The 144,179-nt window shown below is 36.0% G+C and overlaps 1 protein-coding gene and 2 long non-coding RNA genes across 3 annotated transcripts; all 3 read left to right on the top strand.

The window, feature by feature from the left end:
• The first annotated feature begins 7,402 nt into the window (after nucleotides 1-7,402).
• LOC140617503 (uncharacterized) lies at nucleotides 7,403-52,728 on the top strand. The gene is made up of 8 exons (XR_012017734.1): nucleotides 7,403-7,539; nucleotides 7,716-7,811; nucleotides 24,169-24,314; nucleotides 26,017-26,153; nucleotides 46,585-46,638; nucleotides 47,169-47,320; nucleotides 50,913-50,992; nucleotides 52,411-52,728. It is a non-coding gene; the product is annotated as an uncharacterized lncRNA (long non-coding RNA).
• A 4,019-nt stretch (nucleotides 52,729-56,747) lies between these two features.
• LOC140616709 (uncharacterized) lies at nucleotides 56,748-106,660 on the top strand. Its single transcript, XM_072797429.1, has 13 exons — nucleotides 56,748-56,896; nucleotides 56,928-57,130; nucleotides 57,336-57,466; nucleotides 62,180-62,224; nucleotides 66,446-66,546; nucleotides 66,780-66,880; nucleotides 86,632-86,703; nucleotides 89,129-89,206; nucleotides 89,691-89,744; nucleotides 90,262-90,413; nucleotides 90,858-90,911; nucleotides 103,960-104,063; nucleotides 104,302-106,660. Exons 1-13 carry the CDS (start codon nucleotides 56,748-56,750, stop codon nucleotides 104,426-104,428), a joined length of 1,371 nt encoding a protein of 456 aa, XP_072653530.1. The 3' UTR covers nucleotides 104,429-106,660.
• Nucleotides 106,661-135,183: 28,523 nt separating this feature from the next.
• On the top strand, nucleotides 135,184-140,552 carry LOC140616889 (uncharacterized). The gene is made up of 2 exons (XR_012017210.1): nucleotides 135,184-136,726; nucleotides 136,992-140,552. It is a non-coding gene; the product is annotated as an uncharacterized lncRNA (long non-coding RNA).
• The last annotated feature ends 3,627 nt before the right edge of the window (nucleotides 140,553-144,179 follow it).

The raw sequence follows: 144,179 nt of genomic DNA on the forward strand, positions 1-144,179 counted from the left end.
TGAAGGCAGCGCCAAAACGCTGAGCCACCCCAGCTGCCCACAGTCTTCCTTTTGAGTATGTGATGAAGCTAAGAATTGTCTCTAAACACTACTTAGCTTCCTTCTAAAATTTTTTATATATTCTCAGTTTATTATTATCCAGTACAAGGTAATTTCTATCATTTGGTACAATGTATTTTCAAAGCTTTCATCTTTGAACTGTCAATTTTTCAGAAATATGTCACTTTCCACATGCTTAGTAATTCCTTAAATTTCTTTCTGTTGTTGTTTCTAATTTATTCCTGTGTCTTCAGAGAATATACTTACAAAATTTCCATCCTTCGAATGTTGGATTCCTATTTATGAACTGGAGGAATACTTTTTACATATGTCAGTTGTGTCAAGCTGGTGCTTTGAGAGACTTCCATAGGCTTCCTGATTCTGTGACTAGTTGCTATCATTTACTGATGAAAAAACTTTTAAATCCCCAACTATACTCATTGAATTGTTTATTTAACCTTCTAAATATATCATTGCCTATTTCATGTATTTGAGGGTTCTGAGTTAGGTGAATAATATATGTTTATAACTGCTTTATCTTCCTCTTATAGCTATATTCTTTTTTAAAAAATATTTTATTTATTTGTTCATGAAAGACACAGGTAGAGAAAGAGGCAGAGACACAGGCAGAGTGAGAAGCAGGCTCCATATAGCTATATCCTTAAGTCATTTTCTTAGTAGGAGCTGTAAGTATTACAAATATATCCTTTGCTGTTTGTTATTGAGATGTAATTGACATGTAACTTTATATAAATTTAAGGCATACTGTGTGTTCATTTAATACATTTATGTCTCTTTTTCTGACCTGAAATAATTTTATTTAGCATTTTTATAGGGCATGTCTAAGTTAAAATTTCTTCTGACACATGGCCTTAACAGACCACCAGTGGAGTCATTGGTGGTCTTTTCTCACTTCCATTTGGGGAAATACTTGGAACTCTGACACACCATCCCCTGGGATGCTGAGAAAGTCTCTCTCCTTCATTTCTGAATGACAACTTTGCTGAGTGAGATATTCTTGGTTGACAGGTCATTTTCCCTTTGATCACATTAAAAATATCATCCCACTCTCTTCTGTCTTGTCCATGAATAGAAGTTCTTGCTGAGAGAATCTTTTTTGGTGTTTGGTATGCCACGCTGACCTTGGATCACCCTCAAAGCAGTATTGGAGCTGTCATTCAGGAGCTGTCATCCAGGATTAGGCATAGATGGACCCACACATAGTGTGTATTGCTGCACAGATTCACTTGTGTGGTTGTGGCACTGGTGTCTAGGGAAGAGACATGTGCACATATTCCCTAGAAACTGTACTTGGGTCTCAGGGGCTCACCATTGTGACTCTGGCTGGCTAAGGAATGTAGCAGTAACACAGGCTCTGGGATGACAAAGTTCAGTGGGGGCTTAGGCCCCAGGTGGTAGGGTATAGTAGTAGCATCACCTGAGGCCTAAGTCAAAGTTTCAACTCTGTCCCAAGTAGCAGTCAAAAGATAGCAGCAGCATGATCCAGTGGTGGCTTGTTCAAGGCATATGGTAGGACCCTGGGAGCTGGGCATAGAACTCTAGCCATTTAGCCCCCAATGACAGTTCAAGCTGTGACCTGGGAGCTGAAAGTGTATCTTGGGATATAGCAGTACAGTAACAGCAATGAGGACTCAATTCTGTTATGGGACATAGGAGGTGGGGCTCAAGGAGTGGGAGCTTGACCTTAGCAATGATGAGTCAGAGCCTTGAGCTTCCATAGGTGGAGGAAGGGGTTCAGGCAGCAGCAGTTAGGTGTTAGCAATGGCAATTCAGAGTCCAAGCCCAGTATGGGGGTTGTGGTTCAGAGCAGCAGAGGCACCCTTAAAAATGAAGACCCAGAGTCATGACCTGGATCCCACTCAGTGGGGCACAGGGAAACAGCGGCATGCGCCACTAGAAGCAACCAAAGCATATCTTCTGACGTGAGGGTGGGGTTCAGGGCAGCAGAGGTGACCCGGGTAATGATAAGACAGAGCCCCAACCTGGGAACAGGAGTGGGCAAAAATAGAGGCAGCTCTAATCTTGTATGTGGGGAGATGCATTGATACCTAATCCCTAAGAGCAGCAACTGGAGCCCCTGAAAGCAAGTCTCTCCATAGCAATAGCTCCAGCCTCTGGGAGTAGATGTGGGGGAAGGGGGGCACTCTGTGCTGCTCCATCATGTGGGATCACCATCAGTTGCAAAACCTGCAGATGTCCACAAAGGTGAAGCTAACCTGCTTCTCCTGTTCCTCTTCTCTCCATGTGGTGACTGCCCCTTTGGGTATTCCTCCAGATGTGAACCAGTTCTTAACTGGAGGGTTGGGTCATACAGGTAAAATATTCTCTTTACTTGCTTTGCAGCAATCTTGGATTTTTGAGCTCCCTCCAGGTTTTTGATGATTCTTGGTTATCTAATGCATTCCTTGAGACATTTTTAGTTTAAGATTGTTTAGTGATTATTATTGTTTTTTGTGGGGCTCATGACCATTGGAACTCCCTAGCCCTCCATCTTGCTGATGGAAATCTTCACACATATATGATTAATAGTTCACCATCTACTTCAAATTAATTCTGACTAAATTCCGATGAAATATATTAAAATAGCACTAGTATAGCTCTTTTCCTCCCCTATTACAGGTATGCCTCAACTTTTCCAAAATTTGCATCATATCACTATGCTTTGATGAAAGGCCTACGTTAGTACCAATTTTTGCTGAACAACAGAGACCCGAAGGGGATTTTTGCTTTTTTGAAAAAAAGAAGAGTGAAAATTGTATTCACTTAGTTTTGCTGTTGTAGAGGCAGCACATGCCCCAAGCAGCAGGAGTGACCTTGTCAAATTTCTCCTCAGAAACTATACTCAGCATCTGAGTATCAGGCATAGCTTTCAACTATGTTTGAGGGTCTGTGCTTCATCTCAATTTATTTTGTGCATCCATTAGCATGATGTGTCTTAAGGGATCAGGAAAGCCCAGGAGAGGTTATTTTTTGGATCAGGGAATGTTCAACAACTTTTTCATATATATTAATGGTAATTGCTTCTTCACTTTATACCTTTTCAGCTTAGGAAAAGTTTCATAGGAACATTCTACTTTCAGATAGAATGAATAATCTGTACTTCTAACAATGTTGTACTGAAGTCAGCTCGTACAGATTTCTGAACACCAGTTAGGCTTATATTTTCCTACACTGCATTCATGATTTCACTTTGGCAACATGAAATGAAGCATTCCTGGTGAAATTGCATCTGAAAAATTAACAAATACTAAAAAAATAAAATATTTTATTTCCCCTCCATGTGCCATATACCAGCACAAGTTTGCGTCCACATATAGTATAAGTCCAACCATATAGCATCATATTGGTGGCTTTAAATAGTCTTATCTTTAAAAGCAATTCTGAGGGGAAAATGCACATAGATTTTAAGATTTACTGACATATGTACTATTTCTTCTATTCTTTATTCATTCTTGTAGATTTGTGTTACAGTCTAGCATCCTCTACTCTTAGCTTAAAGAGTATTTTTGGAGGGGAGGTCTACTAAGGAGAAATTCTGTTAGGGTTTGTGTATGTCAAGGGGTTCTTATGCACCTTCTTTTTTGACAGACTGTTTTACCAAGTTTATAATTCTTGCTTGACAGGACATTTTGCTTATTTTGTTTTGTTTTAGATTTGTTTTATGTGGGGAGTAGGTTTGGTTGCTTTCTTTTTCAGTACTTCCAGCTTTGAATTTGACCCTCCCAGTCTTTCATTCTTCATTGTTACTGGTGAAAATTCATCTATTACCAATATTATTATTTTTCTAAATGTAATGATAAGTTTTTCTCTCACTGTTGTCAAGATTATCTCATTTTGTTTGTTTGCCTTTTTATTTTGTTATTTAAGTTCTGGGGACCAATCCACATAACATTACAGCAAGACTCAGACAAAGCACAGAGATTTCCTGTACTCTACTGTCTATATCTATGCATGTGTAGCACACAGATTCTCTTACTTTTAATATCCCTCAGTGGAATGTTTCATTTGATATAACTGATGTTTATTAATGTAGGTTTCTATCTTGACACATCTTTATCAAACAAAGACAATAATGTACTTTTTAAGGTTCACTCTTGATATTGTATATTTTATGAGTTTGGAGAAATATGTAGTGACATGTATCAACATTTATGGAGTTATACAGAATAGTTTCACTGCCTAAAAAAATCCTCTCTGCTCCACCTATCCATCTTTCCTTCCCTACCAAACCTTGTCAACCACTGATCTTTTCACTGTCTCTATAGTTTTGTTTTCTACAGACTGTCATATGGTGGGGACCATACATTATCTCACATCTTACATTTAACTATATTGTGTATATTCATAACTTCAAGCATGCAGTTTAGAGTACTAACTATATTCACATGGTTTCCCAACAGATCTCTAGAACTTTTTCACTATATAAAACTGGAACTTGATGCTCATTGAACAGTAATTCCCCTACTTAACTTCCTCTCAACCTTTAGGAATCACCATTCTGCTTCTGGATCTATCAGTTTCACTATTTTAGATACTTCATACAAATGGGATCATACACTTTGTGTGTGTGTGTTTGTGTGTCTTATTTCTATTAGCATAATGCCCTGGCGTTTCATCCATTTCGTAGCATGTGACAGGATTTCCTTCCTTTTCAAGGCTGAATAATATTGAATTGTTATGTATACTATGTTTTCTTGATCCATTCATCTATCAGGGGGCATTTGGGCTGCTTCTACCACTTGACTCTTGTGAATAATGCTGCAATGAGCATGAGTGTATAGTTATCTCTTTGAAATCTTGTTTTCAATTATTTTATGTATTTTCCTACATGTGGGATTGCTGATTCATAATGCTATTCTATTTTTAGTTTTTGAAGAAGCTCCATACTGTTTTTCATAATGGCAGCCAAATTTACATTTCCATTAGTAGTATAAAGGATCCTCTTTTTCCACCTCTTCACTGACACTTTTTTTTCATAATATCCACCCTGAAGCATATGAAGAAATATTTCATTGAAGTTTTGATTTGTATTTCTCTGATCATTGATCATAATGAGCATCTTTTCGTATGGTTTTCGATTATTTATAAATTCCCTTTGGAAAAAATGTCTAAGTCCTGTGCCCATTTTTTAAACAGGTTATTTGGTTTTTATTGTTGTTATTAACTAATTCATGGGATTCCTTATATATTTTGGATATGAATCCTTTGTCTGATATATGATTTGCAAGTGTTTTTTTCCCACTTTGTCTTTTCATTCTATTGATCAATCCCTTTGATGCACAGAAATATTTTAATTTGATGTTAGCCCATTTGTCTAGAGTTTACTTTTTGTTTGTGATCTGTACTTTTGGTGTCATATCCATGAATTCATTGCCAAATACGATGTTGTTTTTTTTTCCCTCACGTTCTTTTCAAGGAATTTCAGGTTTTACATCTTATGTTTAGATTTTCAGTCCATGTGGATTTAATCTTAGTATACGGTGTAAATGTAAGCATCCAACTTCACTTTTTGCAAGTGAATGGTCAGTTTCCCATCAACATTTGTAAAAGATACTCTCTTTACTGAGTGGTCTTGGCAACCTTATAAAAAATGATTAAATGGAATATACAGGGATTTGGGTCTGGATGTATCTTTAAATTATTGTTTCTATGGGGATTTAGAGCTTGGGGTTTTCTATTGTTATGTCTTGCTGATGTCACCTCTTCTTCAGTCTGAAATAGTGTCTAGGGCAGATGCAGATTCTGTGGTACATAATGTGTTCTAAAGCTGATGGAAGTGGAAGATGTATCACCATTCCCTGATTTTCATACTGATTTAAGTCACCTCTTAATCTCTCCTGTTCCCTCAAGAATATTTCTGTGAGGACAGCCTGGGTGGCTCAGCGGTTTAGCACCGCCTTCAGCTCAGGGCTTGATCCTGGAACCCGGGATTGAGTCCCGGGTCGGGCTCCCTGGTGGAGTCTGCTTCTCCCTCTGTCTGGGTCTCTGCCTCTCTCTCTCTCTCTCTCTCTCTCTTTCTCTCTCTCTCTTTCTCTGTCTCTCATGAATGAATAAATAAAATCTTTAAAAAAAAAGAATATTTCTTTGTGTTCTCAAGTGATGTTCAGTCATTTCAGTATGATATCCTGAGATGTGAATTTCTATGTGCACATTCTCTTAGTTTGCTAAACGGCTGGGGTCTATAAATATTTGTATTTATTTTATTTATTTCTTTAAAGATTTTATTTATTTTTCTATAAATATTTTTAAATGATATTTAGAAGTTGTCTTGCATTGTCACTTAAGATTGATTTTCTGTTTTTTTTTTTTTTTTGTCTACTTCTCTTGTCCTTCTCATGTTGTACTTAGAACTATGCTAGCTTTACTGATATTGTTTTGAAGGTTTCTGAACTCTGTTAATTTTTCTCCCTCATCCTATGGGATGAATAATACTCTTACTCCTTCTTTAATTTCATCAGTTTTTTTCTCTGCATCTCAAATTTTCTGTAGGTACAATTTATTGGGTTTTTAATTTCAGGTATTTATTTTACAAAGCAAGAATTTTTCTGTGGCCTATTCATATAGTTTTATTTGTCTATTGACAAATCCTACCTGCTATACTGCGGCCATCATATTTTCATTTATTTGAACTCAGATTTTTAAAGTTTACATATATATTTTATTTCTAATAAAATTTGTTTTCTCATAGTATTTGTTGAACTTCTTCATTCATTCTACATGGATTAGAGTCTCCCAGAGAATCAGTAGTAATTCATCTGTGTTGTCAAAGAGCTTAACTTCCTTTTTCTAAGTGTTAAGTTTCTTGAGAACATTTATATTTTATAACTTAAAAAAATTAATCTTACTAGGAAAAACGTTAATATGTGAACAATTAGATAAACACAAATGCTACACAGTTTTCATAGAAAAATGACATGGGAATTATTTAGATTTTGATATACAACTATTAGTCCAAATAAATTATTTGTTCATTTATATTCATTTATATATTACTAAGATTAATGAGATGTAATTCTCTGTATTTCAGATCACCAATATCTTCAGAGATTGAAGACAATTGTCCATATTTCAACCTTGACATTAACAAAGTTTCTCATGACCCCTGCTTAGAATTAAAATCATATGTTTGTAAGCACCAGGTATTAATTACCTAATTTTGGTATATTGCTATCTCATCATCTAAAGAACATTATCTCTCATTTCTTCAAAAGCCACACAATTTAAAACAATTGTGTTTTAAATTTAAATCAGAATATTTTAAAGATATTATTTTTAGAGCAATTTTAGGTCACATCGAAATTAAGAAGAAGGTACAGAGATTTCCTCTATTGCCCCTGTTCACACATGTGATGTGTTATTATCATGACTCACTAGAATGGACCATTTGTTACCAAGGATGAATATGCAGTGATACATCATAATCACCCAAAGTCCAAAGTGTACTTGAGGTTTCACCCTTGGTCTTGGCATCATATTAATGTAAGAATATATACACTCAAGTACATATTATACATTTCTTAAACTTAGAAAATTTTCTATTTATTAAAGTGAATGATATTTAAATTACAAAGCATAATATCAAGCACTGTTTTTGTAAATTCCTCAATAAGATGAACAATTCTACTAATATTTCCAAATTAATTAATTTTTCCTAGGCCTTAAAGGGGCTGTAAATGAGGATTAAACAGCCCCGGGTGGCAAGGTTATTGATCAGAATTGAATCAGAAGACAGAAACCAAGGGAAGTTTGAGGTAAGCAATTATTATTTATTTGTAAGGGGAAGCACATTAAGAGGAAAGGCTACTAAAATAAAATTATAAAAATACTTTAGGATGAGGGCACCTGGTGGCTCAGTCATTTAAGCGTCTGCCTTTTCCTCAGGCCATGATTTTAGGGTCCTGAGGTCCAGCCTGGCATCAGCTTCCCTGCTTAAGGGAGAGCCTGCTTCTCCCCCAGCTTGTGCACTTTCTCTTTGTCAAATAAATAAACTCTAAAAAAGAAAGAAGAAAGAAAGAAGAAAGAAAGAAAGAAAGAAAGAAAGGAAAGAAAGAAAGGAAAGAAAAAGAAAGAAAGAAAGAAAAAGAAAGAAAGAAAGAAAGAAAGAAAGAAAGAAAAAAGAAAGAAAGAAAAAGAAAGAAGAAAGAAAGAAAGAAAGAAAGAAAGAAAGAAAGAAAGAAAGAAAGAAGAAAGAAAAGAAAGAAAGAGAGAAAGAAAGAAAGTACCTTAGTGTGAAAGAGGAGTACCTACAAGACTGATCCTCGGAAGCCAGTTCTACTCTCTGAAGATGGGATTTAGATGTCATTGAAGACAGTGTGGCTACATGGTAGACATGCTCACAAGATTGGCTTGGGACACTGTAGCTTCACAGTCCACAGGCTAAACTTGGTGAGAATGAATCTGAGGCTCTGACTGGCAAGCAGGAAGAATTCCCTGTTAGAGTTGTAGGAGCCACAGATCAGGGGGCAGAAAACTATGACAGGTACTGGCCACAGAAACTGGCTGGAGGCTGAATATACTGGAATTCCTGCCTGCATGCAGCTGGCAACCAAGTCATAGTGGAAATGAGGAAGAAGAGACCTTTGTGCTGCAGTGTCTCTCCGTTGCCTTATACTGACAACACTCAACTTCATGTGAACTGACAAGGGAGAGAAGTTTATCTCACCTAGCTTCATTATCTGAAAATGGCACAGAGGGATTGATTGGAGCTGAGAGTACTCAATTGTTAACAGGCACTCAGGGTGACCATGCAGTCATCACAAGCTTCCTATGTAAGTGCCATTCACATCTGTTCCACTTCCTCAGAGGATGGAACCATGTACCTTCAGAATCTGTTTTAGGGCAGCACTATGAAAGGTTAGGTTCATTATCTGGTAAAGACAGGTTTTCATTGAATAAGAACCAGTGCCCTTTGATACTCTTTCTTGTGTGTTGTTTCCCTCACCTGGATTTCATATATATTGGAAGAGATCTTGTTTTATTAAATTCTCCACATCACCACCTCTGTTGTTCTTTACTACTATGCTAAAAAATACTTTGAAGTGAAAAATAAATGTTTAATAGTGAAAAAACAAGAATTAAAAGTATAAGGATATTAAGTATAATTAAAAGTATAAGGTAGAGCACATAGCTCGTTATTGCCAGAATTCAGGACAAACTTTTGTACTTTGATAATGATTCAGATATATTTTTACCCTATTCAATTACAGCAGGGAAAGAGATTAAACTCAATAATTATCTGCAAAATAATTATACATTTATCACTTTGAAGATACATTCTTTACATTGTCTGTACTTATTCCTTCTGATCATATAGGGAAAGTATTTGAATATTCAAAATCAATTTCACATAACAGTTAAATGGTAGCTGTAACTAACTGTTAAAGTTGTGTCATAAACAACCCAAGATTCCATTGGCATTTAAAAATAAGCATTTGGGGATCCCTGGGTTGCTCAGCAGTTTGGTGCCTGCCTTCAGCCCGGGGTGTGATCCTGGAGACCTGGGATCGAGTCCCACGTCGGGCTCCCTGCATGGAGCCTGCTTCTTCCTCTGCCTGTGTCTCTGCCTCTCTCTCTCTCTCTCTCCCTTTCTGTGTCTCTCATGAATAAATAAATAAAACCTTTTAAAAAATTAAAAAATAAAAATAAGAATTTATCTCTCATTTGCCAATCTGTGGTTTGGCTATTTTTTAGTTGATAGAAGTTGGACATGTATAGATTTGGCTTGAGACTACAGATTCAGCTTGGATCTTTTTTACATATTTCATTCTTAGAATACTGGGCAGCCTTGTATATTCACTAGATCTCGGTCATTTTGACTTAAGAACTTGATCTTTCTGTGTGATCACCTGTGTGATCACCTGTGACATGATGTCCCTAATTATAGCTACCTTATGGTAGTTATTGATCTGAGGAATCAATAACATAATGCTTAAGGATCCTTAAAATACAGCCTAACCACATGACATTCTGGCTATATATGATCTCTTCATATTTTGCTTTACCAATAAATCAATAAAGGCTGTTTTCCAAGAAAATCCATGCCTTATAACTGTGTTTTTCCTTTCACCCAATGAAATAGCCAGGTATCAGAAATATAATTTGACTCAACCACTTTGATTATACACATCAAAGATATGTGCATTTTAAAACAAGGTTTTGAGGAAGTCAATACATGTCATGTATGGACAGTAAACATGAGTAATTTTTTTTCTGGGGATGCATTTCCATTTTGGAAATCATGTTGCAATTCCTTTTCTTTTTTTTTCAAGAACCCAGTCTTCACTCAATAACATATTTGAATGAATGCAAGCACTGTCTCTTTGAAATTGAAGACATTTTTAAAAAGATTTTATTTGTTTATTCATATGAGACACAGAGAGAGGCAGAGGCATAGACAGAGGGAGAGAAAGGTAGGCTTCTTGTAGGGAGCCCGATGTGGGACTCAGTCCTGGGCCAAGGATCACGCCCTGAGCCAAAGGCAGACGCTTAACAGCTGAGCCACCCAGGCATACCGAGATTGAAGAAATTTGAAAGGAATTGTCAAGGTTTGACAAGGTAGCCTATGTGGTTCTTAGATTTGAAGAACCTCCATGGCCCTAGGAGAAGAAAACACTGAAATGCCTCTTTCCTTCCAATTTCGGAGCATCCCATCCACACATATGTATCTCTTGATATGGAAAATGGAGAAAAATGAGAGGCTACTTGCTACATTCTAATGTGGGAAACCTCCTAGTTTTCTTCCAAACTATTTTTTTACATATATAAACACATTCATAAAAGATGCCTAAAGTCTTCCATGTAGAGTTATTTGATAGAATGAGCTTGATTTAGGATATCCATCAAAAGCACTAGTGATATACAAATATGGAACAATATTAAGAGAGTAATAAAACCAAGAGTGAATTCAGAATACAAAGAGCCATGCAGAAGTCAGGGATATAAATATCAAAATGGCATTTTTCTCTGTCTCTAACTTTCTGAGGTTATACATTAGGTGTTGAACATAAAGGGCTTGTTATTCTAGATCCCAAGTTAACAGTACTCATTTCAGTACTAAATTCAGAGGAAGATGGTGCCCTTTAAAAATTTACTGTTGTTAAAACAGACCAGAAGGTGTATTCTTTGCAGGCAGCCAGTTCCAAGGAGAATGAAGGAAGGACTGAGCTGTGTTGGTCCAATCTTTTTTTTTTTTTTTTTTAAGATTTTATTTCATTTAATCATGAGAGACACAGAGAGAGAGAGACAGAGACAGAGACACAGGCAGAGGGAGAAGCAAGCTCCATGCGGGGAGCCCGATGTGGGACTCAATCCTGGGACTCCAGGATCACCCCTGGGCTGAAGGTAGGTGCTAAACCGCTGAGCCACCCAAGCGTCCCAATGTTTTGGTCTAGTCTTGTGTACCAAATATACTAATGTAAACATTTTGTTTCTGGGTAATTAATGAGTATAAACGTATGGATAAAATAACTCATTAGCATTTAAAAAAGTGTTGCTCTGCCCCACATTTATGAGGTTCTTCCCTTAATACAACCATTATTACTTTGTTGTTCCTCCTAAGGCGACATGTAAAAATTTAGCTTGTGAACTCCTAAACACTCTGGATTGGAGAAGAATAATCATCCAATCTGAGAGAGGAGCAAAAATATTTTTTAAAAGAGATCAGTATGATGACCCACGTAATTGGGATCTTACAAGGAAAAAAGAACATTTGGCAGAAAAAATATTTGAAGAAATAATGGCTGAAAAAATTTCAAATTTGTTGAAAGATGCCAAGTTAAATTCAGGAAGTTCAGCAAAACCAAAATAAGATAAACAAAATCCAATAAGATAAACAGAAGCTAAATCATATTGTCATCATGCTTCTGAAACAGATAAAAAGAAAATCTTGACAGCTTTAACTTAAACACTTCATAGCCCAGAAATTCACTACAAACAATAAAATTTAGAAGATTAAAGAATATTCATTTCAAGAAGAGAAACCTGCCAACCCAAAATTCTCTGTCATTAAAAGCCTTCCAGAATAAAAGTAAATTAATACATTTTCAAACAACTACTCAGGACATCTACCACCAGCAGGCCTGCATTGCAAAAGGTGCCACGGGAAGAGAATTTCAGGCTTAAAGGTAATAGAACAAGATGGAAAACTGGGTATTTGGGAAGATGAAAAGAGCATGAAAAGTTATAAATATCTGGGTAAATATGAAAAACAATCTTTTGTTAATTTCTTTACAGTATGCATGACGGGATCCCTGGGTGGCGCAGCGGTTTGGCGCCTGCCTTTGGCCCAGGGCGCGATCCTGGAGACCCGGGATCGAATCCCACGTCGGGCTCTCGGTGCATCGAGCCTGCTTCTCCCTCTGCCTGTGTCTCTGCCTCTCTCTCTCTCTGTATGACTATCATAAGTAAATAAAATTAAAAAAAAAAAACAAAATACAGTATGCATGACTACTCACAGCAAAGTTTGCAACATGTCTTCCGATGTTTACAATATGTATAGGATGTAATATATACAACAACTATACCATAATGGCTAGGGGAGGTGATCAAAATTTTTTAAGTGTCATTATTCATTACTGTTGCCATCTGAGCTGAGTGGAATGTTTTTGTAAGAAGGTTTATATCATGAACTCATTTCTTTAATATGTGGGAGGTTTGCACACGTTTCTTTTTGTTGTATTCCATTTTGGTAATTTGCATTTCTAGGAATTTTCTATTACATATAGATTTTTAAATATATTTATAATCTACCTTTACTACTTTTTATTTTTTTAAAGATTTACTTATTTATTTATTTATTTATTTATTTATTTATTTATTTATTTATTTATTTATGATAGACACAGAGAGAGAGAGAGGCAGAGACACAGGATGAGGGAGAAGCAGGCTCCACACTGGGAGCCCGCCTCAGGACTCGATCCCGGTACCCCAGGACCATGCCCTGGGCCAAAGGCAGGAGCCAAACCACTGAGCCACCCAGGGATCCCCCCTTTATTACCTTTTAATGTTGTTTTAATTTAAAACAATAATGTATTCCCAAATTTAATCTGGATATAAATGGTTTCTGTCTTTATTTTTTGATAGCCTTATCTATTTTATTATGTCTTTTCAAAGAGACTATATTTGATTTTCTTGATCCTCTCTATTGCAGTTTTGCTCTTTGTCATGATTTTGTACTATCATTTTCTCTTATCTTCTTTGTTTGGATTTAATTTTACCTAATTTTGCTCTCATATTTTTAATGTTTATTTTTTAATTATCTAAAAGTTTTATTTTCTAAAAAGTATGACAGTATGTAAACTGTGACAGCATCTTTGTATTCTACTGGTAACTTCTTTTTTTTTTTTTTTTTTTTCAAATTTTTATTAAAATTCTAGTTAGGGGGCAGTCTGAGTGGATCAGCGGTTTAGCGCCGCCTTCAGCCCAGGGTGTGATCCTGGAGACTCAGGATCGAGTTCCGCATCAGGCTCCCCCTGCATGGAGCCTGCTTCTCCCTCTGCTTGTATCTCTGCCTCTCCCACTCTCTGTGTGTCTCTATGAATAAATAAATAAAAATAAAGTAAAATAAAATAAAATAATAAAATAAAATATAAAATTCTAGTTAGGTAACCTATAGTTGGATTCAAGAGTAGAATTTAGTGATGTATCACTTACATACAACACCCGTGCTCAACACTACAAGTGCCCTCCTCAATATCTGTCACATATTTTGCCCATCCCCTGCCCAATTACCCATCAAACATCAGTTTGTTCTCTATACTTAAGGATCTCTTATGGTTTGCTTCCCTCCCTCTTTTTTCTTCCCTTCTCCTATGTTCATCTGTTCTGTTTCTTAAATTCCACATATGAGTGAAATCATATCGTATTTGTCTTTCTCTGACTGATATATTTTGCTTAGCATAATACTCTCTAGCTCCATCCATGTTACTTCAAATGGCAAGATTTAAATTTTTTGAGGGATGAGTAATATTCCATTATGTAAATATCATCTTTCTTTATCCATTCATCGGTCAATGGACACTTGAGTTCTTTCCATAGTTTGGCTATTGTTGATAATGCTGCTATAAACATTGGCATGCATGTGCCCCTTCAAATCAGTGTTTTTGTACCCTTTGGATAAAAACCTAGTAGTAGTGCAATTGCTAGGTCATAGGGTACTCCTCTTTTTAACTTTTTGAGGAACTTCAGTACTGTTTTCCACAGTGGTTGCGCCAATTTGCATTCCCGCCAACAGTGTAAGGGGGTTCCCCTTTCTCCACATCCATGCCAACATCTATTGTTTCCAGGTTTGTTATTTTTAGCCTTCTGACTGGTGTGAGGAAGTATCTCATTGTAGTCTTAATGTGTATTTCTCTGATGATGAGTGATGTTGAGCATCTTTTTTATGTGTCTTTTAACCATCTGTATGTTTTCTTTGGAAAAATGTCTATTCATGTCTTCTGCCCATTTCTTAATTGGATTATTTGTCTTTTGGGGTATTGGTTAGGTAAGTTCTTTATAGATTTTGAATACTAACCTTTTATTCAATACATCATTTGATCTTCTTCCATTCTGAAGGCTGCCTTCTAGTTTTGTTGATTGTTTCCTTTGCTGAGCAGAAGCTTTTTATCTTGATGAAGTACCAATAGCTCATTTTTACTTTTGTTTCCCTTGCCTCTAGGGATGTGTCTTGTTAGAAATTGCTATGGCCAAGGTCAAAGAGGTTACTGCCTGTGTTCTCTAGGATTTTGATGGTTTCCTATCTCATATTTAGTTCTTTCATTCACTTTGAATTTATTTTGTGTATGGTATAAGAAAGGAAGAATATTCAATGCTTTCATGTTTTTAGTTTCATGTGGTGTATGGTCAGATTTCTGCTCTGTTTTGTAATAGGTGTACTTAAGGTAATTATTATTTCATAGAACAAAATTTTGCTGTTATATTTCCCTTATAATTCATGTAAAAAAAGTCAACATTCATTGTAATCATATGTTTAGCTCATATGTTAATTAGAAATATATTAGTGAGTTAAAACCATACAAGGGGACCACCTGGGTGACTCAGTTGGTTAAGCGTCTGCCTTTGGCTACGGTCATGATCCCAGGGTCCTGAAATCAAGCCCTACATTGGGCTCTATGCTCAGTGGAGAGCCTGCTTCTCCCCCTCCCTTTCCTTCTGCCTGTTGCTCTGCCTACTTGTGCTCTTTCTCTCTCTCTCTCTGTCAAATAAATAAAATCTTAAAAAAAAATAACACCATACAAGGATTTTAAAATTGATGTTTACTGACCGCTATTTTAGGTGAACTATATTTAGAGAATTTTCTATGAAGCTGGATGTGGCCTACATTTGTGTTAACATGGCTAGTATAACTATGGAATTAATATTATTTATTTTTAATTATGAAAAGTTAATTGCAAATATTCATATACATTTTTCCAATTGCCAACTTGCCTACTGGCTAATGCAGTGACATCACAGTTCTATATGTTTTATATTAATTAATATACTTGGAAATGTGAGTATATAGTGTATTTTTGAAAGTTTTGGAAAATTTTCATATGAATTTAAAAGTATGAGTATTTTGTAAAAGGCGAAAGATTTATGTGATCTGAAGAGAAACCAGAGCCTAAAAAAATGAGTATTTTTGGAGGGAGGGGCAAGATGGCGGAAGAGTAGGGTCTCCAAATCACCTGTCTCCACCAAATTACCTAGAAAACCTTCAAATTATCCTGAAAATCTATGAATTCGGCCTGAGAATTAAAGAGAGAACACCTGGAATGCAACAGTGAGAAGAGTTCGCGCTTCTATCAAGGTAGGAAGACGGGGAAAAAGAAATAAAGAAACAAAGACCTCCAAGGGGGAGGGGCCCCGCGAGGAGCCGGGCTGAGGCCGGGGCGAGTGTCCCCAGGACAGGAGAGCCCCGTCCCGGAGGAGCAGGAGCTGCACCGACCTTCCCGGGGGAAAGGGGCTCGTGGGGAGGTGGAGCAGGAACCAGGAGGGCGGGGATGCCCTCGGGCTCCGGGGACACTAACAGGCACCTGCGCCCCGGGAGAGTGCGCCGAGCTCCCTAAGGGCTGCAGCGCGCACGGCGGGACCCGGAGCAGCTCTGGGGGCTTAGGGGCGGCTCCGTGGAGGGGGCTGCGGGGTGGGGGCAGCTCGTGGGGCTCGGGGGCGGCTCTGCGGAGGGGGTTCGGGGCGGGAGCAGCTCGGGGGGGCTCGGGGGCGGCTCCGCGGAGGGGGCTGCGGGGCGGGAGCAGCTCGGGGGGGCTCGGGGGCGGCTCCGCGGAGGGGGTTCGGGGCGGGAGCAGCTCGGGGGGGCTCGGGGGCGGCTCCATGGAGGGGGCTGCAGGGCGGGGGCAGCTCGTGGGACTCGGGGGTGGCTCTGCGGAGGGGGTTCGGGGCGGGAGCAGCTCGGGGGGGCTTGGGGGCGGCTCCGCGGAGGGGGCTGCGGGGCGGGAGCAGCTCGGGGGTGGGGGATCGGGGGCGGCTCCGCGGAGGGGGCTGCAGAGCGGGAGCTCGAATCCACCAGCGCAGGCTCCGGAGCACAGGGCGCCGGGACACAGCCCAGGATCTGGCCTCCCCCCGGGACAGGCAGAGGCCCGGAGGGCCCAGGACAGCGAGGACGCTCCTGCCCCAGCTGAGCAGATCAGCGGCCCCGCCCCGGAGCCTCCAGGCCCTGCAGACGGAGAGCTCTGGACCTACTGCAGGGGCTGACTCTAGGGCTCCAGAGCTGGCCGCCGCCACTGGGGTTGTTCCTCCTGGGGCCTCACGGGGTAAACAACCCCCACTGAGCCCTGCACCAGGCAGGGGCAGAGCAGCTCCCCCAACTGCTAACACCTGAAAATCAGCACAGCAGGCCCCTCCCCCAGAAGACCAGCTAGACTGACAGCTTCCAGGGGAAGCCAAGGGACTTAAAGTACACAGAATCAGAAGATACTCCCCCGTGGTTCTTTTTTTTTCTTTTTTCTTTTTTCTTTCTTTTTTTTTTTTTTTTTTTTTTTTTGGCTTTTTGATTTGTTTCCTTCCCCCACCCCCCTTTTTTTCTCCTTTCTTTTTCTTTCTCTTTTTCTTCTTTTTTTTTCGTTTTTTTCTCTTCCATTTTTTTCTCTTTCTCTTTTCTTTCCTTCTTTCTCTACTCTCTTTTCCTCCTTTTCCCAGTACAACTTGCATTTGGCCACTCTGCACTGAGCAAAATGACTAGAAGGAAAACCTCACCTCAAAAGAAAGAATCAGAAACAGTCCTCTCTCCCACAGAGTTACAAAATCTGGATTACAATTCAATGTCAGAAAGCCAATTCAGAAGCACTATTATACAGCTACTGGTGGCCCTAGAAAAACGCATAAAGGACTCAAGAGACTTCATGACTGCAGAATTTAGAGCTAATCAGGCAGAAATTAAAACTCAATTGAATGAGATGCAATCCAAACTAGAAGTCCTAACGACGAGGGTTAACGAGGTGGAAGAACGAGTGAGTGACATAGAAGACAAGTTGCTAGCAAAGAAGGAAACTGAGGAAAAAAGAGACAAACAATTAAAAGACCATGAAGATAGAATAAGGGAAATAAACGACAGCTTGAGGAAGAAAAACCTACGTTTAATTGGTGTTCCCGAGGGCGCCGAAAGGGACAGAGGGCCAGAATATATATTTGAACAAATTCTAGCTGAAAACTTTCCTAATCTGGGAAGGGAAACAGGCATTCAGATCCAGGAAATAGAGAGATCACGCCTATAATCAATAAAAACTGTTCAACACCTCGACATTTAATAGTGATGCTTGCAAATTCCAAAGATAAAGAGAAGATCCTTAAAGCAGCAAGACACAAGAAATCCCTGACTTTTATGGGGTGGAGTATTAGGGTAACAGCAGACCTCTCCACAGAGACCTGGCAGGCCAGAAAGGGCTGGCAGGATATATGCAGGGTCCTAAATGAGAAGAACATGCAACCAAGAATCCTTTATCCAGCAAGGCTCTCATTCAAAATGGAAGGAGAGATAAAAAGCTTCCAAGACAGGCAGCAACTAAAAGAATATGTGACCTCCAAACCAGCTCTGCAAGAAATTTTAAGGGGGACTCTTAAAATTCCCCTTTAAGAAGAAGTTCAGTGGAACATTCCACAAAAACAAGGACTGAATAGTTATCATGATGACACTAAATTCATATCTCTCAATAGTAACTCTGAATGTGAACGGGCTTAATGACCCCATCAAAAGGCGCAGGGTTTCAGACTGGATAAAAAAGCAGGACCCATCTATTTGCTGTCTACAAGAGACTCATTTTAGACAGAAGGACACCTACAGCCTGAAAATAAAAGGTTGGAGAACCATTTACCATTCGAATGGTCCTCAAAAGAAAGCAGGGGTAGCCATCCTTACATCAGATAAACTAAAATTTACCCCGAAGACTGTAGTGAGAGATGAAGAGGGACACTATATCATACTTAAAGGATCTATTCAACAAGAGGACTGAACAATCCTCAATATATATGCCCCGAATGTGGGAGCTGCCAAATATATAAATCAATTATTAACCACAGTGAAGAAATACTTAGACAATAATGCACTTATACTTGGTGACTTCAATCTAGCTCTTTCTATACTCGATAGGTCTTCTAAGCACAACATCTCCAAAGAAACAAGAGCTTTAAATGATACACTGGACCAGATGGATTTCACAGATATCTACAGAACTTTACATCCAAACTCAACTGAATACACATTCTTCTCAAGTGCACATGGAACTTTCTCCAGAATAGACCACATATTGGGTCACAAATTGGGTCTGAACCGATACCAAAAGATTGGGATCGTCCCCTGCATATTCTCAGACCATAATGCCTTGAAATTACAACTAAATCACAACAAGAATTTTGGAAGGACCTCAAACACGTGGAGGTTAAGGACCATCTTGCTAAAAGATGAAAGGGTCAACCAGGAAATTAAGGAAGAATTAAAAACATTCATGGAAACTAATGAGAATGAAGATACAACCATCCAAAATCTTTGGGATGCAGCAAAAGCAGTCCTAAGGGGGAAATACATCGCAATACAAGCATCCATTCAAAAACTGGAAAGAACTCAAATACAAAAGCTAACCTTACACATAAAGGAGCTAGAGAAAAAACAGCAAATAGATCCTACACCCAAGAGAAGAAGGGAGTTAATAAAGATTCGAGCAGAACTCAATGAAATCGAGACCAGAAGAACTGTGGAACAGATCAACAGAACCAGGAGTTGGTTCTTTGACAGAATTAATAAGATAGATAAACCATTAGCCAGCCTTATTAAAAAGAAGAGAGAGAAGACTCAAATTAATAAAATCATGAATGAGAAAGGAGAATCACTACCAACACCAAGGAAATACAAACGATTTTAAAAACATATTATGAACAGCTATACGCCAATAAATTAGGCAATCTAGGAGAAATGGACGCATTCCTGGAAAGCCACAACTACCAAAACTGGAACAGGAAGAAATAGAAAACCTGAACAGGCCAATAACCAGGGAGGAAATTGAAGCAGTCATCAAAAACCTCCCAAGACACAAGAGTCTAGGGCCAGATGGCTTCCCAGGGGAATTTTATCAAACATTTAAAGAAGAAACCATACCTATTCTCCTAAAGCTGTTTGGAAAGATAGAAAGAGATGGAGTACTTCCAAATTCGTTCTATGAGGCCAGCATCACCTTAATTCCAAAACCAAAGACCCCACCAAAAAGGAGAATTACAGACCAATATCCCTGATGAACATGGATGCAAAAATTCTCAACAAGATACTGGCCAATAGGATCCAACAGTACATTAAGAAAATTATTCACCATGACCAAGTAGGATTTATCCCTGGGACACAAGGCTGGTTCAACACCCATAAAACAATCAATGCGATTCATCATATCAGCAAGAGAAAAACCAAGAACCATACGATCCTCTCATTAGATGCAGAGAAAGCATTTGACAAAATACAGCATCCATTCCTGATCAAAACTCTTCAGAGTGTAGGGATAGAGGGAACATTCCTCGACATCTTAAAAGCCATCTATGAAAAGCCCACAGCAAATATCATTCTCAATGGGGAAGCACTGGGAGCCTTTCCCCTAAGATCAGGAACAAGACAGGGATGTCCACTCTCACCACTGCTGTTCAACATAGTACTGGAAGTCCTAGCCTCAGCAATCAGACAAAAAAAAGACATTAAAGGCATTCAAATTGGCAAAGAAGAAGTCAAACTCTCCCTCTTCGCCGATGACATGATACTCTACATAGAAAACCCAAAAGTCTCCACCCCAAGATTGCTAGAACTCATACAGCAATTCGGTAGCGTGGCAGGATACAAAATCAATGCCCAGAAATCAATGGCATTTCTATACACTAACAATGAGACTGAAGAAAGAGAAATTAAGGAGTCAATCCCATTTACAATTGCACCCAAAAGCATAAGATACCTAGGAATAAACCTCACCAAAGATGTAAAGGATCTATACCCTCAAAACTATAGAACACTTCTGAAAGAAATTGAGGAAGACACAAAGAGATGGAAAAATATTCCATGCTCATGGATTGGCAGAATTAATATTGTGAAAATGTCAATGTTACCCAGGGCAATTTACACGTTTAATGCAATCCCTATCAAAATACCATGGACTTTCTTCAGAGAGTTAGAACAAATTATTTTAAGATTTGTGTGGAATCAGAAAAGACCCCGAATAGCCAGGGGAATTTTAAAAAAGAAAACCATGTCTGGGGGCATCACAATGCCAGATTTCAGGTTGTACTACAAAGCTGTGGTCCTCAAGACAGTGTGGTACTGGCACAAAAACAGACACATAGATCAGTGGAACTGAATAGAGAATCCAGAAGTGGACACTGAACTTTATGGTCAACTAATATTCGATAAAGGAGGAAAGAGTATCCATTGGAAGAAAGACAGTCTCTTCAATAAATGGTGCTGGGAAAATTGGACATCCACATGCAGAAGAATGAAACTAGACCACTCTCTTTCACCATACACAAAGGTAAACTCAAAATGGATGAAAGATCTAAATGTGAGACAAGAGTCCATCAAAATCCTAGAGAAGAACACAGGCAACACCCTTTTTGAACTCGGCCACAGTAGCTTCTTGCAAGATACATCCACGAAGGCAAAAGAAAGAAAAGCAAAAATGAACTATTGGGACTTCATCAAGATAAGAAGCTTTTGCACAGCAAAGGATACAGTCAACAAAACTCAAAGACAACCTACAGAATGGGAGAAGATATTTGCAAATGACGTATCAGATAAAGGGCTAGTTTCCAAGATCTATAAAGAACTTATTAAACTCAACACCAAAGAAACAAACAATCCAATCATGAAATGGGCAAAAAACATGAACAGAAATCTCACAGAGGAAGACATAGACATGGCCAACATGCATATGAGAAAATGCTCTGCATCACTTGCCATCAGGGAAATACAAATCAAAACCACAATGAGATACCACCTCACACCAGTGAGAATGGGGCAAATTAACAAGGCAGGAAACCACAAATGTTGGAGAGGATGCGGAGAAAAGGGAACCCTCTTACACTGTTGGTGGGAATGTGAACTGGTGCAGCCACTCTGGAAAACTGTGTGGAGGTTCCTCAAAGAGTTAAAAATAGACCTGCCCTACGATCCAGCAATTGCACTGTTGGGGATTTACCCCAAAGATACAAATGCAATGAAACGCCGGGACACCTGCACCCCGATGTTTCTAGCAGCAATGGCCACGATAGCCAAACTGTGGAAGGAGCCTCGGTGTCCAACGAAAGATGAATGGATAAAGAAGATGTGGTTTATGTATACAATGGAATATTACTCAGCTATTAGAAATGACAAATACCCACCATTTGCTTCAACGTGGATGGAACTTGAGGGTATTATGCTGAGTGAAATAAGTCAGTCGGAGAAGGACAAACATTATATGTTCTCATTCATTTGGGGAATATAAATAATAGTGAAAGGGAATATAAGGGAAGGGCGAATAAATGTGTGGGAAATATCAGAAAGGGAGACAGAACGTAAAGACTGCTAATCTGGGAAACGAACTAGGGGTGGTAGAATGGGAGGAGGGCGGGGGGTGGGAGAGAATGGGTGACGGGCACTGGGGGTTATTCTGTATGTTAGTAAATTGAACACCAATAAAAAATAAATTAAAAAAAAGAAAAAAAAGAAAAGACTATTTTTATTACTTTATAGTGTGTGTATATATGTGCATATATATATTTGTGAATTGTCTAGTTTAAGACTTTCTAGCCTTACTTATATATATCTGCTTGTTTGATAAGTAGGGAGATGGAGCTGTTTGAATCTCCATTTATGATTGTTTCCTCCTTCCCTTTATTTCACATCTATGTTCAACTCATATTATTAAGTACGTACAGATTTTATGAAACATTGTTAATGGTTTGGATAATCAATTCATTATTATGAAATGTAAAATGTGCTTCATGATGTCCAACAATGTCTTGCCTTATACTGTGACAGTGCTTTAGCAAAAGTTTTCTCCTGGCTTGTATTGCATATCTTTACATCTTTATACTTTCATTTTTCTGTTTGCTTCTGTTGAAGGAGTATCTCATTAAAGCAGCAAACAGTTATCTAAATATAAACACTATTGGAATTGAAATAAAAATCCTATTTATATTAACATAATTTGTAAGTGTATTCTTACTGATATAATTTATCTCCATATGTAAGTACATAGATATGATTAGTTGCTAACTATAAAATATTTATCATTTAATTTGGGGTAAACACTACCATTTCTTTGAATTCTACTTTTTCTTTGTTTTCTTGTCCTTCACAATAAAAATTTTAAATTTGTTCTATAAGAATGTGTTAATTTAATAAGCTTTAATATCCTTTGGCTAAGCACTACATTTTATAGCATACATTCTTTACTCTTTACTTTGTTACAATATAACAAATTAGCACTTCTACCCCTTCTTAAATGGTGAAAAGACCTAACAGCCCTCATTTCTATTTACTGAAAATACTGTATTTGCTTGCATAAATACTAAAACAAACATGTATTTATTTATTTATTGTTAAATTGTATATTTTATTTTTTATTGAGTCTAGTTAGAATACAATATTATATTAGTAAAATGTAAAACATAGTTATTTAACATGTATATACATTACAAAGTGATCACCATGATAACTCTAGCTACTGTCACCATACAGTTGTTACTTATTATTAACTATATTCCTTATTCAGTACAAATATGTATTTATAATTTGAAACATTACCATCAGTATTTTATCCACTCAATAACCATTTAGATAACTTATTTTCTTCAGGTCTTCTTTCCTCCATTTGAGCTTTCATCTGAAATAAATCTTTCAACATGAGAATATCCTTAAGTATTTTCTTTTTCTTTTTTAAGTATTTTCTTTCATTAGAGTTAGTAACTAAATCTCTCTACTTAAAAATAATCCTTGAAAAGAAATTCACTTTACCTTCATATTATAAATATATTTTTACCTTCTATTGACTTCCAATTTATCCATCTCTCTTAGGTCACTAGGTATCACCGTTGTTAGAAATAGTTAAATATATACATACATTTATATCATAAAAAGTAAATTCAAACTATCCTTATTATTCTAGTAATTTTTACTGTGACTTTATGCTGCCTGGCATAGATTTCATTAAAGTTAAATGCCAAAAGGGTGAATTCATCTTTCTACATGTAATAAATAAAATATGATACAAAAGTATAATTATTTTATTGAAAACAGTAATGTGTATAACCATAGTACAATAGATATAAGTACTTTAAATTTCAAAAAAGAACATTAGTGTATTTTACTAATTTACGGGTTAGGGCTAGTAAATGCATTAATTGTTATAATCCTATTATATGACTAATAGAGAAAATAGATTGCTAGTTTGTAAAAATATAATAAAATGTAATTCATTGAAATTCTCATATAGCTCGTCAGCTTTAGCCATTGTTTAAAAGTCTCAAATATTAGTCCAAATCTCAACTGACATAAATATGATTTTAAATTAGAAAGCTAAAGATTGCACAAAGTCGGTCTCTTAGAGATTAGAGTGAAAGTGAATATGCTTAAGAATGATACATAAATATCCCCCCTTTCTTTGGTACAAGATGAAACTGATGAGAAGAATTCTGAGGTGAATACCAAGATGGTGCAATAGGAGGATCTTGAGCTGACCTCCTAGGCACACAGCAGATCTACAATTACATATGGGAAATTACCTAAGAATTAGAAGAACAGCTCTATGCAGCTAAAGGTATGAAGAAAAAGTCAAATCAAAAAGGGTATAAAGGGAAAGACATGGCCTGATTTGACCCACAACCTCAGTATGGTGACCCACAACTGGCAGAGATCTCACAGGCACTGAGAACCTCTGTGAAAAGTGAGGGGATCAAGTTCCACATTGGGCATCCTCCTGCCCTGAGGATCTGCACTGGGATGATGAGCTCCCATTGCATCTGGCTTTTAAATTTAGCTGGATTAATCTCCTGGAACGTTGACCTGCCTGCCTATGTATTCTGGCTGATGCCCCTAAAAGAGACTCTTGCCCTGCCATACCCCATGGGCAGTCTACCCTGGGACCAGTGACCTACAATGGGGTGTCTGCCCCACCATACCTGGAAGAAGGCCTTGAATAGGACAGGACCACTGCCAAAGTGGCTCCCACACTTCCATATCCACCAGGCTGGCTTGGCTAGTCTGGCACACATGCAAAATACCTTCTGCATCACCAGTGGACCATCTCAGCTGGGACCAATACCCTCCAAATAGCTCCCATCCTGCCACTCCTAGTGAGTGGTCTTACTAGGACTAAACCATTCCAAAGCAACTCCTATGATGGTTGCCCTTGCCCACCAGTATGCCTGTAACATTTGTGGCCAAACTGCACCACCAGCCACACTGGGTATTTATCCTGTCCAACAACATGCCCTTAATATTTCTACCCAGGCTTCCCAGCTAGCTATATCAGGGGCCAGCTGTAGCTGCTGATGTGTTCACAGCAGTTGCCATAGAATATCACAGCCAGAAGGATGGGGACTAGCCTCTGTCTCCCCACCAACATACTCACAGTAGTTGTGGATAAGCCACAATAGAAGGGTGCATTTGGCCCACACAAGGGACACCCCTGAAGTATCTACCTGATGTTGATGACTAGGAGGAATTTCACTTTTGTGCCCCCCAAAACAAGGCCATTCCTTCGATACCAGGAGACTTGCTGACATACCTATACCTATACCTATACCTATACCTATTCATTCTATGAATGAAACAAGGAGAGTCAGGCAAAATGAGACAAATGAGGAGCTAGAGGATATGTTCCAAATGAAAGAATAGGATAAAATCTCATTAAAAGATAAGAGTAAAGTGAAGATAAGAAATCTACTTGATCATCAGTTTAAAGTAATGATCACAGAGATGTTTACCAAACTCAAGAAAAGGATGGGTGGACACAGTGAGAACTTCAGCAAAGAAATGGAAAATACAAAAATGAATCAATCAGACTTGAAGAGTATAGTGCCTGACAAAAATATATTTTAAAATACACTGAAGAAATTAATAACAGATTAGGTGATGCAGAAAGGATCAGTGATCCAGATGACAGGTTTGTGGAAATCATACATATATAACAGCAAAGACAAAGAAGTATTTTTATTTTATTTTTTAAGTTTTTATTTAACTTCTAGACAACATACAGTGTAATATCAATTTCAAGCGTACAATTTAGTGATTCAACACTTACATATAAGACCATATGCTCATCACAGCTGTGCAGTCCCCATCGCTTATTTAATGAAACCCCCCACAACTCTTCTCTGATAACCATCAGTTTATTCTCTATAGTTAACAGTCTGTTTCTTTGTTTGCTTCTCTCTATTTTTACTTTATGCATTTTTAAAAATTAGGATAGCTTAGGGGAACTCTGGACAATATTGAATGTATTAACATCTCCATTACAGGAATCCCAGGAGGAGAAAATGGAAAAGACAGAAAACTTATTTGAAGAAATAATAGCCAATAACATTTCTACCCTGGGAAAGAAAACATGCATCCACGTCCAGGAAGCACAGACAGCTCTAAGCAAGATGAACCCAAGGTGATCCAAGATGCATAATTAAAATGGAAAATATTAAAGATAAATAGTCTTAAAAACTGTAAGATATAATCAACTAGTTATGTAGAAGGAGAACTGAATTTTTAGCAGAAACTTTGCAGGCTGGAAGGATGTTGTATGATATATTTAAAGTGCTGAAAGGAAAAAGCCTACAACCAAGAATATTCTAACTGGCAAAGTTATCATTCAAATTTGAAGGAGAGATAAAGAGCTTCACAAACAAACAAACAAACAAACATTAATTCATCACCATTATACTGGCCTACAAGAAATGCTAAAAGGATTTCTTTAAGTTAAAAAAAGAAAAAAACATAAATAAAAGTAAAATAGTTATAAAAGAAAAATCTCACTGGCATAAAACTAACATTTATAGTGAATCAAGAATTTATAAACCTACTATGAAATTTAAAAGACAAAATTAGCAATGTCAACTATAACTACATAATTAGTAAAATAATATACAGAGTAAAAAGAAGTTATGCGTCTTCAATAACATAAAGCATAGAGAGCATATTAGAAATGCAAAGTTTCTAGAATATATTTAAAATTAACTGTCAACTTAAAATAGATAATATATATATTTATATTTGTATATTTTATGTATGAACCTCATGAAAGGCATAAACTAAAAATTTATTAGAGACAAAATCATAAAGAATAAAAATTTAGACCACCATCCTAGGGAAGCTTATCAAATCGCAAGGGAAGAAAAACAAAGAAAGGTAAAGGAACAGAAGAAAACTACAAAAGCAGCCAGAAAATAATTTCACTAAATGGCAGCATTACATACCTATTAGCAATTATTTAAAATGTAAGGGAACAAAATGTTCCATCAAAGGAATGTATAGTGGCTAAATGGATAAAAAATAAAAAATAAGACCCATCTTTATCCTGCCTATAAGAAACTCACTTCAGGCCTACAGAGACACTGTCTGACAGTGAAAAGATGGGAAAAGATATTCAGTAAGTATGAAAATAAAAAGAAAGCTGAGGCAACAATTCTTACATTAGACAACATAGACTTTGAAACAGACAGTAACAAGAAACAATAGGATAGGAGTCAATCCAACAAAAAGATGTAATGATGGTAAATTTGCAGCAAACATAGACATGTAAAAAAATATTAACAGGCCTAAAGCAATAAATTGAGAGTAATACATTAATAGTAGGAGAATTTAACACTCACTTAAATCAATGGATATATCATCAAGACAGAATATCAACAAACAGCAGTTTGGGAAAAGATATTCAGTGAATATGGAAATAAAAAGAAAGCTGGGGCAACAACTCTTACATTAGACAATATACACTTTGAAACAGACAGTAACAAGAAACAATAAAGGAGTTTGGGAAAGGAGTCAACCCAACAAAAGAATGTAATGATAGTAAATATCTATGTAGCACCTAAACATGTAAAAGAAATATTAACAGTTATAAAACAATAAATTGACAGTAATACATTAATAGTAGGAGAATTGGGGGGGAGGAGCAAGATGGCGGAAGAGTAGGGTCTCCAAATCACCTGTCTCCACCAAACTACCTAGAAAACCTTCAAATTATCCTGAAAATCTATGAATTCGGCCTGAGATTTAAAGAGAGACCAGCTGGAATGCGACAGTGAGAAGAGTTCGCGCATCTATCAAGGTAGGAAGACGGGGAAAAAGAAATAAAGGAACAAAGGCCTCCAAGGGGGAGGGGCCCCGCGAGGAGCCGGGCTGAGGCCGGGGCGAGTGTCCCCAGGACAGGAGAGCCCCGTCCCGGAGGAGCAGGAGCTGCACCGACCTTCCCGGGAGAAAGGGGCTCGCGGGGAGTTGGAGCAGGACCCAGGAGGGCGAGGATGCCCTCGGGCTCCCGGGGACAGTAACAGCAACTGCGCGCCCAGGAGAGTGCGCTGAGCTCCCTAAGGGCTGCAGCGCGCACGGCGGGACCCGGCGGGACCCGGAGCAGCTGGAGGGGCTCGGGCGGCGGCTCCGCGGAGGGGGCTGCGCGGCCCCGGGAGCAGCTCGGAGGGGCTCGGGCAGAGGAAGAGGCTCCGTGCAGAGGGGCCTGCGCGGTTCCAGGAGCAGCTCGGAGGGGCTCGGGCGGCGGCTCCACGGAGGGGGCTGCGCGGCCCGGGAGCGCGAATCCAACAGCGCAGGCTCCGAAGCACAGGGCGCCGGGACACAGCCCAGGATCTGGCCTCCCCCGGGACAGGCAGAGGCTGGGAGGGCCCAGGACAGCAAGGACGCTCCTGCCCCAGCTGAGCACATCAGCGGCCCCGCCCCGGAGCCTCCAGGCCCTGCAGACGGAGTTCCTGCCGGAGCTGAATCCAGGTTTCCAGAGCTGCCCCGCCACTGGGGCTGTTCCTCCTGCGGCCTCACGGGGTAAACAACCCCCACCGAGCCCTGCACCAGGCAGGGGCACAGCAGCTCCCCCAACTGCTAACACCTGAAAATCAGCACAACAGGCCCCTCCCCCAGAACACCAGCTAGACGGACAACTTCCAGGAGAAGCCAAGGGACTTAAAGAACACAGAATCAGAAGATACTCCCCGGTGGTTCTTTTTTTGTTTGTTTGTTTTTGTTTTTGTTTTTGTTTTGTTTTGCTTTTTGATTTGTTTCCTTCCCCCACCCCCTTTTTTTCTCCTTTCTTTTTCTTTCTCTTTTTCTTCCCTTTTTTTTTCTTTTCGTTTTTTTTTTCTTTTTCTTCCCTTTTTTTTCCTCTTTCTCTTTTCTTTCCGTCTTTCTCTCCTCTCTTTTTCTCTTTTTCCCAATACAACTTGCTTTTGGCCACTCTGCACTGAGCAAAATGACTAGAAGGAAAACCTCACCTCAAAAGAAAGAATCAGAAACAGTCCTCTCTCCCACAGAGTTACAAAATCTGGATTACAATTCAATGTCAGAAAGCCAATTCAGAAGCACTATTATACAGCTACTGGTGGCTCTAGAAAAAAGTATAAAGGACTCAAGAGACTTCATGACTGCAGAATTTAGAGCTAATCAGGCAGAAATTAAAAATCAATTGAATGAGATGCAATCCAAACTAGAAGTCCTAACGACGAGGGTTAACGAGGTGGAAGAACGAGTGAGTGACCTAGAAGACAAGTTGATAGCAAAGAGGGAAACTGAGGAAAAAAGAGACAAACAATTAAAAGACCATGAAGATAGATTAAGGGAAATAAACGACAGCCTGAGGAAGAAAAACCTACGTTTAATTGGGGTTCCCGAGGGCGCCGAAAGGGACAGAGGGCCAGAATATGTATTTGAACAAATTCTAGCTGAAAACTTTCCTAATCTGGGAAGGGAAACAGGCATTCAGATCCAGGAAATAGAGAGATCCCCCCCTAAAATCAATAAAAACCGTTCAACACCTCGACATTTAATTGTGAAGCTTGCAAATTCCAAAGATAAAGAGAAGATCCTTAAAGCAGCAAGAGACAAGAAATCCCTGACTTTTATGGGGAGGAGTATTAGGGTAACAGCAGACCTCTCCACAGAGACCTGGCAGGCCAGAAAGGGCTGGCAGGATATATTCAGGGTCCTAAATGAGAAGAACATGCAACCAAGAATACTTTATCCAGCAAGGCTCTCATTCAAAATGGAAGGAGAGATAAAGAGCTTCCAAGACAGGCAGCAACTGAAAGAATATGTGACCTCCAAGCCAGCTCTGCAAGAAATTTTAAGGGGGCCTCTTAAAATTCCCCTTTAAGAAGAAGTTCAGTGGAACAGTCCACAAAAACAAAGACTGAATAGATATCATGATGACACTAAACTCATATCTCTCAATAGTAACTCTGAATGTGAACGGGCTTAATGACCCCATCAAAAGGCGCAGGGTTTCAGACTGGATAAAAAAGCAGGACCCATCTATTTGCTGTCTACAAGAGACTCATTTTAGACAGAAGGACACCTACAGCCTGAAAATAAAAGGTTGGAGAACCATTTACCATTCGAATGGTCCTCAAAAGAAAGCAGGGGTAGCCATCCTTATATCAGATAAACTAAAATTTACCCCAAAGACTGTAGTGAGAGATGAAGAGGGACACTATATCATACTTAAAGGATCTATTCAACAAGAGGACTTAACAATCCTCAATATATATGCTCCGAATGTGGGAGCTGCCAAATATATAAATCAATTATTAACCAAAGTGAAGAAATACTTAGATAATAATACACTTATACTTGGTGACTTCAATCTAGCTCTTTCTATACTCGATAGGTCTTCTAAGCAAAACATCTCCAAAGAAACGAGAGCTTTAAATGATACACTGGACCAGATGGATTTCACAGATATCTACAGAACTTTACATCCAAACTCAACTGAATACACATTCTTCTCAAGCGCACATGGAACTTTCTCCAGAATAGACCACATATTGGGTCACAAATCGGGTCTGAACCGATACCAAAAGATTGGGATTGTCCCCTGCATATTCTCGGACCATAATGCCTTGAAATTAGAACTAAATCACAACAAGAAGTTTGGAAGGACCTCAAACACATGGAGGTTAAGGACCATCCTGCTAAAAGATAAAAGGGTCAACCAGGAAATTAAGGAAGAATTAAAAAGATTCATGGAAACTAATGAGAATGAAGATACAACCGTTCAAAATCTTTGGGATGCAGCAAAAGCAGTCCTAAGGGGGAAATACATCGCAATACAAGCATCCATTCAAAAACTGGAAAGAACTCAAATACAAAAGCTAACCTTACACATAAAGGAGCTAGAGAAAAAACAGCAAATAGATCCTACACCCAAGAGAAGAAGGGAGTTAATAAAGATTCGAGCAGAACTCAACGAAATCGAAACCAGAAGAACTGTGGAACAGATCAACAGAACCAGGAGTTGGTTCTTTGAAAGAATTAATAAGATAGATAAACCATTAGCCAGCCTTATTAAAAAGAAGAGAGAGAAGACTCAAATTAATAAAATCATGAATGAGAAAGGAGAATCACTACCAACACCAAGGAAATACAAACGATTTTAAAAACATATTATGAACAGCTATACGCCAATAAATTAGGCAATCTAGAAGAAATGGACGCATTCTGGAAAGCCACAAACTACCAAAACTGGAACAGGAAGAAATAGAAAACCTGAACAGGCCAATAACCAGGGAGGAAATTGAAGCAGTCATCAAAAACCTCCCAAAACACAAGAGTCCAGGGCCAGATGGCTTCCCAGGAGAATTTTATCAAACGTTTAAAGAAGAAATCATACCTATTCTCCTAAAGCTGTTTGGAAAGATAGAAAGAGATGGAGTACTTCCAAATTCGTTCTATGAAGCCAGCATCACCTTAATTCCAAAGCCAGACAAAGACCCCGCCAAAAAGGAGAATTACAGACCAATATCCCTGATGAACATGGATGCAAAAATTCTCAACAAGATACTGGCCAATAGGATCCAACAGTACATTAAGAAAATTATTCACCATGACCAAGTAGGATTTATCCCTGGGACACAAGGCTGGTTCAACACCCGTAAAACAATCAATGTGATTCATCATATCAGCAAGAGAAAAACCGAGAACCATATGATCCTCTCATTGGATGCAGAGAAAGCATTTGACAAAATACAGCATCCATTCCTGATCAAAACTCTTCAGAGTGTAGGGATAGAGGGAACATTCCTCGACATCTTAAAAGCCATCTATGAAAAGCCCACAGCAAATATCATTCTCAATGGGGAAGCACTGGGAGCCTTTCCCCTAAGATCAGGAACAAGACAGGGATGTCCACTCTCACCACTGCTATTCAACATAGTACTGGAAGTCCTAGCCTCAGCAATCAGACAACAAAAAGACATTAAAGGCATTCAAATTGGCAAAGAAGAAGTCAAACTCTCCCTCTTCGCCGATGACATGATACTCTACATAGAAAACCCAAAAGTCTCCACCCCAAGATTGCTAGAACTCATACAGCAATTCGGTAGCGTGGCAGGATACAAAATCAATGCCCAGAAGTCAGTGGCATTTCTATACACTAACAATGAGACTGAAGAAAGAGAAATTAAGGAGTCAATCCCATTTACAATTGCACCCAAAAGCATAAGATACCTAGGAATAAACCTCACCAAAGATGTAAAGGATCTATACCCTCAAAACTATAGAACACTTCTGAAAGAAATTGAGGAAGACACAAAGAGATGGAAAAATATTCCATGCTCATGGATTGGCAGAATTAATATTGTAAAAATGTCAATGTTACCCAGGGCAATATACACGTTTAATGCAATCCCTATCAAAATACCATGGACTTTCTTCAGAGAGTTAGAACACATTATTTTAAGATTTGTGTGGAATCAGAAAAGACCCCGAATAGCCAGGGGAATTTTAAAAAAGAAAACCATATCTGGGGGCATCACAATGCCAGATTTCAGGTTGTACTACAAAGCTGTGGTCATCAAGACAGTGTGGTACTGGCACAAAAACAGACACATAGATCAGTGGAACAGAATAGAGAATCCAGAAGTGGACCCTGAACTTTATGGGTAACTAATATTCGATAAAGGAGGAAAGACTATCCATTGGAAGAAAGACAGTCTCTTCAATAAATGGTGCTGGGAAATTTGGACATCCACATGCAGAAGAATGAAACTAGACCACTCTCTTTCACCATACACAAAGATAAACTCAAAATGGATGAAAGATCTAAATGTGAGACAAGATTCCATCAAAATCCTAGAGAAGAACACAGGCAACACCCTTTTTGAACTCGGCCATAGTAACTTCTTGCAAGATACATCCACGAAGGCAAAAGAAACAAAAGCAAAAATGAACTATTGGGACTTCATCAAGATAAGAAGCTTTTGCACAGCAAAGGATACAGTCAACAAAACTCAAAGACAACCTACAGAATGGGAGAAGATATTTGCAAATGACATATCAGATAAAGGGCTAGTTTCCAAGATCTATAAAGAACTTATTCAACTCAACACCAAAGAAACAAACAATCCAATCATGAAATGGGCAAAAGACATGAACAGAAATCTCACAGAGGAAGACATAGACATGGCCAACATGCATATGAGAAAATGCTCTGCATCACTTGCCATCAGGGAAATACAAATCAAAACCACAATGAGATACCACCTCACACCAGTGAGAATGGGGAAAATTAACAAGGCAGGAAACCACAAATGTTGGAGAGGATGCGGAGAAAAGGGAACCCTCTTACACTGTTGGTGGGAATGTGAACTGGTGCAGCCACTCTGGAAAACTGTGTGGAGGTTCCTCAAAGAGTTAAAAATAGACCTGCCCTACGACCCAGCAATTGCACTGTTGGGGATTTACCCCAAAGATACAAATGCAATGAAACGCCGGGACACCTGCACCCCGATGTTTCTAGCAGCAATGGCCACGATAGCCAAACTGTGGAAGGAGCCTCGGTGTCCAACGAAAGATGAATGGATAAAGAAGATGTGGTTTATGTATACAATGGAATATTACTCAGCTATTAGAAATGACAAATACCCACCATTTGCTTCAACGTGGATGGAACTGGAGGGTATTATGCTGAGTGAAGTAAGTCAGTCGGAGAAGGACAAACATTATATGTTCTCATTCATTTGGGGAATATAAATAATAGTGAAAGGGAAAATAAGGGAAGGGAGAAGAAATGTGTGGGAAATATCAGAAAGGGAGACAGAACGTAAAGACTGCTGACTCTGGGAAATGAACTAGGGGTGGTAGAAGGGGAGGAGGGCGGGGGGTGGGAGTGAATGGGTGACGGGCACTGGGTGTTATTCTGTATGTTAGTAAATTGAACACCAATAAAATATAAAAAAAAAAATAGTAGGAGAATTTAACCAATGGATAAATCTTCAAGACTGAATATCAACAAACAGCAATACTTTGTACTGGGTGAATTTAATAGATAGTATGGAACATTACATCTAAAACCAAAAGAATATGTATTCTTTTTAAGTCCACATAGAATGTTTTCCAGAATAGATTACATGGAAGGCCACAGAACAAATGTCATTAAATTTAAGGAGGTTGAAATAATAATATGCATCTTTCCTAATCACAATTGTATATTTATCTAGAAATCAATCACAAGAAAAAATGGATGAAAAACAAAAATATGGAGGCCAAGCTACATGCTACTAAGCAACCAATAAAGGTATCTACAAGAAAATCTAAAATCCCTGGAGAAAAATGAAAAGGAAATCCCAATGTTTCAAAATCTATGGGACACAGCAAAATCATTTCAAAGAGGAAAGTGTCTAGAGATACATACAGGTTTACTCAATAAACAAGAAATATCTCAAACAATTTATCCTTATACCTAAAGGAACTAGAAAAAGAAAAAAAACACAAATCTGTAAAAGGAGGAAATAATAAAGAATGGAAATAATTGAAAATGAGATTAAAAAACAATAGAAAAGATCAATGAAATGAAGAGTTACTTCCTTGAAAAAATACAGAAAATTGATAAGATTTTAACCAGAATTATCAGGAAAAAAGAGGACCCAAATAAATACATTCAGAAATGAAGTTAAGACATATGCCTTAGAAATACAGATGATCATAAGATACATACTGTGACCAATTATATGCCAACAAACTAGACAATCTAGGAGGAATAGACCAATTCCCAAATATACAAATTTTCAAGATTAAATCAGGAATAAACAGAAAATCCAATCAGACTAATTAATAATAAAGAAATTGAATCAGTAATCAAAATTCTCCCAACAAACATGTATCCAGGACCAGATGGCTTCATAGATGAATTCTACTGAACTTTTAAATAAGAGATAATGCCTCTTTTTAGATCAGTTCCATATTGAAGACAAAGGAAAGCTTCCAACTCCATTCTATGTGTACAGCAATACCCTGATATCAAAACAAAACAAGGATCACACACACACACACACACACACACAGATTAGTATAGGCCAAAATCCCTGATGATTATGCAAAAATTTTCACTACAGTTTTAGCAAACTGAAGTCCACAATACAATAAAAGTTTCATACACCGTGTTCAAGAGGGATTTATTCTATATATGCAAGGATGGTTCAATATCTGCAAATCAATCAACTTGACATACCACATTAAAAAAAGATCAAAATCATATGGCAATCTCAATAAATGCAGAAAAAGCACTGACAAAATTCAACACCCAATTATGATAAAAATAAAAAGTGTGCAGAGAGGGACTATACCTCCATATAATAAAAGTCATATATTACAAACCACAAGTAACATCATTCTCAACAGTGAAAAGCCAAAAGCTTTTCCTTTATGATCAGGATCAAGATAAGGGTATCCACTCTTACCACTTTTATTCAAAATGGTACTGGAGGTTCTAGCCACAGTAATCTGAAAATAAAAAGAAATAAAAAATATCCACATTTATGAGGAAATTACAAAACTATCACTATTTTCTGGTGACATTATTTTCTAGTTAATTAACCTAGAGACTCCACCAGAAAAGCTGTTACAACTAATAAATGAAATCAGTTAATATGAGGATGCAAAATTAATATGCAGAAATATGTTTCATTTCTATGCACTAGAAAAAAACTAGGAGAAATAGAAATAAGAAGACAATTCCATTTATAAGAATAAATTCCACAAAAACAAATATAACCAAAGAGGTGTTAATCCTATACTCTGAAAACCGTATCTTTGATAAAAGAAATTTTAAGATGATGTAAATAAAAAAAATGAGAAGATATACCATTCTTACAGACCGGAAGAGTTCATATTGTGAAAATATCCATATTTTGCAAAATGTCATAGAAATTCAATGTAATCCCTATGAAAATACAATTAATATATGACAAGAAGGCAAGAATAGAGAATGAGGAAAAGAGAGTCCTCAGTAAATGGTGTTTAAAAAACTGAAAAACTAAGTGCTAAAGAATAAAACTGAACCTCTTTTCTACACTATAAGCAAACATAAACCTAAAATGAATTAAAGATGTAGCTGTAAGAATTAAAGATGTAGGTGTAAGACCAGAAACCATAAAACTCCTAAAGAAAGCATAGGCTATAATCTCTTGGAGATAAGGGCTTGATTTTATTCTTTTGAGTCTGTTTCCTTAAGGAAGGAAAAATAATGAAAAATGAAAACATCAAACTACAAGACTTTTGCCCAACCAAGGACACCATCAACAAAACTAAAAGGCGTCCAACTGAATGGGATATGATATTTGCAAATTATATATCTGACAAGGAGTTAATATCCAAAACGTAAAGAATTTCTACATCGCAACACCAGAAACAAAACAAAACAAATAAGCCAGCAAACAAAACACACACACACACACACACACACACACACACACGAGATTTAAAAATGGGCAAAAGACCTGAATAGATATTCGTTGAAAGAAGACATATAGATGGCCAACCAACATATGAAAAGATCCTAAACATCACAATTGTCTGGAAAATGCAAAGAAAGAAAGAAAGAAGAAAGAAAGAAAGAAGAAAGAAAGAAAGAAAGAAAGAAAGAAAGAAAGAAAGAAAGAAAGAAAGAAAGAAAAGAAAAAAAGAAAGAAGGAAGGAAGGAAGGAAGGAAGGAAGGAAGGAAGGAAGGAAGGAAGGAAGAAAGAAAAGAAAGAAAGAAAGAAAGAAAGAAAGAAAGAAAGAAAGAAAGAAAGAAAGAAGAAAGAGAAAGAAAGAAAGAAAGAAAGAAAGAAAGAAAGAAAGAAAGAAAAAGAAAGAAAGAGAAAATAGAAAGAAAGAAAAAGAAAGAAAGAAAGAAAGAAGAAAGAAAGAAAGAAAGAAAGAAAGAAAGAAAGAAAGAAAGAAAATGCAAATCAAAACCACAATGAGCTGCAAACCACTCTCAGAATGAAACAAACAAACAAACAAAATAACAAGTATTGGTGAGGATATGCGGAAAAGGGAATCTTGTGCATGACGATGGGAATTTAAATTGTTGTAGTCTTGATGGATAACAGTGTAGAGGTTCCTCAAAAATTTAAAAATGTAAATACCATAGGATCCAGTATATCCATTTCAGACTATCTAGATACAATGAAAACATTAACTTGAGGAGATGTGTGCACCCTGTGTTTATTCCAGCATTACTTATAATAGCCAGGATATGGAAGCAACCCATATAAATATATTACATATTTACTTGGCAATAAAAAAGAAATTCTGTCATTTTTAACAAAACTGATGGACTTAGAAGATTTTATGCTAAATGAAATTAGTCAGAAAAAGGAAAGTAATATGATATGTTTTAATAATGTGCAATCTAAAACAGAGTCATAGAACAAAACTGTGATTGCTATAAGGCAGGGGCATGAAGAGATGGAGAGATGGCTGAAATAGGTTAAAAGAAGTAAATAGAATAAAATTTCAGTTATAAAAAAAGTCACAGGGACCTAAACTACAACATAGGGAACATATTCAATAACATTGTATTAATTTTGTATAGTGATAGCAATGAGTTTTATAAATGATCATATCATAATGTGTATAAATGTTGAATCACCATATCTACACCTGAAAGAAATATAATATTTTATGTCAACTGTACATCAGTAACAATAAATAAATAAAAATAATATTGTCAACCAATTTTGCAAAAAACCCACAAAACAACAAAACTACAGAGCAGTAGAAATATATTTTAAAAATTTTATCTTCAAAAATTATTCACAAATCAAGTCCAACAAAGTAAAAACTGGAAAAGAATTTCACTGATGCAAAGGTGGTAATTTAGATTTAGTTTTATTTCTTTTGATGTTCACATGATATTTAATTGTGTTTTAAAAATTCCTTCTCTACCTTACCTCAATTTTTGAATTAAGTGAAAATATTAAAAGTTACATTCATCTTCCCCTTACATAGGTGGACATATGATATTTTTCATTTACAACAATTATTCCTATTAAAATACACACACCTAATTATCATTGGAGGATGAATCAATAAAATCTCTGGGATGATAGTTTTTCAATAATATCCAATGTTTTATCCTTCCCTCAGCCATTATTTTTTTAGAAGATACTTGACTAGCTTATTTACAAATAACAAAAATAAAATGCAGGTATATTAAAAATGAAGGTAAAAAAAATTAAGTTAGGATATTGATGTCTTTGTGGCAGTCATAATAAAGTTGAAAATGTAGTAAGTCTTCAGAATTAGTGCCAAATATCATCAAGTACCTGTTAACAGGATGATGATTTTAAACTGTTTTCAATATAATAGATATGACATAGCAACATATAAGAGAGAAAAGCACAGGATGTCAAGATGTGGAAACCCTGTCTTATAGTAAAACTTATGAATTAGACATTTCTCACAAGGCCCAAGTTTTCAAGTGTTTGTGAGTCAGGTGGAAGTAATTTAACAACCTGGGTGGTCAAGGCTCTGAACCCAATTATCTTCTCGAACATAAAAATTTCTCACAGGTATTTGCCAAAGGACAAACTAAATAATATACTGTAAGCTGAAAGTCTTTCCATTCTGGAGGTATGAGATACATTGTCTCCACATAGCCCAAGTATAAGAATTTCCTGTTCAAATTTTAAGTGACGCATTGATGAGAAATCTACTTTTTCCACTATTGCCTCACTCTGAGCTCTCCCAGGGCCAGCAATCTATGAAGACCACAGATATTGTCTGTTTACAAGAATAATCTGGCCTCTCACTGGAAGATGCATGACTGTCTGGCCAACAGAAGGTATTCATCACTACTGCCCTGTCTCTCTCCTAGCCACCTCATTTAGGAGAGATTACAAATGCTGGATGGAATGAACCCAACATACAGCTAATAAACAATCCAATCACAAAGAACATTGATACCTTTATTCCAACAACTTAGGGTAACAAACAGGAATAAATAGGAAATATTTTGGAGAAGTTCTTAAAATATTCAAATTCTTGATTGTGAAGAAGTAATGAAGTTTATGTACATGCACATAACTTTTTTCAAACCAATATAATTTTAAGTGAAATCCTATAAGCATCATGATAAGGAATATTTAATTTGGATTTGTCATCAATTATAGATATAATTACCTATTATTTCATATTTAGCTGAGGCTTTAAAAATAGATTCTTAAAATGAACCCATTAAATCATAATGGTCAAATGTAATTCCTCACACATTTGCTTTGATAAACTAAAGCACTTTGATTTTTCATAAAAAGCAAAATGAGGCACCCTCTATAAAATACTAATTTAAGTACAAATATTCAAAAGAAAGCTTGACAAAAAAAATATTCAATACTGAAAGACACTCTTGCCTAATGAATTATGTTACATGGTCTAAAGGGTATATTCAGTAATGATAATGTGACTATTTTGTTAAAAATACTTTAAATAACTAATATACTATTGAGAGCTTAGAAAGCTAGATTGAGTATTAAGTGCTTTCTATGCTTTATTTTACATATTATATTCCCATTTTAAATTAGTAAACTAGGTAGCTGGAAGGAAATAACTTTTTAAAGATCACACTTTTAGGTTTGAGAGCCAGGGATAATTCCAGATTTTACAGACTGCAGGGCTTATTGACTGAATGATGAAATTACATTGATTTGATTTATTGGAAATCCTTATACAACTAAAGCTACTCTCACTGTCTTTGACACATAGATTTTTCATAAAGTTTGTACCAACATTATTCTTTTATAAATGGTCTACATTTTAATTTATAATTTTAAGATTTCATTCTTTGCCGTTGAATCAATTATCAATTTCTGGTGTTAAATAATTGCCTTTTAAAAATAAGGGGTTTAGAGAGGAGGCCCTAGGGCTGGAGATCTGGCCACCACCATTTTAATTTTTTTCTTTTAACCTTTCACCCGGAGATCTGGCCTCTAGGGAAACAAAAGCCTCACGGATAAACAGCTAACACTGAGCAGGACCACCTGGTAAGGGGTGGGGCATCTATGCCCAGGCACAGAACCTGAATATCAGTGTAGCAGACCCCTCCCCCCAAAGAACTGCTAGAAGAACAAAGGAAGAGCAACTTTACTGAAAAAGCAACACTGGAGTTCCAGGACTGAGGGAAAATAGTGTATAAAACTCGAAGTTTTTTTCCTTATGATTCATTTATCTTTCAGGTTAAAAATTTCCAATTTTTTTTCCTTTTTCCTGCTTTAACTATAGTATTTTACTAACTCTTCATTTTAAAACATTTTCCTTTTTGACTTTCATATTGCTACAAATACATGTCTTAGATATATTCCTCATTTTTTTATTCTTATCGACATATTCAATTTAATTTTGGTAGATATATGAGTTATGGGTTTTTGTTTTCTCTGTCTTGTTTTGCTTTATAATGGTGGAAGTTAGTACCTTCTAACACACAGACCAAAATACACCCAGAACCAAGAGGAATGTCATGTTGTTTCATTCTGTGAGATTACATTCTCTCTTCCTTCCCATTCTGTCCTCCTCTTATATCTTGTTTCTGTTTTTGTAGTTGATGTTGAGTCTCTATATAAGTTTTGCTGGTTTAAATAAATTTCAAATTTAGCATCTTCTAACTTACAGAACAAAATACATCCAGGATCAAGAGGATCACCCTTTAGGTCCACTCAGTGAGACTATATTCTCTCTCTACCACCAATCCCTCCCCTCATTTGCTATTATTATTATTAGCATTATTATTTTACTATTTTTTTATTTTACTATTATTAATTTTTAAATTTGTTTTTCATGTTCTTGGTCTTTTATTTTTTTTTTGTTTTTGTTTTTCTTTTATTTTCTGGTCTCTGACATTTTCAGAATTGTCTAGGGTGTACTGTATAGGTAGTAGTTGATATTTTTGACTCTGCTTGTTCATACAGCCATTCTGCACTGGACAAAATGACTAAAATTAAGAATTCACCACAAAAGAAAGAACAGGAAGTAATACTCTCTGCCACAGACCTGCTAAATATGGATTTAAGTATCATGTCAGAGATACAATTCAAAAGTACAATTATAAAATCACTGATGGCTTTGGAAGAAAGCATTAAAAAACTCAAGAGATTCTCTTATTGCAGAATCAAGATCGAATCAGGCCGAAATTAAAAATACTTTAACTGAAATGCATTCTAAACTGGATGTTCTAACTACTAGGGTTAATGAAGTGGAAGAGAGAGTGAGTGACAAAGAAGAAAGTTGATGGAAAGGAACGAAGCTGAGGAAAAAAAAAAACAATTAAGAGCACATGAGGAAAGCCTTCAGGAAATAAAGGATAGCTTGATAAGGAATAATATTCATCTTATCGGAATTCCAGAAGAGGGGAGAGAGAGAGAGAGAGAGAGAGAGAGAGAGAGAGAGAGAGAGAGAAGACCACAAAGTATATTTGAACAATTCATAGCTGAGAACATCCCTAATCTGGGGAAGGAAACAGGCATTCAGATCCAAGAGATAGAAAGGACCCCCCACACACACACACACAAATCGACAAAAAACAATCAACACCTTAACATATAATAGTGAAACTTGCAAATTTCAAAAATAAAGAGAAAATTCTAAAAGCAGCTCAAGATAATAGATTCTTAACTTATACAGGGAGAAATATCAGATTAACAGTAGAACTCTCCACAGAGACCTGGCAGGTCAGAAAGGGCAGGTATAATATATTCAGGGTACTAAATGATAAAGCATGAAGCCAAGAATATGTTATCCATCACGGCTGTCATTCAGAATAGAAGGAGAAATGAAGAGCTTCCAGAATAGACAGAAACTGAAAGAATATGTGACCACCAAACTGGATCTGTAAGAAATATTAAGGGGACCCTGTAAGAAAATGAGGGAGCCCAAAGAAACAATCTACAGAAACAGGGACTGTATAGGTAATACTATGAAAATAAATATATCTTTTAGTAGTTACTCTGAACAAGATCCCATCAAAAGATGCAGGGTATCAGACTGAATAAAAAAGCAAGACCCATCTATATGCTATCTACAAGAGACTCATTTTAGACCTAAGGACACCTCTAGACTGAAAATAAGGTGGTAGAGAACCATTTACCATTCAAATAGTTTTCAAAAGAAATCCTTAATATCAGATAAATTAGATTTTTTTATTGGAGTTCAATTTGCCAACATATAGCATAACACCCAGTGCTCATCCTATCAAGTGCCCCCCTCAATGCCCATCACTCAGACACCCCCACCCCCCTGCCCACTTCCCTTTCTACCACCCCTTGTTTGTTTCCCAGAGTTAGGAGTCTCTCATATTCTGTCTCCCCTCTCTGATATGAAAAATATTTCATTTTTTCTCCTTTCCCCTCTATTCCCTTTCACTATTATTTATATTCCCCAAATGAATGAGACCATATAATGTTTGTCCTTCTCCAATTGACTTATTTCACTCAGCATAATACCCTCCAGTTTCCATCCATGTTGAAGCAAATGGTGGGTATTTGTCGTTTCTAATGGCTGAGTAATATTACTAAGTTAGATTTTGTATCAAAGACTGTAGTAAGAGATGAAGAGAGATGCTATATCATACTTAAAGAGTCTATCCAACAAGAAGACCTAATAATTATGAATATTTATGCCCCTAATGTGGGAACAGTCAAGAATATTAATCAATTAATAAGCAAAGTAAAGAGGGACATAGATAATAATACACTAATAGTAGGAGACTTCGATGGGGCATTCTCAGCAAAGGACAGAATATCACCAAAGAAATAAGGGCCTTGAGTGACACGCTGGACCAGATGGACTTCATGGATATATACAAAACATTCCATCCTAATGCAACTGAATACACATTCTTCTCAAGTGCACAGGGAGCTTTCTCCAGAATAGAACACATACTGGGTCACAAATCAGATCTCAACCAATACCAAAAGATTGGGATTATCACCTGCATATTCAGACCACAATGCTTTGAAACTAGAACTCAATAACAAGAAGAAATTTGGAAGAAACTCAAACACTTGGAGGTTAAAGCATCCTACTAAAAGATGAATGGATCAATGAGGAAATTAGAGAAGAATTAAAAAGATTCATGGAAACTAATGAAAATGAAAGTACAACTGTTCAGAATCTTTGGGATACAGCAAAAGCAGGTCCTGAGAGGGAAATACATTGCAATACAAGCCTCCCTCAAAAAACTGGAAAAATCTCGAATACACAAGCTAACCTTGCTCCTGTAGGAACTGGAGAAAGAACAGCAAATAAAGCCTAAACCAAACAGAAGAAGAGAGATAATAAAGATTCGAGCAGAACCCAATGAAACAGAGACCAGAAGAACTGTAGAACAGATCAATAAAACCAGGATCTGGTTCTTTGAAAGAATTAATAGGATAGAAAACCCCCTAGCAACCCTTACTAAAAGGAAAAGAGAAAATATTCAAATTAATAAAATCACAAATGAAAAAAAGAGATCACAACCAATACCAAGGAAATACAAATTATTTTAAAAACGTATTATGAGCAGCTATATGCCAACAAATTAGGCAACCTGGAAGAAATGGATGCATTTCTGGAAACCTACATAATTGCTATCACTGAAACAGGAAGAAATAGAAAATTTGAACAGGCCAAAACCAGTGAGGATATTAAAACAGTCACCAAAAACCTCCCAAGACACAAAAGTCCAGGGCCAGATGGCTTCCCAGGGAGATTCTATCAAATGTTTAAATAAGAAATCATATCTATTTTACTAAAGCTGTTTCAAAGGATAGAAAGGAAAGAAATACTTCTAAACTCATTTTATGAGGCCAACATTACCTTGATTCCAAAACCAAAGACCCTACCAAGAAGGAGAATGATAGACCAATATCCCTGATGAACGTGGATGCAAAAATTCTCACCAAGATACTAACCAATAGGATCCAACAGGTTATTAAGAGGATTATTCACCATAACCAAGTGGGATTTATACCTGGGATGCAAGGGTGGTTCAACACTCATAAAACAATGTGATAGATCACAAGAGAAAAAAACAAGAAAGATATGATCCTCTCAATAGAAGCAAAGAAAGCATTTGACAAAATACAGCATCTATTCCTTATTAAAACTCTTCAAAGTGTAGTGGCGGAGGAACATTCCTCAGCATCTTAAAAGCCATCTATGCAAAGCCCACAGCAAATATTATTCTCAGCGGGGAAAAACTGAGAGCCTTTTCCCTAAGATCAGGAGCAAGCCAGGGATGTCCACCCTCACCACTGTTATTCAACATAGTACTAGAAGTCCTAGCCTCAGCAATCAGACAACAAAAAGAAATAAGGCATTCAAATTGGCAAAGAAGAAGTCAAACTCTCCCTCTTTGCAGATGACATGATATTGTATGTAGAAAACCCAAAGACTCCACCTCAAGATTGCTAGAACTCATACAGCAATTCAGCAATGTGACAGGATACAAAATCACTGCACAGAAATAAGCATTGTGTTTCTATTCACTAATAATGAGACTGAAAAAAGAGAAATTAAGGAATCAATCTCATTGACAAATTGCACCCAAAAGCATAAGATACCTAGGAATAACCTTAACCAGAGAATTAAAGGATATATATTTTTATGAAAGAAATTGAGAAAGATGGAAAGAGATGGAAAAACATACCATGTACATGCATTGGAAGAATGAATATTCTGAAAATGTCTATGCTACTCAAAGCAATTTACACATTCAATGCAATCTCTATCAAAATTCCATAAACTTTCTTCACAGAGTTGGAACAAATAATCTTAAGATTTGTATGGAACCAGAAAAGACCCTGAATAGCCAGAGAAATGTTGAAAAAGAAAACCAAAGCTGGGGATATCACAATGCCTGACTTCAAGCTGTACTACAAAGTTGTGATCATCAGTATGGTACTGGCACAAAAACAGATCACATAAATCCATGGAAGAGAATAGACAACCCAGAAATGGGCACTCAACTCTATGTTCAACTCATCTTTGACAAAGTAGGAAATAATATGCACTGGAAAAAGGACAGTCTTCTATATCATGTTGGGAAAATTGGACAGCCACATGTAAAAGAATAAAACCGGACCATTGGCTTACACCATACATAAAGATAAACTCAAAATGATTGAAAGATATAAACATAAGACAAAAATCCTTCAACATTCTAGAGGAAAACACAGGAAACAACTTTTCTGAACTTGGCCACAGCAACTTTATACAAGACACATCTATGAGGACAAGGAAAACAAAAGCAAAAATGAACCAGTGGGACTTCATCAAGATAAAAATCTTTCACACAGTGAAAGATACAACCGCCAAAATTAGAAGACAATCTACAGAATGGGAGAAGATATTTGCAAGTGATGTGTCAGATAAAGGTCTAATATCCAAGATTCACAAAGAACTTATCAAACTCAACACCCAAGAAACCAATAATCCAGTCAAGAAATGGGCAGTTGATATGAACAAACATTTCTCCAAAAAAGACCCACACATGGCCAACAGACACATGAGAAAATCCTCCGCGTCCCTTGGAATTAGGGAAATACAAATCAAAATCACAATGAGATACTACTTTACACCAGAGAAAATGGCTAAAATTAACAAGACAGGAAAAAAATATTGGCAAGGATATAGAGAAAGAGATATTCTCTTGCACTGTTGGTGGGAATGCAAACTGGTGCGGCCACTTTGGAAACCTGTGTCGGGGTTCCTCAAAAAGTTAAAAATAGAGCTACCCTATGACCCAGCAATTACACTATTGGGCATTTACCCCAAAGATGTAGATGTAGGGAAACAAGATACCTGCACCCTAATATTCATAGCAGCAATGTCCACAATAGCCAAACTTTGGAAGAAGCCATGATGACCTTTGACAAATGAATGGATAAAGAAGATGTGGTATATGGGATCCCTGGGTGGCGTAGCGGTTTAGCGCCTGCCTTTGGACCAGGGCGTGATCCTGGAGACCCGGGATCGAATCCCACGTCGGGCTCCCGGTGCATGGAGCCTGCTTCTCCCTCTGCCTATGTCTCTGCCTCTCTCTCTCTCTCTCTGTGACTATCATAAATAAATAAAAATTTAAAAAAAACTGTGGTCACAATAGCTGGTATTCTCTGTAAGTGTTTGAATGGTTACAAGGGAATGTTTCAGTTTAATGGTCAGTGCCTCGAAATGTTTCACAATAATTATGGAATTGTATTAGTTCATTTTAATGCATGTATGCTCTAAATCGGGAATGACTCTGAATTTGTCAAAAGTAGAAACAACAGACTAACTATAGACAGTATTGCATATATATTCAGACTTCATAACTCAAATGCAATTTATAGGAGAGACCTTATTGAGAAATTCAAATTAATTCTTGAGATTAGTTAAACCACATACTGTAAGAAATGGTGAATTTTGGTTCTTTAAGCTTTTGAATTGTTTTCCCCATGTATTCATCACTTTATTAACTTTTAACTGGTAAAATCAATTTTTTACAGTTTTTTCATTCTATACAATACAAATTTCAAACTAAGAAACTCAAATCATATGATTTATTAGTTTGATATTAAGTTTTATGAGGATTGCTTTAAATTTTCTAGATACTAAAGGACTGGAGCAGAGCAACACATTCTTAGAAACAAGGAACCAGAAAGGTACAACATAATTTTCAAAATTCTGTTGTTAGTATAGTTTTTATTTTATCTCTATTAAGCTAGGAAAAGATGATAATAGATTCTTTTGGGGAAAATGAATCAGTAAATGCCATATTAAATTTTCAGAAATAATGATTATAGGAGAGTATTACTTCTTAAGTAACAGTATGAAGAAATCTTCATTTAAAATCACTATATGCATAGTCATCAATCGCTTCAAATTTCCTCCTGCTATAACATGATAAGAGATAAATCATTATACAAATCCAAAAGAATTGGTTTTGTTCAGTGACTAAAAGGACATATAGAGATGGACATTTTTGTGTATTTGCTTTATATGGCACATAAATTAGGAAATGAACACCTGACTGTACTCTGAGTGTGTGTGTGTTGTTGTTGTTTCATTTTTATAAGCTTGTGAGGGTGCATGGGTATCTTATGTACACATATGTTTATAAATATGCAAGTTGTAAATTTGCATTTTTTAATATTTGAAACATTTTGGATAATATCTCATAATCTTTCTCCAGCATATCACTGTGGTCACTGTCCAAAAGAGTGGTTTACATATTCCAACAATTGCTATTATGTTAGCACTGAAAGAAAACCATGGAATGAGAGTTCATTGTCTTGTGCTTCTAAGAACTCTACCCTGTTCTACATAGATGATGAAGAGGACATGGTAAGATTTCAAATGTTCCCAGTGTTTTATTAAAAATTTATCATTTAATATTATATTTATAGAGTTCATCCATATTTTTGTACATATTTCTTCTTTGTTTAAAGTATGTTTATTATATTTTATTTATATTTTTATAGCTTTACTTTCCATTTAACAATTACCAGTTGATTTTCATAGAAAACCCTTCTTCTATAAATGCTCTTTTACCTAAAATAATGTTACTAATTTTACCACACATCAAGGAAACTACACATATGATTGTGCAACTTGATCACACAGTAGTTAGATCCACACTATTACAAATCTGATTATGATTTAGAGCCTCTATCAGCCCTGTCAATTTGAATAATAATGTGAAATATCTTTGCTTATTTTTGGACTTTTTATAGATGAAATCATTCAGCATACATTTTTATGTGTCTCTTTTCGCTATGATATTTGTAATCCATTTTTATTATTGCATTTGTCTATAGCTTGTGAATTTTCACTGTTATAAGAATATGACCTTTTAAAAGGTATTCTCAGAAATTTAGTTCCTTTCTAGTATGAGGGAATTATAAGCAATTATTTTATGAAAATCCTTTCCTATGTCTTTTTCCATATCTTGGATATATAGTAAATTATTATATATAACTACATAGTATATAGTATTGTATAATTATGCAGTAGAAATATTTTATTTGTCATAATAAAATAATAATCTAGAAATGTAACATTATATCGTTGAGTGTAATTTTTGCCCATTTCTCCTTGATGGTGTTTCTTTTCCCCTGTTAGAAGTCTTTGTCATATTGTAGCTATGAGTGCTTTTTGAGTTTATGAGATGGAAGTAGCTGTGACTTGCATTTTTAATCCTCTATTGGAATCTTTTAATGATCAGAATTTTAGTGTTACCATAGCCTAATTTATCATTTTGGGTGTCAGTGATTATTTTGGATTATTTCAGAAGTTATTCAAACTTCAAAAATATAATATCCTATATTGCTTTTCTGGATTTACCTTTTTCTTTATTTCTTTTTTAACTTTTAATTACGGCTTATGATCCAATTGAAATTTATTTTTTTGTGATGCTGTATTTGTGATGCTGTGAGTTAAAAGTGAAGGTTATATTTTTTTACATCATGACCTAATTTAGGAGTATAATTTATAGCATAGTAGATCCTTTCTTCATAAAAAAAGCTGTATACAAATGACATTACATATATGTCCAAATATGCTCTAAACTGTTTTATATAAATAATATAGATATTAGATATCTTTATATAGATAACCTTATACATATATATCACTCTACGCAGGCTGTCACAATCTACACACTTTGAGCAAAATGTAAAGCCTTACTTTCCTCATGTTTCTTTACTGCCTCCCATTTATGCTATAATTGTCTTAAATATTTCTCTACTTATGTTGAGAATATCATGAATGTTGTAATTTTGCTTCAAATGATATTTTTGCTTCAAATATCAAACAATTTAGAAAGCACAAGAGGTGAAGGAAAGTCCATTAGAACTAATGATAGTTTTATTCTTTCTTCCTGATCATCCAGGAGTCCTTCTTTTATCATTTAATTTCTGGTTAGAATATTCCCTTTAGCAGTTCTTTCAGAGTGGGTCTGGCAGTGACACATTTTCTTAGTTTTCCTTTATCAGAAAATGTCTTGATTTCCCCTGCATTCCTGAGTGATATTTTTGTTGATAATCAAAAGGTTTCGATTGGAATAATGCACTTAGTGCCTAAAGTTTTTCTCTTTCTAGCATGCCTTTTCACCATATTTTGAAGAGAAAAAAAATTGGGGGGACTTTTGTCTGTACTCTTTGGTATCTGTGGATTGCCAGCCTATTTGGCTGGGATATGTGAGGTAAAGAGAAATTCCAGGGCACTCGCCACCTTGTCATTCCTGGGATCTGGAGTGCCCAGTTTCATAAGCTTTCTCATCATTTCTGTAAATCTTTTCATGTTGTCATATATACAATGTCCAGGGGATTTTACTGTATTCAGTGGGAGGAATGGACATGTGTAATCTACAGCTGTTTTAATTTGAATTTTCCTAAGAGTAATAGTGCTGGGCATCTTTTCTTGTACTCTTTTGCCATCCTTATATGTTTTCTGATGGATATATCTGCTGACATATTTTGCTTATAATTTTACTTTCTATTATTGTATTTTGAGGATTTTTTTTTGAGGATTTTTTATTATCCTGGTAGCAAATATCTTATTAGATGTATTATTTGTAAATATTTCCTCTGAAAACTATGATTTATCTTTCTTTTCTCTTCATAGAGTAGAAATTATCCTGAGGAACTAACACTTCATTAACTTGTTACTTTATGGAGCATGTTTTTGGTGTTCTGTTTAAGAAATGTCTGCCAACGTTAAGTCATGCATTTTTTTTAATACATCTTTCTGGAATTTTATTATTTACAGTTCTGTATGACCAATTTTTAGCCTTTTGTATATAGGATAAGGTCTATATTTATTAATGATATTTGATGCTCCATTGTTTCTGCAACATTTATTGAAAAGATTATCTGATCTTCACTGAATGACTTTGTATCTTTGTTGAAATCTGTATTCCATTTACATGTGGATATAATTTTTGCACATTAAAATCTGTTTCATTAATCTCATTGTCTATTTTTATGTCAATTTCATACTTCAAAAACCATTCTTTTGTTAAACAGTGGGTTTATATTAGTACTTTTTCAGAGTTATCGTATCTATTCTAGATCTTTACATGTTTCCTATCATTTCTTTCAAAAGATTCTTTTAAATTAGGATGAATATAAGTTCTATCAGTTGTCTTCTGCATCAGAGAAATCACACCATTTGACCTTTGCTATGTGACAGATTAAGTTTATGGAATTTCGAGTGTAAATCCAACATTGTATTGCTTTAATAAATCTACTTATGTCATAGTCTTTTTTTTTTTTACTTGTTGTCAGAATTGGTTTATGATTGCCACTGACATGTAATTTCCTTTTTTAGTATTCCCATCATAATGCACATAACACATATTTTATTACCCTCTATTTTCTATCTTACAAAAGTTTCTTTTCAGTTCTTAGTTGACATTACAGTTTCTTCATTCATAAATATCTAAATATTCTGTAGCTGAGTGTGAAAAGCTTTCTAATAAAATTGTATTAGAAGTTGTAAGACTTCTGATATTTTAATTTTTTATTTGTGTTTTCACAAGTTGTATTTGGTAGGATTTTCTATCAATTTTATGTCTAGTTTTAAATATGTTTGCATATTTTCATAATATTCTCTAATGGTAATTTTATTGTGATATAACATACATATAGATGGATGCACATGTAATACATGCCAACAGATTGGTGATTCTTCAAGTGTCACTGACACACAGAATGAGAAAATGAATTTTATCAGTACTGCAAAATGCACAGTTCATTATGTATCTGATTTTTAAAAGACATTTATACAAATGGAATCATAGAATATGTATATTTTACTTTTGGCATTTTCAGGGAAGCTAACTATATTCATCTATATAGTTGTAAACTGTCATATTCTTTACAGTTCCATTGTCTGATTCTACTACAATGTATTCATTCACCTATTTTATTACTAGTGCCCTTGAATATTTGGGTATTGATCCATTTGTGGCTACTGTGAGTTATTCTACTATCCATACTTCACAATCAACTTTCAGCTAAGTATATGGTTATCATTTCATTCTTTTCTAACTTTAATAGCCTCTCTCTGTACAGCTTCTTGAGAAGGCAGCTACTCATATCTTGCATTTATAACAGTCTTCTTTTTTAGTATAAGTGACAAAGCTATGAATACTCTCTAAACACTATTTAGTTTCCCCATAAAATTTTTGATATATTGTCAGTTTTGTATATTCCAGTACAAAGTAATTCCTATCATCCAGGACAAGGTATTTTCAAAAATTTCATCTTTGAACTGTAAATTTTTCAGAAATGTGTCACTTTCCACGTTTGGAAATTCCCCAAATTTCTTTCTGTTGTTATTTCTAATTTATTCCTTTTTCTTCAGAAATATACTTTGAAAATTTCCATATTTTAAATATTTGATCCCTATCTATGACCCAGACCCCTTTCTATATATGTTAGTTATGTCAAGCTGGTTCCTGGTGTTTTGACAGTCTTCCGTAGCCCTGATTTTTTGATTTGCTGTACTATTACTTACTGACAGAAGAGCTTTTAAATTCCCAACTATATTCATTGAACTGTTTATTTATCCTAATTCTGTCAGTTTCTATTTTATGTGTTTGAGGGTTTTGTTGTTAGGTGAATAATATATTTTTATAATTGTTTTATCTCCCTTTTGTACTGACAGCCTTAACATGTTGAAATATTCCTTTTAATTTCTAATAATACTTCTTGCTTTAACAGCTATGTTGGTTTTAGAATAGCTATTTCTGATCACTTATGGGGTTACTGTTTGTGAGGTAGATCTTTTGCTATCTTTTAATTTCACTCATTTGTGCCTTTGAGTCTAAAGTGTGTCTATTACAGAGAGCATATGGATGGTTCTCATTTTTCTTATTTGGGATGACAATTTCTAACTTGATTGGAATATTTATTTAATTCACATGAGTGTCATCATTAGGATAGTTGCATTCAGGTCTGCCATTTTGCTATTTATTCTAGGTTTATGTCTTGGTTTCCTGTTCACCTTACCTGATATCTTTTGTATTAAACATATATTATTTTAGTATTCCATTTTAATTCCTCTATTGATATATTATCTATATTCTTAAGCTAGCTCTTTGGTAGTAGGTATAGGTATTACAAACATATTTTTTGTTTCTTTTTATGAGATATAACTGACATATAGCATTGTGTAAATTTAAGGTATACAATGTATTCATTTGAAACATTGTGTATTACAGTATGGTTACTATGGTTATGTTAGATTACACCTTTCCCATGTCACATACTTATCATTTCTTTGGGTGTAGAGAAGAGCAAAGATTGAAGATTTAGTCTTAGCAACTTTGAAGTTTGTAATACAATAATGCTGACTATGATCACTATGTTGTACATAAGACCTGCAGAACTTATTATCTACTAGTTGTAACTTTGTATTCTTTTTTTTAGGTTTTTTAAAAATTTATTTTTTAAAAGTTAATATGTACATAAAAGGAAACTGAAACACAAGAAGCAAAGAACAAAGTCATCCATAATCACAAGCAGTTTGCAGTTTGACTTCTAGGTCCCGTGTGTGTATCTATCTACACAAGTAAGCATTTTAAGTAAGATCGTACAGTTATGTATCATGCTTTTACACACCATGAATATTTATCATGTCAAAGTCCCCAAACTATGAGTATTTTGATAACCAAGAATACACCAACTCCATCTGAAAAAAAAAAGTAATCCTGCCTTTCTTGGCGACAAAAATATAAAAGACAAAAATGGCAACAGGCCTCTGGATAAAGATATTGGCAGAGTTACAATTAAAATACTGCATTCCCAAAAAAAAAAAAAAAATACTGCATTCCCTTAATGTTCAATTAAAACTGAGACATAAAGTAACAGAGTACACAACATATAATGCTTCTAAAAGAATTCATCATCCAATCTATAATATTCAATTAGCAAAGAGGTATGTTTCCATTGAATCACTTAATGTATTCCTATAGTACAGCCAAAGAGACTAATACACGTTATCATTAAAATGTAAATATGAAAACATCCGCATACAACTCTCCCTCTATACTTCCTTCTGCCCCTCTGCTGCCAACCTAGTAAGTTCTGACATTTCTCAGAGACAGCTTAACAATCTCATGTCCAAGATGCTTCTTTCCTATCAATGATAACAAAGAGAAACTTATAAATTGGTTAATTCACAAGCTGTACATTTTATCATACATTGTCACCTCAGGACATCCAAAAAGCTTAGATGTTGCAAAATAACGAAACTTCTCCACAACAAACACAGGTACTTCATAAAAACATACATATAGACCTATGGTTATAACCTAAAACTGTCTTCTAGATGTGGAGATACTAGCAAAAAGCCCTTCCCTTCACCCCTCCTCTGTTCCCTCCACCATATTAACGACTAAGTATAGGACTACATCTAGCTCTAAGAAGTGGATTAACAGACACTCCCAGAACAGTCCTTCCTAAAAACTAACAAAAGGACATTTATAAAGGGATTATTTTACTACCTCTACTTTTAAACAGAATTTTAGTCTAAAGACTCAAGGGCACAGAACGCTTCTCTTCTCACTTCTTCCCTGCCCCTGTCCCCCAGTGAACAGTCAGCATATTCTCCAAGACAGGTTTAACAATTCCATTCCCAAAATAACAACCATTCCTGTAAATTAATAAAGGGTGTTGTTACTTTAACTCTCTCTACTCCTAACATGTTGTTCACTTTCAAACATCCAGAATACTAGATGTTTCAAGTTAAGTATTTAAAATTTGCCCACTACATACATAGTAGCACTGAAAGAACATTCTGGCCTAACCCTTCCTCTTCTCATCTATATCAACCTAGTGAAAAGTATAAGCATCTGTAATGCTTAGAGGGGATTTAACAATTTCACTTCTAGTTTTCAGAATAGTCTTTCCTATGAATTTAAACACAAAGTGTACACTATGTATTTGTTTACTACTTTTGTCATACACTGGCAACCTCTTCAACATCTAGAAAGACTAGATGTTGTAAATTAGGACTCATTTGTCCTTTATATACACTATATACATAGCTAAGTACAACAAAATGCAGACCTACAGGACAATGGTTAATCCCACCTAACTATAAACATACTGGTGTAAAGCCCTTTGCACTTTCTTCTCCTTTCTCCCTGAACCAGCACAGATATATAATGTGTGCTGCTCTGAGAGGTGGTTTGATCACTTTGATCATACCATTTTCAAAAGATTGTATTTCATATGAATTTTAACAAAAGGATTATCTACAAGATGTGTTATTTTACTACCTCTACTTTTAACATACTTTGTGCACTTCTAAACATCTAGAAAGGCTAGATGTTTCAAATAAGGACTTAAGGTTGTCCACTATATACACAGTAGTGTTGAATAAACTACACACATGTAACAATGGGTTATATCTGAAAGTGTCTTCTGCATAGGAACATTCTAGTCTAGAACCCTTCATTTCTCCCTTCTCTCCACCGCCAACCCAGAGGGTGAGTAGACAGGCACATGTCACTGAGATGTGACTACAATGTTATCTCTCAAAGTCCTTTTCAGAAGACAGCCTTTCAATGAATTTTAACACAAAGTGTACAAAATGTGTTAGTTTACTAACTCTACTTTTGTCATACATTGGCAACCTCTTTAATATCTAGAGACTAGATGTTATAAAATTAGGACCTATTTGTCCAGTATATATACAATATATACAGTCGAGTTGAATGCACATAACATATATCGCAATGGATAGCTGAAATTTCCTAGCACACACTAGCAAAAAATCTTTTGCAATTTCTTCCCTCCCACCTCCCTCAAACCACTGAACAAGTATACTGTTCAGAGAGGTGGTTTTAGCAATTCTATTTCCATAGATAATATTTCCCATCAGTCTTTAAAAGCTATTTACAAGAAGCGTTACTCTACTTCTAAATACATCAAGCATTTCTAAATATCTAGAAAGACTAGATATTTCACATAAGAATAACTTGTCCACTGTGTACATAGCACTGTTAAATAGAATTGCACACACCTAACAACAGGTATAATCTGAGGTATCTTCTAAATATGACCACCATTTTGGCCTAAACTATTCCCTCCCTCACTTCCTTCTCTCCCCCACTAATCCAGTAGACAAGTATAGACATGTGTAATGCTTAAAGGTGGTTGAACAAATTCATATCCAAAAGTTATTTACAGAAGAAAAGCTTTCCTTTGAATTTCAACACAATGTGTACAGAATGTGCTAATTTAACCACTTTGTCATACACTGGCAACCTCTTTAACATCTAGAGACTAGATGTTGCAAAACTAGGACTCATTTGTCCATTATATACACTATATACACAGCAAAATAAAATGCACAGACCATACAAAAAATGGTTTTGTCTGAAAATGTCCAACTATGAACACACAAGCATATTACCTTTTGCAATTCTTTCCCTTCCACCTCCTCCAAACCACTGAATATACATGATAGCCTATACTGCTCAGAGGTGGTTTAACAGTTCCACTCCCAAGAGTTATTTCCTATGAATTTTAGCAAAAAGATATTTACAGAGAGATATTTTACTACCTCTACATTTAACATACGTTGGGCACTTCTAAACATCTAGACAGACTAGATGTTTTAAATAAGGACTTAATGTGTCCACTATGTACATAGCAGTCTTGAATAAACTGCACATGTGTAACAGTTATAATCTGAAAGTGTCTTCAAAATAAGAACATTCTAGCCTAAGACTAACTCTTCCCTTCTTTCTCCACCAGCCCAGTGGGCTATAATGCTCCAATTTTCAGAAGACAATCTTCCTAATAATTTTAACACAAAATGTACAAAACATATTAGTTTACTATTTTTGTCATACACTGGCAACCTCTTTAACATCTAGAAAAGACTAGATGTTGAAAATTAGGATTCATTTGTCCAGTATATACACTATACACACAGCTAAGTAAAACAAAATGCAGGAACATAAAGGACAATGGTTAATCTTCCCTCGCCATAAACACACCGGCAAAGCTCTTTGCACTTCCTTCTCCTCCCTCTTCCTTTGAACCAGTGCACAAACACAATGCATACTATTCAAAGAGGTGGTTTGGCTATTCATCGCAAATTAAACAGCATTTCCTATGAATGTCAACGAAGATATTTACAAAATGTATTTTTACTACCTCTATTTTTAACATGTATCAGGCACTTCAGAACATCTAGAAAGACTAGATATTTGACAAAGGTACTTAGCGTTGTCAACTATATACACAGTAGTTGAGGAATAAGATGCACACACAAAACAATGGTTATAATGTGAAAATGTCTTCTCTAAGTATGACCAGTCTGGCACAGAACCTTCTTTTCTTCCTCCTCAAGGTCGTCTACTTCATGTCCTCTTACCCACTGCACAAACGTGAACGTGTGTTGCTCCTGATGTCGCTTCTAGAAGTGATCTAACAATTCCATTTCAAAAAGTCATTTCCAAAAGACATTTCTATGATTTAAAAACAAAAACAAAACAAAAAACCAAACAGGCATTTACAAGACGTATGATTTTCTAACTCTACTTTATCATATGTCGGCAGCCTCTTTACATCTAGAAGGCCTAGATGTGGCAAAAGTTTTCTTTTGAAAAGGTTGGGGGGTAAGTTGAGAGCAGCTTTTTCAAATTATATACACAGGCCTTCTACAAACGGCCAGGAAATCTTCCCAAAGGGTGGTCTTCCTACTGGCCAAACGCGGTTCGTAATTCTCCCATTTCGATCTTCCGACAGCAATGTCTGTAGAACGAAGACCAACCGCCTTTGGCCCATCAACTGTTCCACCCGTCGCCGACCGGGGCGGGGAGCGGGGGGCGGGGAGCGGGGGTGTGGGGAGGAGCTTCGCTCACCTTCCGGCCGTTAGGGCCTCTGTCCACTGTTGGCCGTAGGTGACGTTTCATCCACCTGGGACGGAGTGGTCATCCCGGGGCCCGGGTCTGTGGGGCGCCAAAGCCCGAGGGCAGGGCGGCCGAGCTTACGTCCGCGCGGAGACCCGCCTGCTCAGGCCCTCCGAGGTCCCAAGGGCCGGCCGGGCGTTTGAGCGGCCGCCATATTGTTCTCACCCCGCCACGCCCGACGTCCAAAGGCTCCGGCCGGGCTGGCTGGGCGGGGGCTTCGCGTAGGCTCCGCAGAGCTGGGCCGGGAGAGTGGGCAGCCAGCGAGGTCCCGCTCCCAGAGGCCGCAGCCCTGGGCGCCGGGGTGGGGGTGGGGGTGGGGAGAGGCTCACAACTGCTGCAAAGTGTGGGCCTGGCCGGGGGGCAGCTGCGGCGAGGGCGCTGGGTGTCTGCAGGTCCGAGCTCCTGACCTCTCCTTGGGCCCCCCAGTTCACGCCCCGCCTCAGGCCCGAGGGCCTGGAGGGCCCGGGACCGACCGCCCTGCGCTTCTCACCTCGCTTTCTGCCGGACTCCTTTATATTCTTAAACATCTACTGAATTCCTCCACTCCACAGCCTCTGGTAAAGAACATTCTACTCTTTACAAGGTCAATGTTTTAGATTCTACATGCGACACCATACAGATTTGTCTCTCTCTGACTTTTGGCACTTAATATGATGCCTTCAAGGGTCATCCCTTTGTCACAAATGGCAAGATTTCCTTTTTCTCATGACTGAATAATATTTCAATGTGTATATATATATCTTTGTGTGGTGGGGCATGTATCTGTATACGTTTGACATATCCTTTATATATCTAACGCCTGATACTTAGGTTCTTTTCATAAATTGGCTATTGTGAATAATGTTGCAATGAGCATGAGTGTGCAGATACGTTTGAGGTGTTAAGTTCCTCTAAATATATACATAAGAATGACATTACTGATTTATATGGTAGTTTTTACTTTTTTTTAAATTTTTTAAAAAATTTATTTATGATAGTCACAGAGAGAGAGAGAGAGAGAGAGAGAGAGAGAGGCAGAGACATAGGCAGAGGGAGAAGCAGGCTCCATGCACCGGGAGCCCGATGTGGGATTCGATCCTGGGTCTCCAGGATCGCGCCCTGGGCCAAAGGCAGGCGCCAAACCGCTGCGCCACCCAGGGATCCCGGTAGTTTTTACTTTTAATGTCTTAAAAGCTGCCATACTATTTCCATTGTGGCAGCACTGATTTACAGTTCTCCAAAGGATTTCATTTTCTTCAAATCCTCACCAATATCAAGCATCTCTTGTCTTTCTGGAGAAAAAAAAAAAACCTTTTTTTTTTTTTTTTTGAAAATACCATTCTAACAGGCATGAGGTGATATTTCCTTATTTTGATTTCCATTTCCATGATAATTAGTGATTTTGAACACTTTTCATGTACCTATTGGCCATTTGTATGTCTTCAGAAAAATGTCTACTCAGGTCCTTTGATCATCTTTTATTTTATTTTATTTTTTTTTTAAGATTTTATTTATTTATTTATTCATGAAAGACTGAGAGACAGAGAGAGAGAGAGCGCGCCAGAGACAAAGGCAGAGGGAGAAGCAGGCTCCATGCACCGGGAGCCCGATGTGGGATTCGATCCCGGGTCACCAGGATCGCGCCCTGGGCCAAAGGCAGGCGCCAAACTGCTGCGCCACCCAGGGATCCCTGATCATCTTTTATATTGGGTTATTTTCTTTCTTTATATTGCATTATATGAATTCTTTATATATTTTGGATTATAGTCCCTCATCCTATGTATAGTTTACAAATATTTTCTCCTTTTCTGTACATTATTCTTTCAACTATGGATTCCTTCCTTTTATGGGCAGAAAATCTTCAGTTTAATGCACTCTTACTTTTTAAATTAGTTGTTGTTCCTTGTAGTTTTGGTGACTTCTACATGAAATCATTGCCTATGCCAATGTCAAGGATATTTTTTCCCTTTTGCCTCTACCAGTGATTTTATATTTTCATATATTTTTATGTTACTTATTTTTGTCTTTTTCTCTAAGCTCGAAGAATTCCCTTTAGCATTTCTGTAGAGCAGGTCTAATGGTTAAAATTTCTTTTAACATGCCGTTTAATAGACCACCACTGGAGTCATTCTGCTGCTCTCCTTGACTGCCATTTGGGTTAGAGCTAGAATTTTGACACTCCATACCACGGATGCTGGGGAAGTCTTCTTCATTTCTGAATGACAGCCTAGTTGAGTGAGATACTCTAAGTTGACAGATCAAGGGATATATCATCCCACTCTACCCTGTTTTTCCATGGGAAGAAGTTCTTGCTGAGAGAATCTTTTTTGGTGTCTGCTATGGCATGTTGATATCAGAGCCCTTAAAGCAGTATTAGAATTGTCACTCAGGATCAGGCGCAGATGGAGCTACCATAGTCACTGCATGTTGGTGCACAGGTTGACTTGTTGTGGCTGTGGCACTTGTGTCTAAGGTAGAGACATCTGCAGGTATTCCCTACAAACTGTACTTGAATCTCAGGGACTCAATACTGTGACTCCAGCTGGCTGGAGGAATGTAACAGTGACATGGACTCTGGGATGAAAAGGTTCAATGGGAGCTTAGGCCCAGGAGGAGGGTATAGTAGTAGTAGCATAGTTTGAGGATACCAAGTCCAAGTTTCAATCTGTCCCAAGTAGCAGTCACAAGATAGCAGCAGCATGATTCAGTGGGAGTTTGTTAAAGCCATGTGTCAGGACTCAGGGAGGTAGGCACAGAGGTCTACCAGCACAGCCTCTAATGACAGTTCTTCAAGCTGTGACCTGGGAGCTGAAAATATGTCTTGAGATGCAGCAGTAGTATATGAGCAATGAGGATTTAGAGCCCTGCTATGAAACCACAGATTGGGCTCAAGGCAGTGGGAGCTTGATGGGTCAGAACTTGGAGCTTCCACAGGTGTAAGAAAGGGTCCAGATAGCAGTAACCTACTTTTAAAAATGGCAGTAAGAATCCAGGCCTGGGATGGGGATGGGATTTAGAACAACAGGAGCACCTTTTACAATAAAAACCCAAAATTATAACATGGAACCCAGTGGCTGGGGCTCAGGGTAGCAGCAGCATGCATCACTAGTGATAGTGATATGGCTATCATAGCATATCTTAGGACTTGGGGCAAGTGTCAGGGTAGCAGAGGCTGCTCCAGTATTGGTGAGACAAAGACCATCTTGGGACTGGGGTGGGCAAAAACCATAAGCAGCTCTAGTCTTACATATGATGAGGTACTGTGGTGCCCAGTCCCTAAAAGCAGTAATTGGGGCCCCTGAAAGCAAGTCTCCCCTTAGCAGTAGCTCCAGCCTCTGGGAGTAGATGTTGGGTGGGGCACTCTGGGATGTTCCAACAAGCAGGATCAGCATTGGTGGGGCATCTCTGTGACAAAAGCTACAGATGTTCACAAAGATGAAGCTTGCTGGATTCTCCTGCTCTCCTCTGCATGTGGTCACTCCCTCTGAGGGGATTCCTCCAAGTGTCAGGTGGCTCTCAACTGGGGGATTTTGTTTTACATGCAAAATGCTTGCTTTCCTTTCAATGGCACCATCCTGGACTTTTGCACTCCACCAGGTTTTTTCTGCTTCTTTGTTGTCTAGAGCTTTTCCTGAGCCATTTTTAGTTTGAATTTGTTTAGTGATTGTTCTTACTGGGTTTTGTGAGGCAAATAAGCATTGGGACCTCCTAGCCCTCCATCTTCACACATATTAACTGATCACCATATTTTTCAATTAATTCTGTCTAAATTCTCACAAATATTTTCAGTTAGCTCTAAGAAAGCTAATTTCTTCCCCTTAATTATTACATGTATGCCTCAACTTTTCAAAAATTTTCCTATGTCACTGCTTTTCTTTTATGTCACTGCTTTTATGAAATACCTATGTTAGTACCAGTTTTTGATGAACAACAGAAATCTGAAGGGGATTGTTGCTTTTAGGGCCCAAAGCAAAAAAGAGAGAACTGTGTTCAGTGCTAGTTTTGCTGTTATAGAGGCAGTCCACACTGTAAGCAGCAAGAATGGCCTCATCAAGTTTCTTCCTCAAAACTATACTTAGCATCTCAGTATCAATCATAACTTTGAACAGTGTTTTTGAGGATCTGTGTTTTATTTCAATTTATTTTGCACATCCATTAGCATGATGTGTCTTAGGTATCAGAATAGCCTAAGAGAGGTTATTTTTTGGATCAGCGAATGCTCAACAATTTTTCCATATAAATTAATAGTAATCACTTCCTCAATTTACATCACTTCAGCATAGGAAAAAGTTTCATTGGAACCTTCTGCTTTCAGATAGATTGGGGAAACCTGCACTTCACGGTTTTGTACTGAATCCATCTAGCATTGGTTTCTGAACACCAATTATTCATGTCTTTTCCTACACTGCATTCATGATTCCAAATCAGTGACTTGAAAGGAAGCATTCATGTTGACTTTGCACACAAAAACTAACAGATGCTAAAAATAAGGTATAGATACAACTATATAGTGATACAGTGATGCCTTTAAATAATCTTAACTTTTAAGGAAATTATGAGTCAAAAATACAAAGATTTTAAATTTGTTAACATACTCACCATTTCTGCTGATTTATTCCTTCTTGTGTATTTGTGTTACTACCTAGCATCATTTATATTTAGCTTGAAGAACATTTTTGGAGAGAGGTCTATTAAGAAATTCTCTTAAGTTTTGTGCTCCTTATGGGGTCTTTATGTACCTTCTTTTATTTATTTTTAAGATTTTTTTCACTTCTTCAAAGGCAGGGGGAGTTGCAGAAAAAGAGGGAGAAAAATTCTCAAGCACACTTCCCACTGAGCACAGAGTCTAGCACTGGACTGGATCGCAGGACCCTGAGATCCTGACATGAGCCAAAATCGAGAGTAAGATACTCAACCTACTGAGCCACCCAGGTGCAACTATGCACTTTCTTTTTTGAGAGACTATTTTGCAGGTACCTGGGTGGCTCAGTCAGTTAAGTGTCTGCCTTTGGCTCAGGCCATGATCCCAGCATCCTGGGATCCATTCCCACGTTGGGCTCCCTGCTCAGTGGAGAGCCTACTTCTTCCTCTCCTTCTGCTGCTCACCCTACTTGTTCTCTCTCTTTCTATCAAATAAATAAAATCTTAAAAAAAAATAAATGAAAGGCTGTTTTGCTAAATTTGTAATTCTTGTTTGACAAAGGTTTTTGTTTTTTTTGGGGGGGGGAGGGGAGGATTTTTGTGTAGAAACAAAGCTGATCTGTTTCTTGTTGTTGTTATTGTTGTTTCAGTACTTGAATTTGACCTTCCCTGTCTCTTATTGTTCATTGTTTCTGGTAAGAACTCATCTAATAATCCTACTGTTATTTTTTCCTAAATATAATGACTAGTTTTTCACTTGCTTCTGTCAAGATCACCTTTTTGGGTTTGTTTGCCTTTTATTTTTTGAGTTGTGGCAAAAAAAGTCCATATATCATAATTTACCACATTTCAGTGTTAAAAAATTAGACTTTTATTAGATCAGTTTTAGGTTCACAGGAAGACTCGACAAAGTGTAGAGATTTCCTATATTCTCCTACTGTCTCTGTGTCTATGCACACATAGTAGATAGATTCTCATTTTCAATTACTTTAAGTTTTATTTATTTTTTTTTAAAGATTTTATTTATTTATTCATGATAGTCACAGAGAGAGAGAGAGAGAGAGGCAGAGACACAGGCAGAGGGAGAAGCAGGCTCCATGCACCGGGAGCCCGACGTGGGATTCGATCCCGGGTCTCCAGGATCACGCCCCGGGCCAAAGGCAGGAGCCAAACCGCTGCGCCACCCAGGGATCCCTTACTTTAAGTTTTACTCTTGATTTTTTTTACTCGCACTTTATGAGAAATATGTAATGACATGTATCAACCTTTATGGAATTATAGAGAGTGGTTTCACTGCCTAAAAACATCCTCTGTGCTCCACCTAGCCATCCTTTCTTCCCTGCCAAATCCTATCAACCACTGATCTTTTTTGAGACCGTAGTTTTGTTATTTCCAGACTGTAATATAGTGGGAATCGTATACATTATCTCACATCTTATATTTACAATCAGGCATCTTAACTGACTTTAAGCATACAGTTTAGGAGTGCTAACTATGTTCACATTGTTGCATAAACAGATTTCTAGAACTTTAACCGTGTAAACCTGGAACTCTATACTCATTGAATAATAATTTCCCTTCTGTACTTTCCCCTTATCCTTAGTAATCACCATTCTTCTTTCTGTTTCTGATTTTGAATACCTTACATACTTCGTATAAGTGGAATCATATACTGTTTTGTGTAGGTGTGTATGTGACTGGATTATGTCACTTAGCCTAAAGTCTTGCAGTTTCATCCATATTGTAGCATGGAATAGGATTTCCTTCTTTTAAAGGCTGAATAATATTATATCCTTATGTATATTTTCTTAATCAACTGATCCCTCACTGGACATCTGTGCTGCTTCTACCACTTGGCTCTTGTGAATAATGCAGCAGTGAGCATGGATGTACAGATATCTCTTTGAAATCTTACTTTCAATTCTTTTATGTATTTTCCTTTATATAGGATTGCTGATTCATATGGTAATTCTATTTTAATTTCTTGAAGCAGCTCCATACTCTTCTTCATAATGGCTGACCAATTTATATTCCCAACAAGAGTGCACAACAGTCCTCTTTTTCTACCTCCTCACCAACACGTTTTTGATAAAATCCAACCTAAACAATATGAGGAGATATCTCTTTGGTTTTGATTTGCATTTCTCTGATCATTAGTGATATTGGGAATCTTTTCATAAATTTCTTGACCATTTGTATATTTTCTTTGGAAAAAGTGTCTATTCAATTCTTTTACCCATTTTTAATTGGGTTATTTGGGTTTTGTTTTTATTAATGATTTATGGGATTCCTTATAAATTTTGGATATGAATCTCTTGTTTGATGTATGATTTCCAAGTGTTGTTTTTTTTTTTCCCCCTCACTTTGCCTTTTCATTCTGTTGATCATGCCCCTTGTTGCACAGAAATGTCTTAGTTTGATGTAGCCCATTTGTGTATAATGGATTTTTTCCTTTGAGGTCTTTCCTTTTGGTAGCATGCTCAGGAAATCATTTCCAAATTTGATGTTACTTCTCTTCATGTTCTCTTAAAGGAATTTTATAGTTTTACATCTTATGTTTAAGTCTTTAGTCCATTTTGAATTAACTTCTGTATATGGTGACAATATAAGCATCCAGCTTCATTCTTTTGCATGCGGATAGTCAGTTTCCCATCACCATTTGTGAAAAATCCTATTTTTTTCCCATTTGAATGGCTTTGGTACTCATATCAAAAATTGATTAGACTGAATATATATGGATTGTGTATCTGGGTGTAATTTGAAGTTATTGGTTCCACAGAAGATTTAGGGCCTGGAGCTTTCTGTTCCTTTGTCTTGCTGATTGTATTCCCCCTCCAGTCTGAACTAGCATTCAGGTCAGGTATGGATTCTGTGGTAGATACAATTGTTTAATATTGCTGAAGGTGGAAGATCTATTGCTTATTTCCTGACTTTCACACTGACTTAAGTCACCTATTCCCTCAAAAGCATTTCTTGTCCGTGTTTACAAGTGTTTTTGGTCATTTCATTTTACATCAGTCTTGAGAGTTGGATTTGTATGTGCTTACTTATCCTATCAGTAGTTTGCTAGCCCTCTGGTGTCCATAAATATTTTTAAATGATATTTAATAAGCTTTTCCTTCATCATGACTTTAGATTGTTGTTCTGTTTTTTTATCTGCCTCTGCTGTGGGTTTGTAGTTAAACTTATGCTGGATTCCCTGAAACTGTTTCTAAGATCTCTAAACTGTTAATTTTTCTCTCTCTTCTTTCTCATCCTATGGGATGAATAATTTCTCAATTTCATCAACCTTTTCTACTGCATCTCAAATTTTCTGTAGAGCCAATAATTGAAGTTTTCATTTCAAGTATGAATTTATAAACTCAGAATTTTCTGTGGTTTATTCATATAGTTTTATTTCTCTATTGATATTTCCTACTTGTTATATTGCTGCCACCATATGTTCGTTTAACTATCTGAACATTGTTTTCTTTATAATTTACATATATTTATAAACATTACTTTAAAATACTTTTTTCCCTAATAAATCTAACATCTTCTCTCAGTAGAAATTTCTATTGACCTACACTTTCTCTTAGTATGGAAGATATTTTCCAACTTTTCTTCATTTTTCCTAAATTTTTAAAAAGGTTTATTTATTTTAGAGAGAGAAAGCTTACCCACATATGTGCGTGTAAATGAGGAGGGGCAGAGGGAGAGGAAGAGACAGAATGCAGGCAGACTTCATGAGTCTGAGTGTGGAGCCTGATATGGGGTTCAACCCTGAGATCATGACCTGAGCCAAAATCAAGAGTTGGCTGTTTAACCAAATAAGCCACCCAAGTGCCCCATTTCCTAATTTTTTCAGTAGACATTTTTGATAATATAGTTCAGTGAACATGTATTCTCTTTCCTTTTTCCTAGATTTATTATTTTTATAGTTGCATAGACTTTACTGCAGAATATTCTCCTCTAAAGTGGGCCTCCTGATACCTTTGTTCAGTTTTTCCAAATTCGTATTGTTTATTTTTATTTTTAACCTATATTCCTAGGGATTGTCCTTGTGATTTTGTAGCTTGGATCTCAACTGCTAAATTTTTAGAAGACTGTATTCAAATACTGCAAGTCAGTAAGACTTTCTCCCTCTTCCCTGTGATGTGTGTGCATGTGTGTGTGTGTGTGTGTGTGTGTGTATGTGAGGTTGGGAAGGGAGTACTCATAACTAGCACTTCTCAAGTCTTCTTCAGCTTTTACTTTCTATTCAGTTCATCTTGGTCTCCTCTCCCTGTGCACATATTTTTCCATCAGCTAACAGTATGTAGAGAGCTAATGTCATCTCTTCAGTCATACTTTTCCTACAGTACCTTCCCATTATACCTACGGGAGTCAGAGTCCTTGACACCAAACCACAACCTCTGACTAGAAAAGTATGGTTTTCCTCATTTGTACCAAGCAAAATCAGCACTTCGAGCTGAAAAATCAGTGTGCTATTTTGTCCCCTTCCCCACTGCTAATCAAGTCTGCCCTTGTGGCACCAGCACCATTCTTTTTCACACCTTCTCCAAATTGAATAAGCTACAGTTCTTGATCACTGAGCTAGGGTGAGTGGTGGGAGGTGTGAGAGTTGTCCTAGATAATAAGATGACAAATGTTCTTCTTCTCACTTGAAATATCTAGGACTGTTTCCAATATAAATATTTCATAAAATATTGTTAACCTTTGATAAATTTTCAGAATTCTGAAATTGTTGTCTTTGTAAATTTGTCATCTTCACTTACTCCTACTCATAAACTTTTAGAATGTGTCCAGTATGAAACATTGTATTATAATTTGAAAGATTCTATAGAGTAAGAAAGAATTAACTTTGTTACTAGAAAATTCAAATGAGTATAAGAACTTTTGTTTGATTTCTAATAAAATTTGTTTTCTCATAGTAGTTCTTGAAGTTTTTCACTAATACTTCATGGATTAGAGTCCCCCAAAGAAGAAATAGTAGTTCATCTGTGTGGCCAAAAGAATCAACATTTCTTTCCAAAGTGTAAGTTTCTTGAGAATTTTTGTATTTTGTGCCTTAAAAGAATTAATCTTACAAAGAAAAACAGCAATATGTGAACAATTATATAAACACAATTGTTGAAATGTTTTCTAAATGAATTGTATGAGAAATATTCAGACTTAGATATATTACTATTAGTTGTAATAAATTGTTACTTCATCAAAATATTATGGTATATATTGGTAGGACTAATGAGATAATTCTCTGTATTTCAGGTTTACAGCATCATCAAAGAGTGACCATACTTGTCCATATCTCAATTTTAACTTGAAGAAACATTTACCTTCATTATGCTCAATAATTAGAACATACATTTGTAAGCACCAGGCATTTTAGTTACTTAATTTTGGTATAATGTTATCTCACCATCTATAAAGAACATATTTTTAATTTCTTCAAAAGCCATACAATTATTTTTTCAGAATATTTTTCAGGTATAACTTTTCTTTTTTTTTTTAAGATTTTATTTATTTATTTATTCATGAGAGACACACACAGAGAGAGAGGCAGAGACACAGATAGAGGGAGAAGCAGGCTCCATGGAGGGAGCCTGATGTGGTACTCGATCCCGGGTCTCCAGGATCAGGCCCTGGGCTGAAGGCGGCGCTAAACTACTGAGCCACCTGGGCTGCCCCCAGGTATAATTTTTCAGAGCAATTTTATGTTCACAAAAATTTAAGAAGAAGGTACAGAGTTTTCCTCAATAGCTTCTGTCTGCACACCTACCTCTCCCCTGTTATTAATGTCATCCACTAGAATGGTTCATTCATTACCGAAAATGAACCTACATCAATGCATCATGAACACCCAAAGTCCAATTTGTACATAAGGTTTCACCCTCGGTGTTCTCAAACTATTTTTCATTATTTATTAGTATCAATGTAAAAAATGTATACTGAGGTACATATTATGCATTTCTTAAGCCTTTGCTATTTATTAAAATTAATTATATATGAATTAGAAATCATAACATTATTGTAAATTTCTCAATTAAGTGAATATCTATTCATATTTCCAAATTAATTGATTTTTTTTCTAACCCTTAAAGGGTCTGCAAATGAGGGTCGAACAGCCCATGGTGGCAGGATTACCGGTCAGAATGGAGTCAGGAGACAGAAACCAGGGGAAGCTTTATTATGTATTTGTAAGAGAAAATGTACTAAGAGCAAAGTCTACTAAGATTTAAAAAAATTATAAGGATACCTTAGGGGTAAAGGAGAGTACCCAAAGGACTGATCACTGGGAAGCCAGGTTTACCCTCTGAAGATGGGATTCAGATATCATTGAAGACAACGTGCCTACACACAGCTTCAAGGCAGACATGTTCATGGGATTGACCTGGGACAGTGCAGCTCCATAGTCCACAGGCTGAAATTGGTGAGGATGGATCTCAGGCTGTGACTGACAAGCAGGAAGAATGCCTGCCAGATTGTTAGGGGGGCACAGAGTAGAGGGCAGGAAGGATGACTGACTTTGGCCACAAAAACTTACTGGAGGCTGAATACATAGGACTTCCTGCATGCATGCAGCTGGGAACCAAGCCATAGTGGCCAAACTCCATGAAAACATCATGGAACCAGAAGAAGGGCCCTTTCTGCTGCAATGTGTCTTCATTGCCTCTTACTGACAAAACTCAACTTCATGTGAGCTGACAGGGGAAAGAATTGTATAGCACCTACCTCTATTTTCTGAGAATAGGGCAGTAAGGGATTCATTTGGAGCTAGGAGTGCTCAATTGTTAACAGACACTCAGATCATGCGACCACCACAGGGTGGCTATGAGTTTTTCACATCTGCCCCACTTTCTCAGAGAATGGAACCAAAGCGTACCTTCAGGATCTGTTTTACTGCAGCACCATCAAAGATTAGGTTCATTATTTGGTAGAGATTGGTCTTTCATTGGATAAAACTAGTGTCCTTTCATACTTTTTCCTGTGTCTTGTTTCCCTCTCTTGGATTTCAGATATATTGGAAGAGATTTTCTTTTTTTTAGTTCTCCACATCACCACCTCTGTTGTTCTTTACTGCTATGCTAAAAAATACTTTGATTCAAAAAATGTTAAATAAGAAAGAAAATGAGAGAAATAATAGTATAAAGATATTGGTGTAGAGCAAACAGCTAATTATTACCAGAATTCAGGACAAACTTTAGTACTTTGATAATGATTCAGAGATATATCTACCCTTATTCAATTATAAGAGGGCAAGAGATTCCTGGATTATTATTTGCAAAATAAATTCATACTTTATATATATTTATCTCTTTGAATATAGACATATTCTTTATATTCTCTGTACTTATTCCTTATACTCATATTGGGAAATTATATGACTATTCAAAAATAAATTTCATATAATATGTAAATGGAGCTATAACTAATTGCTAAAGTTGTGTTTGCATTGACATTTTAAAATAAGCATTTCTTCCTCATTCATCTGTGGCTTGGTTGGATTTTACTTGATCAAGGCTAAGCATGTACTTGACTCCAGACTACAGATTCAGCCCAGATGTTTTTTATGTATTTTATTCCTAGAGGAGCAGGCTACCTGGTATACAATCTTTTATGGCAGAGATTAGCAGCAAGCAGAAACTGCTTTTTAATGCCTAGACTCTGAACTCACAAACTATCACGTTTCCACTTATACTATATTGTGAAAACAAGACAAGTGGCCAAACTTATTATTGACTGCCTGCAAACTATATCTTTTCAAGGTGCTCAGGTGGAAGAAATGTAGACTCACTGAAAAATAACCTAATGTATCGTAATAACTCTAGGAATATTTTTCTCACTGTATTTCAAGAGATAGATTAGTCTGCAAAAGAAAAATAGTGGGAAATAGACGAAAAAAAATAATACTGTCTAACTTCCCACCTAGTTTTTTGTGTCTTTTGTATAGTGGTAAACATCATCTTATAGATGGTTTCACCAGAGTCTTTGATCAATTTACAAAAGGAGAATAAGCAGTATGGTATAAAGTTTAAAGGCACTGGCAATGAAACCAAGTCACTTCAACATATTTTCTAAATGCATACTCTTAGCCCTGTGACTCAATTTTTATTTTATTTTATTTATTTATTCATGAGAGACACACACAGAGAGAGGCAGAGACACATGCAGGAGAAGCAGGCTCTATGCAGAGAGCCTGACATAGGACTCGATCCCGGATCTCCAGGATCAGGCCCTGAGCTGAAGGTGGCACTGAGCCACCCGGGCTGCCCTGTGACTCAATTATATAACTGCTCTGGCTCAGTTTCCTGTCCTGGAAAACATGATAGAAATAATATCTTATTCCAGAGTTACTTGAAGATTATTTGAACATTACCTTCTTGGTATACAGATATTTACTAGATCTCAGTCATTTTGACCAAAGAACTTGACATTTCTACACCAATCACCTATGGCATGATGACCCTAATTGTAGCCACCTCATAGGGCTGATCTGAGGAATCAATAATATGTCTAAAGTTCCTGAAAATAAATCCTAACCACATTATATTCTTACTATATGTGATCTCTTCATATTTTGCTTTCCAAAAGTTTATTAAAAGCTGTTTTCCAAGAAAACCCATGTTCTACAACTGTCTTCTTCCTTTCACCCAATGAGATAACCAGATATCAGAAATATAATCTGACTGAACCACATTGACCATCAAAGATGTTTGCATTTATTTTTTTAAGATTTTATTTATTTATTTGTGTGTGTGTGTGTGTGTGTGTGTGTGTGTGTGTGTGAGAAAGAGAGAGAGAGAGCATGAGCTGGGGAGAAGATCAAATAGAGAGGGAGAAGTAGGGAGCCTGATGTGGGACTGGATTCCAGCACCTTGGGGTCATGACCAGAGCTGAAATCAGATGCTTAACTGATGGAGCCATTCAAGTGCCCTTAAAGATGTTTGCATTTAAAAAGTCATTTGAGAAATTTAATACACCTCATATATGGACAGTAAAGTAACTCATTCTGGATATGTATTTCCTTTTTTGAAATCAAGTTGTAATTACTCTTCTTTCTCTTCTTGGTTAAGAACCCCAGTCTCCTCATCCAATGTGTTACGTGGACATATATAAATGCTGTCTCTTTTGGGTTTGAAGAATTTGAAAGGGATTGTCAAGATATGACAAGATAGCCTGTTGATTCTCAGATTTGGGGAACCTACCATGTCCAAGGAGAAGAAGATACTGAAATGTCTTCTTCCTTCCAGTTGGAGAATCACATCCACACATATGCATCTCTTACCACTGAAAATGGGGAAAGTTAAGAGAGAATTTGCTTAATACATTCTAATGTGGAACACCTCCCAATTTTCTCCCAAAGTATTTTTTCTAAACACATTCACAAAAAGGTGCCTAAGTCTTATATGTACTCCTGAGAAACCATATGAATTATTTGGTAAAATGACCTTGGGTTAGGAGATCCACCAAAAGCACTGAAGAGATATATATATGTAGGGAACAATATTAGGAGGGTGTTAATCAAGAGTGAATCCAGAATAGAAAGATCAATGCAGAAGTCAGGGATACAAAGATCAAAATGGTAGTTTTCTCTGTCTAACTTTCTGAGATTATACATTAGGTACTGAACATAAAGAGCTTGTTATTTTGGGTCCTCAGTACTAAATTTAGAAGGTGTTGCCCTTTTAAAATTTACTTTTGTTGCAGCAGAGCAGAAAAAGTATTCTTTGCAGGCAGCCAGTTCCAAGGAGAATGCAAGAAGAACCGGGTTGTGTCTGTCTAATATGTACCAAATTTGTTAATCTTAAAATTTTGTTTCCTGGTAGTAAATAAGTGTATAGTTGGGGATAAAAATCAGAGATTTGCACTAAAAACTGTTGCTCTACAATACATTTTATGAGGTTTTTCCCTTAAATACAATCACTGTTTTTTTGTGGGTCCTCCTAAGGCAACATGCAAAAATTTAGCTTGCATATACCCAAATGTATGGATTTGATAAGAATAATCCAGTCTAAGAGGGGAATAAAAATAATTTGTTCAATAGATCAATGTGATAACATCAAAGTTATGAAACACGTGTAATTAAGATCTTACAAGAAGAGGGAAACGTTTTGTAGAAAATTATTTGAACAAGTAATGGCCAGAACTATTTCAAATTTGTTGAAAAACAAGTGAAATCCAGGAAGGTCTGCAAAACCCAAATAAGATCAATATATATTAAATCAAAAGGGGGTACATTGAAGCCATGCTTTTGAAAGAGGTAAGAACATTTTGAGAGCAATGAAGGAATAACAACACTTCATATGCCCAGAAATTCATTAGAAATAATGAAATTTATAATTTAATAGTACATTCACCTCAAGAAAGAAAACCTGCAGACCCAGAACTTGATGTCGTTGATAGTCTTCCAGAATGAAAGTACATGAAGCCGTGTTCCAACAAGGACTTGGAACCACCATCACCAGAGGTCTGCCGTGCAACAAAAAGTGATAAAAGAAAGTAATTTGTCAGGCTTATGGATAACATAGTACCAGACAGAAAACTGGGTATTTGGGAAGGTGAGAAGGACATGAAAAGTCATGAATATATGAAAAAATGTGAAAGACAATCTTTTGTTAATTTCTTTGCAATATGCAAGACCATTGAAAGCAAAATTTGTAACAGTGACTTCCAGGGTTTATAATGCCTGTAGGATGTAATGCATGCAACTACATTGCCATAATGATTGGGAGATGTGATCAATATTTTTTTAGTGTTGTTATTCACTTCTGATGCTATCCCAGCTTCCAAGTAGAATGTTTCTGCAGGAAAGTTTATATCATGAACTCAGTTTCTTTAACACACAGTAGGTTTACCCAGGTTTCTTTTTTGTTGTACTCCACTTTGGTAATTTTAGTAATTTTCTAAGAATTTTCTATTTCAAAGAGTTGTCAAAGTTTATTTATAATATGGCTTTCTTACCTTTTAATATCTATGAGAACAATAATATATTCCCAAGTTTAATCTAGATTAAAAAAAACTTTTCTTTATTATTTTGTTGACAGTCTTATCCATTTTAGTAAGTCTTTTCAAGAATACCTTTGTCCTTTAAGATCCTCTCTACTGCACTTTTGTTCTTTGTCATGATTTTGTACTATTTATTGTTTCTTTTATTTACTTTGGACTTAATATCACCTAATTTTTGCTTTCATGGTTTTAGTGTCTTGTCACATATGCTCAGATTTCTGCTGTTGCTCTTTTTTTGTAATATATGCACTTAAGGCAATATTTCTCAATAAAAATATTATTGTTTTTTTGTAATTCATATAAAAATTTTAGACATTCATTGTGATTATATATTTGGCTCATATGTAAGTTAAAATCATACAAGATTCTCAAATTGTTGGCTACTAACTTCTATTTTAGGTTAACTGTAGTTAGAGAATTTTCTAGGAAGCTGGATATGGTTTACATTTGTGTTAAACATGGCTAATATGAACACAGTACCAATATTAAGCTTATATTTATGTTTAATTACTAGAAATTAATTGTAAATATTCATATACATGTGCTCAATTGCCAAGGTTGGCTAGTGGCTAATGCAGTGACATCACAGTTCTATATGTTTTATATTAATATACTTGAAAATATGAGTATAGTGTATTTTTGGAGAATTTTAAAGTGAACTTAAAACTATGAGTATTCTATACTACTATATAGTGTATGTATGTCTGTGCATATATGTATTTATGAATTGTCTAGTTCAAGTCCTTCTATAGTTTACTGATATATCTACTTGTTTGATAAGCAAGGAGGTAGAGTTGTTTGAATCTCCAGTTATGATTGTTTCCTTCCTTTTATTTCAAATTTAGGTTCAACTTGAATTACTAAGTACATATGGGTTTTATGAAACACTGGATTTGGATACTCAGCCTTTTATAGCAAAATGTGCTTCATCATTTCCAACAATGATTTTTGCCTCGTATTGTGATAGTACATTAACTAGAGAATTTTTCTCTTGGCCGGTGATGCATGATGCTTTCAATCTTTATACTTTCATTGTTCTGTTTGCTTCTGTTGAAGGAGCATCTCATTAAATCTGCAAACAGTTATTTAAATATAAAAATTGTTGGAACTGAAATTAAAATTATTCTATTTATATTAACATTTTAAATTATCATTTGTCTTATTGATATATTTTATCTCCATGTGCAAGTATATAGATATAATTCGTTATTAAGTATAATATACTTATCCTTTAATTAGGGGTAAACACTACCATGTCTTTGAACCCCGTTTTTTCTTTATTTTATCTTTACAATACATATTTTAACTTTCCTCTGTAAGAAATTGTTAATTTAATATGCTGTAAATATCCTTTTACTGTACCCTATATTTTACAGCATATGGTCTTTACTCATTAAAGTCTAACAAATTAGTACCTTTATCTCTTCTCAAACAGTGACAAGACCTAACCAGCCTCACTTCTGTTTACTGAATATGCTGTATTTGTTCACTTGAATATTAATACAAATACAGACTTATAATTTGAAACATTATCATCAATATTTTATCCACTTTGTAAGCATTTTGATATATTCACATAACTTATTTTCACCAACTTTTCTTTCCTTTAAGCATATGCAAGATTTCACCTAGAACACATTTCATCATTAGAATATCTTTAAATATTTTCTTCAGCTAGAGTCAGTTGGTCACTAAATTACTCCATTTAAAAATAGTCGTTGGGGGCACCTGAGTGGCACAGTTGGTTGACTCTTGATTTTGGTTGGGGTCATGATCCAAAGCAAAGTTGTCACCGTTTGCATATAACACAGTTATCTAAATAGAAAAACTTAAAGACTCCACCAAAAAAAAAAAAAACCCTACTGGAACTAATTAATAAAATAAACTAAGTTTCACAGTACAAAATGAGTATGCAGAAATCCATTATATTTCTATACACTAGGAAAAAACTAGGAGACAATGAAATTAAGAAAATAATCCCATTTATAATTTCATTTATAGAAATAAATTACTTAATAATAAATTTAACCAAGGAGGTACAAGTCCTATACTCTGAAAACTATAAGATGCTGATAAAAGAAAATCAAAGATTACAAATAGTAAATGGGAAGATATACCATAGCTGTCGACTAAAGTATTAACATTGTGAAAATATCCATATTACACAAAATGACCTATGGATTAAATGTGATCCCTATGAAAATACTAATAGCATTTTTTGCAAAACTAGAATAAATTACTTTAAGGTTGGTATGAAACTACAAAAGACTCTAAATATCCAATCTTCATTTTTTTAAGTTTTTGTTTAAATTCTAGTATCAAATATATACTGTAATATTATGTATAAGTATACAGTGTACTGATTCAATAATTCCACATAATACCCAGTGCTCACACAGCAAATGCACTCCTTAATCACTATCACCTATTTCACTCATTGCCCCACCCACATTTCCTCTGGCAAACATCATTTTGTTTTATATAGTTAAGAATTTATTTCTTGCGTTACCTCTCTTTTTTTTGTTGGTTTGTTCCCCTTATTTCTTATTCTACATGAGTGAAATCATATTATGTTTGTCTTTCTCCAATTGACTTATTTTGATGAGCATAATACTCTTCTACCTCCATTCACATTGTTGCAAATTACAAGATTTCATTCATTCTTTTGTGGCTGAATAATCTCTCTTCATAGATAGATAGATAGATAGATAGAGAAGAAGATATTTCTTCTTCTTTATCTATTTCTATATACTATATATATTGCTTCTTCATTTCTCAGTTGGTGCTTGTTAGAAATTTTTCTTGCTTCTTGAGTTATACCTGTATTGCTCTATACTTCCCTCTTAGGACTGCTTTTGCTGCATCCCAAATGTTTTGGACCATTGTGTTTTCATTATAATTTCTTCCCACGTATTTTTTTTTAATTCTTCTTTCATTTCCTGGCTGTCCCACTCATTGTTTATTACAATGTTGTTTAGCCTCCATGTATTTGTGTTTTTTCCAAAAAGTTTTTGAGGTTGACCTCAAGTTTCATAGAGTTGTGTTCAGAAAAGACACATGATATGACTAAACTTTTTGTATTTTTTTAATTTTTTAAGATTTTATTTATTTATTCATGAGAAGCACAGAGAGAGAGGCAGAGACATAAGCAGATGAAGAAGCAGGCTCCCTGTGGGGAACTTGATGTGGTACTCAATCCCAGGACCCCAAGTTCAAACCCTGAGCTGAAGGCAGATGCTCAACCACTGAGCCACCCAGGCGCCCCTCTTTTTGTATTTGTTGAGACCTATTTTGTGATCTAATATGTGATCTATTCTGGAAAATGCTCCATGGTGCCCCTGAAAGAATATAGAATATGCTGTTTCATGATGGAATGTTCTGAATATATCTGTAAGTCCATCTATCCAGTGTGTTATTCAAAGCCACTGTTTCCTTGCTTTCTCTGTTTAAATAATCTGTCCATTGATGTAAATGGAGTGTTAAAATCCTTTATATTATGGTATATTATCAATAAGTTCCTTTATGTTTGTTATTGTTTTACATATTTGGGTGTGCCCATGTTGAATACACAAATATTTACAATAGTTAGTCCTTCTAATTGGATTGTCCTCTTTATGATTATATAATGCCTTCTTTGTCTCTCTTTACACTCTAGATCCTGAGGGCACAAAGAACTCCCAGCAAAATCAACAAAAGCAGGCCAACACCACAACACGTTGTAATTAATTTTGCAAAATATGATAATGAAAAAAATCTTAAGCACAGAAAGACAAAAGAAGTCTTTAACTTCTGATGGAAAACCCATAAGGCTAGCTGCAGATTTCTCTGCAGAAACATGATAAGCCAGAGGGCAGTGGCAAGATGTATTCAAAGTGCTGAATAAGAAAAATCCACAGCCAAGAATACTCTATCCAGCAAGGATATCATTCAGAATGGAAAGAGAGAGGTTCTCTCAGAAAAGGTTTCTCAGAAAAACAAAAACTAAAAGTTTGTGATCACTAAACCAGCCCTACAAGAAATATTAAAGAGGACTCTTAAGTGAAAAGGAGGAAACAAATGTGACAAAGACAAGAAAGAATCAGAGAAAATCCCCAGAAACAATGACAAAACAAGGAACTAAATGGTAATAAATCATTTCTGTCAAGAATTACTTTAATTTCAATGGATGAAATGCTCCAAATAAAAGATATAGGGTGTCAGGATTAATTAAGAAAACAAAATCCCTGAGAAGCCTGGGTGGCTCAGTGGTTTAGCTCTGCCTTCAGCCCAGGGAGTGATCCTGGAGACCCACATCATAGGTCTGGATCCTCCACGTAGGATCGAGTCCCACGCCGGGCTCCCCAAATGGAGCCTGCTTCTGCTTCTCCCTGTGCCTGTGTCTCTGCCTCTCTCTCTCTCCCTCTCTGACTCTCATGAATAAATAAATAAAATCTTTTAAAGAAAAAAGACAACAAAATCCACCTATATGTTCCCTAAAAGAGACTTTGTTTTTTTTAAAACTAAAGATACCTACAGATTGATGGTGAGGGAGTTGAGAAACATTTATCATGCAAATGGAGATCAAAAGAAAGCAGGAGCAGCAATACTTATATCAGACAAACCAGATTTGAATACCAAAGCAATCTTTTGAAAGAAGAAAACTGGAAGTAACATGCTCTTAGATTTCAAACATAGTAGGGAGGGGCAAGATGGTGGAAGAGTGGGGGTCCTCAACTCACTGGGCCCCACAAATTTGCCTAGATAACTTTTAAAACATCCTGAACACCTACAATTTTGACCTGAGATTTAAAGAGAGAATAGCCAAAATGCTACAGAGAGAAAACTTTTTACTTCTAACAAGGTAGGAAGGTGAAAAAATAAAAAGAATAAACTAGGGGAGGGGAACTGTGACTAGCAGAGCTAAGATAGAGTGGTGAAAGCCTTCGGGGCAGGAAAGCCCTGACCTGGAGAAGTGGGAACTTTAAAAATCCACACCTGAGCTTTCCCTGACAGAAAAATGCTTAGCAGGAAAATTGGACAGAATTGCAGGAGGGACAGTGAAGCCTCAAGATTCTTGGAGTCACTATAAGAGGAGGGGCGCTCGGGAGAAACTCACTGCAAACTAGTATCAGTAAAGGGCTGGAGTGCCACAGCCCTCTGGGGGCATCTGGGAGAAGCCAGTTGGTTAAGTGGGCCGACTCCAGAGCTGCCATTACCCTAGAGGCTGGCAATGGATGGAGGTGGCTGTACACCATTCCCTTTGGGAGAGGCGGTCCCTGGGAGCTTGGGTCTAGTGGCAAGGGGCCCCCGGATCCCAGGGCACTCAAGCGGACAAAGCCAGCGATCCTTCATTCTCTCTGGGACAGATGGAGGTGGGGAGGAAACAGGAAAGCAAGAACTCTTCTGCTTCTGGGTGTCCCACAAGCTGTGCAGATCAGTGCACCTGCACCTGCCACCAGGAGCATCTAGGTTAGTATGGACTAGGAGACTGCATTAGTTACTTGTGGGGAGCTTGACTCCAGAGTGGGAAATCTAGCTGCCGCCATTTTTGTTTTTCCTCTTTGTTTCACCTTGAGGAGGGGCCACTATATGTGAACAAAGGCCTCACAGGATAAACAGCTCACACTGAGCCCAGCACATGGAAAGGGGTGGGGCATCTCTACCCAGGGACAGACACCTGAGAATCAGCACAGCTGACCTCTCCCCCAGAAGAGCTGCTGGAAGAACAAAGGAAGAGCAAGTTTATTGACCAAGCAGCACTGGAAAGCTCCAGGACTGTGGGAAAATAGTCAATAGAACAAGATGGTTTTTTTTCTTTCTTTTTCTATTACGACTCATTTTTATATCAGACTAAAAATGTCCAATATTTATTTTTCCCAGCTTAAATACAATATTTTACCAGCTCTTCATTTTTAAGTTTTCTTTTCCTTTTTGACTTTCATATTTCTACAATTACATGTCTTAGATATTTTTCACTTCTGGATTCCCTTCAACATATTCAGTTTAATTTGGGGAGATATACAAGATATGGCTATTTGTTTTTTGTTTTTTCTGCCTCATTTTGTTTTACAATGGGGGAAGTTAGTGCCTTCTAAAACATGAACAAAATACACCCAGAACCAAGTGGAACATCGTCTTGGTTCATTCTATGAGATTATAATCTCCCTTCCCATTCTGTCCCCATCTTTTATTTTGTTTATGTTTTTGTGGTAAATGTTGGGTCTTTATATAAGTATTATTGGTTTATATAAATTTGGGATTAAGCATCTTCTAACATACAAACAAAATACACTCAGAACCAAGAGGATCACCCTCTAGGACCCCTCAGGTACACTGCAGTGTCTCTTCACTACCACTTCCTCACCACCACCATCCCCCCCCCCCCCTTTTTTCTTTGTTTTTGGTTTTTGGCTTTTTATTTTTACTACTTTGTTTTAAAATTTGCTTTCACTTTAATGGTTCTATTGTTTTATTTAGTCTGTTTTTTTTTTCTTTTATTTTCTGATCTTTGATCTCTTCAGAATCATCTAGGGTGTATTTTACTTAGGTCATGGTTGATATTTTTGACTCAGCTCACTCATACAGCCCCTCTGCACTAGACAAAAGAATGAGAAGGAAGCATTCACCACAAAAGAAAGAACCAGAAACAATACTTTCTGCCACAGAGTTACAGAATATGGATTTAAATATAATGTCAGAAATTCAATTCAGAAGTACAATTACAAAGTGACTGGGCTCTGGAAAAAAAAACATAAAGGATTCTAGAGACTTTGTTACTGCAGAATTGAGATCTAATCAGGCAGAAATTAAAAATAGATTAAGTGAGATGCAATCCAAACTAAATGTTCTAACTGCTAGAGTTAATGAGGTGGAAGAGAGAGTGAGTGACCTAGAAGACAAGTTGATGGAAAGGACTGAATCAGAGGACAAAAGAGAAAAACAAGTAAGAGCCCACAAGGAAAGGCTTAGGGAAATAAATGATAGCTTGAGAAGGAAGAATATACGTCTAATTGAGATTCCAGAAGAGAGAGAGAGAAAGGACCAAAAGCATATTTAAACAAAACACAGCTGAGAACTTCCCTAATTTGGGGAGGGAAACAGTCTTTCAGATCCAAGAGATAGGACCCCCCAAAATCAATAAAAACCATTCAACACCTTGACATTTAATAGTGAAACTTGCAAATTTCAAAGATAAAGAGAATAATTCTTAAAGCAGCTTGAGATAAGATATTCTTAACTTATATGGGGAGAAATATCAGAAAACAGCAGACCTCTCCACAGAGACCTGGCAGGCCAGAAAGGGCTGGCAGGATATACTCAAGGTACTAAATGAGAAGAACATGCAGTCAAGAATACTTTATCCAGCAAGGCTCTCATTCAGAATAGAAGGAGAGATAAAGAGCTTCCAGGATAGGCAGAAACTGAAAGAATATGTGACCACCAAACCGGATCTGCAAGAAATATTAAGGGGGATCCTGTAAAAGAAAGAGGGAGCCCAAAGAAACAATCTACAAAAACAGGGATTGAATAAATATACGATGACACTAAATTCATATCTTTCAATAGTTACTCTGAACATGAATGGGCTAAATGATCCAATCAAAAGACTCAGGGTATTGGCCTGGATAAAAAAGGAAGGCCCATCTATATATTGTCTACAATTCATTTTAGATCTAAGGACACCTCTAGACTGAAAATGAAGGGGTGGAGAGCTAATTGCCATTCAAATGGTCCTCAAAAGAAAGCTGTGGTAGTAATCCTCATATCATATAAATTAAAGTTTATACCAAAGACTGTAGTAAAATATGAAGAGAGACACTATGTCATACTTAAAGGGTCTATCAAACAAGAAGACCTCACAATCATGAATATTTATGTTCCTAATGTGGGAACAGTCAAGAAAATCAATCAATTAATAACCAAAGTAATGAGATACTTAGATAATAATACACTATTAGTAGGAGACTTCAACATGCCACTTTCAGCAAAGGACAGGTTTTCTAAGCAGAACATCACCAAAGAAAAAAGGGCCTTAAATGATACACTGGACCAAATAGATTTCACAGATATATACAGAACTTTCCAACCAAACGCAACTGAATACACATTCTTCTCAAGTGCACATGGACTCTCTCCATAATAGACCATATACTGGATCACAAATCAGGTTTCAAACAATACTAAAAGATTGGGATTGTCCCTTGCATATTTTCAGACCACAATGCTTTGAAACTAGAACTCAATCACAAGAAGAAATATGGAAAAAACTTAAAAACATGGAGGTTAAAGAGCATCCTACTAAAGATGAATGGGTCAACCTGGAAATTAGAGAATTAAAAAGATTCATGGAAACTAATGAAAATGAAAGTACAACTGTTCAAAATCTTTAGGATACAGCAAAAGCAGTCCTAAAAGGGAAATATATCGCAATAGAAACAACCCTCAAAAAATTGGAAAAAACTCAAGTATACAAGCTAACCTCACACCTAAAAGAATTGAAGAAAGAACAGCAAGTAAAGCCTACATCGAGGAGAAGAAGAGAGATAATAAAGATTTGAGCAGAACTCAATGACATAGAGACCAGAAGAACTGTGAAACAGATAAACAAAACCAGGAGCTAGTTCTTTGAAAGAATTAATAAGATAGATAAACCCCTAGCCAGCCTTATTAAAAAGAAAAAAGACTCAAATTAATAAAATCATGAATGAAAGAGGAGAGATCACAATCAATACCAAGGAAATACAAATGGTTTTAAAAACACATTATGAGCAGCTATATGCCAACAAATTAGGCAATCTAGAAGAAATGGATGCATTTCTGGGAAACCACAAATTACCAAAACTGGAACAGGAAGAAATAGAACACCTGAATAGGCCAATAACCAGGGAGGATATTAAAGCAGTCACCAAAAATCTCCCAAGACACAAAAGTCCAGGGCCAGATGGCTTCCCAGGGGGATTCTATCAAACGTTTAAAAAAGAAATAATATCTATTCTACTAAAGATGTTTCAAAGGATATAAAGGGAGGAAATGCTTCCAAACTCGTTTTATGAGGTCAGCATTACCTCGATTCTAAAATTAGACAAATACCCCACCAAGAAGGAGAATAATAGACCAATATCCCTGATGAACATGGATGCAAAAGTTCTCACCAAGCTGCTAGCCAACAGGGTCCAAGAGTACATTAAGAGGATTATTCATCATGACAAAGTGGGATTTATCCCCAGGATTCAAGGCTGGTTCAACACTTGTAAAACAATCAACATATTAGATCACATCAATAAGAGAAAAGACAAGAACCATAGGATCCTCTGAATAGATGCAGAGGAAGTATTTGACAAAATACAGCATCCATTCTTTATTAAAACTCTTCAAAGTGTAGGGATAGGGATATGAAAAGCCCACAGCAAATATAATTCTCAATGGGGAAAAACTGAGAGCCTTTCCCCTAAGATCAGGAACACAACAGGGATGTCCACTCTCACCACTGTTATTCAACATAGTACTAGAAGTCCTAGCCTCAGAAATCAGACAATACAAGGAAATAAAAGGCATTCAAATTGACAAAGAAGAAGTCAAACTCTCCCTCTTCGCAGATGACATGATACAGTACATAGAAAACCCAAAAGATTCCACCTCTAGATTGCTAGAACTCATACAACAATTCAGCAATGTGGCACAATACAAAATCAGTGCCCAGAAATCAGTGACATTTCTATACACTAACAATGAGACTGAAAAAAGAGAAATTAAGGAATCTATTTTATTTACAATTGCACCCCAAAGTATAAGATACCTAGAAATAAACCTAACCAAAGTGGTAAAGGATCTATACCCTAAAAACTACAGAACACTTCTGAATGAAATCGAGGAAGACACAAAGAGATGGAAAAACATTTCATGCTCATGGATTGGAAGAATAAATATTGTGAAGATGTCTATGCTACCCAGGGCAATATACACATTCATTTCAATCCCTATCAAAATACCATGAACTTCTTCAGAAATTTGGAACAAATAATCTTAAGATTTGTATGGAATCAGAAAAGACCCTGAATAGCTAGAGGAATATTGAAAAAGAAAACCAGAGCCGGGGGCATCACAAAGCCAGATTTCAAGCTGTGTACACAGCTGTGATCATCAAGACAGTATGGTACTGGTACAAAAGCAGTGGAACAGAATAGAGAACCCAGAAATGGGCCCTCAACTTTATGGTCAACTAATATTCGACAAAGCAGGAAAGAATATCCACCGGAAAAAGGATGGTCTCTTCAATATATCATGTTAGGAAAATTGGACAGCTATATGCAAAAGAATAAAACTGGACCATTCTCTTACACAACACACAAAGATAAACTCAAAATGGTTGAAAGATCTAAATATGGGACAAGAATCCATCAAAATACTAGGGGACAACACAGGCAACAACCTTTTTTGAACTTGGCCACCATAACTTCTTGCAAGGTACATCTAAAGGGCAAGGAAAATGAAAGCAAAAATGAACTATTGGGACTTAATCAGGATAAAAAGCTTCTGCGCAGAAAAAAAAAAGTCATCAAAACTAAAGACAACCTACAGAAAGGGAGAAGATATTTGCAAATGACATATCACTAAGGGCTAGTATCAAAATCTATAAAGAACTTATTAAACTCAACATCCAACAAACAAAAAATTCAATCATGAAATGGGCAGAAGACATGAACAGAAATTTCACCAAAGAAGACATACACATGGCCAAAAAGCATACTAGATAATGTTCCACATCACTTGCCATCAGTGAAGTATAAATCAAAACCACAATGAGATACCACCTCATACCAGTGAGAGTGGTGAAAATCAACAAGACAGGAAACAACAAATGTTGAAGAGGATGTGGAGAAGGGGGAACCCTCTTGCATTGTTGGTGGGAATGCAAACCGGTACAGCCACTCTGAAAAAGAGTAATGGAGGTTCCTCAAAGAGTTAAAAATAGAGCTACCCTATGACCCAGCAACTGCACTGCTGAGGATTTACCCCAAAGATACAGAGTAGTGAAACAAGACACCTGCACCCCAATATTTCATAGTAGCAATGTCCCCAATAGCCAAGCTGTGGAAGGAGCCACAGTGTCCTTTGACAGAGGAGTGGATAAATAGGATGTGATATATATAGAGAGAATGGAATTTTACTTAGCCTTCGGAAAAGATGAATACCCACCATTTCCTTTGATGTGGATGGAACTGGAGGGTATTATGCTGAGTGAAATAAGTCAATCAGAGAAGGACAATCATCATATGGTTTCACTCATACGGGGAATATCAGAAATAGTGAAAGGGATTATAAGGGAAAGGAGGGTATCTGAAAAATTAGAGAGGAAGACAAACCATGAGGCGTTCTTAACTCTGGGAAACAAACAAAGGGTTATGGAAGGGGACCCAGTCCGGGGGTGGGGGTAACTGTGATGTGGGGCACTGAGTAGGGCATTTGATGAGATGAGCACTGGGTGTTATACTATATTTTGGTAAATTGAACTTAAATAAAAACAAATTTTAAAAATTTCAAACTATACTACAAAGCTGTAGAAATTTGTGCAGTATGGCACAACAATACACATATAGATAAAAGAAATGGAATACAAAGTCTAGAAACAACCCTGTATTTATATGGTCAATAAGTATATGACAAAGGAGGCAATAATAGACAATAGGGTAAAGAGTCTTCAGTAAATGGTGTATTAAAAATGGAGGACTTTGTGATAGAGAATAAAACTGGACCACTCTTTACATCATACACAAAAATAAACCTAAAATAAGTTAAAGATCTAGAAATAAGGTCCCAATCCATAAATATTCTAAAGACAGGATAGGTGACAAAATCTTAGAAATAAATCTTAATTTTACTCTTTTGGATATATCTCCTTCGGTAAGGGCAACAAAATGAAAAATAAATAACATCAAGGTATAAAACTTATGCTGATCAAGGAAAGCTTCAACAAAACAAAAAAGCAGCCTAATAAATGTAACAAATTCATATGATATATAATGCAAATGATATATCAACAAGGGGTTAATATCCAATATATATAAAGAAGTCCTACATCTCAACACCAAAAGAACAAAAACAAGAGATTTAAAAAAAATAGGCTGAGGACCTGAATAGATATCCTTGGAAAGAAGATATACAAAAGGCCAAAGACACATGAAGAGATGCTCAACATCACTGATCATTAGGAAAACGTAAACCAAAACTGCAAAGAGATATCGCCTCACACACGTCAGAACCAAAAAAAAAACAGGAAATAAAAAATATTAGACAGGATGTGGAGAAAGATAACTTTTGTGCACTGTTGGTGGCAATTTAAATTGGTGTAGTCACAATGGATAGCACTATGAAGGTTCCTCAAAAAATTAAAAGTCAAAATACCATAACGTGCAGAAAATCCACTTCAGGGTATCTATTTGAAGAAAATGAAAACATTCACTTGAGGAGATATAACTACCATATATTTATTACAGCATTACATGCAATAGCCAAGATATGGAAGCAACCCATGTGTCCAACTATAGATAAATGCATAAATAGCAGCTACACACACACACACACACACACTCACACACACACACACACACACACACACACACACTGGACTATTACTTGGCAATGAAAAAAGAATGAATTTTTTTGTCATTTTGACAATATTGATAGACCTACAGGGTTTTATGCTAAATTAAATTAGACATAAAAAGACAAATAATTCATGATTTAACTAGTAATGTGAAATCTAAAAACAAAACAAAACAAAAAACAACTGAAATATACTCATATGTAGAGAAATAAAAGTTGTGATTGCCATGAGTGGGGTGGAAATTCTGAACAGTTGAAAGGAAGTATGTGGTATCTTTCAGTCATAAAATAAATAAGTCACAGGAATGTAAATCATAGCATACAGAATATAGTGGGTAATGCTGGATGAATTTTTATGGTGATAAATAGTAGTGAGCTTTATCATAATGGTTGTATCAGAAGCTATATAAATTTTTATCACTATGTTTATACTACAACTATATAATATTGTATGTCAATTGTCCATCATTAAAAATAAATACATGAAAATATAATTGTCATTCAGTTTTGCAAAAATAAAACAGAATGAAACAAAACACAGAAATACAGACCAGGCAAATACACATGTAAATTTCCTTAAAAATTATTTGCAAGTGAACTCCAATAGTGTAAAAAACAGGAAAAGATTTCCGTTACTGCAAATTAAGCAATTTAGATTTAATGTTTTATTTCTTTTGATGTTCATGTGTCATTTAATTGTGTTTTAAAAGTACTTTCTCTGGCCTCTCCCAATTTTTTCAGTGAGGTGAAATTTTCAAAAATTACATTTGTTTTTCTCCCTACATAGTCTTAGGGTTTTCTTAATTTACAACAAATATTCCTATCAAAATACAAGCAACAATTATCATTGAAGGATGAATAAATAATAATATAAATAATTATTTAATATTCAAATCTGGTATGATGCTATTGTTCAATTTTATTCCTTCACACAGAAATTTAGTTTTTTAAAGCAGAAACATAAATAACTTACTTACAAATAACAAAAAAATTAATTGCAGGTATATTAACAAAGTCAAAAATTGAGAAGTATGGAAACTGATGTCATTGCAACAGAGATAAAATTGATTATAGCAAGTCTTCAAAATTTGTGTCAAGTATCATTAAATATCTGTCACTGGATGATGGTTTTAAAATATATTCAGTATAATAAATGTGACATGGCAAGAGCATTAGAAAGAAGAATGTAATGCCAAGATTTAGCAACCTTGTTTAAAAGCAAAACTTAAACATCTAGGACATTTCTCATAAGGCCTAAGTCCTCCGTGTTTGTGAATCAGATGGAAGTGAGTGACAGCCTGGGTGGCCAAGTCTCTGACCTCAATATCTTGTGGAACATAACAATTTCTCAGAGGTACTTACCAAGGGACAAACTAAATGACACACTACAAGCTGAAAGTCTCAGACATTCTGAACGTGTGTGATGAGATAAAGTGTCTTCAAAATGTAAGAATTTCCTGTTCAAATTTTAAGTGACACATTGATGAGAAATCAACTTTTTCCACTATTGCCTCACTCTGGGTTCTCACAGGGCCGGCAGTCTGTGAAGACCACAGATATTGTCTGACCTCCCACTGGAAGATGCAAGACTGGCCAACAGAAGGTATGTGTCACTACTGCCCTGTCTCTCTCCTAGACACCTCATTTAGTGGGAGATACAAATGCTGGATGGGGTGCAACTGAGGTACAATTAATATATAATTAAATCACAGAGAACATTGGTATCTTTATTCCAGCAATTCAGAGTAACAAACAAAAGTGAATTTGAAATACATTGGAGAACTTCTTAAAATATTCAAATTCTTGCCTGAGGAGAAGTAAGTAAATGCATATACACAGGCACAAACTGTTTGCAAATCAAGATAACTCAAATGAGATCCCATAAGCATCAAGACAAGGAACTCAATTTGGACTTTCATTAGTTATAGATATAATCAGATAAATTTTTTATATTTAGTTGAGCCTTTAAAAATTGATTCTTAAAATGAATCCATCAAATCACAATCAAATGTAACTCTTCATACATTTGCTTAGATGAAGTGCTTTGATTTTTCATAAAAAGCAAAATGAGGCACGTTCTATGAAATGCTAATTTGAATTTAAGTATAAACAATCAAGACTTTTTAAAAAGTTGAATAAGTTTTAGTAAAAGAAGTTATTTAATACTGAAAGACACCTCTATCTAGTGAATTATGTTACATGGTTTAAAGGATATGAATGAGTACTGATAATGTGACTATTCTGCTATAAATAATCAAAATAAATGATGTATAACTGACAGCTTAGAAACCCAGGTGGAGTATTAAGTGCTTTATATATATTATTTTATACATATTTTAATTCCCATTTTATTTTATTTTTTTTTAATTTTTTTTTAATTCCCATTTTAGATTAGTAAAAACTAGATAGCTAGACAGGAAGTTATTTGTTAAAGGTCATACTTTGTAAGTTTGAGAGCTACGAGGAATTCCAGATCTCCCTGACTGGAGAGTTCATTGACTGAATTATGAAAATATATTGATTTAATTTATTGGAATTCTGTATACAATTAAACCACCCTCACAGCTTTTGACATTCATAGATGTTTCTAGAAGTTTGTACCAACAGTGTTGTTCCATCTGTTCCAAAATATCTACACTTGTTTTATCTTTTGTTCCAAAAGATCTACACTTGTATTTATCATTTCATGGTTTCATGTCTTTGCCATCAAATCAATGTCAATTTCTGGTGTTAAATAAGTACTTCAAAAAATATTTATTGTTTTTTTGTTTGCAATATGGTTCAGGTTTAAGAAGTTTACGTGTTGTGACATTTTTCAAAATATAAAATCTTTCTTTTAAAATTTAATGATTTCTCATAACTCAACAATTATTCAAAGTAAAAATTCACTTGATAGCACTGCATTACCCTTTAGTAAAGAAATATAAGTCCAAAATAAAAGTCATTTGCTACAGGAAATTCCTACTTGTGCTAAAACTAGTATTCCTTAATCTTAGAGCACTCAATTTTTAACCAGTATGGACTTAAAAATTGTCCAAAAAGTTGGTATAGCATTTTTTCTGATACAGCATTTTAATTTTAATACAGTTGTTCTACTACCATTGAAGTGCTTCTGTGCAATCTGACCTTATATTAAGGACAATATTATTCCTGAATTGCTTTCTCCTTGACAACTTTATTGCTTTACATTTTTTAGTCAATACTGTTGTGTCAAACATAGAACGTCATTGTAGAGATACCTATTCTATCATAAAACAGTTCTTCAAAGATGTAAGGAAATTAGTACCAGATTTTACATTGTTCAACTGCAAATGAACTCACTCACCCTACACTCCACCCCGTGTGACTGTCCTAGCAGTCTTGTCACTACATATACTCTTCATCAAGTCCTTCAGTTCGGTTCCACTCAGCACTGTGCCTGCCACTACTCACCTGAAGAGATGAATAACCAAGGGGTTACCTATGGAGAACTTAATATCATGAAAAACTCAAAAAGACAGCAAATGAAAGCTAAGGGCACTAAGTGTTCCACTTCAGTAACTGAGCAGGAAATAACCTATGCAGAATTAAATCTTCAAAATGCTTCTTGGGATCTTCAAGAGAATGGAAAGTACTACCACTGCAAAGGTAAAACATTCACTACACACACAGCATAACTGTTCTAGGATGTACTCTTGGGGTGCAGGGGCATAGGTGAACAAGTAGGGAATGATCTATATTTTTCATTTGTGAGGATCAGAATGTGGAGTAGGGATATGGTACTATAATTGAAACTGAGAACTAACTGTGTTCAGGAATTGTAATTTGTGGTCTTTATCACATCTTATGGGGTAATAGATTTACTGCAACTGCAACGATATATTCTGAGAGAAGATTACAATGGTCGATACAGTTTGGGGGCCATGTTTTTATATGTGACTCCTTGTGCATCATTGGTTCTCTTGTATGTAAATTTCCTAAATGATTATTTCCATCCATCCTTTGTCAGTGTTTTCATTTCTCTTCCTAATATTTACCATTATGTCCAGAGAAGCTCATTGCTGGGATCCTGGGAATCATCTGCCTTGTCTTGATGTCCACTGTGGTCACAATAGCTGGTATTCTCTGTAAGTGTTTGAATGACTACAAAGGAATTTTTCACTTTAATGATCATCATCAGTACCCGTTATACCTTGAAATATTGCATAACATTATTGAATTGTATTATCTCATTTTAATGCCCATATGCTAAGTGTGGAATGGTTATTTTGGATTTGTCACATTAGAAATAACAATAAGGTAAAGATTATTATGAATATGTTCAGATTTCATACCTCAACAAGTTATAGAAGAGGCCTTATTGAGATATACAAATTAATTCTTGAGATTAGTTAAATCAAATACTGTAGGAGTGGTGAGGTTTGTTCTTCAGGCTTGAAATACTTTTTCCCATGTGTTCATCATTTTATTAACTTTTAACTGGTAAGATCAATTTTATTACAGAGTTTTCTCATCCTAAACAATACACTAAATTTCAAACTAAGAAACTCGAATCATATGATTTATTTAGTTTAATATTAAGTTTTAAGAGGATTGCTTTAAATTTTCTAGCTACTAAAGGACTGAAGCAAAATAAGACATATCTGGAAACAAGGAACCAGAGAGGTACAACATCATTTTCAAAATTCTGTTGTTAGTATAATTTCTATTTTATCTCTATCTTAGCCTAGGAAAAGATGACAATGGATTATTTATGGAAAAATAAATTAGAAAATCATGTAATAAACTCAGAAATAATGATTATAGGAGGGTATTACTTTTAATGGAACAATCTGAATAAATACTCATTTAAATCTCCATATCCATTGTTACCTTAATTTCACTCCTGCTATATATAGCATGGTAAGAAATGAATCATTTTACTATTTTTAAATAGTAATTTCATTCAGTAAACTCTCAGGTCATGTAGAAATGGATATTTTTGTGTGTTTGCTTTATATGAACATATACATTAGGGAATGCTAGACCAGCCATTCTTTGCTGAGTGTATGAGCCAATTTTGTTCTATTTATACCATCCTGTGAGCATGTATGGGTATGTATACATATGCAAGTATGTAACTTAATTTGAATTTCTTAATATTCAAACTTCTTTTGGATGATATTTTATAATCTTTCTTTAGTTTATCACTGTGGTCATTGTCCGAAAGAGTGGTTTACATATTCCAACCATTGCTATTACATTAGCACTGAAAGAAAACCATGGAATGAGAGTTTGGCATCCTGTGCTTCTAACAACTCTAACCTGCTCTGCATAGATGATGAAGAGGACATGGTAAGATTTCAAATGTTTCCAGATTTTATTAAAAACTTAAAAGTTAATATTATATTTAATTTAATTAATAATTATATGAGGATTATTTTCCTCTAAGCATTAGTATGAAATTACATGGTCACATATACGTATATATTTCAGTATATGAAATTATCCCTATATTTCTCTAGTTTATTGTGTAAATACACGTTATACAAAATAGTCCCTTGTTCTAAAACTCAGTAGCCTCAAAAAACTTAATATAATAAGTTCTGGTGATTCTATAACACCATTTTTCTGGGCTGTGAATCATTAGAATATTCTCTTTTGTGAGATGAGAAGTGCTTGAATATGTCTCTTGCCCATTTCTATGAGATGGTGTCTTCTTTTTCCTTCTTAGACGTCCTTCTTCTAGGGGCGCCTGTGTGGCTCAGTTGGTTAAGTGTCTGCCTTTCTTTGGCTCAGGTCATGATCTTAGGATCCTCGGATACAGTCCCTCATTGGGCTCCCTGCTCCACAGTGAGTCTGCTTCTCCCTCTCCTACTCCCCATACTTGTGCTCTCTCTGTGTCAAATAAATGAAATCTTAAAAAAAAAAAAAAAGTTCCTGTAATATTTTAGATATGAGCTCTTTTCTGAGTTTATAAGATGCAAATGGATTTTTGACTCTGTGACTTGCATTTTTACTCTGAAATTGGGGTCTTTTAATGACAAAAATTTATTAATGTTACTCTGGTCCAATTTATCATTTTGGGTTTTAGTAGTTACTTTGGACTGATTTCAGAAGTCAGTCAACGGACATGAATATAATTTCCTATGTTACTCTCCAGGATTTATCTATCTTTATTTCTTTATTTTTTAACTCTTAAATAGGGTTCATGACCTATTGGGAATTTATTTTTTGTGATGCTGTGAGATAAAATAAAAGGTTACACTTTTCTACATCATGACCTAATTTGTGGAGTATAATTTATAGCAAAGTAGATATTTTCTTCATAAATAACTTTATATATATAAACCTGCATATATGTCCGTATATGATCTAATCTGCTTTATAATATAAATACTAGATACTAGACACTAGATATCATTAGATAATTATATATACATATATAATATACATATATATACATATATCACAGTCTATACAGTCTATCACAATCCACAGTCTTTCACAACCCACAGCATTTTGATTTAAATATAGACCCGTACCTTTCTTTACATTCCTTTACTGTGCTCTATTTATAATTTTCCTAAATATTTCTCTACTTATATTGAGAGTCACATGGATGGTATAATTTTGCTTCAAATAGCAAACAATTTAGAGAACACAAGAGGTGAAGGAAAGTCCATTAGACCTAAGGATAGTTTTATTCTGTCTTTTGTTCTTTTTCCTGATGATCCTAGATTCCTTCCATTATCATTTAATTCCTGTTTAGATAATTCCCTTAGCAGTTCTTTCAGAGTAGGACTGGAGTGACACATTTTCTTAGTTTTCCTTTATCAGAGAATGTCTTGATTTCCCCTACATTCCAAAGTGATATTTTTGCTGAATAGTCCATTGTTTTCATTTGGAATACTGCACTTAGCATCTAAAAATTTTCTGTCCTTCTAGCATGACTTTTTTCTGTTATTTTGACTGGAGACAAAAAACATTTTGGGAACTTTTTCTGTACCTACAGGTGCCCTTGGGTTGCCAGCCTCTCTGGCACCAGTCTGGAACATATGAGGTAAAGAGAAATTCCAGGGTGCTCACCACCATGTCATTCTTTGCATCTGGAGTGCCCAGTTCTGTTAGCTTTCTCATCACTTGTCTAAATCTTCTCATGTTGTCATATCCAGGGGGTTCAGCTCTATTTGATGGGAGGAATAGTGAAAAACTTATCTTCTCTATCTTTCCAGAACAGGAAGTCTGATTTGTAGTGGTCTTAATATGAATGTTCCTAAGACTGACAGTGTTGAGTATCTGTTCCCATACTCATTACCCATCCATTTATGTTTTTTTGATGAAGTTAACTACTAAAATATTTTGGTTATATATTTAATTTTTATTATTGTATTTTGAGAATTCTTTATGTATCCTGGCAGCAAGGCTTTTTTATTAGATGTATGATTTGTATTTTCTCTGAAGTCTATGATTTATCTTTCTTTTCTCTTCAAAGAGAAAATTATCCTGATGGACTACACTTGATCAGTTTGTTCTTTTATGGATCATGTTTTTAGTGTTCTAAGAAATCTTTGTCCCTCTTTAAGTGGTGTGTTTTTTCCTAATACATCTCCTTGAAATTTTATAGTTTACATTCATGTATGAGCAATTTTTAACATTTTTATAGTATAATGTATATAAACATTAATATGATTTGATACTGAATTGTTTCAACAACCATTTGTTTTTTTTTCTCTCTTTCAAGTTTTCATTTTAGTTCCAGTTAGTTAACATACAGTACAATATTAGTTTCAGGTATAGAATTTAGTGATTCATCACTTACATATAACACCCAGTGCCCAGCCACAACATTTGTTGAAAAAGATTATACTTCTTCCACTGACTGACTTTGCATCTTTGTTGAAATCTCCATTCCATGTATATGCATGTATAAATTTGTACTCTCCAATCTGTTTCATTAATCTTGTTATGTATTTTTATGTCAATTTCACACTTTAAAAACCATTATTTTTGTAAACAGTACGTTCATAACAGTTCTTTTTCAGTTATTGTATCTATTTTAGAACTTTGCCTAGATGTTCCTTGTTTATTTCTATCTTTCTAAATTTTATTTTTAAATTAAGAATAGATATTAGTTTTTTCAGTTGCCTCTGCATCAGAGAAATCACATGATTTGATCTTCTTTGCTCTGTTCATGTGATGGATTAAGATTATGGAATTTCAAATGGAAATCCATCCAACATGGTATTGCTTCAATAAATCTACTTATGTCATAGTCCTTTATTTTACATATTGTCCAAATCTATTTTTTATTGCCACTAACATGTAATTTCTTTTTTTAAAAGTATTTCCATCAAAATGCATATAACACATTTTTTTTTAGCAACTTTTTTCTTCCCTACAAGGATTTCTTTTTGGTATTTGATCAGCATTACATTTTCTTCATTCATAAGCATCTAAACATTCTGTAAATGGTTGTAAAAAGTATTCTGCTTTGCAGATAAAATTGTGCTAGAAGTTGTAAGACACTTCTGATATTCTTTTTTCCTTTGGTTTTGGTTTTCACAAGTTGTATTTGGTAGGATTTTTCCAATTTTATGTATAGTTTTAAATATGTTTGCATATTTTCATAATATTCTCTTATGATAGTTTTACTGTGGCATAATGTACATACAGATGGATGCATACTTAATGCATGTCAACAGATGGCTGAATTTTCAAGTCTCATCATCACACAGAATAAGAAAATTAATTTTACCAGCACTGCAAAATGCCTCTTTGTGTTCTCACCTCTGTTTACCAATCATTTATATAAATGGAATCATACAGTATGCATACTTTATTTTTGACTCCTTCAAGTGAAACTACGCTTGTGCAATTCATTAATATAGTTGCATGAAGCTGTAATTTGTCCATACTCCTTACTCTTCTACTGTCTGATTCTACTACAGTGTATTCATCCATTCTATTGCTGATGATTTTGGATATATTTGGGCATTGATTCATATGGGGCTTGCATGAGTTAACTATTGATACTTCACAATCAGCTTTCACCTAAATGTATGTTTGTCATTTCTACCTTCTATATCTTTAATTGGCTCTTCTCTGTAAAGTTTATTTATTTTATTTATTTTTTATTTATGATAGTCACACACACACACACACACACACACACACACACACACAGAGGCAGAGGCACAGGCAGAGGGAGAAGCGGGCTCCATGCACCAGGAGCCCGACGTGGGACTCGATCCCGGGTCTCCAGGATCGCGCCCTGGGCCAAAGGCAGGCGCTAAACCGCTGCGCCACCCAGGGATCCTTCTGTAAAGTTTCTTAAGAAGAAAGCTACTCAGGTCATGCATACATAGTATTCTTCCTTTTGAGTAACAGTGACGAAGGTATGAATTGTCTCTAAACACCACTTTGGTTCCATGTTAAGAATTTTAATGTATTCTCAATTTAGTATCATCTAATACAAGGCATCTTCACAGATTTCATGTTTGAACTGTAAATTTTTCAATGTTGGGTCATCTTTTACATGTTTGGAAATTCCTTAAATTTCTTTCTGTTGTTCCTTTGTTTTCAGAGAATATATTTTTATTATTTCCATCCTTTAAATGTTTGATCCTTATATATAACCTTAACCACTTTCAATATATGTCAGTTATGTAGAGATGGTTCCTAGTGCTTTGACAGTCTTCCATAGGTCTCCTGATTCTGTGACTAGCTAACTATTCTCTCACTCACTGATGGAAAAGCTCTTAAGTCTCCAACTATGCTCATTGCATTGTTTATTTAACCTTCCACATCTGTCAGTTTATCCAACTATGCTCATTGCTTTGTTTATTTAACCTTCCACATCTGTCAGCTTATATTTCATGTGTTTGAGGGTTCTGTTGTTAGGTGAATAATACATGTTTATAATTACTTTATATTCCTCTTATATTGACAGCCTTAATAGGTTGAAACGTTTCTTTTAATTTCTAATACTTCTTGTTTTAACAGCTACTTTGTTATTAGAATAATCATTTCTGCTCACTTATGGGGTTAATGTTTGTAGAGTCGATCTTTTGCTATCCTTTTACTTACACCTATTTGTACATTTGAGTCTAACGTGTGTGTGTTATAGAGAACATATAGATGAATCATAATCTCATTCAGGATGACAATTTCTATCTTTGATTACAATAATTATTTAATTCATATGAATGTCATTGTTGGGGTAATTGGATTTAGGTCTACCATTTTCCTATTTATTTTTATGTCTTGGTTTCTCTTCCACCCTACCTCACATATTTTATATTAAACATATTTTAGTATTCCATTTTAATTCCACTATTATGTCTTAGCTATATTCTTAAGCTATTTCCTTAGTAGGATCTATTGGCCTTACAAATATATTCAATATATCCCTTTTTTTTAATTGAGAAGAAATTGACATATGACTTCGTATAAATTTAAAGTATACAATGTGCTCATTTGATATATTTATGTCTCTTTTTTTAAACTTAAAGAATTCACTTTAGCATTTCTGTAGGCCAGGTCTAATAGTTAAAATGTCTTCTGACAAATGATTTAACAGACCAGCACTGGAGTCATACTGCTGCTCTCCTCTGGCTGCCATCTCGGATAGAGTTGACACTTTGACACACCATCCTGTGGCGTGTTGAGAAAGTCTTTATTTCTTCTTCAATTCTGAATCAGATATTCTTGGTTGACAGGTCATTTTCTCTTTGATCACATTAAACATATCATCCCACTCTCTCCTGTCTTGACCTGGGAAGAAGTTCTTGCTGAGAGAATCCTTTTTGGTGTCTGGTGTGGCATGTTGACCTCAGAGCCCTTAAAGCAGTATTGGAACTGATTATCCAGGTTCAGGCACAGATGGAACTACCACAATGATTGCATGTTGGTGTACAAGTTCATTTGCTAAGGCTGTGGCACTAGTGTCTAGCATGGAGGCATGTGCAGGCATTCTGTGGAAATTGTATTTGGGCCTCAGGGGCTCACCACCATGACTCTGGCTGGCTAGAAGAATGTAGTAGTGACATGGGCTCTGTGATGAAAAGGTTCAGTGGGGGCTTAGGCCCAGGGAGCAAGGTATAGAATAAAGATGGTGTTTCAAAGTTTCAACTCTGCCCCAAGTAGCAATCACAAGAGAGCAGCAGCGTGATCCAGTGGTAGTTTGTTCAAGCCATGTGTCAAGACCCAGGAGCTGGGCACAGAGCTCTAGGAGCCAACACCAAGTGACAGTTCATGCTATGATGTGGGAGCTGAAAGTATGTTTTGTGATGCAATACTGTATTACCAGCAATGAGGACTCAGAGCACTGCTACGGAACCTATGAGAAGGGGTTCAAGGGGTGGCCCTAGCGTTGATGGGTCAGACGCTTGAACTGTCATAGGTGGAGGAAAGATTCCAGGCAGCAACAAACTAGTGTTGTTAGCAATGGCAGTTCAGAGTCCACACCTGGGAGTGGGGTTCAAGCAGTAGAAGCACCTTTTACAGTGAAGACCCAGAGTCAGGACAAAGAACCCAGTAGATGGGACTCAGGGCAGCAGCAGCATGCACCCCTAATGGCAACCAAGGCATGTCTTAAGATGTGGGGGCAGGGCTCAAGTCAGTAGAGACCGCCGAGTAATGTTGAGACAAAGCCCCAACCTGGGACTAGGAGTAGACAAAAATCAGAGGCAGTCCTAATCTTGTATATGGTGGTGGGGGGTGGGGTGGTTTTGCAATGGTGCCAAATCCCTAAAAGCAGCAGTTGGGGTCCCTGAAGACCAGTCTCCCCATAGCAATAGCTTCTGCTCTGGGAGTAGTTACAGGGTAGAGGGGGCACTCTGTTCTGCTCCATCACGTGGAGTCACCATCAGTGGGCCACCTCTGTTGCAAAAACTACAGATGTCCACAAGGTAAAGCTTGCTGAGTTCTCCTGTTCCACTTCTCTCCATGTGGTGACTCCCTCTGAGGAGATTCCTCAAAGTGCAAAGCAGCCCTCAATGGAAGGTTGAGTCATGCTGGTAAAATGATTTCCTTACTTGCCATTTGGCAATCCTGGGTTTTTGAGCTCCAGGTTTTGATACTTCTTTGTTTTGTTTTTTCTTTTTAAAAAATTTTCATTTAAATTCAATTTAATTAACATATGGTATTATTAGTGTCAGAGGATGAATCCAGTGATTCATTAATTGCATATAGCATCCAGTTCTCATTATTTCATGTGCCCTCCTTTGTGCCCATAACCCAGTTACCCTATCCCCCCCCCCCCACCTCCCCTCAAGCAATCCTCAATCTGTTTCCATAGTTAAGAGTCATTATGGTTTCCCTCTATCCCTGTTTTTGTCTTCTTACATTTTTCCTTCCCTTCATCTATATTCATCTGTTTTGTTTCTTAAATTCCACATTTGAGTGAAATCATATGGTATTTGTCTTTCTCTGACTGACTTATTTCACTTAGCATAATACCCTCTAGTTCCATTCATGTCATTGCAAATAGTAAGATTTCATTCTTTTTGATGGCTGTGTGATATTCTAGCCATCTGGGCTCTTTCCATTTTTTGACTATTATGCTATAAAGATTGCTGCTATGAATATGGAGTACATGTGCCCCTAAGAATCACTATGTTTGTAACATTTGGATAAATACCATGTAGTGCAATTGCTGGGTCATAGGGTAGCTCTATTTTTAACTTTTTGAGGAACCTTCATACTGTTTTCCAGGATGACTGTACCAGTTTGCATTTCCATCAACAGTGTAAGAAGGTTTCCCTTTCTCTGCATCTTTGCCATCATTTCTTGTTTTCTGTTGTTAATGCTAGCAATTCAGATCAGTGTGAGGTATTCTCTCATTGTGGTTTTGATATGCATTTCCCTGATGACAATTGATATGGAGCTTTTATTCATGTATCTTCTGGCCATTTGTACGTCTTCTTTGGAGAAATGTCTATTCATGTCTTTTCCCCTTTCTTTACTGGATTTTTTTAGTTTTTGGGTGTTGAGTATGATACATTCTTTTTAGATTTTGTATACTGATGATTCTTTGTTATCCAGAGCATTCCTTGAACCATTTCTAGTTTGAAGTTGTTTAGTTTTTCTTTTTACTATTTTTTTGCTAGGTTGATGACCATTGGGACCTCCCAGCCTCCCATCTTGCTGATGGCACTCTTCACATATATACAATGAACTGGTCACCATAACATTCAAATTAATTCTGACTAAATTCTGTAAATAAATTATCACTAACATATCTCTTTTCCTCCCCTATTACAGATATGCCTATAGAAATTTTACAAAAATTTGCATCATATCATTTTGCTTTGATGAAAGGCCTATGCTAGTGCCAATTTTTGCTGAATGACAGAAATCTGAAGGGGATTTTTGCTTTTATGCTAAAAAAAGGTGAAAATAGTGTTCAGTGTTAGTTTTGCTGTTATAGAGGTAGTACATGTGCCAAGCCGTGGGAATGACCTTGTCAAGTTCCTCAGAAACTACACTTAGCATCTTGATATCAAGGGTAGGTTTCAACTGTATTTTGGAAGATCTGTGCTTCAAGATCTCAATTTATTTTGTGCATCTATTAGCAATTACATCCATTAGCAATATGTATTTTAAGGCATCAGAAAAGTCTAAGAGAGATTCTTTTTAGGACCATGGAATGCTCAACAAATTTTCCATGGAAATTAATCATAATTCCTTCTTCAATTTACACCATTTCAGCTTAGGAAAAGTTTAATAGGAACACTTTATTTTCAGAAGAGTGGAAAACCTGTATTTCTATTTTTAAAGATTTTATTTATTTATTTGGCACAGAGAGATAGAGCACAGCAGGCATAAGGAGAGGCAGAAGTAGGCTTCCTGCCAAGCAAGGAGCCCAACACAGGGCTCTCAATTTCAGAACACTGGGATCACAACCTGAACTAGAGGCAGATACTTAACTAGCTGATCTACCCAGGTGCCACTGAAATCTGTACTTCTTACAAAGTTGTACTGAAGCCAGATGGCACTGGTTTCTGAATACCAATTATGTATATCTTCCTACACTATGTTCATGATTTCACACTGGTGACATGAAATGAACCATTACTGGTGAAATTGCGCCCCCAAAATTAACAAATGCTTAAAAAAATGTTTTCTTTCCCCTCCATGTGCCATATAACAGCACAAGATTGTATTCATATATGGTATAGGTCCAATCATATGGTATTGTATTGGTGACTTTAAACAATCTTATCTGTACCAGCAATTGCAAGAGGAAAGTATGCATACAGATTTTTAAATTCACTGACATATTAACCATTAATGCTATTCTTTATTCATTCTTGTAGATTTGTATTACAATTTAGTGACCTATAATATTAGCTTGAAGAATATTTTTGGAATTAATATATATATATTTATATATAATATATATTAATAAAAATATAATAATATTATATTATTGGAATAATTTTCCAATATTTTGGAATATTTTGGTCCATAAAGAAGAAATTCTCTTAGGTTTTGTGTCTGTCATGGAGTCCTTGTAGATCTTCTTTCTTGTCAGACTGTTTTACAGAGTTTATACTTCTTTGAGAGGACTTTTTTTTTTGTGTGTGTGTGTGTGTGGTGAATAGGTTTGTGTTTTCTTTCTTTTTTCTTTTTCTTTTTCTTTTTTTCTTTGTATTTTCAGCTCTGACCCTCCCTGTCTTTTTATTCTTCATTGTTTCTGGTGAGAGCATATATATTAATCATATTTTATTTTCCTAAATATAATGGCCAGTTTTTCTCTCCCTGCTGTCAAGATCACTTCTTTTTGTTTGCCTTTATTTTATATTTTAAGTTCTGGCAACCAAGCCACATAATATAAAATTTACCATATTCACATTACCTATGCTTAAAAAAATGTTTTCTAGAGCACCTTTAGGTTTATAGCAAAAGTAAGACAAGACAAAGAGATTTCCTGTATTCCCCTACTGCATATATCTATGCACCTGTAGGGCATAGACTCTCTCACTGTCAATATTCCTCAGTGACGTGGTTCATCTGATAAACCTATATCGACGCATTTTTATCAACCAGAGACTATAATGTACTATCAGGTTTACTCTTGATGTTGTGTATTGAATGAGTTTGGAGAAATATGTAATGACATGTATCAACCTTTATGGAGTTATGCAGAATAGTTTCAGTGCCTTAAAAATCCTCTGTGCTCCACCTATCCATCCTTTCTTCCCCACTAAACTTTGTCAACCACTGATCTTTTCACTATCTCTATAGCTTTTTCTCCAGTCTGTCATACAGTGGGAATCATACTTATCTCACATCTTACATCTAACTATATCATGCATCTTCAACAACTTTAAGCACACAGTTTAGACTGCTAGCTATAGTAATACAGTAATTCCCCTCCCCCACATCCCCTCAACCCTTAAGAATCACCATTTACTTCTGGATCTATCAGTTTCACTACTGATGTGAATGTGTATTCCTATTGTGTGTGTGTGTGTGTGTGTATGTGTGTGGCTTATTTCTATAACCATATTGCTTGAGACTCTCAACCATGCTGAAGCATGTGATAGAATTTCTTTCCTTTTCAAGGCTGAGTAATATTGCATTGCTTTGTGCATACTATTATGTTTTCTTGATCCATTCATCTATCAGTAGACATTTGGGCTGCTTCTACCACTTGGTTGTTGTGAATAATGCTGCAGTGAGCATGGGTGTACAGATATCTCTTTGAAATCTTGTTCTCAATTATTTTATGTATTTTCCTATATGTCAGAGTGCTGATTCATAATATTATTCTATATGTGGATCCCTGGGTGGCTCAGCGGTTGAGCAACTGCCTTCGGCCCAGGGCGTGATCCTGGAGTCCCAGAATTGAGTCCCATGTTGGGCTCCCTGCAGGGAGCCTGCTTCTCCCTCTCCTTCTGTCTCTGCTTCTCTCTCTGTGTGTCTCTCATGAATGAATAAATAAAAATCTTTAAATAATAATAATAATATTATTTTAGTTTTAGTTTTCTGAAGAAGCTCCATAATGTTTTTCATATTGGCAGTCCAGTTTACATTCCCAACGGCAGTGTACAAGAGTCCTCTTTTTCTACCTTCTCAACGACACTTATTTTTTTTATAATATCCATCCTAAGGTATATGAAGTGATATTTCATTGAGGTTTTGACTTGTAATTCTCTGATCATTGGTGATAATTAGCATCTTTTCATATGGTTTTTGATGATTTATAAATCTCCTTTGGAAAAAAAATTTTAACTTAAATTTTTAATTAAATGCCCATTTTTTAACTGGGTTATTTGGTTTTTATTGTTGTTACTGATTCATAGGATTCCTTATATATTTTGGATATGAATCTTTTGTCTGATATATGATTTGCAAGTGTTTTTTCCCATTTTGTCTTTTCATTCTGCTGATCGATCCCTTTGATGCACAGAAATATTTTAGTTTGATGTTAGCTCATTTGTCTGGAGTGGACTCTTCCTTCGTGGTCTGTGCTTTTGATGTCATATCCAAGAATTAATTGCCAAATACAATGTTGTTTATTTTTCCCATGGTCTTTTCAAGGAGTTTCATAATTTTACATCGTATGTTTAGGTCTTCAGTCCATTTGGAGTTAATCTTAATATATGATGTAAATATAAGCATCCAGCTTCACTTTTTGAGTGTGGATAGTTTCCCATCATAAATTGTAAAAATACTGTCCTTTCCCGATTCAGTGGTCTTGGCAACCCTATAAAAATGATTATATGGAAAATACAGGGGTTTGGGTCTGGATATATCTTTAAATTATTGTTTCTATGGCAATTTAGAGCTTGGGGATTCCTATTGCTATGTCTTGCTGATGTCACCTCCTCTCCGGTCTGAAATAGTATCCATGGCAGAGGTGGATTGTGTGGTGGATACGTGGTCTAAGGCTGATGGAGGTGAAAGATGTATCACCCATTCTCTGATTTTCATACTGACTTAGGTCACCTCTTAATTCACCCTGTTCCCTCAAGAGTATTTCTTTGTGTTCTTACGTGATCTTCAGTCATTTTAGTATGATGTCCTGAGATGTGGATTTCTTGTGCACATTCTCTTAGTTTGCTAAATCGCTGGGGTCTATAAATATTTTTAAAAGATATTTAGAAGTTATTCATACATTGTGACGTAAGATTGATTCTCTGGTTTATTTTGCCTCTCTTGTCCTTCTCAGGTTGAACTTAGAACTATGTTAGTTTTACTGATATTGTTTTGAAGGTTTCTAAACCCTATTAATGATTCTCTCTCATCCTGTGGGATGAATACTCTTACTCCTTTTTTCAATTTCATCAATTATTTTCTCTGCCACTCAAGTTTTCTGCAGAGTTAATTTATTGAAGTTTTCATTTTAGATATGTATTTATAAAGCAAGAATATCTCTGTGGTCTATTCATTTTTTTCTCTATTGATAAATCCTACTTGCTAAGTTGTTGCCATCGTATTTTCATCCAATTATTTGAACTAAATTTTTTAATTTACATATATACATAAATATAACTTCAAAGTGCTTTTTTCTAATAATGTAAATCTTATCTGCATAAAAGTTTCTATTGATCTGTTTTATGCCTTCTAATATGGAAGATATTTTCCAGTTTCTTTTTTTTTTTTTTAAAGATTTTATTTATTTATTCATGATAGTCACAGAGAGAGAGAGAGAGAGAGAGGCAGAGACACAGGCAGAGGGAGAAGCAGGCTCCATGCACCGGGAGCCCGACGTGGGATTCGATCCTGGGTCCCCAGGATCGCGCCCTAGGCCAAAGGCAGGCGCCAAACCGCTGCGCCACCCAGGGATCCCTATTTTCCAGTTTCTTTTCATTTCTTTTGGTGATGTTCTTGATAATATTGTTTAATAAACATGCATTCTCTTTCATATTTCATAGATTTATTATTTTTTGTAAGTTGTGTAAACTTTACTGCAGAATCTTATCCTATGAAGTTGACTTTCTGATATTTTTGTTTAGTTTTCCAAAATCTTATTATTTTTTTTATTTTTATTTTTTGCCTATTTTACTGGGTATGATCCTTGTGATTTGTAGCTTAGATGTCAATCATTAATATTTTTAAAAGTCTATATTCAAATACTGCAAGTCAGTAGGGCTTCCACCATCTGCCATGTGATGTGTGTGCTTGTGTGTGTGTTTGTATGTATGTGGGAGTGTGGTAGGGAAGTGATCATAATATTACTAGCAGTTCTCAAATTTTCTTCATCTTTAACTTTCTGCTAGGTTCACTTTGGTCTCCTCTCCCTGTGTGCATAATTTTTTCCATCTGCCAAGAGTGTGTAGAGGGCTCATGTCAACTCTTCTGCTGTACTTTCCCATACAGTATCTTCCCATTATATTTATGAGAATCAGAGCACTTGGAACAAAGACCACAAACTCTGACTAGTAAAAATATGGGTTTTCCTTATCATGACTGAGTAATATCAGCACTTTGGGCTGAAAAATCAACTAATTAAGTTTGTCTCTGTGGCACCAGCAGCATTGCTTTTTGCAGCCAGCTTTTCCAATTGTGAAGACTACTGTTCTTCTTGGTAACTGATCTGGGATGACAGGTAAGGAAGTATTGGAGCTGCCCTAAGGAAAGGAAAATTACACAGGAAAATTACAAGGTTCTTCTTTTGACTTGAATACCTAGGATTTTTTCCAAAGAATATTTCACAAAGGACTCTTAACATTTTGTCACCTACCAGAGCCCAAAATTGTTGCTTTTGTCAGTTTCTCCTCTTACTTAGTCCTATGAAGACACTCGTAGGTACAGTGTGTCCAGTGTGATACATTATATTATAATTAGATGGATACTATAATGTAAGAAAGAATTTATTTGTTACTACAAAATTCAAATGAATGTAAAAACTTCTATTTGATTTATCATAAAATCTGTTTTCTCATAGTATTGGTTGAACTTCTTTACTCATTCTTCATGGATTAGAATCTCCCCGATAATCAGTAATAATTCATCTGTGTGGTCAAAAAGCTTCACTTCCTTCTCCAAAGTGTAAGTTTCCTGAGAATGTTTACATTTTATGACTTTAAAGAATTATCTTACAAGGAAAAACATTAATATGTGAAAAATTATATAAACACAAATGTTGCAGTGTTTTCATAGAAAATGATAAGGGAAATATTTAGATTTTGATCTATAACTATTAGGCAATAAACAAATAAATTTTTTATTCATAAATATTATGGTGTATACTACTAAGATTAATGAGATATAATTCTCTGTATTTCAGATTGTCATTATCTTCAGAAAGTGATGGGAATTGTCCATATTTCAACTTTGACACAAACAAAACTTCTCATGAAGACTGCTTAGACTTAAAACCATATATTTGTAAACACCAGGCATTAGTTACCTAAATTTGGTATAATGCTATCTCACAATCTAAAGAACATTATCTCTCATTTCTAAAAAGCCATACAATTGTTTTCTCAGAATTTTTTAAAGATGTTATTTTTCAGAGCAATTTTAGATTCACAACAAAATTAAGAGGAAGGTACAGAGATTAACTCTATTGCCCCTATCCACACATGTGATGACCTCTCCAATTATCATCATCCCTCACTAGAATGATCCATTTGTTACCCAGGATGAATCTGTAGTGGTGCATTATAATCACCCAATGTCAAAAGTGTACCTGAGGTTTCACCCTTGGTGTTGATGTTATACTAACATAAAAGTATATATACTCAGGTACATACTACATATTTCTTAAGCCTTTGCTATTGATTAAGATGAATTACACTTAAATTAAAAATCAAAATATCAAGTACTCTTTTTATAAATTCCTCAATAAAAAGAACAATTCTACTAACATTTCAAATTAATTGATTTTTCTTAGCCCTTAAAGGAGCTGCAAATAAGAGTTGAACAGCCCAGGGTGTCAAGGTTATCAGTCAGAGTTGAATCAGGACACAGACACCAAGGGAAGTTTGAGTAAACAATTATCTATTTGTAAGGGAAAGCCTACTAAAAGGAAAGGCTACTAAGATAAAAATGTAAGAACACCTTAGGGTTAAAAGAGAGTTCCCAAAAGACAGATGGCCAAGAAGCTAGATCTACTCTCTGAAGGTGGGATTCAAATGTCATTGAAGACAACGTGCCTCCAAGCTTCATGGCAGATGTGTTCACAGAATTGGCCTGGAACAGAGCAGCTCCACAGTCCACAGGGCTGAAGCTGGTGAGGATGGATTTCAGGCTGTGACTGTCAAGCAGGAAGAACCCCTGCCAGTTTGTTAAGAGGCATAGAGCAAACGGCAGGGACTATGAATGGTACAGGACACAAAAATTTGCTGGAGGCTGAATACACTGCACTTCCTGCATGCATGCAGCTGGCAACCAAGCCATCATGGCCAAACACCCTGATAAAGCATGAAACCAGGAAAAAGAGCCCTCTCTGCTTCAATGTGTCTCCATTACCTCTTACTGACAAAACCCAACCTCGGATGAGCTGACAAGAGAAAGAAAGTGTACAGCACCTAGCTCCATTTTCTGAGAATAAGGCAGTAAGGGATTGATTTGGAGCTGGGAGTACTCAATTGTTAACAAACACTCAGGGTGATCATGCAACCACCACAGGGTGGCTATATAAGGCTCTTGCTTTTCACATCTGCCCCACTTCCTCAGAGAATGGAACCAAAGTGTACCTTCAGAATCTGTTGTAGGGCAGTACTATGAAAGGTTAGGTTCATTATACCATAGAGATAGATTTTCATTGATACTTTTCTTTCATGGCATTGTCTTCACCTGGATTCAGGTATATTGGAAGAGTTCTTGTTTTATTAAATTCTCCACATCGCTACCTCTGTCATTCTTTACTAATCTGTTAAAAATACTTTGAAGTTAAAAATAAATGTAAAGTAGTGAAGAAAACAAGAATTAAAAGTATAAGGATATTTGCATAGAGCACACAGCTAGTTATTGACAGAATTCAGGACAAATGTTAGTACTTTGATAATGATTCAGAGATCTTTTTACCCTAATTCAATTATAGCAGAGAGAGATAAACTCAATAATTATTTGCAAAATAATTCATATTTTATATATGTTTATCTCTTTGAAGATATATTTATATTCTTTATATTCTCTGTGCTTATTCCTTATGATCATATAGGGAAGTTATGTGAATATTCAAAGTCAATTTCATATACTATTTAAATGGTAGCTATAACTAATTGCTAAAGTTGTGTCACAAACAACCCAAGATTGCATTAACATTTAAAAATAAGCATTTATTTCTCATTTGCCAGTCTGTGGTTTGGCTATGTTTTAGTTGATTGACATTGAGCATGTGTGGATTTGACTCCAGACTAAATTCAGTTCAGATTTTTTTTTAATACTTCATTGTTAGAAGAGCGGGCTACCTGGTATATTCACCAGATATCAGTCATTTTGACTTAAGAACTTGATCCTTCTGTGCCATCACCTGTGACATGATAATAATTGTAGACACTTCATAGGGTTGATCTGAGGAATCAATAACAATGCCTAATGATCCTTAAAATACAGCCTAATCAACGATGTTCTGGCTATATGTGATCGCTTCATATTTTACCTTACCAAAACTCAATAAAAGTCATCTTCCTAGAAAACCCATGCTCCAAAACTGTATTTTTTCCTTTCACCCAGTGAAATAGCAAGGTATCAAAAATATAATCTGACTTAACCACTTTGACCATATACATCAAAATGTTTGCATTTTCAAACAGGTTTTTGAGAAATTCAATACATGTCACATATGCACTATAAATAGGAGTAATTTTTTCTGGAGACATATTTTCTGTTTTGAAATCAAGTTTCATTTACTGTTCTTTCTGTTACTGACCAAGAACCTCAATCTCCTCACCCAGTTTGTTATATAGACATATGTAAAGGCTATCTCTTTTGGAATTGAAGAAATTTGAGATCAATTGTCAAGGTTTTATGAGATAGCCTGTTCAATTCCTATATTTGTAATTTTGTTTCCTGGTAATAATTAGTGTAAGTTATGGATAAAAGAAGTCTTAGCATTTAAATAGTGTTGTTTTATCCAACATTTTATGTGGCTCTTCCCTTAATTACGATTATTACTTTGTGGCTCCTCTTAAGTCAACAGGTAAAAATTCAGCTTGTTTACCCCTAAGTGCTCTGGATTGGATAGAGTAATAGTCCAATCTGAGATGAGGAGTAAAAATAACTTTTTAAAGATATCGGGATCCCTGGGTGGTGCAGGGGTTTGGCGCCTGCCTTTGGCCCAGGGCGCGATCCTGGAGACCCGAGATCGAATCCCACGTCGGGCTTCCGGTGCATGGAGCCTGCTTCTCCCTCTGCCTGTGTCTCTGCCTCTCTCTCTTTCTCTCTCTGTGACTATCATAAATAAATAAACATTAAAAAAAATAAAGATATCAATGTTATAACATCAAAAGTTATAACACATGTGTGATTAGGATCTTACAAGGAGAAGTAAACAATTGGAGTGATTTTTACTGTGACTCTTTACTGCCAGGCATAGATTTCATTGAAGTTAAATGCCAAAAGAGTGAGTATATATATATAACAAATGATATTATTTATACATATATATAACATATATAGTTATTTAATTAAAAACTAAAATGTGAATAAACACAAGAATAGTAAATATAAGCACCTCAATTTCAAAAGACAACATCAGTGAATTTTACATTTTTTGGCATCATTCCTTAATGCCTTAAATGTTATAATCCTATTATGTGGCTAATCGAGAAAAATGGATTATTAGTTTAGTTTATGGAAATATAATGAAATATAATAGATTTAATAACTTATATGGCTAGCCTGCTTTAGCCATTGTTAAAAAGATTAAAGTATTGGTCTTAATTTCAATAACATAAATGTGGTTTTAAATTCCACTTTCTAGAGTATAGAAAGGTAAAGTTTGTTTATTCAATCTCAGTCTCCTAGAGATTATGGTATAAGTGAGTATCTTTAGAAATTATAAATAAACATTTCCTCTTTCCTTGGTATGAAATGAAAACTGAGGGGAATAATTCTGAGGTCAGTACTAAGATGGTGGAGTAGGAGGATTCTGAGCTGACCTCCCAATGTGGTGACCCACAACTGGCAGAAATCTCACAGGCACTGAGTCCTCTGTGAAAAGTGAGGGGATCAAGTTCCACATTGTCCATCCTATCCTAAGGATCTTCACTGGGATGATGAGCTTTGAAATTTATCTGGCTTTGAAATTTATCACATCTGGCTTTGAAATTTATCTGGCTTTATCTCCAGAAGCATTGAAAATCAGTGGGGTTTAACTCTGGGAAGGCTGAAGGGTTATAGAAATATAAGATTCTACTCTTATAGGGCCCATAAAAACTCACTTATGCTGAGACTCAGCAAGAGGCAGCAGTGTAAAAAGTAGTTGGCCCATATGTGAAGATTTAATGACTAATTTTAGGGTGTATCCTAGAGGCAGAAATGGAAGAGCTGGTGGGCACCATCTTTCCTACCCACCTTTTGCGTAGCTGCCCTGGTGCATTGGGTCCCAGTTTTGACAGTCTTCATCCACCTTTCTAGCACTGTTTACCCCATTTTGGTGTTCCCCAGCAGACCCACCTGGCAATGTGTGCGTCCTGACAGATACTCCCGAAAGGGACTGCCACCCTGCCACACCTCAAGGGCAACTTACACTGAAACCAGTGAGCCACAAAGGGGCACCTGCCCCACCATACCTGGAAGAAAGCCTTGACCAGGATGGGCCACTGCCAATGTGACTCCTACACTTCTGCACCCACCAGGCAGTTTGACTGGATCTGGTACACCTGAGAAGTGGCTTATTTACCACCAAACCCAATGAGCCATCTTAGCTGGCACCAATATCCCCCAAAAGGTTCCCATCCTGCCAAACCCAGTGAGTAGCCTCACTAGGACTAGAAACCCTCCAAAGAACTTTTGTAGTGGTTGGCATTGCCCACCAGTATGCCTGCAACATTTATGGCCAAGCAACACAGTCAGCAACACTAGAGACTTGCTCTGACCAAAAGCATACCCTCAATATTTCTACTCAGGCCTCCTAGTCTGTTGTATCAGTGGTCAGCTCTGTACAAAAGTCTGACTAAACAAAAAAAAAAAAAAAAAGGAAAAGAAAATAAAAACCAAGACTCATCCATATACTGCCTATAAGAGACTCATTTTAGACTGAAAGACATAGAGTCTGGCAGTAAAAAGATGGGAAAAGATATTCAATACTTGTGGATATTAAAAAAAAAAAAAAGGAGGAGGGGCAAGATGGCGGAAGAGTAGGGTCCCCAAATCACCTGTCCCTACCAAATTACCTAGATAACCTTCAAATCATCCTGAAAACCTATGAATTCGGCCTGAGATTTAAAGAGAGACCAGCTGGAATGCAACAGTGAGAAGAGTTCGCGCTTCTATCAAGGTAGGAAGACGGGGAAAAAGAAATAAGACACAAAAGGCCTCCAAGGGGGAGGGGCCCGCGAGGAGCCGGGCTGAGGCCGGGGCGAGTGTCCCCAGGACAGGAGAGCCCCGTCCCGGAGGAGCATGAGCTGCACCGACCTTCCCGGGAGGAAAGGGGCTCACAGGGAGGTGGAGCAGGACCCAGGAGGGCGGGGATGCCCTCGGGCTCCCGGGGACACTAACAGACACCTGCGCCCCGGGAGAGTGCGCCGAGCTCCCTAAGGGCTGCAGCGCGCACGGCGGGACCCGGAGCAGCTCGGGGGGCTCGGGGGCGGCTCCGCGGAGGGGGCTGCGGGGCGGGAGCAGCTCGGGGGATCGGGGGCGGCTCCGCGGAGGGGGCTGCGCGGCCCGGGAGCGCGAATCCACCAGCGCAGGTTCCGGAGCACAGGGCGCCGGGACACAGCCCAGGATCCGGCCTCCCCGGGACAGGCAGAGGCCGGGAAGGCCCAGCACAGCAAGGACGCTCCTGCCCCAGCTGAGCAGATCAGCGGCCCCGCCCCGGAGCCTCCAGGCCCTGCAGACCGAGAGCTCCGGAGCTACTGCGGGAGCTGACTCCAGGGCTCCAGAGCTGGCCCCGCCACTAGGGCAGTTGCTCCTGGGGCCTCACGGAGTAAACAACCCCCACTGAGCCCTGCACCAGGCAGGGGCACAGCAGCTCCCCCAACTGCTAACACCTGAAAATCAGCACAGCAGGCCCCTCCCCCAGAAGACCAGCTAGACTGACTGACAACTTCCAGGGGAAGCCAAGGGACTTAAAGTACACAGAATCAGAAGATACTCCCCCATGGTTCTTTTTTTCTTTCTTTCTTTCTTTTTTTTTTTTGTTGTTGTTTTGTTTTGTTTTGTTTTGCTTTTTGATTTGTTTACTTCCCCCACCCCCTTTTTTTTTTCTTTCTTTTTCTTTCTCTTTTTCTTCTTTTTTTTCGGTTTTTTCTTCCTTTTTTTTCCTCTTTCTCTTTTCTTTCCTTCTTTCTCTCCTCTCTTTTTCTCCTTTTCCCAATACAACTCGCTTTTGGCCACTCTGCACTGAGCAAAATGACTAAAAGGAAAACCTCACCTCAAAAGAAAGAATCAGAAACAGTCCTCTCTCCCACAGAGTTACAAAATCTGGATTACAATTCAATGTCAGAAAGCCAATTCAGAAGCATATTATACAGCTACTGGTGGCTCTAGAAAAAAGCATTAAGTACTCAAGAGACTTCATGACTGCAGAATTTAGATACAATCAGGCAGAAATTAAAACTCAATTGAATGAGATGCAATCCAAACTAGAAGTCCTAACGACGAGGGTTAACAAGGTGGAAGAAGGAGTGAGTGACATAGAAGACAAGTTGATGGCAAAGAGGCAAACTGAGGAAAAAAGAGACAAACAATTAAAAGACCATGAAGATAGATAGGGAAATAAACGGCAGCCTGAGGAAGAAAAACCTACTTTTAATTGGGGTCCCCAGGGCACTGAAAGAGACAGAGGGCCAGAATATGTATTTGAACAAATCCTAGCTGAAAACATTCCTAATCTGGGAAGGGAAACAGGCATTCAGATCCAGGAAATAGAGAAATCCCCCCCTAAAATCAATAAAAACCGTTCAACACCTCGACATTTAATAGTGAAGCTTGCAAATTCCAAAGATAAAGAGAAGATCCTTAAAGCAGCAAGAGACAGGAAATCCCTTACTTTTATGGGGAGGAGTATTAGGGTAACAGCAGACCTCTCCACAGAGACCTGGCAGGCCAGAGAGGGCTGGCAGGATATATTCAGGGTCCTAAATGAGAAGAACATGCAACCAAGAATACTTTATCCAGCAAGGCTCTCATTCAAAATGGAAGGAGAGATAAAGAGCTTCCAAGACAGGCAGGAACTGAAAGAGTATGTGACCTCCAAACCAGCTCTGCAAGACATTTTAAGGGGGCCTCTTAAAATTCCCCTTTAAGAAGAAGTTCAGTGGAACATTCCACAAAAACAAGGACTGAATAAATATCATGATGACACTAAAATCATATCTGTCCATAGTAACTCTGAACGTGAACGGGCTTAATGACCCCATCAAAAGGCACAGGGTTTCAGACTAGATAAAAAAGCAGGAACCATCTATTTGCTGTCTGCAAGAGACTCATTTTAGACAGAAGGACACCTACAGACTGAAAATAAAAGATTGGAGAACCATTTACCCCATTCAAATGGTACTCAAAGGAAAGCAGGGGTAGCCATCCTTATATCAGATAAATGAGAGATGAAGAGGATGATAAGTATTTATCATACTTAAAGTATTTATCCAACGAGAGGACTTAACAATCCTCAATATATATGCCCCAAATGTTGGAGCTGCCAAATATATCAATCACTTAATAACCAAAGTGAAGAAATACTTAGATAATAATACACGTATACTTGGTGACTTCAATCTAGCTCTTTCTACCCTCGATAGGTCTTTTTTTTTTAATTTTTATTTATTTATGATAGTCACACACACACAGAGAGAGAGAGAGAGAGAGAGGCAGAGACATAGGCAGAGGGAGAAGCAGGCTCCATGCACCGGGAACCCGACGTGGGATTCGATCCCGGGTCTCCAGGATCAAGCCCTGGGCCAAAGGCAGGCGCCAAACCGCTGCGCCACCCGGGATCCCTACCATCGATAGGTCTTCTATGCACAACATCCCCAAAGAAAGGAGAGCTTTAAATGACACACTGGACCAGATGGATTTCACAGATATCTACAGAACTTTACATCCAAACTCAACTGAATACACATTCTTCTCTATTGCACATGGAGCTTTCTCCAGAATAGACCACATACTGGGTCACAAATCGGGTCTGAACCGATACCAAAAGATTGGGATTGTCCCCTGCATATTCTCAGACCATAATGCCTTGAAATTAGAACTAAATCACAACAAGAAGTTTGGAAGGACCTCAAACACGTGGAGGTTAAGGACCATCCTGCTAAAAGATGAAAGGGTCAACCAGGAAATTAAGGAAGAATTAAAAAGGTTCATGGAAACTAATGAGAATGAAGATACAACCGTTCAAAATCTTTGGGATGCAGCAAAAGCAGTCCTAAGGGGGAAATACATCGCAATATAAGCATCCATTCAAAAACTGGAAAGAACTCAAGTACAAAAGCTAACCTTACACATAAAGGAGCTAGAGAAAAAACAGCAAATAGATCCTACCCCCAGCAGAAGAAGAGAGTTAATAAAGATTCAATCAGAACTCAACGAAATCGAGACCAGAAGAACTGTGGAACAGATCAACAGAACCAGGAGTTGGTTCTTTGAAAGAATTAGTAAGATAGATAAACCATTAGCCAGCCTTATTAAAAAGAAGAGAAAGAAGACTCAAATTAATAAAATCATGAACGAGAAAGGAGAGATCACTACCAATACCAAGGAAATACAAATGATTTTAAAAACATACTATGAACAGCTATACGCCAATAAATTAGGCAATCTAGAAGAAATGGATGCATTCCTGGAAAGCCACAAACTACGAAAACTGGAACAGGAAGAAATAGAAAACCTGAACAGGCCAATAACCAGGGAGGAAATTGAAGCAGTCATCAAAAACCTCCCAAGACACAAAAGTCCAGGGCCAGATGGCTTCCCAGGGGAATTTTATCAAACGTTTAAAGAAGAAACCATACCTATTCTACTAAAGCTGTTCAGAAAGATAGAAAGAGATGGAGTACTTCCAAATTCGTTCTATGAGGCCAGCATCACCTTAATTCCAAAACCAGACAAAGACCCCACCAAAAAGGAGAATTACAGACCAATATCCCTGATGAACATGGATGCAAAAATTCTCAACAAGATACTGGCCAATAGGATCCAACAGTACATTAAGAAAATTATTCACCATGATCAAGTAGGATTTATCCCTGGGACACAAGGCTGGTTCAACACCCGTAAAACAATCAATGTGATTCATCATATCAGCAAGAGAAAAACCAGGAACCATATGATCCTCTCATTAGATGCAGAGAAAGCATTTGACAAAATACAGCATCCATTCCTGATCAAAACTCTTCAGAGTGTAGGGATAGAGGGAACATTCCTCAACATCTTAAAAGCCATCTACGAAAAGCCCACAGCAAATATCATTCTCAATGGGGAAGCACTGGGAGCCTTTCCCCTAAGATCAGGAACAAGACAGGGATGTCCACTCTCACCCCTGCTATTCAACATAGTACTGCAAGTCCTAGCCTCAGCAATCAGAGAACAAAAAGACATTAAGGGCATTCAAATTGTCAATGAAGAAGTCAAACTCTCCCTCTTCGCCGATGACATGATACTCTACATAGAAAACCCAAAAGTCTCCACCCCAAGATTGCTAGAACTCATACAGCAATTTGGTAATGTGTCAGGATACAAATCAATGCCCAGAAGTCAGTGACATTTCTATACACTAACAGTGAGACTGAAGAAAGAGAAATTAAGGAGTCAATCTCATTTACAATTGCACCCAAAAGCATAAGATACCTAGGAATAAACCTAACCAAAGAGGTAAAGGATCTATACCCTAAAAACTATAGAACACTTCTGAGAGAAATTGAGGAAGACACAAAGAGATGGAAAAATATTCCATGCTCATGGATTGGCAGAATTAATATTGTGAAAATGTCAATGTTACCCAGGGCAATATACACGTTTAATGCAATCCCTATCAAAATACCACGGACTTTCTTCAGAGAGTTAGAACAAATTATTTTAAGATTTGTGTGTAATCAGAAAAGACCCGAATAGCCAGGGGAATTTTAAAAAAGAAAACTATATCTGGGGGCATCACAATGCCAGATTTCAGGTTGTACTACAAAGCTGTGGTCATCAAGACAGTGTGGTACTGGCACAAAAACAGACCCATAGATCAGTGGAACAGAATAGAGAACCCAGAAGTGGACCCTCAACTTTATGGTCAACTAATATTCGATAAAGGAGGAAAGACTACCCACTGGAAGAAAGACAGTCTCTTCAATAAATGGTGCTGGGAAAATTGGACATCCACATGCAGAAGAATGCAAGACCACTCTCTTGCACCATACACAAAGATAAACTCAAAATGGATGAAAGATCTAATGTGAGACAAGATTCTATCAAAATCCTAGAGAAGAACACAGGCAACACCCTTTTTGAAGTCAGCCACAGTAACTTCTTGCAAGATACATCCACGAAGGCAAAAGAATCAAAAGCAAAAATGACTATTGTGACTTCATCAAGATAAGAAGCTTTTGCACAGCAAAGGATACAGTCAACAAAACTAAAAGACAACCTACAGAATGGGAGAGGATATTTGCAAATGACGTATCAGATAAAGGGCTAGTTTCCAAGATCTATAAAGAACTTATTAAACTCAACACCAAAGAAACAATCCAATCATGAAATGGGCAAAGACATGAAGAGAAATCTCACAGACGAAGACATAGACATGGCCAACACGCACATGAGAAAATGCTCTGCATCACTTGCCATCAGGGAAATACAAATCAAAACCACAATGAGATACCACCTCACACCAGTGAGAATGGGGAAAATTAACAAGGCAGGAAACCACAAATGTTGGAGAGGATGCGGAGAAAAGGAACCCTCTTACACTGTTGGTGGGAATGTGAACTGGTGCAGCCACTCTGGAGAACTGTGTGGAGGTTCCTCAAAGAGTGATAAATAGACCTGCCCTATGGCCCAGCAATTGCACTGTTGGGGATTTACCCCAAAGTTACAGATGCAATGAAACGCCGGGACACCTGTACCCCGATGTTTCTAGCAGCAATGTCCACAATAGCCAAACTGTGGAAGGAGCCTCTGTGTCCATCAAAAGATGAATGGATAAAGAAGATGTGGTTTATGTATACAATGGAATATTACTCAGCCATTTGCTTCAACGTGGATGGAGCTGGAGAGTATTATAGTGAGTGAAGTAAGTCAGTCGGAGAAGGACAAACATTATATGTTCTCATTCATTTTGGGAATATAAATAATAGTGAAAGGGAATATAAGGGAAGGGAGAAGAAATGTGTGGGAAATATCAGAAAGGGAGACAGAACGTAAAGACTCCTAACTCTGGGAAACGAACTAGGGGTGGTGGATGGGGAGGAGTCGGGGGGTGGGGGTGAAGGGTGATGGGCACTGAGGGGGGCACTTGATGGGATGAGCACTGGGTGTTATTCTGTATGTTGGCAAATTGAACACCAATAAAATATGAATTTATTTAAAAAAAAGAAAATTATAGGTAATACAATGATTAAAAAAAGCTGGAGTAAGATTTCTTATATCAGACAAGATAGAATTTGAAACAAAGACAGTTAGAAGAAACAATAAAGGGGATCACAGAATTATAAAGGAGTCAATCCACCTAAAGGATATAGAAATGGTAAATATCTATGCATCCAATATAGAAGCACTTAACATATAAAACGTATAAACATATAAAAGTAAGCATAAAACATAATATTAACATAAAATATTAACATAACATTAGCAAAAAAGTAATAGTAACATAACAAAAAAATAAAAAGTAATATCAACGTAAAATAATAGTAACACAAATTGAGGCGCACCTGGGGGGGGGCTCAGTTGGTTAAGCACCCACCTTCAGCTCAGGTTATTGTTTCTGGGGTCCTGGGAGGAGGCCCACATCAGGATTTCTGCTGAGCAGTGAAACTGCTTCTCCCTCTCCCTCTGCATCTCCCCCCAATTCATATTCTCTCTGGCTCACTCTCTCTCCCTCTCTCAAATCAATCAATCAATCAATCAATCAATCAATAAACAAATAATTTTTTTAAAAAATGAATAAATTGACAGGAATACAATAAAAGTAGGGGACTTTAACACCCTACTTATGTTGATGGATACATCATCAAAACACAATATCAGTAAAGAAATAGTGGCACATTGGAACAAATGAATTTAGTAGACATGTATGGAATATTGTATCTAAAGCCAAAGGAACATACATTCATTGTGAATGCACATGGGACATTTTCCATAACAGATTACATGGAAGGTCACGGAACAAATCTCATTAAATTTAAGATTGAAATCATCTCAAGCATCTCTTCTGACCACAATACTGTATGCCTCTAGAAATCAATTACAAGGAAAAAAAACTCAATAAAAAAATAAACATGTGGAGGCTAAGCTGCATGCTGCTAAATAATCAATGGGTCAATGAAGACATCAAGGAGAAAATCTTTTTTTTTATTCAAATTTTTTGAATATTTATTAATTTTAAAATAACAATAATAGACCTATTAGTTAACATAGACAACTTAAAAATACTACCTTTTTTTGAAACAAAAGAATTGTGTGACAAAATCTGGCTGAGGCTTTCTGAAATCCATTCTCTGTCCTCATCAGGAAGGAGACAATGAGGCTTTGCCTTGGCTGTGATACTTATAAACATGCAAAGATAGAGATATCACCTACGAATTTGTCCATGTGATTGGGCACACACCCCACAACTATATAGATAAAGCTGGTAGAACCTGTAAGTGGCATTTTATGACTTATTTACTCTACCAGTAAATCACAGGGAGGCCTTCCTTCCACATACTTTTGCCTTAATATCTCAAGGAGAAAATCTAAATTCCCTGGAGAATAATGAAAAGGAAATCCCAAATTCTAAATCTAAGGGGCATAGAAAAATCACTGCAAAGAGAAAAGTATTTAGAGATATAGGCTTACAATAGAAAAACAAGAAAAATTTCAAATAAACAATTCATCTTTCACCTAAAGGAACTGGAAAAAGAAAAAAAAATCCAAACCCAAACAAATTAGACGGAAGATAAAGATGAGGGTAGAAATAATAGAAAACAAGATTATAAAGACAATACAAAAGACCAATGAAACTAAGGGCTGCTTCTTTGAAAAAATATAGAAAATTGATAAAACCTTAATGAAAATTGTCGAGAAAAAAAAGGGTGAGGGCCCAAATAAGTACATTCATAATTAATAGTAGTTATAAGACACACCTCTGAAATAGCAGAAGATCACAAGAAACATACTGTGAATAAGTATATGACAACAAACTGGACATTTTAGAAGAAATGAACCAATTCCTAGAAATAGACAAATTTTCAAGATTGAATAAGGAGTGAAGAGAAAATCTAAACAGACCAACTAATAGTAAAGAAATTGAATGAGTAATCAAAACACTCCCAACAAACACATATCCAGGACCAGATGGCTTCACAGGTGAATTCTACCAAACTTTTAAAGTACAGTTAACACCAGACACATGAAAAAATGCTGATCACTTGACATCTGGGAAATACAAATCAAAAGCACAATGAGATACTACCACACCACTCAAAATGTCTGATATGAGCAAATTAGGAGACAATAGATGTTGGAGAGGCACTCTTGGGGTGCCTGGGTGGCTCCTTCTGTTAAGCATCTGCCTTTGGCTCAGAGTATGATCCCAGAGTGCTGGGATCCAGCCCCACATCAGGCTTCCTGCTCAGTGAGGACTCTGCTTCTTCCTCCGCCCCTCCCCTCTGCTTCTGCTCTCACTATGGCTCTTTCTTTCTCTCTCTCAAAAAAATAAATAAAATCTTTTTAAAAATAAGGTGACTTTCTTATACTGGCGAGAATGCAAGCTGGTATGGCCACCCTGCAAAACAATATGGAGCTTCCTCAAAAAGTTAAAAATAGAGCTATCCTGTGACCCAGCAATTGCACTTGAGGTACTCATCCAAAGGATACAAAAATAGTGATTTGAAGGGGCACATGCGACCCAATGTTTATAACAGCAATGTCCAAAAGAGCCAAGATATAGAAAGAGCCCAGATATCCATTGACAGATGAATGGATAAAGAAGAGGTAGTACAGGGGTGCCTGGGTGGGCTCAGTCAGTTAAGCGTCTGCCTTTATCTCAGATCACAATTTCAGGGTCCTGGGATCAAGCCCTGCATCAGGTTCCCTGCCCAGGGAGGCGTCTGGTTCTCTCTCTCTCTCTCTCTCTGCTCATGCTCTCTGTGTGTGTGTGTGTGTCTCTTCGAAATAACAACAAATAAAATCTTAAAAGAAAAAAAAGAGGTGGTACATATATTCATTGGATTATTACTCAGCTATGAGAAAGAATGAAATCTTGCCATTTGCAATGACACGGATGGAACTAGAGGGTATTATGCTAAGTAAAATAAGTCGATCAGAAAAAGACAAGTACAATATGATTTCACTTGTATGTGGAATTTAAAAAGCAAAAGAGGGAACCCTGGGTGGCGCAGCGGTTTGGCGCCTGCCTTTGGCCCGGGGCGCGATCCTGGAGACCTGGGATCGAATCCCACGTCGGGCTCCCGGTGCATGGAGCCTGCTTCTCCCTCTGCCTGTGTCTCTGCCTCTCTCTCTCTGTGTGTGTGTGACTATCATAAATAAATAAAAATTAAAAATAAATAAATAAAAATAAATAAATAAATAAAAAGCAAAAGAGATGAACATAGGGGAAGGGAAGGAAAAATAAAATAATATTAAAACAGAGAGGGAGGCAAACCATAAGAGACTTTTGACTCTAGGAAACAAACAGGATTGCTGATGGGGAGGCAGGGGTGGGTGGGGGAATGTGATAGTTTACTGATGGGGATTAAGGAAGGCATCTGATATAATGAGCATTGAGGTTATATGCAACTGATAAATCATTGAATTCTACCATTAAGATTAATAATACACTGTATGTTAACTGAGTTGAATTTAAATAAATATTAAAAAGGATAAAATGTCTGCTCTTCTCAAATTAAACCCAAAAAATCAATATGTGGGGCTGAGTTGTTCAGTCAGTTAAGTGTCTGCCTTTGGCTCAGGTCATGATACCAGGGTCCTGGGATCAAGCCCTGGGTCAGGCTCCCTACTCAGTGGGGAGCCTACTTCTCCCTCTCCCTCTGCCTGCTCCCCTGCCTAATTGTGCAAGCTCACTCTTGATCTCTCTCTAAATAAAATTGTTTTAAAAAGAGAACTAAAATTTAAGACAAAGGAAAACTCCCCAAATATATTCTGTGTGGTCAGCATTACCTTGATCCAAACCAAAGATATAACACACACACAAAGACTATTATAGGCTAATATTACTGAAGAACATGAAAAAATCTTCACCAAAGTATTAGCAAACTGAATTCCACAATACAATAAAAGACTCATACACCATGATCAAGTGGAATTTATTCTACATATGTAAGAATGGTTCAATATCTGCAACTCAATTAATCTGATATATCATATTAACTAATTGAAAGGTCATAATCCTATGGTAATCTCAAAAGATGAAGAAAAAACACTTGACTAAATTCAAAATCCATTTATGATTAAAAAAAAAAACTCCCAACAAAGTGTAGAGAGGGAACGTAGCTCACATAATAAAGGCCATATATTACAAGCCTACAGCCAGCATTATTCTTAACAGTGAAAAGCCAAAAGCTTTCCTTTTACTATCATGATAAAGAAAAGAGGTCCACTTCTACTGCTTTTTTTAAAATTTTTATTTGTTTATGAAAGTCACAGAGAGAGAGAGAGGCAGAGACACAGGCAGAGGGAGAAGCAGGCTCCATGCACCGGGAACCCGACGTGGGATTTGATCCCGGGTCTCCAGGACCGCGCCCTGGGCCAAAGGCAGGCGCCAAACCGCTGCGCCACCCAGGGATCCCAACTTCTACTGCTTTTGCTCAAAACAGTACTGGAGATCCTAGCTACAGTAGTTGAAAAGAAAAAGAAATAAAAGACATCCAAACTGATAAGGAAAATACAGAACTGCATTTGTAAACAACAGTGTTTTTCTAGGTAGAAAAATTTAAAGACTCCACCGAAAACACTATTAGAACTAATAAATGAAATCAGATAAGTTGCAAGATACAAAATTAATATGTAGAAATCTGCTGTATTTATATAAGCCAGTAAAAAACTAGGAGAAATGGAAGTTAAGAAAACAATTCTACTTATAATTGCATTTATAAGAATAAAATACTTAGGGATAAATTTACCCAAGGAGGAGTAAACCCTAACTCTGAAACCTATAAGACATTGATAAAAGAAATTCAAAGATGACACAAATCAATAAATGGAAAGGTAGACTGTGCTAATGTCCTTGAAGAATTAATATTGTGAAAATATCCATATTATGCAAAACAATCTATTAATTCCGTGTAATTCCTATGAAAATACCAATAGCATTGTTTGCAGAACTAGAATAAATTATCTTAAAGTTGGTATGGAGCTACAAAAGACTCTGAATATCCAAAGCAATCTTTATTATTTTCTTAGTATTAGTTTAAATTATAATTAGTTAAACTACAGTGCAATCTTAGTTACAAGTGTACAATGTAGCGATTCAACACTTCCATAGAACACCCAGTGCTCATCACAGCAAGTGCACTACTTAATCCTCATTATCTATTTCACTTATTCCCCCACTCACATTCCCTCTATAGTTTAGAGTCTGCTTTATGCTTTGCCACCCCTTCTCTTTTTTTTTCCCTTTTTTGTTTCTTTTCTTAAATTCCACATATGAGTGAAATCATATGGTATTTGTCTCTCTTCAACTGACTTACTTCGCTTAGCATGACACTACCTCCATCTATGTTGTTGCAAATGGCAAGATTTCATTCTTTTTTGTGGCTGAATAATATTTCATTGTATTTATATAACACCTCTTCTTTATCCATTCATGAGTCAGGGGTTGTTTATTTGAGATTTTTCTTGCTTCTTGATGTATACTTGTATTGCTCATACTTCCTTCTTAGGATTTCATTTGCTACATCCCAAAGGCTTTGGATCATTATGTTTTCATTTTCATTTGTTTCCATGTATTTTTTTAAATTTCTTCTTTGATTTCCTGGTTGACTTATTCGTTATGTATTAGCATTGTTTAGACTACATGTTTTTTATGGTTGATTTCAAGGTTCATAGTTGTAGTAGAAAAGGTGCATGGTATGACTTCAATCTTTTTTGTATTTGTTGAGGCCAATTTGTGATGCAATATGTGATCTATTCCAGAGAATGTCCCATGTGCACTTGAAAAGAATGTGTATTATGCTATTTTTAGTATGTAATGTTTTGAATATATGTTAAATCTATCTGATCCAGTGTATAATTCAAAGCCATTGTTTCCTTGTTTTCTTTTTTTTTTTTTGATGATCTGTCCACTGATGTAAGAGGTGTGTGTAAGTCCCCTACTATTATTGAGTTATTATTGATGAGTTCTTTTATGCTTATTAATTGAGTTATATATTTAGGAACTCCCAAGATGAAAGCATATATATTTACAACTATTAGATCTTCTTGCTGGGTTGTCCTCTTTGTTATTGTATAATGCACTTCTTTGTCTCTTTTTACAGTCCAGATCCAGGAGGCCCAGAGAACCCCTATTGAAATTAACAAAAGCAAGCCAACACCAAAAGACATACTGTAATTAATTTTGCAAATTATAGTGATAAAAAAATCTTAAACACAGAAAGACAAAAGTCCTTAACTTATGACAGAAAACCCATAAGGCTAGCTGCATATTTCTCAGCAGAAACTTGGTAAGCAGAAGAGAGTGGCATGATATATTCAAAGTGCTGGTGAGAAAAATCTGCAGCCAAGAATACTCTCTATCCAGCAAGGTTATCATTCAGAACAGAAGGAGAGATAAAAGATTTTTCAGACAAACAAAAACTAAAAGTTTGTGACCACTAAACCAGCCCTGCAAGAAATATTAAAGGGGACCTTTTCAGTGGGAAAGAAAGATCAAAAGTAACAAAGACAAGAAAGACAGAGAAAATCCTCAGACACAATGACAAAACAAGTAATAAAATGGTAATAAATCCTATCTATCAATACTTATTTTGAATTTCAATAGACAAGATTCTCCAATTAAAAGATATAGGGTGTTAAAATGAATTTAAAAAGGGACCAATCTATATGTTCCTACAAGAGACTCATTTTTTACCTAAAATCACCTGCAGATTGATGGTGAAGGAGTTGAGAAACACAATCATGTGAACAGACATCAAAAAAGCAGGAGTAGTATTATTTATATTAGACAAACTAGACTTTAATACCAAAGCAAACTTTTGAAAGAAAAACAAAATATACGTAACGTGCTTTTAGATTTCAAACTATACTACAAAGCTGTAGCAATCAAAACAGAAATGGCACAACAACACACATATAGATCAAAGGAATGGAATACAAATCCCAGAAATAAACCTCTGTTTATATGGCCAATTAATATATAACAAAAAAGGCAAGAATAGTGAATGAGGAAAGAAGAGGCTTTAGTAAATGGTGTTTAAAAAACTGGAATACTATGTGATAAAGAATGAAAACAGGCCACTTTTTACATCATACACAGACAAAAACAAAAACAAACTCTAAAATGAACTAAAGACCTAGGTATAAGACCAGAAATCATAAAACTCCTAAAGGAAAGCATAGGCAGCAAACTCTTGGAGGTTGGTTTTAACTGTATTATTTTGGATGTGTCTCCTTAAGAAAGGGTAACAAAATGAAAAATAAACAACATATCAAACTACAAATCTTTTGCCTACCCAGAGAAACTGGGAAACAAATCAAAAAGGTAGCCTACTGAATGGAAGATGATAATTGCAAATGATATATCCAACAAGGGGTTAACATTCAAAATATATAAAGTCCAACATCTCCATACCAAAAGAACACAAGCAAGTGACTAAAAAATGGGCCCAGGAGCTTGTGCACTATTGCTGGGAATTTAAACTGGTGTAGTCATAATAGATAAGAGTATGATTGTTTCTCAAAAAATTAAAAAAAGAAATAACATAATATCCAAAAACTCATTTAGGGTATCTATTTGAAGAAAATGAAATCATTCATTTGAGGAGATGTATCCACCCTGTTTATTGCGTCATTACTTACAATAGCCAGGATATGGAAGCAAACCATGTGTCCAACTATAAAAAAATGAATAAATAGCAGACACACACACACACACACACACACACACACACACACAGAGAGAGGAATATTACTCAGCAATGAAAAAGAATGACATTTTTGTCATCTTTGACAATATCGATGGATCTAGAGGTTTTATGCTAAATGAAATTAGAGAAAGGCAAATAATGCACAATTTAACTGATCATGTGGAATCTAAAAACAATGAAACAAAACAGAAAAGTCTATACAAAAAGTCCAAATGTGATTGCCAGAGGGGAGCAGGGACAAAATGACTGAAATAGGTGAAAGGAAGTAAATGGTACAAAATTTCAGTTATAAAATAAATAAGTCACAGGGGTGTAAATGACAATATAGGGAATAAAGTCAAAATTTTATTAATTTAGAATGTTGATAGTAATGAATTTTATCATGATGATCATATCACAATATGTATAAGTATTGATCCACTATGTCTACACCTAAAACTAAAATAATATTGTTTGCAACCTATACACCATTATTAATAAATATATAAAAATAAAATTAAAATTGTCATCCAGTGACATGTTTTTGGCAATAAAACCCCAAAACTACAGACCAATAGAAATATATGTGCAAATATCCTCAAAAATCATTGGCAAATCAATTCCAACAATGAAAAAAAAGGAAAAGAATTCAATTGTTGCATTAAATAATTTAAATTTAATGTTTTATCTTTTGATGTTCATATATCATTTATTGTGTTTTAAAAGTAATTTCTCTGCTATCTCCCAATTTTTTCAGTTAAGTGAAATTTTCAAAAATTACAATTCATTCTCCTCCTACATACTTAGACTTGGCATTTATCATTCATAACAAATATTCCTATTAGAGAAGAGACAATTTATTATCATTGGAAGGTGACTACGAGTAATATAAATAACTTTAATATTCAAATCTCTGGCAAGGTGCTATTGTTCAGTATTGTTCAATATTGTATCCGTCCTGCAGGTATTTAGTTGTTTCAGCACAAATCTAAATAACTTATTTGTAAATATTAAAATTGGTTGCAGGTATATTAAAGCCTAAGACAGAATAATTGAGAAGATAAGTTTGGAAGGGCACCTCGGTAGCTCACTCTGGGTGGTTAAGCATCTGCCTTCAGCTCAGGTCATGATCCCTGATTCCTGAGGTCTAGCCTCCCTTTGGGCGCCCTGCTCAGTGGAGAGTCTGCTTCTCCTTCTCCGTCTGCCCCTCCCCCTGCAGATGTATTCTCTCTCTCTCTCTCTCTCTCTGAAGTAAATAAAATCTTAAAAAACAAAAGAGGTAAGTTGGGAAATTGATGTCTTTGTGACAGTGACAATAAAGTTGAAAATATAGTAAGTCTTCAGAATTAGTGTCAAATATCATGAAATACCTGTTATTGGGATGATGATTTTAGAATATTCTCAGTAATCGAAATGACAAGAAAGAAATATATTATGCCAAAATTTGGCCCCAATGTCTTCTGGAACATAAAAATTTCTCAGAGGCACTTCTCAAGGGACAAACTAAATGACACATTATAAGTTTTTTGAAAGACTCTACATCCTGGAGTGTATGAAATACACTCTCTTCAAAATAGCCCAAGTGTAAGAATTTCCTGATCAAATTTTAAGTGACACATTGATGAGAAATTGACTTTTTCCACTATTGCCTCACTCTGAGTTCCCACAGGACCAGCAGTTTGTGAATACCACAGATATTCTCTGCTTACAAGAGTAACCTGACCTCCTACTGGAAGATGCACAACTGTCTGGCCAACAGAAGGTATGTGTCACTACTGCCCTGTCTCTCTCCTAGTCACCTCATTTAGGGGAGATTACAAATGCTGGATGGGATGCACCGGATGTACAAATAATATACAATTAATCCCAGAGAACATTGGTATCTTGATTTCAACAATTCAGGGTAACAGACAGGAATGAGTGTGAAATATGTTGGAGAACTTCTTAAAATATTCAAATTCTTGCCTTCAGAGAAGTAATTAATAATATACATCTGTGCAAATTGTGTTTGCAAATCAATATTATTTTAAGTGAAACCTGTAAGCATCATGTCAGGGAACACTTAATTTAGATTTGTCATCAGCTATAGATATAATTATATATATTATTTGATATTTAGCCCAATCTTAAAAAAAGATTCTTAAAATGAGTGCATCAAATCATAATGGTCAAACATAATTCATGCATACATTTGCCTAGATGAATGAAAGCAATTTGATTTTTTATAAAAAGCAGGATAATAACTTCTGTAAAATGCTAATTTTAATTATAAACATTCAAAGACTTTTTTGAAAAATTGATCAAAACTTGGCAAAAAAATTCAATACTGAAACTCCTGTATAATGAATTATGCATAATCTAAAGATATAAATGCTTTGTATGCATTATATGTTATTTTTATTCTCATTTTAGAGAATAAAATAGATTGGTAAAAATTAGGCAGCTAGACATGAACTTTTTAAAGGTTATAACTCTATAATTGAGAGCCAGGAGTAATTTCAGATTTGATTGACTCCTGAGTTAATCCATTGAATTCTGAAATTGCATTTCTTTAATTTATTAGAATTCTTCATTCAACTAAAGCCTTTAATATTCACAAATCTTTCTGTAGTTGTACCAACAATATTCTTCCATAAATGATCTATATTTTTATTTATTGTATCTTTACCATTAAATCAATTGTCAAGTTCTGGTGGTTTAGAAGTAATTTTTTAAATATTTTCTGCTTTTTGTTTTCAATTTTGTTCAGGTTTCAGACAATTTTATTGTGTCATGTAACATTTTTTAACATATAGAATCATTCTTTAAAAATTTAACAATTTCTAGAACTCAACAATTATTCAAAATAAAAATTCACTTGATAGTGAATTCTTTTAGCAAAGAAATGTAAATTCCCCCAAAAAAGTCATATACTACAGGAAACTCCTAAATATGCTAAAACTACTATCTCCAATCTTAGAGCACTCAATTTTTAACCAATATGGATTTAAAAGTTGTCAAAAAAGTTGATATAACATTTTTTTCTAATACAACATTTTAATTTTAACAGTTATTCTACTAACATTGTAATGTACTGTGGAATCTGACCTAACATTGATAAGGGCAAGATTATTCCTGAATTCCCTTTTTTCTTCACAATTTTATTGCTTTACGTTTTTCCAGTCACTACTGTTGTGTCAAGCATAGAGTATCATTGTAAAAAAAACACTTATTTCATCATAAAATGCTTCTTTAAAGCTCTAAGGAAATTAGTGCCAGCTTTTACATTGTTCAACTGCAAATGAAGTCATTCACCACACATTCCACACAGTGCGACTGTCCTGTCTTGTCACTATATTCACTCTTCAAGTCCTTCAGTACAGTTCCACTTAGCACTTTGCTTGCCACTACGCAGCTGCAGAGATGAATAACCAAGAAGGTACCTATGCAGAACTCAATCAGGCTATGGACTCAAAAAGATAGCAAATGAAAGCTAAAGGTGCTAAATGTTCCATTTTAGTAACTGAGCAGAAAATAAGCTATGCAGAATTAAATCTTCAAAATACTTTTCAGGATCAAGGGAACAACAAGAACTACAACTGCAAAGGTAAAGCACTTAATACTCAGTATAACTGTTGTAGGATGTGTTCTGGGGTGCAGGGGTGTAGAGAATGAATAGGGAATGATCTCCCATATTTTTTATTTGTGACGATCAGAGCTTGGAGCTGGAATGTGGTCTTGTAATTGAAATCTGAGCACTAACTGTATTCAGGCATTGCTGTAATTCGTCATCTTTATCAACATTTCACGGAGTAGTATATTTACTGCAAATGCAATGGTATATTCTGAGAGAAGATTACAATGGTCGATAGGGGTTGGAGTCCATGTTTTTATATGTGACTCTCTGTGCATCATTGGTTCTCTTATATGTACATTTCTTAAATGATTATTTCCATCTATCTTTTGTCAGTGTTTTCATTTCTCTTCCTACTATTTACCATCATGTCCAGGGAAGTTCATTACTGGGATCCTGGGAATCATCTGCTTTGTCTTGATGTCCACTATGTTCGCAATAGCTGGTATTCTCCGTAAGTGTTTGAATGGTTACAAGGGAATTTTTCAGTTTAATTACCATCAGTGCCTCGAAATGTTGCACATATTATGGAATTGTGTTATCTCATTTTAATGTATGTATGCTCTAAGTGCGGAATGGTTACTCTGAATTTGTCAAAATTAGAAATAATTGTAGAGATTATTACTAATATATTCAGGCTTCAATACCTCAAGGGCAAGTTAGAGGGGAGAGACCTTTTTGAGATATACAAATTAATTCTTGGAATTAGTTAAACCAAATACTGTAAGAAGTGGTGAGGTTTGTTCTTCAGGCTTTTGAATTATTTTCCCCTACATGTTCATCACTTTATTAACTCTTAACTGGTAAAATAAATTTTATTACAGAGTTTTCTCATTCTAAGTAATACATTAAATTTCAAACTAAGAAACTCAGATAATTATTATTTATTTAGTTTAATAATAAGTTTGTAAGGGGATTACTTTAATTTTCTTGCTACTGACATACTGAAGCAAAACAAAACATCCCTGGAAACAAGGATCCAGAAAGGTACATCATTTTCAAAAATCTGATATTAACATAGTTACTATTTTATCTCTATTTAGTCTAGGAAAAAATGATAATAGATTATTTCAGGGAATATCAATTAGAAAAATCACATAATAAACTTTCAGAAGTAATGATTACTGGAGAGTTTACTTCTTATAACAATCTGAAGAAATATAAAATCACCAAACCCATTATTACCATTTGCTTCAAATTTCCTCCTGCTATAAGAAGAGATCAATCATTTTACTATTCCAAGAAAGTGGTTGCATTCAGCGACTCTCAACATGCAGAGATGGACATTTTTGTGTGTTTGCTTTATATAGGTACAAAAATTGGGAATGAGAGGCTGACTGTTCTCTGCTGTATATGAACCTATTTTGTTTTATTTATGCCATCCTGTGAGTGTGCATGGATACACACACCTATGTGTATGTGTGTGTATATATATATATATATATATACATATATATATGCAAGTATGTACATTTTCATTTGTTAAAATTCAAAGATTTTTGGATAATATCTCATAATCTTTCCTCAGTTTATCACTGTCGTCATTGTCCAAAAGAGTGGTTTACATATTCCAACAACTGCTATTACATTAGCACTGAATGAATGTTCGATGTTCTGTATTTCTATGTACTCTAACCTGCTCTATATAGATGATGAAGTTGAACTGGTAAGATTTCATGTTTCCATCTGATTAATAGCTTATCAGTTAATATTATTTCTGTACAGTTCATCCATAGTTTTGTATGTATTTGTAGTTTATTCATTATTGTTTTAAAGTTCACTAATGTTCTATCGTTTGACTCTCCTGCATTTTATTTATATTTTATACTGTTAATGTACATTTGACAATTGCCAGTCTAGCTTTTCATAGAAAACTGTACTTCTTGGGAAACCTGGGTGGCTCAATGCTTGAATGTCTGCTTTGGCTCAGATCAAGATCCCGGGGTCCTGGGATCCAATCCCACCCTGGGCTCCCTGCATGAGCCTGCTTCTGCCTATGCCTGTGTCTCTGCCTCTCTCTCTGTCTCTCATGAATAAATAAATAAAATCTTAAAAAAAGAAAAGAAAACTGTGCCTCTAATAATGCTCTTTTGCCTGAAATAAACTTTACTATTTAATTTTACCACACATCAAGGACTCTAAACATATGATTGTGAAATTGATCACAAAGTATTTAGGATCAGGCAACCACAAATCAGATTCTGAAATAGAAATTTAGAGTCTTTGCTAGCCCTGCTGATTCATATTATTAAATATCTTTGCTTATTTTTGGTTTTTATATCATAGGAATCATGTAGTATGTGTTTTTTATGTATGTCTCCTTTAGCTCTCACATAATATTTGTAATTCATCTATATCATCGATTTGTCTATAGTTTGTGAGTTTTCAGTGTTGCTGTCTTATATGAATATGACACTTTAAAATCTGTTCTCAGAAATTTAGTTCCTTTTAGTGAGTATATAATTATTTTATGAAAAGCCTTTCCTTATCTTTTTCACATATTATATGTATAATAATTTATAAATGATGTATAACTAGCATATATTTAGGCATAGAAATATTAAATTTATCATAAAAATTCAAATGTAGAAGTATAACATTATAATTGTACCTATGTTTAATTATAATATATTTTTCTTTAAGGAATACAATGAAATTGCACAGTCACCTATGTTTTCAATTTATTAAATTATTCCAACATTTTCTAATGTATTGTGTAAATATGCATTTTACTAAATAGAACCTTGATCCAAAATTCAGTAGCTTCAGAAAAATTAATACAATAAGTCTGGTGGTTATATAGCAGTACCATTTTTTCTGGACTTTGAATCATTAGGATATTCTCTTTTGTGAGAATGAGAAGTGCTCAACTTTGTCTTTTGTCCACTTCTCCAAGATGGTGTCTTTTCCCTTCTTAGAAATCCATGTCATCTTTTAGATATGAGCTCTTTTCTGAATTTATAAGATGCAAATAGATTTTTGGCTCTATGACTTGCATTTTTACTCCCATACTGGAGTTTTTAATTACCAAAATGTATTATTGTAACTATAGCCAATTTATCATTTTGGGTATTAGTGATTATTTTGGACCTATTTCAGAAATTAGCCTTACTCCTAACTCTGGGAAACAAACTAGGGGTGGTAGAAAGGGAGGTGGGCAGAGGGTGGGGGTGACTTGTTGACGGGCACTGAGGAGGGCACTTGATGGGATGAGCACTGGGTGTTATTCTATATGTTGGCAAATTGAACATCAATAAAAAATAAATTTATAAAAAAAGGACGTAGTTGTGAAAAACCATGAAGTTCTGATGAAGGTCTAAATAAATAGAAAGCTATTCTGTGTTTGCAGTTAGAAATACTCAATATTGTTAAGATGTCCCTTCTTCCCAACTTCATGCAGTTATTCAAATGACATCCCAATTAAAATCATAGCATGTTGAAAAAAAATTAGTCTTAGTTCATGAGTATAATTCCCTGTTATTTTCTAGGATGGATTTATTTATTTATTTATTTATTTATTTATTTATTTATCTCTTAAATAGGGTTTATGACCCATTGGGAATTTGTTTTTTGCGATGCTCTGTTTGCCACGCTGTGAGATAATAGGTTTTTGATTTGGAATAATGCAGTTAGTATCTAAAAATTCCTCTGTTGAGATCTTAGATATATCCTTATTTCCTTCCTGGCAGCCGTAGGTATTACAAATATATCCTTTGTTCATTTTTATTGAGAGGTAATTGACATATAACATTGTATATCTTTAAGCATACAATGTGTTCATTTGATATACTTACGTATTGGAATGTAATTACTAAGGTAATGTTAGATAACATTTTTCTCATGTCATTTATTTAACATTTCTATATTTATTGAGAACAGCTAAGATTTAGCCTTACCAACTTTGAAGTTTATAATATGTAATGCTGACCATAATCACTATGTTGTACATTAGACCTCCAGAACTTATCTACTAATTATAACTTTGTATTCTTAAACATCTCCCCCCGCCCCCCCCGCCGCCTAAAGCCCCTGGTAAATCACATTCTACTCTTTGCTTTTACAAGTTCAATGTTTTAGATTCTACATGTAAGTGACACCATACAGTACTTTCTATCTCTGCCTGACTATTGCCACTTAACATAATATCTTTAAGATCTATCCATTTGTCACAAACGGCAAGATTTTCTTCTTTCTCATGGCTGAATAATATTTCAATATGTATAAATATGTGTGTGTTCTTCTGTATGTGAGTGTGTGTGTGTCATATGTTTTTTAACTGTTTATCTGTTGGCAGTTCTTTTCATATATTGGCTATTGTGAATAACATTGCAATGAGCTTGGGCATGCAGATATAACTTCGAGATAACAATTCCAGTTCTATTAAATATGTACATGTGTAACATTATTGATTCATATGGTAGCTTTGTTTTTAATTTCCTAAAAAATCACCATACTATTTTCCATTGTGGCAGCACCAATTTACATTTCCTTCAAAGGATTTCCTTTTCTTCACATGCTCACCAAAGTTAGTTATCTCTTATCTTTTGGAAAAAGCCATTCGAACAGGTATGAGGTGATACCATATAGTGGTTTTGATTTGCATTTCCCTGATGATTAGTGATTTTTGAGCACCTTTCACATATTTTGGCCATTTCTTTTTTTAAAAAGATTTTATTTATTATTTATTTATTTATTTATTTATTTATTTATTTATTTATTTATTTATAAGAGATACACACAGAGAGAGAGAGAGAGAGGCAGAGACACAGGCAGAGACACAGGCAGAGGGAGAAGCAGGCTCCATGCAGGATGCCCAATATGGGACTCAATCCCAGGACTCCAGAATCACGCCCTGGGCCAAAGGCAGGTGCCAAACCTCTGAGCCACCAAGAGATCCCCCTTTTTGGCCTTTTCTATGTCTTCAGAACAGTATCTTCACAGGTCCTTTGCTCATTTTTAAAATTGGATTATTTTATTTGTTTTAACTGCACTGTATGGGTTCCTTATATATTTTGAATATTAGTCCCTTATCTGATATATAGTTAACAAATATTTGCTCTTGTTCTGTGCATTATTCTTTCAATATATTTTTTAAATTTTTTCCTTTGTTGTTCAGAGTTCCTTGGCTTAATGCAATCCCTCTGTTTTAGTTTTTGTTGCTTATACTTTTTGGTCACTTATCCAAATTAATTGTCTTTACCAACTTCCAGGATCTATTTCTTTTGCCTCTAGTAGCTATTTTATATCTGTATATGTTTTTCTGTTACTTTTTTTTTTGTCTTTTTATTTCAGCCTGAAGACTTACTTGCCTTTAGCCTCTCTGTAGGCAGGTTAAAATTTCTTCTGACTGTGGCTTTAACCAACCACCACTGAAGTCATGCTACTGTTCTCCTCTGACTGCCATCTGGGGTGAAAGTTGAAAATTTGACACACCATCTCCTGGGATGCGAGAAAATCTTTATCTTTTTTTTATTTCTGAATGACGGCTTTGCTGAATCAGGTATTCTTAGTTGACAGGTCATTTTCTCTTTGATCACATTACATATATCATCCCACTCTCTCCTATTTTGCCCTGGGAAGAAGTTCTTGCTGAGAGAATCCTCTTTGGAGTCTGGTGTGGCATGCTGACCTCAGAGCCTCAAGTGTATTGGAGCTGTCATCCAAGATCAGGCACAAATAGAGCTACCATAAATGACTGTGTGTTGGTGCACAGGTTCACTTGCTGAGGCTGTGGCACTGGTGTCTAAGGTAGAGACTCATTCCCTAGAAACTGTACTTGGGCCTCAGGAGCTCATCACTGTGAGTGACTCGGGCTGGCTAGAGGAATGTATCAGTTACACAGGATCTCGGATGACAGAGTTCAGTAGGGACTTAAGCCCGGGAAGAGGGGGCATAGGGTGTGGTAGTAGCATAATGTGAGGATAGTGAGTCAAAATTTCAATTTTGTCCCAAGGGACAGTCACAAAATAGCAGCAGCATGATCCAGTGCTAGTTTGAATAATATTATATCGTTATGTGTATATTACGTTTTCTTGATCCATTTACCCATCATTGAACATTTGGGCTGCTTCTACCACTTGGTTCTTGTGAATAATGCTGCAGTGAGCTTGGGTGTACAGATATCTATTTGATATCTTGCTTTCAACTCTTTTATATATTTTCCTATATGTGAAGTTGTAAATTCATATGGTTATTTTATTTTCAATTTTTAAAGAAGCTCTATACTGCTTTTCATATTTTTAAAATTTTATTTATTTTTTATTTATTATATATATATATATATATATATATATATATATATATATATATATATAGAAAGAGAGAGAGGCAGAGACACAGGAGAGGGAGAAGCAGGCTCCCTGCAAGGATCCCGAGGTGGGACTCGATCCCCAGATGCTGGGATCACACACTGAGCCTAAGGCAGATGCTCAACCACTGAGCCACCCAGAGGTCACCTCATATTTTCATGATGGTTGACTAATTCACATCCCAAAAACAGCATACACGTATCCCCTGTTTCCTAGCCCTCGCCAACACTTTTGTTTTTATCCATCTCAAGGAGTTTGAGGTGATATCTCGTAGTGTTTTTGATTTGAATCTCTCTGATAATTAGTGATATTGAGTGTCCTTTCATATGCTTTTGACCATTTGTATATTTTCTTGGGAAAAATCTCCATTTCACCCTTTTGCCCATTTTTTTAAAACTTTTATTTATTTATGATAGGCACACAGTGAGAGAGAGAGAGAAGCAGAGACACAGGCAGAGGGAGAAGCAGGCTCCATGCACCGGGAGCCCGACGTGGGATTCGATCCCGGGTCTCCAGGACCGCGCCCTGGGCCAAAGGCAGGCGCCAAACCGCTGCACCACCCAGGGATCCCCCTTTTGCCCATTTTTAAAGAGGGTTATTTGGTTTTTGTTGTTGTTATTACTAACTCATAGGACTCCTATATATTTTGGATATGAATTTTTGTTTCATATATGATTTGCAAGTGTTTCTTCCTACTCTGTCATTTCATTCTGCTGATCATGCCCTTTGAGTATCAGAAACATTTTAGTTTGATGTGGCCCATTTATCTACAAGGGGCTCTTCCTTTGTGTTCTTTGTTTTTGGCGTCAATTCCAACAAATCATTGCCAAATACAATGTTTTTTACTTTCCCCCATGTTTTCTTCAAGGAATTTTGTAATTTTACATCTTGTCTTTAGGTCTTTAAGCCATTTTGAGTTAACATTAACATATAGTGTAAATATTGGCATCCAATTTCATTCTTTTGTATATGGATAGTCAGTTTCCCAACACTGTTTGTGAAAGGAACTGTCCCTTCCCTATTGAATGGTCTTGGCACGCTCATCAAAAATGATTAGACCAAATTTACATGGGCTTGTGTCTGGATGCATTTTTCAGTTATTGTTTCCATGGAGGATTGAGGGCCCCAGGGATTCCTATGTCTTCATCTTGCTCATATTACCCACCCCCTACAATCTGAAATAGTGTCCAGGGCAGATGTGGATTCTGTGGTAGATAAAGTGGTCTAAGGCTGCTGAAGGTGGATGATATTATCACCAATTCCTTGATGTTCACTCTGACTTAGGTCACCTTATGATCCACCTTGTTCTCTCAGAAGTAATTTTTTGTCTGTGTTTGGAAGTGTTCTTCAGTCATTTCATTACAATGTCTTTGTTGTGGATTTCTATGTGCTCTATTAGTAGTTTGCTAAGCCTTTGGGGTCTGTAAATATATTTTAAAGGAATGTTAAGAAACCATTCATTCACTGTACCTTAGGATTGTTTTTCTGTTTTTTGTTTGTTTGTTTGTTTGTTTGTTTTTCCCACCTCTGCTGTTCTTCTAAGTTTGCATTTAGACCTATACTGGTTTTCCTTAATACTGTTTCGAATGTCTCTGAACATTGGTCACTTTTCTCTTTTCTCTCTCATTCTATGGAATGAATAAATTCTGTAAATCCTTTGGCAATTTCATCAATTTTTCCTACGGCATCACAAGTTTTCTGTAGTACCAATAGAGTGAATTTTTCATTTGAGCTATGTAGTTATAAACTCAGAATTTCTGTGGTCTATTTGCATAATTTTATTTCTACATTGATAATTCCTATTTGATCTATTGCTACCATAATGTTTTCATTTAATTACTTGAATGTGATTTTCTTTACAATTTACATTGATTTTTAAGTATTACCTTAAAATATTTTTTTCAAAAAAATCTTACCACTGTAATAGTTTTTATAGACCATATTTTCCCTTAGTATGGAAGACATTTCCATGCTAAAACATTGTTCAGTTCCATCGTAATTTTTTTTAGGGTTTTGTTTAACTATTTAGAAAGTGAAAGCATGAGTGAGTGCCTGTGAGCAGGTATGGGCAGAAGTGGAGGGAGAAAGAATCTGAAGCCCAAGAGTGGCTCATTCCACAACTATAAGATCATGATCCTAGCCAAAACCAGGAATCAGGTACTGAATGGACTAAGCCACCCAGGAGCCCCTTCCAGTTCCTTTTCATGTTTTTTCTTAATTTTTTTAGGTAGAATTTTTGATAATATAGTTTAGTAAGCATGAGCACTATTTCATTTTTCTTTGATTTATTATTTTTGAAATTTTCATAAATTTTGTTGCAGAATATTCTAAGTCTACTTGCTGATCTGTATGCCCAGTTATTCCAAAACTCTTATTGTTTTTTTTTTTTATTTTTTGGCCTATACATTCCTATTGATTGCCCTTGTGGTTTTGTAGCTTAGATGTCAACTCCTATTTTTTTTTCAAAATATTGCATTCAAATATTGCAGTTCAGTAGAGCTTCTACCCTTTGCCTGTGATGAATATGCATGTATATCTGTGTGTGTGTGTGTGTGTGTGAGTGTGTGAGTGTAGGAGGGGAATGCTTATAATTTCACTAGCAGTTCTCAAGCCTCCTTCTGCTTTCACTTTCTATTGGTTTCCTCGGTCTCCTCTTTCTGTGCACAAGTACTTTTTTTTTTTTTTCCCGTCAGCCAAGAGTGTGTAGAGAACTCATGTCAATTTTTTGTTCATTCTTTCCATTACAGTATCTTCCCATTTTATTTATGGAAGTCACAGAGCTTGATACAAGCACCACAACTTCTGACTAGTCAACATAACGGTTTTTCTCATTAATTGCCAAGCAAAATCAGCAATTTGAGCTGAGTGAATGAGCTATTTCACCCCCTTCCCCACTGCTAATCATGTCTCCCTTATGGCAACAGCATCATTGTTTTTTGCAGCTTCTCCAGTTGTAAAAACTACAATTCTTCTTGATCACTGAGCTAGGATGAATGGTGGGAGACATGGGAGTTGTCCTCGCCAACAAGAGGACAAATGTGCTTCTTCTTACTTGGAATATCTAGGATTATTTCCAATGTAAATATTTCACAAATTATTATTAACCTTTAATCAATTTTTAGAGCCACGAAATGGTTATCTTTGTAAGTTTGTCCTCTTCACTTATGATCACTTTGAAACTTTTATAGTAAGTATATTATAAAAGTATAATATGCCTAATGTTTAATATTACATTATAATTTAAAAGATTCTATAAAGAAAGAATAAATGTATTTGTTACTACAAAATTCAAATGAATATGAGCTTTTATTTGACTTCTAATAAAATTTGTTCGCTCATAGTGTTTTTTGGACATCTTCATGGATAAGAGTCTCCCAGAGAAGCCATTATAGTTCATCTGTGCAGGTAAAATGCTCAACTTTCTTTTCCAAAGCATAAGTTTCTTGAGAATATTTATGCTTCATGCCTTAAAATAATTAATTTTACAGAGAAAAACAGCTATATATGAACAACTATATAAACACAATTGTGGAGGTGTTTCCATATTAAAATGATGTGGGGAACAGTCAGATTTAGATATGTAACTGTTCGTCAAAATAGATTGTTTATTCATCAAAATATAATGTTATGTATTGATAAGATTAATGAGATATACTTTTCTGTATTTCAGGTTGTCAGTATCTTCAGAGAGAGACACGAATTGTCATTTTTTTTATTTTGAGTCGAGCAAAGGTTCTTTTGAATCCTGTTTAGACATGAAAACAGGTATGCCTGGGTGGCTCAGTGGTTAAGCATCTGTCTTTGGCTTAGGGAGTGATCCCAGATTCCCGAGTTTGAGTCCCACATCGGGTTCCTTGCATGGAGCCTGCTTTTCCCTCTGCCTGTGTCTCTGCCTCTGTGTCTCTCTCTGTGTCTCTCATGAATAATAAATAATCTTAAAAAAATAGAAATGAAAACATATGTTTGTGAACATAAAGCAATTTAGTTACTGAATTTGGGTATAATACTATCTCAAGATCTTAAAAAAAAATATTTTCTTCAAAAGCCAATTATTTTCTCAGAGTATTTTTCAGAAATGTATTTTCAGAGCAATTTTAGGTTTACAACAAAATTAAGAGGAAGGTACAGAGCTATCTTATATTTCCCCTGCATGCATATGTGCATGGCCTCTCCCATTATCAACATCACTCACTAGAATAGTTTATTTGCTACTAAGGATGGATATACAGTGATGTATCATTAATCACCAAAGGCCAAAGTGTATCTGAGATGTTATCCTAGAACTGCTTTTCTTTTTTTTTTTTAAGATTTTATTTATTTATTCATGAGAGACACACAGAGAGAGAGAGAGAGAGAGAGAGAGAGGCAGAGACACAGGCAGAGGGAGAAGCAGGCTCCATGCAGGAAGTCTTACATGGGACTCGATCCTGGGTCTCCAGGATCACACTCTGGGCTGAAGGTGGTGCTAAACTGCTGAGCCACCCGGGCTGCCCTAGAACTGTTTTTCTATCTTAATTTTATTAATGTAAAATATATATATACTCAGGTACATATTATATATTTCCTAAGCTTTTGTTGTTTATAAATTACAAATTATAATATCAAGCACTGTTACTATAAAGTTCTCATTAAAGTGAGTAATTCCACTCATATTTCCAAATAAATTGCTTTGTTATTGCCCTTCAAGGGGTTGCAAATGAGAGTTGACAACCCAGGGTGGCTAGGTTATTAGTCAGAATTGAATCAGGAGACATAAACCAGAGGAAGTTTGATGTAAACAATTATTATCTATTTGTAATGGAAAGCCTAAGAGAAAAGGCTACTAAAATAAGGAACATCATAAAGAATTTCCTAGAGTTGAAGGAGAGCACCTAAAGCATAGATCACTGGAAAACCAGGTCTACTCTCTGAAGATAAGATTTAGATATCATTGAAGACCACGGGCGTACACAGCTTCATGGCAGACATGCTCACAGCCTTGGCCTGAGAGAGCAGTTGCACAGTCCACAGGCTGAAGTTGGTAAGGATGGATCTCAGGCTGTGACTGGCAAGCAGGAGGAATGCCTGCCAGATTGTTAGTGGGGTACAGAGCAGAGGAAGCTTTCACTGCTACTGGCCACAAAAACTTGCTGGCAGCTTAATACACAGGACTTCCTGCTTGCATGCAGCTGGCAACCAAGTCATAGCGGCCAAACAACATGAAAACACCATGAAACCAGAAGAGCCCTTTCTGCTGCAATATCTCTCCATTGCCTTTTACTCACGAAACTCAATTTCATGTGAGCTGACAAGGAAAAGAAGTGTATAGCACCTACCTCTGTTATCTGAAAGCAGGGCACAGAGGGATTGATTGGAGCTGAGAGTACTCAATTGTTAATAGGCACTCAGGGTGATCATGCAGTCATCACAGGGGTGCTATATAAAAGCCATTCACATTTGCTCCGCATCCTCAGAGAATGTAACCGACACATATGCTCTGAATCTGTTTTAGAGCAGCATTATTTTGATTAGATTTGTTTTTTTTTTTTTTTTTTTATGTTTCTCAAAAGCCTGTGTAAACATTGATTAGATTTGTTTTTTGGCAGAGATTGGTATTTTCATTGGATAATAACCAGTGTTCTTTAATACTTTTTCTTCTTTGTTTTTTTCCTCACCTGGATTGCAGACAGTTTGGAAGATACCCTTTTTTATTAAATTCTCCATGTCCCTATTCTTGCTACTCTTCACTGCAATGCTTGGAATACTTTAATGGGAAACAAACATTAAATAAATGTTAAATAACTTTTGCTACTCTTCACTACAATGCTTAGAAAAATACTTTAATGGGAAAAATTGTTATATTATTAAATAATAATAAAAATGTTAAATAACAGAAAATATGAATTAAAAGCATAACTATACTTGTGTGATCAAACAGCTGGGTATTGACAGATTTGGGGGAGAGCTTTTAGTAATTTGGTAATTATTCAGAGATATTTCTACCTTAGTTTATTCACAACAGGGAAAGAGCTTACATTTGACTATTATTTGCAAAATAACTTAGTATCTCATTTACATTTATCTCTTTGAATATAGCATGTTCTTAGTCACTCATATAAATGATATGAATATTCAAAATTAATTTCATACAATATATAAATGGTGGCTGTAACTAATTACTACAGCTATGTTATAAACTACCCAATATTGCATTGGCATTTAAAAATAATTTAAATTTACTTCTTATTCAACCATGTATAGTTTGAGGGTGTTTCAGTTGATGTAGGTTGGGCATGTTTGAACTTAACTCCAGACTCCATGTTCAGTTCAGAACTTTTTAAGGTATTTTATTCTTACAGAAGTAAGATACTTGGTATATGATCTTTTATAAGAGAGATTAGTAGCTCTCAGAGGAGCCAGTAGATATGTGCTTTTTAATGCTTGGGCCCTCAACTTGTAAAATGTCACTTTCTCACTCACATTATATCATTAAAAGAAGTCACATGACCAAACCTGTAATTAATTGTCTGCAAAGCATACTCTTTTCAAAGTGGCCAGATGAAAGGAATATAGATCACTGGTTATAGCCTGATCTTCTATAATAGCCATGGGAATATTTTTCTCATATTTTATGAGATAGAAAAGTGTTTGTAAAATATATATATTTATTGGAAAGTAATTTAAAAGCTTAGTTAATTTTTAACTTCACATCTAGTTTTTTGTGTCCTCCATGCCAAATAGTCTCAGAAGGTGGTTTTGTTTAGCGGTAAACATTATCCCATAGATGCTTTCACCAGGGTCCTTGATCAATGTAAAAATGGGGAATAAACAACATGGGATAAAATTTAAGGACATCAGCAATGAAACCAGGTCATGTCAATGTAATTTCTGAACATAAACTCTCAGCCCTGTGAGTCAGTTACAGAAGCACTCTGACTCAGGCTCCTTTCTTGAGAAATATGATAGAATTAGTGTTTTATTCATAGAAATACTTAAAGATTATTTGAAAAGCACCTCTTGGTACATAAGTTTTCACTAAGTCTCAGTCATTTTTACTTAAAAACATTATGCTTAATTTTCATCATCTGACATGAGGACCATACGTACAGCTGCCTGATAGGATTGATCTAAGGAATAAATAATAATGCTTAAAGATCCTTAAAATAAAGTGTAATCACATTGGGTTCTTGCTATATGTCTTCTTTTCTTATATTGCTTCCCTAATACTCAATAAACTCTGATTCCAAGCGGACTCAAAGTCTAGAACTTTATCTTTCTCTTTTCACCTATTCAAAGCTCTATTCCTTCAATATATTAGTTTAATGTCCCATCAAAAATATCTACTGATTCAGCCAATTCAATAATATACATCAAAGATATTAGCATTTTAAATAAGGCTTTTGAGAAATTCAACACATTGTGTATGGACACTAAACAAGAGTAATTTTTACTGGACATGCATTCCCATTTTGGAAATCACATCACAATTATTGTTCATTTTCTCAGTGATGAAAACCCCTGTTTCCTCCCACAATGTGTTGTTTTGTACATATTTAAAAGCTATCTTTTTTTTTGGAATTGAAGACATTTGAAAAGGATCATCAAGTTTTGACAAGATAGCCAGTTTGGTTCCTATGTTTCAGAAACCTACAAGGTCCTAGGGGAAGAAGACACTGAAATGCCCTTTTCCTTTCAATGTTGGAGCATCTCATCCACATCTGTATATGCACTCTTATTGTTGAAAACTGGAGTAATTTAATTTTTTTTAAGATTTTATTTATTTATTTGAGAGAGAGAGAGAGTGCACAAGCAAGAGGAAGGGCAGAAGAAGAGAGAGAAGCAAGCTGCCCACCAAGCAGGGAGCTCATGACAGGGCTTAATCACTCAACTCCGGGACCCTGGAACCATGAACCCAGCCTAAGGCAGATGTCCAACTGACTGATCCACCCAGATGCCTCAAGAATAATTTAATTTTGAAATTAACACTTGTGTAATATAAAAGACTAAAAACAATTAAGAAAAGAATTCATACACCCTCAATTCTTACTTTGTTTACTCTCACCATAAACTATGTGTTGTCTGGATTGTTAGTATTCCTAGGGAGATTCAGCTTAAGTTGCCTTACCCTGACATAGATGTAACATTTTCCAACCACAGAAAATGGGTTTAGAAACAGGACAGATGACAAAAAAAAAAAAGAAAGAAAGAAAGAAAGAAACAGGACAGATGGTAACCACAGTTGTGGTGAGCACAGTGTAATGTACAAACTTGTCAAATAACTGTTTTACACCCAAAACTAACATAGCATTGTGCATCAGCTATACTCAAATAACAAAAACAAACACAAGTGTTATGTTTGTATTTTTAAATCTCTGGATGTGTAGTAGTGCATAAAATCATCAAAACACTAATCTTTCATCCACATAACCACCACCATCATCATTGTAATCATCATCATCTTCATAATAAAACAAATTCTTCACCCTTAGTGAAATTATTCTCCCATGCCCAGAGATCATTGTCTTCAAAGATAATGGCAGATAATGATATTTGAAAAAAGGAAAATATCCTAACAACTTTTTGGGGGTGACTGCTATTTTTAAATGCTAACTGATCATTTTGCTAGGTATATAATCTTAACATTTTGGAAGAAATATTCTTTATACAGTTAAATGTGATAAGTATATTTACATATCAAGAATAAAATAAACCTCTAATATTATCTCCTCTTAGATATGTTGCTCTTTTTTTTGAAAAGTTTAGAAATGTAAAAAAATTTTCAACATAACGACCAAGTATATTTGAAATACTTTTCTTGTACATTCAGAATCCATGAATCGTCCTTTTCTCTTTAATCTCTATTATGTTGGGACCCCTGCTAATTCATTTAGTGTGGAGCATTTCTAATGACATAACTCCTACATTCCTCTGGATTTGCAACTTTAGTTCTGACATTGGTTGTTTTGATTGCTTTTGTTTTGGAAAATATTTAGATTTAAGAAATCTGTGTCCTAAGGAAAATTTTGGTACCACTTTCACAGGCTTTGCAACTGGAATAGTCATCTTTACCAAATTTCTCAACCAAAAGCAATACTGAGGTTTATAGGGGCACCTGAGTGGCTCTGTCAGGTAAGCATCTGCTTTCAGCTCAGGTCACATTCCCAGGGTCCTAGGATCGAGCCCATAGTCAGGCTCCCTGCTTCTGCCTCTGTCTCTCCCCTTACTTGCTCTCTCTTTCTCAAATAAATAAATAAAGCCCTTAAAAAAATGCTGATGCTTATAGTATAGTCTAGTGACATGACAAAATACTAATGCTTATAGTGTAGAGACATGACAATTCTTCCATGTATTCCTGACACCATCTTTTCACAGCTTTTCAATTGTCTAGGCCTTGCTAGCATTTATTTCTGAGATAGATATAGATGTAGATGATATAGATATAGATAGATGATACAGATATAGATATAGGTAGTTATATGATATAGATGCAGATATATAGTTGGCCCTTGAACAATGTGGGCATTGGGCATGCTGAACCCCTTGCTGTCAAAAATCCTCATAGAACTTTTGATTCTCCCTCAAATTAACTACTAATAGTCTACTGTTGACTTGAAACCTTATTAATACCATAAACATTCAATTAACATGTATTTTGTATGTTATATGTATTATATGTTGCATTCTTAAATTCAGCTAGAAAAAAGAAAGTATTATAAAAAATCATAAAATGGAGAAAATACATTTACAGTGCTATAAAATATCTGCATATAGGTGGACCGTCACAGTTCCAAATCATATTGTTCAAAGATCAATAGTATATATAAAATATATATACATATGTATATATCATATTTTTATATATACATTAATTTCTGAAATATTTATATAAATAATTTTGGGGGGTTCGCTATGGTTATGTACTTTTTTTTTTTTTTGGTTATGTACTTCTAATGTTCTATTTATTCCACTTGCCTACTCAATTTAGCTGAATTTGTAACCAAGAAATTTAATTTAATTGCAATGGAATACTAATGTTCCTGGTGAAAGAATTATATATCTTTACCCTGTTGAGCTCATTTGGGCACTTCTAAGATGAAATACAAGGAGGCAAATTCATGGCTTTCTATAGCTCCTTTCTCTCTGAAACAAGAGCCAGTGATGTTCCAGATAGAGGCTACTTAATAAAGTTTTGTCCAGAGGTGAAGGTGATCTGGGTGAGAGGCATATGGTATAAGTAAGAAATAAACTGCAGATATAATTTTGTTCATGAAATAAGACCCAATATTTGGAAATTATTTGTTACTGTACGATAACCTCAGCTTTCTCGACTGATATAATGGTTTTGAGTGCTTCATTTGTTTTGCAGTTCTTTCGGATTCCTGACCAAGACAACTGTGCTTCCCTAACTTACTTTATCAATAACTTTACATGTAGTAATTTTTCCTTTACTACAGAATCCCAAAAATATGCACACATACATATATATATGAGTTTTAAAGATATTTATACATATTTATTTTTATATAATATTTTATATGTGTGTATATACCTTTTATATAATATTTTATGTGTGTGTGTGTGTATATACGTTTTCACACAAGATCTCCATATGCTTTTTAGAAGCAAAAGCATAGTTATTCCAGGAGAACATTGTAATACAGACCCTATTTGACTATTTGAATATAAAAATAGAAAATTGACAAATTACATTTACTACTTAAAAATATTACTCCTGTGTTGGCCTAAGTTGAACACATTTAGCATATACGGCTACTTCATGACTTATTATCCTTTCAAACCATAGGAAAAATTCTTTTAAAATGGCAATTTCTTACCAGACCTTGAAAACAACATAAAATGAATACAGAAAAAAATTTTC

The sequence above is a fragment of the Canis lupus genome, chromosome 25, assembly GCF_048164855.1.
Source record: "Canis lupus baileyi chromosome 25, mCanLup2.hap1, whole genome shotgun sequence".
Taxonomy (NCBI): Eukaryota; Metazoa; Chordata; class Mammalia; order Carnivora; family Canidae; genus Canis; species Canis lupus.

What these genes read in the sequence shown, in the direction of transcription:
- LOC140616709 (XM_072797429.1), top strand. Translation starts at nt 56,748, where the DNA reads ATGTCTGTAGAACGAAGACCAACCGCCTTTGGCCCATCAACTGTTCCA. An exon ending in CACAATAGCTGGTATTCTCT is followed by an intron (nt 89,207 to 89,690) that starts GTAAGTGTTTGA and finishes TAAATTTTCTAG; the next exon opens with CTACTAAAGGACTGAAGCAA. An exon ending in GGAAACAAGGAACCAGAGAG is followed by an intron (nt 89,745 to 90,261) that starts GTACAACATCAT and finishes ATCTTTCTTTAG; the next exon opens with TTTATCACTGTGGTCATTGT.